At 57.4% G+C, this 119579-nt stretch overlaps 1 protein-coding gene across 16 annotated transcripts; it reads right to left on the bottom strand.

The window, feature by feature from the left end:
* Positions 1–8564: 8564 nt before the first annotated feature.
* On the bottom strand, positions 8565–106218 carry TCF3 (transcription factor 3). 16 transcript variants are annotated; one of them, XM_054174953.1, is made up of 20 exons: positions 106002–106218; positions 102937–103038; positions 93619–93691; positions 48946–49019; positions 47081–47177; positions 36023–36090; positions 31686–31815; positions 30170–30219; positions 23020–23122; positions 22598–22737; positions 22018–22144; positions 21706–21764; positions 20865–20943; positions 19182–19255; positions 18523–18726; positions 16424–16547; positions 15794–15959; positions 14461–14699; positions 10134–10278; positions 8565–8791 (listed from the first exon to the last, which is right to left on the bottom strand). In XM_054174953.1, exons 2-19 carry the CDS (start codon positions 103009–103011, stop codon positions 10136–10138), a joined length of 2025 nt encoding a protein of 674 aa, XP_054030928.1. In that variant the 5' UTR covers positions 103012–103038; positions 106002–106218; the 3' UTR covers positions 8565–8791; positions 10134–10135. The 16 variants fall into 16 exon arrangements, with proteins under 16 accessions (XP_054030928.1, XP_054030931.1, XP_054030933.1 ...); XM_054174956.1 differs by lacking the exon at positions 14461–14699 and adding an exon at positions 10784–11010; XM_054174958.1 differs by lacking the exon at positions 14461–14699 and adding an exon at positions 10784–11007.
* Between the last annotated feature and the right edge of the window lie 13361 nt (positions 106219–119579).

Genomic DNA, 119579 nt, shown 5'->3' with positions numbered 1-119579 from the left:
CCACCCCGGAAAGCAAGGCCAGAGCAGTGCTGTTGTTATAAAAGGTCACATTTATTGCTACATTACTGTTATATACAGGACAGTTCTCAAAATCTACCTTTTGTTTTTGTTTTTTTTTTTGTTTTGTTTAAAAAAGTTAGGATTATTTAAAAATTCCAAATAATCCAGCCAGCTGTTTTTGTCTTTTTTTTTTTTGTTGCTTTTTTTTTCTTGTTTTGTTTTTTTTTTTTGACACTTGTATAAAATTACTTTAAAAAAAGGAAAAAAAAACAAACCAAAAAACCAAAAACCAACCCAAAACCAAAACCACAATAATTCCATTATCTTGAGGCACTCAGAAACACCATTTTTTTGTTGGTTTTTTTTTTTGTTGTTGTTTTGTTTGTTTGTTTTTTCTTTAATATATCCCACAATTGTGATTCAGTTCCAAGGACAACTCAGTTCCCCCTCCCACACTCCCAAATATTTTTCTCTCTTTTTTTTTTTTAACCTTCTTTTTTCTTTATTTTTTCCCTTTTTTTCTTATTTTTTCTTTATTTTTCTTTCTTTTTCTTTATTTTATTTTTTCCTTTTTTTATTTTTTCTGAATTTTTTCTTTTTTTAATCCTTTCCTTTTTCTTTTTTCTTTATTCTTTTTTATTCTTTTTTCTTTTTTCACTTTTTTCTTTATTTTTCTTTTTCTTTATTCTTTTTTATTCTTTTTTCTTTTTTCATTCTCTTTATTCTTTTTCACTTTTTTCTTTATTCTTTTTCACTCTTTTTTCTTTATTCTTTTTCACTTTTGTCTTTATTCTTTTTCACTCTTTATTCTTTTTTCTTCCTTTTTCTTTCTTTTTTCTGTATTCTTTTTTCTGTATTCTTTTTTCTTTATCCTTTTTTCTTTTTCTTTAGTCTTTTTTCTTCCTTTATTCTTTTTTCTTTCTTTTGTCTTTATTTTTTCGTTCTCTTTATCCTTTTTTCTTTATTTATTCTTTATTTTCTTTTTTCTTTCCTTTCTTTTTTCTTTCTTTTGTCCTTATTTTGCCTTTTTTCTTTTTTCTCCCTTCTTTTTTCTCCTTTCTTTTTTTCTTTCTTTTTTAATTTCCTTTCCCTCCCCCCCCCTTTATTTTTTTTTTTTAACTTTATTTTATTAATTTTTTTCTTTTATTTTTTTGTTGTTTGTTTGCTTTTTTTTTGCCTTTTTTTTTTTCTTCTTCTTGCTGGGCTAGGCATATATATATATATATTTACTATATATATAGTTCAAAACTATAATGTGTATCTGATTTAAGAAGAGAAGGATTTCAGCCACTTTTTAAGTACATCTTGGATTTACAGGTAGGCAGCTTAAACATCCCTCCCCCCCCCAAAAAAAAAACACCCCCAAAAAAAGCAAGGATTGGGGGAGGGGGGTTAAAGGCCAAACAAAAATCACCCCCAACCCCTACTCCCACCCCAAAAAATCCCAACAAAACCTTTCTGCGGGATTGAAAAATAAACCAAGGTCTGCAGGCATCTCCCCTCTGCTCTCCCAACCCCCCCAGTCCCACCCCAATCCTATAAAAATAGAGACACCCCACACCCCCAGTAATGCCTTGTTCTCACCCCCCCAGTAATGCTTTGTACCCCCTCCCCCCCCAGCTGGAGCCCTCCCCTGGGAATGAGTTGGTGCTCACAGCCTGGTTGGGGTCACCCCTGCTCTGCTTCTGTGGGTGCCTCTCTTTCCTCTCCCAGGGGATTAACCATGGCTGGCAGAGGGGCAAAGGCTCCCTGCAGCTCCTTCCCCCCCTCCCCAGCAAGGCCTCACGTTGCAGGGTTTGCCCCTAGGGCTGGTGAGTTTCAAGGGGGTTGGGAAGACATCACACAGGGATGGACGTGTCCCCAGCTTGCTGCTGCAGGACCTGCCAGGGGAGCGCCATGGCTGCCCCCAGTACAGCCCAGGCTGGAGCACAAAGCCCTTGGCCCTCCTGCACTGCTGCCCACAAGGTGGAACTGGGCCTTGAGTCTTAGTCCCTCTCCTTTCCACGGGGTGGGGGCTTGGCTGGAGCAGGGTGGGCACTGCAGGACCTGAGGAGCAAGAGGCAGAGAAACACCACTGTGGAGACCCATGGCAGGGCTGCCTCTTGGCCCTGAGGGTGTGATGCAAGATGGAGCCAGGAGGTTGGGCAGCAGCCACCCTCCAAAGCACAGAGCAGTGACCACCCCAGCTCCACAGGGGTCCTGCAGACAAAGGCACTGCAGCTGCTGGCTCTCCAAAGAGGAACTGCCCTCAATATCAAACCAGGGTCCCCCATGCCTTCCCCAGGAGCAGCAGGGCAGGGAGAGAGCTCTGTGCCACAGGACTGAGCTGCAGCTGCCACCTCCCAAACCCTCCCTCCTCTGGGGCATGGGTGGCATGGTTCTGCCCTGGGAGGAAACCCACGATGGCTGGGCATGAAGGAAAGAGCCCAGAGGTGCTGGCTGGAGGCACTGCACCATGCAGGAGGCAGGAAAAGACACTGAAGCTTGAGGAGGTTGAAGGAAGACCAGTCAAGCCAAGTCAAGCCTGAGAGCAGTTCAGAGGCAGGCAGCATGGAGCTGGCACACAGCTTCTCCATTCAGGGGCACTGGGGGAGATGGTGCAAGATGAAGGATGCTGGCAGTGAGCCACCAAGCATCGAGCAGAAGGCACAGGAGGGTTAAGGGTGAATGGAGGAGCCCTAGGACAGGCCTTGCCCTCTCCAGTTCAGTGCTCAGCACCTGCAGCATGAGTTGGAAGGGCTGTTCCAGGGGTCTCAGCCCTTGCCTACCCCCCAGCTCCAGGGCACAGGTCTCGAAATGCTTTTAGAGCTGCTGGAAGTGAAGCTGGACCCTGAGAGCAGCAGGGAGCAGGAACTCAGCAGCCATGAACAAGAGCAGAGGGAATGGGCTGGGCTGGGATCTGGAGAGCCCTGGAGAGAGGGGAGGGGGTTGCATAGGATTCAAGAGGGCAAAGACCTTGTGCAAGCTGTGGTATGGGGAACAGGTCTTGGCTCTTGCTGGTGTCGAGCAGGATCAGGGTAACCCAGTGGCCATGGCTTGCTCCAGCTTAGCCAGCACTGCACCTCAGGGTGAGCACTTGGCCTGGCCCAGCTCCAGAACCACCTTAGCTTCATTCACCTCCTTTCTAAAACCCCAGCCAGGGGCTCACCAAAGCTGGAGCTGGTCCAGAGGCACCAGCACAAACACAGCAGGGAGGGCCACAGGCTCCACCGGCACTGACCTCAGCAGTGTCCCCAGGGCAGCAGAGCTCAGGGTATGAGAGGACTGGGGGTGTCAAAAGCCTCCTGCTTCTCAAGGCATCCCCCAGCTGCTGAGAGGAAGGATGAGCTGCAAGGTCCCAAGGCCCAAAGGCTCTGCTGGCTTCAGTGGGTACAAGGGTGAGACACAAAAGACCTTTGAGAGCAGCTTCTGCAGCCAACCTGAAATTGCAGACTTGTGGGGAAGTCCCAGCCTGGCTCTGTGCCTTTGCTGCTCAACCACAGCTGGGCAGTCAGAGCACCTCTAGGAAACCAGCTCAGCACATGGGCTGGGGGACAAGGCTGCTCACAGGTCACAGCTGGGCAGGCTTCACATCACACTTCTGCAAATCTCTGCTAGAAAGGGCAAAACCCCAACAGCAAAGCAGCCAACTCCCTGCTCCTGGAGTGGTGGTGCATGGAGAAGGGGCAGCAAGGTGACCCCACTGCATGGATTTGCTCCCCACAGCCAGATGTGGGATCCTGGGGTGCCCACCTGACTCCACTGCCCTGATTCCTGCCTCCCCTGGCTCCCAGCCAGAGCTCAGTGCAGACAGGAGAGGCAGAGAGTGGGATGCAGATGTCCCAGGTCCTGTCTCTCCCACCCACACTCCCCCCACAGGGTACCACCAGTGCAAGCTGTGAAAGCAGGGGAGCAGAGGAGCTGCTGGCAAAGAGCTGGAGCTGTACTGGAGCCAGGCAGTTGCTGGGCTGTGAGGTCTGACTGGCAGCTCAGAGGCAGGGGAGCGACTGCCAAGGCAGGGCTGAGCTGGAATTCTGCTGCCCAGGGTTGGGAGCAGGAGCAGGAGCAGGCAGCCAGCACCTCTCCTCCATGCAGCAAGGGAGGCTGCAGCTGGTTTGCTCTGGGGCAGGTGAAGAGGGAGAAAGAACAAAAAAGATGTGGGTTTTCACTCTTAATAAACTGGAGTCCAGACCCCAGCACCTGGAGGCCTGCAGCAGGATATGCAGGGGGCTGCTGAGGGGGAGGAAAGAGGAGAGGGGTCCCAGGGGCTGGGGGGCCTGAGGACTGCACCCCTGCTACATAACAAGTGTCCCATGGCAGCTGTCCCCATGGGACCTCAGCTCTGCTGCTCCACTGTGATGCAGCTCAGCTGGAAGAGAGGGCCCTGAACATGCAGCTAGCAGGAGGCAGCCTCTGCCCTGAGCTGATGAAGGAAGGTTTGTGGGGGCTCTGTGGCCCCCAGCTGTGAGGGACATGTAGCCCAGGAGAACCCACATGTGTCAGGCTGAGAGAGGAAGCAGAGAGCTGAAGGGCAGCCTGCAGCAGGGCACCCATCTGTGACACCTCTCTGCAGGACCACAGGTACCAGGGACAGGCAGAGAAGTCTGGGGACAGAAGTGCTCTGGAAGATCCCAAAGCTGAATGGCAGCAGAGGTGTGGGCTGGGGAGGGTGCAGCCCCAGGACACCTAGAGATGAGAGCTTCACTGCCAGGCTGCTCTTCCAGGGAGCATTTTGGGGCAACCCCTGGCAGTGCTCCATGCTGGGAAAGGCTCTTTCCCTGGCAGGCTGCAGGCACCACACTCACCCCAAGCCCAAGGCAGGGCCAAAGTCATTCTCCCTGCTGCACTCTGCAGTTGCTCTCTCCACAGAGATAGCACCAAGGCTGTGTGGGGCTGGCACACAAAACGCTCTGTGCCATCCAGGCACAGCACTCCCAGCTCCTGACACTGCACCTTCCTTGGCTGGAGGAGCCAAGACTTCCTCCAAACCCTGCCACTGGGAGTTATGTCCCAGGGGCCTCAACCCAAGCCTTGCCAAGGAGGTTTTGCAGTCAAGGCAACAGCACCAAACCCATCGAAATGCAGCTGAAAAGCCTCATCTCTGCTCAGTGCTTGGTGCTTTGGGGGTGATGGGAAAGGCTCTTTCTCACCAGGGGTCCCCCTGGGCTGCAGAACATCAGCCAGGACTTGAGAGGGCATTGAAGGAGTTCAGCAAAATGTTGAGCCAAGGAGAACTCTTCTCCACTTGCCTGTTCTGTTGTCTCTGGGGTTTTCTCCACTGCCATCTCTTTTCCTTTCCATCCAGCTGCCCCTGACTGCCACCTCATATTCTTGTTGCAAAACCAGAGTGCTGGGGAAGCACTTCTTAGTTCATTTGTATGGTTTCAAGCTTGCCAGGGCTGGGACATTGCTCCATCATCCACTCCCACCCCAGGTCCTGGGGTGGTGGCACTGAGCCAGCAGAACACCCTGGGCAGCAAACGCCCAGGCCTGGCACTGACCCGAGGCAGGGCAGAAGGAGCAGCCTCTTCCAGGCTGCAAAAAGCAGCTGATGAGCTCCCAGTTCCTGCCCTGGGGCATGAGCTGGGGTTGTCAGAGCATCCAGCCTCGGCTGCTGGGGGCTCCCTGTGTGTTCTGCCACCCTCACACTGAACTTGCTGCAGCTTCTGCAGAACAATGCAGCCTGGCAGGACTTCAGGAAGACGAAGCTGCTGCTGCTGCAAGGGAGAGCTCCAGAGGTCAGGGCTGTCACACCAGGCAGAGAGGAGCCACATCCATCTCAGGCTGCTCAGTGCTGAAGCAGGCAGAGGAAACCAGGGGAGGGCAGAGTGGGGTACCCTGAGCAGCTCATTAGACTGGAAGGTGGCTCTTGACACAGGCGAGGAGAAGACTTCCTGGGCTGAAGGACCACAGCCACTGCCCTTTCCCAGCCTTCTCTGGGAACGGAGCTGGAAGCTGCTGTGCTCTCAGGTCTCACTCCACAGAAGTGATGGTGGCAGCAGTGGGAATGTGGGCAGGGAAAGGCAGGAGCACCTGAAAGCCTCAGGGCTGTGCAGTGCTGGTGCTAAGGGCAGCAGGGAGAGGTCTCATGCTGCTCCATGGCTCCTCTCTGAGATGCCACAGGGGCTGAGCCCACGGTCCCCAGCTGTAGGGGGGAGACAGGCAACCTCCTGAGCACTTCCAGCTGGTTTTGCTGGAGCACAAAGCACAGCTATGAGAACAGAGGAGCACCAAGAGGTGATGCCAAAACCTGGGGGATGCTAGGAAGTGCCACAGGACCTGATGCTGGTGGCCAGTCCTTCCCTGTCCTGTGCAAAGCAATGCAGCTTCCCCAGGAGCACAGGCCAGAGGAGCAGAGACAGAGCTGGATCTGATGCTGGGGGTCCTACACACTCACTGCTCCCATGGTCCCCCCAAGCCAGCACTTGTGTCCCATTGACTGCTCTTCTGGCTGGGCACTGCCAGGCAGATCTGGGCAGCAGCCAGCCCCAGTCCAAGAGCTTTACAGCCACTGCTGATTTGGGCTTTCACATGTCCCTGGGAGCTGACACCATCTGCCTGCAGAGCTGGGCACAGAATGTTTCAGGAGGGGAAGGAGAGGGAAGAAACAAGAACAAGCTCCTGCTGGACACTCTTCCATTGCCAGCTCCAGAGCAGCTGCCCTGCCACAGCTCAGCGTTGCCCAGCACCTCTTTGCTTGCTTCCACACCTCTGGGGCACCCTGTGACGGGGCTGCTGGGTTCTTCCTCCCGCTGAGCACACTGGAGGGGTCTGGAGTGGCACTGGGAAGCACTCAGAGTGAAAGGATCCTTGGTCCAGCTTGGCTGCCGGAGCCCCTCGTGCAGGACAGGCGCTCGCTGCTCCCCTGCTTGGCAGCACGGAGCCCACGTGCAGGTGACAGGGGCTGCTGTGTGTCCCCAGGGCTTGCCTCCAAGGATGCTCTGGAGAGATGACAGTGGGTGAAGCTGGGGTGTGAAGCCAGCTGCCTGCAGCAGCTTGCCCCTCGGTGGTGGTGGCTCCAGCGTGGGGAGAGTCTGCATGGAGCTGGGATCCTGCCTCTGGTCCTGGCTTGCTGAGGCTGAAACAAGCACACGTTGGGTGGCTGCCCCTCCTGCCACCAGTGTCCATGGGTCCATCTACTGCTGCCTTGGCTCTGTCCACCTCTGCCTCTTCCCAGCCCTCCAGCTTTGTTCAGTTCCAATTTGTTCAGCGCTGCCCTGGAAGCTCCTCCGGCAGCAGGCGCCAGGGTCGGCCGCATGGGCAAGAGGCACTTCCCTGTGCCCTGAGCCTTCCTCTGCCATCCACCTCGCTGCTCTCTCACCACAGGAGCACCACAGTTCTCTTCCACTCCCCAAGGCCTGCTCTCTCCCATCACAGCCGTGGGGCACCTCCTCTCCCAGGCAGGGCTGCAGCCCCTGGGGGTGGTCCGGCAGTAATCTGCAGAGCTCCAGGATGGAGCTTGGGCACCTCCCGGGAGGGAGCAGCTCTGAGGGACGCTGCTGCTGCTGCTGCTGCTGCTGCTGCTGCTGCTGCTGCTGCTGCTGCTGCTGCTGCTGCTGCTGCTGCTGCTGCTGCTGCAACTTGCTTTGCTGTTCCTCTTCCCAAATCAGAAGTGGCCAAAGCAAAGAGCTGGTGAATTCAGCACAGGAGTTGAGTTGGGGCTGGTTTTGTACAACGGAAGGTACAAGCCAGGCAAGGAAGGAGCTCTCCTCCCCGGGGGCTTACATTGGCTTCTGAGTGGCTTTCTGAGCCCAATCTGAGAATTCCTCTCTTTATATCCAGTCTCTCTTAATACAATTTTAATATTCTGGTTGATCATCCTAAAGATGCAACAACTTTTAACTAGAGAAACAGCAGCAGAAAAAAGCATGGGGGGGAATTGGGGAGGAAAGGAGGAGAGAGGGATGGGGGGATGGGGGGGAAGGGGTACAAGACATTTTTTTTTGTGTGGTTTTTTTTCCTTTCTTTTTTTATACAAAAAACAAATCCTTTTTTTTTTGTTTGTTTGTTTTTTTCCCCCTCCCCTCCTTTTTGTGGCTTACAAAACATAGGCAAAAGAAGCTAAAAAAAAAAAACCCCAAAACCCCACGACCCCCAAAAGGCATTTTGCTATTTGTTCTACCTTCAAAACAAAACCCCCCAACCCCCCCCCCCAAAAAAATCATCACTAATGTTCCTCTTCTTTTTTTTTTTTGTTGTTGGTTTTTTTTTGTCTCTGTTTATAAAAAAAAAAAAAAGAAAGCAAAAAAAATAACAAAGAAAAATACCACCCCCCCCCCCCAAAAAAAAAGAAACATCTCAAAGCTTAGGCACAATGTTTTTTTTTGCTGCTGGCTGCTTGTGAAGGAGCCAAGAGAACACCACTCCCACCCCACCCCCCTCCTAGCTGAGTGATATGTGGTCGACTGCTCTGCACTTTAGACTTAAGGCAATTTCTTTGTTGGTTGTTTCATTGTTTTTTTCTTTCTTTCTTTCTTTCTTTTTTTTTTTTTGACCCCCTCCCTCCCTCCCCCCCAAAAAAAAAAAAGAAAAGAAAAGAAAAGAAAAGGTTGTGGTTTTGTTTGTTGGTTTTCCTCTCTGTTTGTTTGTTTTTGACTGCTTTCCACCCCCTTACGTCACGCCAGGATCCGTCCACCTTGCTGTCAAGTGTTTGGCAGGGCTACAGTTTGTGGTTCCCAGAAAGCTTGCAGGTCACACCCAGGGCTTTTGTTTTTCAGTTGGTTTGGTGGTGGTTTCTTCTTCTTCTTCTTCTTCTTCTTGTTCTGCTTCTTCTGCTTCTTCCAGCTCTCTGGGTCCAGAGGAACAAAAAGATCTATTAAAACAAAGACAAAAACGCACCCGCACCCGCCCCCAAAACAAGATGGAAGTGAGAGAATTGAACTGCTCCTTGTGGGGAGCTGCTGGGAGTGCTGCTGGGATGTGAAAAGCTGGAGGTGAGCTGGCACTCAGTGCTGCCAGCCCTGCCCCAGCCCTGTCACAGCATCACTGTTGGGTTGGAAGGGACCTCAAGGATCAGCCAGTTCCAACCCCGCTGCCATGGGCAGGGACACCTCACACCACAGCAGGTTGCTCACAGCCACATCCAGCCTGGCTGCAAACACCTCCAGGGATGAGGCTGCCACCACCTCCCTGGGCAACCTGTGCCAGGCTCTCACCACCCTCATGGGGAAGAACTTCTGTCCTGGGCTGATCCCCAGCAGTGTGGGCAGCAGGGGCAGGGAGGGGATTCTGCCCCTCTGCTGTGCTCTGCTCAGAGCCCCCTGCAGTGCTGGGGCAGCTCTGGAGGCCTCAGCACAGCACAGACAGGGACCTGGTGGAGCAGGGCCAGAGGAGGCCACAGCAATGCTGGCAGGGCTGGAAGCCTTCCGCTGGGAGGCCAGGCTGAGAGAGTTGGGCTTGGGCAGCCTGGAGAGGAGAAGGCTCCAGGGAGACCTTCTGGTGGCCTTGCAGTGCTTCAAGGGCTGAGCAGAAAGCTGGGGACAGACTTTGGAGCAGGGCCTGTTGGGACAGGCCAAGGGGGGATGGTTTGGAACCAAAAGAGGGAGCTTGAGAGTGGAGAGAAAGGAGAAATGTTTGACCCTGAGGGTGGGGAGAGCCTGTCCCAGGCTGTCCAGAGAGCTGGGAGCTGCCCCATGCCTGGCACCATTGCAGGTCAGGTTGTTTGGGGCTGTGAGCAACCTGCTCTGGCTATGGAGGGGCCTGGACTGGGTGAGCTGCTGATGTAGCAGTTGCTGATTTAGTTCCAGTCCTTGAACTGGGACAGGAGAGCATCCCTGCTTGAGTGGCTGGTGTGGAGGAGCTGCTGAGGATTGGTTCAGCCATGGTCTCCCTGGGGGAATTTTATCTTCTGAGTGTTTCTTTGCATTTCTGGCACCTCCCATGAGATCACCAGACACAGGAGCTGCTGGTTTTCAGCAGCCAGCTGGGGCAGGGAGGTGCAGAGCACCCTCCCTCTCGGCCCCAGGGCTGTGGGGCAGAGCTTTGGGTGTCCATGTCTGTGTGGAGATGCAAGTCATTTACTTCAGGTCAATCGAGTTGGTGAAGTAAATGAAGGAGGAGGCTGGCTGGTGCCAAAGGAGTGGGGCTGAGAGCCTGAGCAGCAGTGGGGCCAGACCTGCAGCGGGGTGCTGGGAGAACAGGGCTGGGGATGGTACCTTTACATGTGTCCAACAGGGTTGTGACCATCTCCTAGACCAGGATGTGAAGCTGAAAGTGTCATCTGGGGATCTCCTACCACTCCAGACACTTTCTCCTCTTCCCGGCGCTTCAAGCAGGCTGCTTTAGGGTTCAGGTTGCGCTCTGGGCCAAAAACAGCAAGGGAGGGAGGGGGATGAAGCAACCTCAGTCTGGGCAACAGTGGCAGCATCCCAGAGAGAGAGAGAGAGAGTGAGGACAGAGGCTGAGGACAGACAGACGACAGACCATGCGAGGAGACAACCTGAGCGCAAGCTGCCCTGTGCCTGCTGCTCTGTGCAGTGGCTGCGGGGGGGTGGCCGGAGCCCCGCGCCGAGCCAAGGGAAGCGCAGAGCCCCCCAGCTGAGCACTGACATTTCCAAAGCTGCTCCAATGGGATCCAGCTGCCAAATTCCCATTCGAGCACGAGGGCAGACTCCCAAGAGAGCAGCCTGCAATCCACCCTGGGGGCCAAGGGCTTCGGGAAGCTCGGCTGCACCCAGAAGCCGGCGGCGAAAGCAGGAGACGCAGCGGGGGGCGGGGGGGGGGGACGGTGGAGGATGCACAGAGATGTCAGAGAGGGGTGGGGGAGAGGGAGGCCCCGAAATGCACCTGCCAGCTGGTACCATACCTCGTACTTGCTGCTCCAGGCCCAGAATGACCTGCACTGCTTGCTGCAGGATGATCAGTTTGGTCTGTGCTTTGTCCGTTTTTAAGTGCATCTGGCACATGCGTCCCAGCTCTTTAAAGGCCTCGTTAATGTCCCGCACGCGCACCCTCTCCCTGGCGTTATTGGCCATCCTCCTCTCCCGGTCCCTCAGATCTTTGTCCTCCAGTGACAAGGCCTCGTCTGTACTGCTGGGTTCATAGCACCACAGGGGTTAGTCAGGAGGGGGGGGGTCTGGCACGGAGGTGTGTGTGTGTGGGGGTGGCTATCGGGTTGCCGTGCTGGTAGTGCTGCTGCCGCCGCTGTCCGCTGCCAAGGGCTCCAACGAAACCCAATCGCCTCGGGGTGCTGCCTGCTGAGCAGCCACGGGAAGAGGTGATGCCAGCGTGGGGCTGGGAGGTGCTGCCAGGGATGGGGGTGGGCAGTGGATGCAGGATTAGCTCCCCTCACCCCCCACCCCAGCATGCCGACCCCCTCTCTGCAAAAATTTGCCTTTCTCTTCATTTTTGGATGAAGATGCAAAGTGCAGCCATTGGTTGAGACTGGAGGTGAGGAAGAGATTCTTGAGAGTGAGAAGAGGGTGCCCAGGGAGGCTGTGGATGTCCCCTCCCTGGAGGTGCTCAAGGCCAGGCTGGATGAGGCTGGTGGGAGGTATCTCTGCCCATGGCAGGGGGTTGGAGCTGGATGGGCTTTAAGGTCCCTTCCAACCCAGCCCATTCTGTGAATCTATGAAAACCATCAGGTTCATCCCCCCAGGAAAGACCTCTTGGCAGAGATCAAAATCCTCTTTGTAGGATTTCCTTCCAAAATCCCACCTGCAGCAAACCCATCTCAGTGAGGGCTTTCTGGCAGCCTGGCCCAGCACCCTCTTAGGGGTTGGGGGCAGCACAGGTGGCACGAGCTAAGCACCCTGGCTGCTGCTGAGGATCAGTCTGAGATGCAGACACCAAATCCAGGTCTTTGAACACAGCCAAAACAGCTCTGGAAGTGGGGGGGGGTCTTTTCCAAGCAGAGCTGGGAGCTTTGGGAGAACCTCCATCGCTGGCAGCAACCCAGGGGTGCCCAAAACAGGCAGAGACAGGGGAAAATCAGAGTTGTGCTGGCAGCATCTGAAACCGTGGCCTTGCCTGCAGCCCATCCTCTCCAAACCCAATTTAGGCTCCAGACGACCTTCTCCCCCAGAGCAAAAGTTCTTGCAGGAAAGACACCTATCTGAGGAGGGTCCTCAGGTGAGGCCTGGCACTGAGACAGACTGTGGCCTTCAGCTCCAGGGGAGCCACGTGGGGACAAGCCTTCACCGAAGAGGGGTCGCAGAGTCAGAGCCTTCCTGGGTGTGCTGGGGGGATCTGGAGAGATTCCAGATGGTGCCCAACAGCATGGAAGGGGAGCAAGGGCTCCCCAGGTCTGTGTGGGACAGAAGGCTGCCCACTGTCCCTGCCTACATCCTCTCCTCACTGCCTTGTCCCTGCTCGTGTCTCCTCAGTGCCCCGCCTGGCACTGTTACCTTCCCTCCAGTGTGCCCAGGATGGCCTTGGGGAGTGCAATCACCCCAGCAGGAGCCCAGCTGGCTCCAACGCAGGTCAGCAGCTGTGGCTCCTCGCTGGTGGCTCCCTGCAGCAAGGCCACAGCTCCAGCAGCACCTTGCATGCTGCATCTGGGCAAGAGGGAGACATCTGCCTGCCACCAGCAAGTGCTGCTGGCGGTTTGCACGCCCAGGTGGGGTCCTCCAGGTTCTAAGGACACGCAGTGCCTTGGCTGCCTTGTGCCCTGCTCAGGGCGGGCACTGACCTGCCTGCCTGGCCCCTCACAACCCCTCTCAGACTTCTCCTTTCTCTTTCTGCTCTGTTTGCTGCTGACAGCAGCTGAAGGGCCCTGGCAGCCCCAGCTGGGCACGTGGGCGCCCGATGGCCCCACTCCCACCGCAGCCCCCCAGTAGGGGAAGGTAGGGGTTGGCTTCTCTCCCGCAGAGCAGCCCAAGGGCCAAACCCCTCAGAGAAGGACCCCCTGGCTGCCTGCACTGCTGCCTGCTGCCAGCAGCTCGCTGGGGGCTGCGTTCCAGAAGGCTTTAAAAAGGGACAAGCGTGGGAGACCAAAGTGACCACGGTGCCAACTCTGCCTACAGCCCCTGTGCCCCACCCCAGCCCCTCGGCTCCTGCCTCCAGCCGCAAGCAGCAAGTACAAGGTAGAGAGTGGGACCACCGAGAGGTGACGGCTGGGGACTGTCTGTAAGGAGATTGGAAAGAACAGAACCAAAAACCAAAAAAGAAAAAAACAAAAAACAAAAAACCAAAACCAAAACCTCAAAATAATAATAATAAAAAAGAAATAATTAAAAAATAATTAAAAAAAAATAAAAATCCAAAGGAAGGGGAAATTAAAAAAAGAGACAGGAAAAAATATACAATGTTATGAGAGGCCAAAAAATTACAAACTGAAGAGAGGCACAAAGGACTCCAACATCAATGCAAACAGCAGAGGCCAGCAGAGAGGAGCAGAGCCAGGCACAAACCACCGGTGAGTTACAACAGCCTCTGCAGAGAGAAAGGGGTTAACCCGGCGGGCAGCGGGCAGGGCAGCAGCAGCAGCATGCACCGGGGGATGCAGGAGCAAAGCAGCAAAGCCTCCGGAGCGGGAAGCCAAGCCCTGCGCCTCCCTTCCCTTCCCTTCCCGCCGGGACTCGGCCCCCGGCACCAGCACAGGTGGCTGAGCTGGGCACAGGTGGGTGTGGGAAGGGATTGAGCCTGCCCAGGTGATGGGGAGAGTCTGCATGTGCCCAGCTGCAGCTCCAGGCTCTGCTAGAGGTGCACGGCACCCCCAGCTTGCAGCTGAGAGCAGCTGGCGCCAGCAGCCAGGGCGGCTCAGCTCTCAGTGTCTCCATCCTGCTGCCCCTTGCATGGCTCCAGTAACGCCCAGGGGTTTTCCAGCTGCCTGCAAACCCAGGGGGGCAGCGGTGGGGACAGCACAAAGCCCCGTGCCAGGCGGGCAGGGAGGACAGGGCATCACTTGCTGCTGCAGCCGTGGGCAGAGGCAGGCCCTGTGCTGGGAGCAGCCCTGGTAGAGGTGGCAGAGCTGGGCCTCCTCTGGGAGGCTTGCTGTTTGTCTTGGTTTGTTCATTTTGCTCACAGGATGTCAGGGGTTGGAAGGGACCTCCAGAGATCGTGGAGTCCAACCCCCCCTGCCAGAGCAGGGCCACGGAATCCAGCACAGGCTGCTGAGCAAAGCGGGGACGGCGCAGGTGCCCCCTCGGGGAGCAGCATGCAGCAGACGCAGCGGCAGAGAGGGGGACCAGAGAGAGAACAGCAGGGAGGCAAAAACCAACAACCAGAGAGGGGGTGGGGGAGGGGGAGTGGGGAAAATAAACAAAAAGGAAAATCAAACCAAACCAAAACAAAACAAACAACCAAACCAAACCAAACCAAATCAAAAGCAACCAAACCAAACCAAAAAGAAACCAAACCAAAGTCAAAAACAGGACATCGACAGCCTGGGGAAGCCAAGGCCGGAGGGGAAGGAGAGAGGACAGTGCGAGGCACCAGAGCACACGATGGCACAGGAGACAGACGGACAGACAGACAGACAGACAGACAGCCCCGTGCCGACCAGGTACGTCAGATCATCACCACTCCGGGCCCCTGACTGACCTCGGACTTGTTGCTCCAGGTTCAGTATGACTGATACGGCCTGGTGGAGGATTAGCAGTTTGGTCTGCGGTTTTTCGCTGTTTAGGTGCAGCTGGCACATGCGTCCGAGCTCTTTAAAGGCCTCGTTGATGTCCCGGACCCGCAGGCGCTCGCGGGCATTATTGGCGACCCTCCTCTCTCTCTCTCTCTCGGCTTTTTGCTCTGGGGGAAGAAGATCGTCCTCCTCATCCTCATCTTGACTAATGGTTTAAAATAAGAACGAGACAGGGACATTCCTCGCGTGCACTCTCAGCACTGGGCAACCCCACAGACAAAAGATCAACACAGGTTCGCCACCACCCCCCCCGTTGCCTGTGCCCACCGCTGGGATGATGCCAGCCCGGTGCCAGCCTGGTGCCAGCCTGATGCCAGCAAAGTGCCAGCACGGTGCCAGCACGGTGCCAGCCCAGTGCCAGACTGATGCCAGCAAAGTGCCAGCCCGGTGCCAGCCCAGTGCCCGGCATGCAGATGCAGGGAACACACAGGGACGCTGGAGAGAAGAGGTTAAGGATCTTCTTCTGCCTCGGTTTTGTGTTTGGTTTGGTTGTAAAGAGCAAAGGAAGAAAGCACAACAATGCAACTCAGGCCTGAGCTGGCTGCCCAGGTGTGTGCCAGGGCGGCTTGGAGAAGGTGTGGGGCCAGCTCTGCTGTTCCAGGCTGGTGATTTGGGATGTCACAGCCCTCTGGCTCTGGGGCAGGAGCAGGGCTGGTGCTGCCCCTCTGGGCACCATCACCCTGGCAAGGTCTCCGAGCTGATGGCAAGGCTGCAGACAAGGAGCCTACCTGATCCACTGCCACGGATCTGGGTAGGTAACAGAGGATTCCAGAGCACAGTGGAGATGACCCAAAGCAGGGAGGAGGTCAAAACCTTCCCTGCTCCCACCAAGGGCTGCTGAGATCTTGGTCCTCTCTGTGCACAGCCACAAGCAACACTGCAGGGGTCTGTGCCCTTCTTATGCCACAAACGACCACACAGGAGGGTGCAGCTCAAGCCAGTACGGTGCAAGCCCTCTGCTCTATGGGCATGGGCAAGCCCTGTGGCCATGGGCACAGGAGCCAGCAGGAGGGAGGCAGTGACTGTTCCCCAGCACTGCCAGCCAAGGGGAAGCAGCATGAGGGAGCCCAGACTGTGCCACCTCAGGGTGAGGACACACAGGGGGCAGGGGCTGGGGGTCTGTGATGCAGGATGACCTCCAGGCCTCACGGTGCTGAGCCCAGTGCCTGGTGGATCCCTACAGCTGTGCCCCAGCCCCAGAGGCCCCCAGCTGGTAATGGAGTAAGTGAAGGGAGAGACCTGTTCAAAGAGCACCTTGTTCTGTTCCGGGAGGGCTTCAGCTCCTTCTTCTCCTCCTCTGAGTTATCAGCCACTGATGTGTTCTCCTCATCCTCCTTCTCTTCCCTCTTTATTTCACTGGTGCCCGAGGAGACGCTGCTTCTGCCCAGCCCCCCGGACAAGCCTGCTGAGGAAGCAGAGCCACACGAGGAGGTTGGGGAGGCCTGACCCACGTGGAAGGCTTGGGGATCCCCAGGCCCTGTTCCTGCTGTGCTGCATCACCACCAGTGTGCAGCATCCTGGAATCATCCTGCAGTGCTGGTCTGAAGCAGAAAGAGCTGCAGGGGTGCTGGCTCTGCCCCACCATTGATCCCTGCTCTTCTCTCCTCAACTCCCAGACCCTCCAGAACCAGAGCCAGAAACAGAACCTGAGCCAAACCTCCCTGAGCAGAGCAGGGCCTGGGGGCTCTGTGCACCCACAGCTAGCAGGAGGGGCAGGAACAGGTAGGTCAAGCCTCTGGGAAAGACTGAGGGTATGAAGTGCTCCACAAATGCCCTGCAAGGGCACAACACCTCCCCCTCCTCCCAGCCTACTGCTGCTGCTTGGGGCTGGAGCTAAGGGGTGCCCTGGGTCCCCCCAGGCTGCCTTACCGCTGTATGTGTCCTGCTGCCTGCTGAGGTCAGGGAGTGAGCTGGGCTGGGACGGAAGTGAGACATGGTTGTGGAGCATGCTGGGGTTGCTGGACAGCCCATCTTCAGGGTGACCTCCTCCCACCTACAGCAGAACAAGCAGAGCAAGCCTTGAGGAGGGGAAGTGTCACAGCTGGTGGCATGAGGACAGCACCCTGAGCACAGCCACTTGCCTTTCCTCACATGCTTCCCACCACCCGCAGCGTGGGCATGCAGCAGGGGAGAGCCACCCTGCTCCAGCACCAGCTCTGGGGACCGTGGTGGGGACATGGCTGAAAGCAGCTCTGTGCCATGGACATCAGCTGGACCAAGCAGAAAGCCCCATCAGTGCCCCCTCACCATGGAAAAGCCTCTCCCTGCTGGCAAGGCTGGCACACTGGAGAGGACACCCTGCCTGTCTCCATCAGGCACCAACATTTCTGCCACCTCCCCAATGCCACCAGAGGAAGGCACATCCCAGCTGCGTCAACTTCACTCTGAAGGGCCTGGATGCAAAGGGTGAGGGCCAGGGAGCCCTTCTGAGCCTGCACCCTAAAGACTGGGCAGAAACTTGGCTGCACACAGCCAGCCCTGCAGCTGGCAGCAGCTGGCAGCAGAGGACACACAGGACTCGTGGTGTGGCAGCAGAGTCTGGGGAAGGGAAGCACAGGAGGTTTTCTAAAGACTGGAGATGCAGGCAACCAGCTCTGCCAAGAACATGCTGCTGTGATCAGCCTCTGGATGAGGAGGGACCCTGGTGACCCAGCATGAGACCTCAGCATCCACATGCTGAGGGCACCTGGAGCTTGAGCACCCACCAGCACCCTCTGTGTGCATGGATGTGGAGCCTGCCCAGGGGTTTGGAGCAGAGAAGTCCTGGTGATACCCTGCACCAGATCCCTCTTCTCCTTCTCCCTGCACCCCCTGGGAACAGTTGTGTTGAGGGATTTCCATCCATGTTGCAGGGAAAGAAGAGGAGCTTCCAGCACCTCTGCCAGTCCCAAGAAGGGCAAGGAGTGAGCTGTGCCTGAGAGCCATCACTGAGCTGAGGATTCAACCCCCTGCACCTCACCTGGTCAAAGCTGTTGGCAGCTGACCCAAGCTGGACACTCCAAGCTACCCTCACACAAAAGGTAAAGTCCCTCTGGGTGAAGGACATGGACCTGCTGGAGTGGGTCCAGAGGAGGCCATGAAGATGATCAGAGGGCTGGAGAACCTCTGCTGTGGGGACAGGCTGAGAGACATGGGGCTGTTGAGGCTGGAGAAGAGAAGGCTCCAGGGACACCTCAGAGCAGCCTTCCAGTACCTGAAGGGGCTCCAGGAGAGTTGGGGAGGGACTTTGGACAAGGAGTGCCAGGATTAGGGATAATGGATTTGAGCTGGGAGAGGGGAGCTGCATTTCAATATCTGAGCTGGGGAGAGGCTGTTGGGAAGAGCAGTTCCAACCCCCTGCCATGGGCAGGGACACCTCCCACCAGCACAGCTTGCTCAGGGCCTCATCCAGCCTGGCCTTGAACACCTCCAGGGAGGGGACAGCCACAGCCTCCCTGGGCATCCTGCTCCAGTGTCTCCCCACCCTCACTGCCAACAATTTCTTCCTCATCTCCACTCTCAATCTGCTCTGGAAGAAGATGGATTGAGATTAGACATTAGGAAGAAACTCTTCCCCAGGAGGGCAGTGAGGGGAGACCTCAGAGCTGCCTTTCAGCAAGGCTGTGGAGGGCCTGTTCAGAAGGGCCTGTGGGGATAGGCTGAGGGGCAATGGTTTGAAACTAGAGCAGGGCAAATTTAGGCTGGACACCAGGAGGGAGTTCTGCATGGTGAAGGTGGGGAGACACTGGAACAGGTTGCCCAGGGAGGTGGTGGAGGCTCCATCCCTGGAGACATTCAAGATCAGACTGGATGTGTCCCTGGGCAGCCTGCTCTGGCTGGAGCTGTCCCTGCTGCCTGCATGGGGTTGGAAAAGATGCCCTTGGAGGCTCCCTTCCAGCCTGATGCATTCTGTGATTCTATGGAAGCCAGGAGGAGCACTGGGTCCCCAGCATGTTCCCCACCAGCTGCCAGGGTGCTTCCACACTTACCAGGCTTGGGTGCCTGCTCCCCAGGGACATGACTGAGGCAGGGAAGGCCTGGGCCAGGCTGCCCACAGTGGCACTGTGAGCTGGTGCTGAGCCCAGCAGCCCATGCATGTCCCCGTGGTTGCTGGGCATGGCAGCGGTCTGGCCCACGGCGTGATTCCTCAGCACGTGGATGGCTTCATCCAACCTGTCTTCCATCTTGTTTTGCTTGAAGGACAGGACAGAGAGAGAGGTCTGTGTTAGTGCACTTCAGTGCTAGTGCCTGCAGCCTGCTGCAGCTCTCCTACCTGAGGAATGGCTCGTGGCAATCTTGGATTTGGCTACCAAGGTAGGGATAGGAAGAAATAACCTCCCCCCCAAGTCAGGGCCATCTCTTACAGGCAAAAGGGGTCAGGAAGGGGAAGCAGAAACCAGCCAGGAATCTGCTGAGCTGGGTCAGACCCACAGAGATGTGCAGGGGCTGTAAAGATGGGGAGGGGGCAAGGCTCTGGGCTCTGTCAGCAAAGCTCTGGGGGCCAGGAAGCAGAATCCAGCTGTGCCCAGCTGCTTCCAACCAAAGGTCCATGTGTAACCGAGCATCTTCCTCGAGGGCCCAAATGTCCCGGGGAGAGGGGACGGGAGGGATGGCAGGGGACAGGAGAAGGCAGATCTGCAGCACTTACTAAGGTGTGGAGGCTCCCTTCGTAGCTGGGAGATAAGGCACCTTGTCCGCTCGCCCGCGACCACTGCGCCGTGCCTGCAACCAACGGGGACAGCTTGGCACCGCGCACGGCCGCCGCTAGGGGGCGCCGGAAGCTGCGGCACCGCGCTGGGAACCGGACGCGGCGCTCTGCGTGGCACCGCCGGGGCACCGCCGCACCCTGCGGCACCGCTCGGGCCACCGCGGCACCACATGGCACCGCCGGGGCACCGCCGCACCCTGCGGCACCGCTCGGGCCACCGCGGCACCACATGGCACCGCCGGGGCACTGCCGCACCCTGCAGCACCGCCGGGGCACCGCCGCACCCTGCGGCACCGCTCGGGCCACCGCGGCACCACATGGCACCGCTCGGGCCACCGCGGCGCCACATGGCACCGCTCGGGCCACCGCTGCACCCTGCGGCACCGCTCGGGCCACCGCGGCACCACATGGCACCGCTCGGGCCACCGCAGCGCTCTGTGGCACCTCAGGGGCCACCATGGCACTGTATGGCACTGTATGGGCCGCTGTGGTACCATATGGCACCGTGCGGGCCACCAAGGCACTGTATAGCACCATATGGGGCAGCACAGCACCATGGGGCACCTCATGGGGCGCCACGGCACCGTATGGCACTGCACACGCCACTGTGGTACCACACAGACCTTCACAGCACTGCATGGCACTGCATGGGCACCACAGCATCGCATGGCACAGTGTGGAGCACCACAGCACTGCACGGCCCTTCCTGAGCCACCACAGCATCACACAGCACTGCATGAGCCACCAAAGCACTGCATGGCATCACACAGCACTGCACAGCCCTTCCTGAGCCACCACAGCATCACACAGCACTGCATGAGCCACCAAAGCACTGCAAGGCATCACACAGCACTGCACAGCCCTTCCTGAGCCACCACAGCATCACACAGCACTGCATGAGCCACCAAAGCACTGCATGGCATCACACAGCACTACAGACTCTACCACCAAGGTACCACATGGCACCACACAGGCCTCCACAGCACCACATGGCACTGCATGGGCCACCAAAGCCCTGTGTGGCACCACATGGACCACATGGCACCACAGAGCAGTGCAGGCACTCCTCTGCTCTACCTCAGCAGGAAACTGTGCCCAGGCCTTCAGAGCTGGTGTTTAACCTTGCCCACCCTGGGCTGCCTGGCCCCACTCACACTGTGTTCACCCCAACCCCAGGGGGCTGGTGGGTGGCTGTGGCTCTGCACCCTGGCACCAACCAGCCTTTCACTGGGCACTGGGAATGGTTTTTAACCAGCTGGCTGCTTCCCAGTTCCCACTGTGCTCCTGCCACGGGAGAGAGAGCCAGGGACAAACTCTTTCTGGCCTCTCTCTGGGACAGGAGCAGGTCTGGGGGGGTGGCAGGGACACTTTCACTCAAGCCTGTGGCAGTGCTGCTGAGTGGGCCAGGCTTGGCCTCTGGCAGAACCTCCTCCCAAAAAGCATCTTCACATTTCCTTGTCCTTCCCCTCCACTCTCCTGCTTTTAGAAGCAAAGGGGATTTGGTGAGGTTGCCCAAAGCATCTCCAGTGTGGGCCTGGGGCTGCTCTTGGGGGACACTGCCTTGTCCCTCCTGAACCCAAAGCTGATGTCCCCCTTTACAAGCAGAGGGATGGTGTCACCTACCTGCAAGCCCCTGAGGGGAGCCGACTGGTGTGGAGGGGTTTGAGGAGAAGTTATTGCTAGAGTGATCAGGGGAATAGATCTGCAGGGAGACAAGAGGGGCATGGTCAGCAGTGCCCACCCCTGCCATGGTCTCTCCCTCCCCAGCAGCAGTAAGGACCCTCCAATGGCACCACCCTGTGGCACCTCCCTTCCCACAGCCACACCTGGCATGAGGCCCCAGCCCACCAGTCCCTCTAGAGCTCCCCCATGAGCCCTAGGGGCTCTGTCCCCAGTGCCATCACCTTGCAGCTACAGCCTCTGCTCTTCAGGTCCCACCTCAGAGGAAAGTGAGAGCCCCAAGAAGTTACAGCAGGGTTCAGTGCTGGCACCCCCTGGCCCCCAAGCACAGCTCCCTGCCCTGAGTGGGACAGGGGCAATCCCAAGCTCTGACAGCCCAGTGGGAACAGTGCCCTCTGGTTTGAACCAGCACGTGCAGGGCCACAGCTGGTGGGACCTCCAAGTCCTGCTGCAAGGGCCATGTAGGATCATCTTGCTAGAGCAGTACCAGTGGCAGAACCAGTACCAGTACCAGTGCCAGCCCAAGAGCTGGCTCAGGGCCATGGCTCTGTGGTGCCACCACGATGCCATGCTCCAGTTTCCCCTTTTTGCACAGGGCCAGGATTCAGGATGGTGGCACACAGAGTGTGGCCAACCACTCCCTCAGGGGCTGATGTGACTTTGGGCTGCAATCCCTCAAACCCCTCATTGTGTTCATCTTCCCTGTGGCCCAAAGGGTCCCTGTTACAGCGGGGAGGTCGAGGGAGGAGCTGGGAGAGGATGAGGGGTCTGCAGAAGCTCTTACTGAAGCTAGTGCCTTCCCGAGGGCATCTCCAGAGCTCCCGGCGGTGGTTCCTCTGTTACCTGCCGAGAGAGGACACAAACATCACTGCCAGGGCACCCTGCTGAAGCCTGCCCAGGTGTCCAGCAGCAATGACCTTGCTGTGTCCCTTCCTCAGGTGGTAAGTGCACACAGAATCATGTAATTGTTTGGGTTGGAAAAGGCCTCCAGGATCATCCAGTCCAACACCAACCCAACCCCACCGTGGCCACCAAACCATGGCCCCAAGCTGTGTAGCCTCTGCATGGCCGTGGGGCGAGGGCCATGGGTACCTACCCATGATGGTGTCGGTGGCGCTGATCGGGGGAGTGTGGCTGGAGACGCCGTAGGGTGTGGAGGCCGAGGAGAAGCCAGACACAGAGGGCAGCCCCCCGTTCACCTCCCCTGAATGCAGCTGGTAGTTCTGCAGAGAGGGGACAAGGGTCAGAGGGGCACTGCAAAGGCTGCCAGGCTCAGCAGCTGGGCTGGCACTCAGGTTCTCCTTGTTGGCAGCTGCCCCGAGCTGACAGCTACAGGGCAAGGTGCCAGTGGAGACCCCCACAGCAGCTATGGCATGAGGTGCCAGGGTGCCACTGGTGTCCCCCACAACAGCCACAGGACAGGGTGCCAGGTGCCATTGGAGCCCCCCCCAACAGCTATGGCATGAGGTGCCAGGGTGCCACTAGAGCCCCCCACAGCAGCTATGGCATGAGGTGCCAGGGTGCCACTGGTGTCCCCCACAACAGCCACAGGACAGGGTGCCAGGTGCCATTGGAGCCCCCCCCAACAGCTATGGGATGAGGTGCCAGGGTGCCAGTGGAGCCCCCCCCAGGAGGTAGAGGCCAAGGTGCCAGGGGAGCCCCCAGGCACACCTTACCATGCGTTCGTGCTGATGTAAACTGTTGAAGCCACCAGACTGCGGGAGTGGGGAGGAGGAGCTGCCCAGCATGGCACCGTAACTCGACTGGCTCATGGCACCTGGTGAACTCCACAGGTCTGGCGAGTTATGGAGCCCATCTGGAAGGAAAAGCAGAGCTGAGAGGGGCAGAGATGCCAGGGTGTGTCCTGCAGCTGCAGGGCGAGCTTGCCCGGGCTGGAGGTGCCGCGCCTGTCCCCACCGCGTCCTGCCCACGCTGAGCATCACCTGCTGAGCACATTGGAGCCACTTCAGGGCTGCCTCCTGCCCTGTGCGCTCCTGCCCCCAGCTCCTTCCATCCCGCAGGCTGTGCAGTGCCTCCCATCACCCCCAAGGGCTGGGCAGCCCTGCTCTGGTTGGCTTGAGGGCTGTTTGTCACCCACCTGCCATGTAAAAGGCTCCAGGATACACAGTGCTGGGAGGCTTCGAGGGAGTATATCCAGCTGGATCCCTGCTGTAGTCATCACCTGAGTTGGATGGATACACCTGGGGGGCAGGAAAGGCATTGAACAGCAGAGCTCAGCCACCCCACAGCCCCTCAGCCTGCCCATGGCTCACCCCACCCCACACAGCTTTCCTCTCGTTCATGGCAGCAGACGACAGAGTCGGTCCCACAGCTAAGCTGGGGTGGGGGGAAGCGAAGTGGCTCAGGTGGCAGCGGTGCCCACTGGCACAGCTCTGCTGGACAGCAGGGCAGGGCAGAGGGACGTCACAGAGACACATCCCAGCTGCCTTCCTGTAAGAGAGCAGGATCCCCACAGCCCCCTCCTGCAGAAGCTGCTGGTGCCAGCAGAAGTTTCAGCTCTCTGCTCCAGTTCCTCCTTCTGTGGTTATGACTTTTTCTGGGTAACCACAAAAACCATCACCTCTGCTGCTAACCCCACGGCCCAGGGTGGGCTGGGCACTGCCACAGGGACCTCCACAGGGGCTCTGGGACCAGCTCATCCCCGTGCTGGAACAGCCCCAGTGCAGCACAGCCCCAGCTCCAGCCCTTCACGCACACCCGAGGGGACACTGAGGCACGGTGGGGGCGGGGGGGAAGCTGAGGGCTGAGCCCTCAACAGGGACTGTCACAGAGGAGGGGACAGCCTTTGGCCAGCCCTCTGCAGCACCATTCAGCAATCTTTATTTACCAGCAGAATAAACAAAAGGCTTTTTTTCTTCCCCTCCCTCCCCCTTTTTATATCATCCAAAGGCATCACCCCAGAAAAGCCCTGGCTGAGGATCACCCTGAGCCGGCACAGAAGCATCCTTTGGGGCTTTGGGTTTTTGGGGGTTGGTTTTTTTGGTGGGCTTTTTTTTTTTTTGTTTTGGTGTTGTTTGGGCTTTTTTTATTGCTTAAAGCAGAAATTCACCACGCAGAGAAACTGAAATGCCACCCAGAATGACATGAGAACTTGGGCTGCAGCTTATTTTCAGCCCCATTGATTCATTCTGAAACCACCCATCTCTCGGGTTTTGAAGCACAGAGCAGAGGAGGGGGGGGGCAGGGGTGCTGCCAGCTCTCTTTGGAAATGAAACCTGCCCCCCCAGTTTCTCTTTCCCCCAGTGCCAGCCAGCTCCTCCTGTTGGCCTCCTGTCCCTGAAGGGATGAAATGGTTCTCTCTGTCTTGGAACTGCCCAGGGCACCAAGGATTTCCCCTTCATTTTTTTGGTGGGAGGCAATAGAAAATAGAGGCTGTTCTAGGAATAAAAACCCCAAAACTCTGGAAAGCACTGCTGTCCCCACAGGGGGCTCCAGGAGAGCTGGGGAGGGAATTCTGACAAGGCTTGGGAGTGACAGGATGGGACAATGGCTTTGAGAGTGGAGATGAGGAAGAACTTCTTGAGAGTGAGGGTGGGGAGACACTGGAACAGGTTGCCCAGGGAGGCTGTGGCTGCCCCCTGCCTGGAGGTGTTCAAGGCCAGGTTGGATTAGGCTTTGAGCAACCTGGGCTGGTGGGAGGTGTCCCTGCCCATGGCAAGGGGTGTTGATACTAGATGGTCATTCAGGTCCCTTCCAACCCAAACCAAGCTGCGATGATCTCTGGCAGCCCAGTTACAGAATCCCTGATTCTCAGCATGGGAGGTTGGAAGAGACCTCTGGAGACCATCCAGACCAATGCTCTGCTCCAGCAGGGCCCCCACAGCAGCTTGCTCAGGGTCACAATGGCCAGGGGGGGTTGGAAGCTCTCCACACAAGGAGACTCCACAACCTCTCTGGGCAGCCTGCTCCAGGCCTCCAGCACCCTCACAACAAAGAAATTTCTCCTCCTGCTCAGGTGGAACCTCCTGGGTTCCAGTTTGTGCCCCTTGCCCCTTGTGCTGTCCCTGGGCACCACTGAGCAGAGTCTGACCGCAGTCTCCTGTCCCCCACAGGTCTCTTCTCACAGCAGTGAGAACATTCTGCTATCTGTAAGCATGAGGTTCCTGCCTCCCTTGGAGCTGGAGGGTTCAGAGCCTCAAGGGCAGCCCTTGACCAGCTCTTGAGCAGGATAAGGCAGAGCTGAAAGCAATTCCTGGGCATCGCTGCTAGCGCCCGAGAGTGGGGAAGGTGTGAAACACAGAGGGGGCGAAAAAAAAAGAAGAGATAAGATAAAGAGAGGGAGGGAAGGAGGGGAAAGCCTGCCAGACGCTGGCAGCTGCCCCGGGCGCCTTGCTCAAGAAGAGAAACGTTCCCATCCCCGTCCCCTGGCCCTTCTGCGCGGCACGGCCGGGCGCGGGGAGCCGCGCGTGCGGCCGGGGAGAGCAGGGGAATGGAGGAGGCAGCGGAGAACAAGAATCCTGCAAATTGACTTTTCCTATAATTTGATTAAATAGCGGGAGCTGGGACAGGGAATCGAATGAAGCACGTCTAATAGCCCCGCGCCATCTGCCAGGGGCTGGCACCTGGCCAGCACGCCAGGCAGCTGTGCGGCAGCGAGCGGGCACGGGAGGAGGGGAGCCGGGGGGAGAGTGTGCTGCAGCATCCATTTAATAGAGCCAGAGTGAAAAAGGAGGAGGGAAAAATAGCAGGGATGAGCTAGAGCAGGGCTGCAGAGCAGGGGGGGAGTTCGCTGTGCTGCGTTTCCTATCTTGTTCGAGTGATAGGACAAGAGGAAATGGCCTCGGGTTAGGTTGGATGTGAGCAACAGTTTCTTCCCCCAAAGGGTTGTCAAGGCCTGGTCCAGGCTGCCCAGGGCAGTAGTGGAGGCCCTGTCCCTGGAGGGGTTTCAAAGCTGTGGAGAGACGGTGCTGAGGGCCACGGGCTAGCGGCGCCCGGGCAGTGTTGGGTTAATGGTTGGACTTCACACTCCGCAAGGTCTGTTCCAACCACAAAACTGGGGACAGACTTTGGAGCAGGGCCTGTTGGGACAGCACAAAGGGGGATGATTTGAAACTAAACCAGGGAGATTCAGAGTGGAGAGAAGGGAGAAATGTTTGACCCTGAGGGTGGGGAGAGCCTGTCCCAGGTTGTCCAGAGAGGTAGGAGCTGTCCCATCCCTGGCACCATTCCAGGTCAGGTTGGGGCTCTGAGCAACCTGCTCTGGTTGCAGCTGTCCTTGCTGACTGCAGGGGGCTTGGACTGGATGACCTTTAAAGGTCCCTTCCCACCCAAACCAGAATGCGATTCTACGATCCACCCTGCTCTGCCCCCTCCCAGTCCCCATCTCCTGCTGGACCCGAGGGTGGGGGGAGGGGCGGGTTTCACCCCCGGAGCGGCCCAAACCTTCCCTTTCCCTGCTGAGCACAGGGCAGGCTGTGCACAGCCACCTCTGCTCTTGCTCACATCCTGCGAGCGCGGAGCTCGGGCGCCCAGCCGCGCACCGAGCCGAGGCCAAGCCCGCGGCCGCCGGCCAAGCGCCGCAGGAAGCTGTAAATCAGCGCCAGGTCCCTGCTCCCCAGCCCGGCCCCAACCCCCGCGCCGGCGGCGGCCTCGGGGACCTCCAGGTGAGGTCATTTCCTCCGGTGAAAAGCTGCCAGCGCGGCCAGAGAGCCTGAGCAGCCCCAGCGCTGGGATTCGAGGGGCTGCCTGGGCTTGGTCTGCGTTCTTGGTTGGTTGGTTTTTTCCCTTCCCTTCCCTGTTTTTCGTGCTTCAGGGATGAGCCGGGGTGGGACCCGAGGCAGCCCCAGCAGCAGCGGCCGGGCTGGGAATGCGGCGGCTCCCGGCCCCTGAGCTGCCTGCGCTGCAGCAGCTGCGTCCTGCAAGAGCTAAGAGCTGCCTTTGGAACTGACAGAATCAAAGAATTGTCAGGGTTGGAAGGGGTCATTCAGTTCCAACCCCCCCGGCCACGGGCAGGGAAGCCCTCCACTCGATCAGGTTGCTCAGAGCCACATCCAGCCTGGCCTTCAAAACCTCCACCACCTCCCTGGGCAACCTGTGCCAGTGTCTCACCACCCTCGTGGGGAAGTTCTTCCTGACATGAAATCTAAATCTCCCCTCCTCTAGCTTGGATCCATTCCCCCCCAGCCCTATCACAGAATCACAGAATGGGAGGGGATGGAAGGGACCTCTGGAGATCATCCAGTCCAATCCCCCTGCCAGAGCAGGGTCACCCAGGGCAGCTCACACAGGAACACATCCAGGTGGGGCTTGGAAGCCTCTGGAGATGGAGACTCTGCCACTCTCTGGACAGCCTGCTCCAGGGCTCTGCCAGCCTCACAGCAAATGTTCCTCCTCATGTTTAGGTGGAACTTCCTCTGTTCAACTTTATTCCCATTACCTCTTGTCCTGTTCCTGGGGACCACTGAGAAGAGTCTGGCTCCTTCTTCCTGCCACCCACCCTTAGATATCTGTAAGCACTGATCAGATGCCCCTGAGCCTCCTCCTCTCCAGCTCACCACCCACAGCTCTCAGCCTTTCTCCATGTCAGAGCTGTTCCAGTCCCCTCAGCATCTCAGCAGCCCTCTACTGAACTCTCCCCAGTAGTTCTTTGTCCTTCCTGATCTGGGGTGCCCAGAGCTTGGCATGCTCTGGTAAAGCCACGTGATGTGTGGTGGAGGCCTGGGGGTCTCACCCAGCCCTGGGTCCTTTGCCAGGGCACAGGAGCCCACAGGGAAGCATGACATGAGCACTAACCCTGCTTTCCATGGCATCACAGAATGGTTGGAAGAGCGCTTTAAGAACATTAAGTCCAACCCTGAGCTCAGCACTGCCAGGGCCACAGGGAGCCTCAAAGGGGCTCAGTGCCCCAGGGGCAGCCCCAGCCCACACCACTGCCCAGCACCTTCTCTTCTGCCAGGTGACAGAAGGAGAGGCAATAGCCTGAAATTGTGCCAGAGGAGGTTAGGTTGGAGGTGAGGAAAAATTTCTTTGCTGCCAGGGTGGTCAGGGATTGGCACAGGCCGCCCAGGGAGGTGGAGGAGTCTCCATCCCTGGAGGTGTCCCAGAACCCTGTGGCCATGGCACTTGTGGCCATGGTTTGGTGGCCACGGTGGGGTCGGGTTGGTGCTGGACTGGATGCTCTCAGAGAGCTTTTCCAACCCAAACGTTTCTCTGCTTCTGTGTCACAAGAAATAAGCCCTGAGTAGCTTCCAAACTCAGGCCCCTCCACACTCACCCAGAGCCAGCACTGCTGCGTCCCTGCCCACCCTCACCTGCCGCGTCCACCCTCAGCCCCGCCAGTGCCTCTCGGTGCCTGGGGCAGGATCAGTCCCAAATCAATATTCCAGCTGCTGACCTCTCCGAGTTTTCCGTGCAGCTAGGGAATTACAGAGCAAAGCTCCTGATGTTAATCAGATGCTGATTAACCTATTTATTTTGCACGGGGTCCAGCCAGAAGAGGGGGGCTGCTCCTGCTCCGCCAGGCAGGCAAGAAAGGGCCTTTGATCCGCTGCCTTTGAGGCCCCTGCGCTCCCCGCGCTGATTTCTCTCCCCAGGTGTGGAAGTTCAAAAACAAATCCAAGAAGCCCAGAGGTCACCCAGCAGAGGGAGGGCAGGGAAAGAGGCAGCCCCGGCCCCAACACCCAGCTCTGCGGTGAGGGCTGTGCAGGTGTCGGCTCAGACGGGAGGGAAGGGCTGAGCTCTGGCAAAGCTCAGCAGCTCTTCCTGTGGGAATTGGGGCCCCTCAGGGCACTGCCAGCCCGATGGGCAGGGGGGCCCCAGCACCTTTGAAATCTGAGGCCAATAAAGGGCCATTTGGTGGCAGTGATGTGTTCCCCACATGTCGGCCGGGGTTTAAAGGCTCCACGTTTCCCACAGAAACCTGACACAGAGGCATGGAGCAAGCTCTCCCTGCTCAAACACAGGCCTGGAGCTGCTTTCTGCACCATGTGGGTCTGCATGGACTTGCACTCTGCAAGCCAAATCCAACAAGCCCTCGGTGCTTTCCTCTCCCTCCATCCTCCCACCAGCACCTCGGGGTCCATTTCTGTGGGCAGAGCCCAGGCTGGAGGTTACAGACTGTGCCACAGCTGCTCGCTGGGGAATGGAGCCCACTCCACTAGGCATCAGCAGGGGCAGCCAAAGGCACAACAGGCTTGGGCAAGGGCCCATCTCCAGTGCTGCCCCAGCCCCAGCTCAGCACCTGGCAGGATGGAGCCTGCCCGTCCCCCCACAAGCACGCAATGGCTCTGGCCAGGAATGCAGCCTCGGCCAGACAGCTCCCCCAGTCCTGCAGGAACCCTCCAGCCCACTCCAATTAGCTCTCCTGGAGATCCCATTACCTCTCACCACAAAGACACTGCTGGTTTATTCCCCCCAGCAGCCGCGGGAGCGGCTCACGTACTGCCGCAGCCCAGCCCCGGCAGCGCACACCTGGAGCAGCCCCAGCTGCCTGCCTGCCTCCAACTGCTTTGGTTTCCCTTCTGGAATGAAATCTGATCCCACCCAATGCTGCATTTCACTCGGGACATAACGTCAAACAGAGAGCTGGTGAGGGCAGGAGGTGGTGGGTCTGGGTCTGGGCAGGAGGTGCCACAGCAGCTGCTCCTTGTCTCCATCAGTGCCTCAGCACCACAGCTCCACAGCACTTCTCCTTGTCATAGGATCACAGAGTGGGTTGGGTTGGGAGGCACCTTAAAGATCATCCAGTTCCAACCCCCTGCCATGGGCAGGGACACCTCCCACCAGCACAGCTTGCTCAAGGCCTCATCCAGCCTGGCCTTGAACACCTCCAGGCAGGAGGAAGCCACAGCCTCCCTGGGCAAACTGTTCCAGTCTCTCCCCACCCTCAGTGCCAAGAATTTCTTCCTCATCTCCAGTCTCAATCTCTCCTCTCCCATCTCAAAGCCATTGCCCCTGGTCCTGTCACTCCCAGCTCTTGTCAATACTCCCTCCCCAGCTCTCCTGGAGCCCTTCAGGCACAGGAAGGCTGCTCTGAGGTCTCCCTGGAGCCTTCTCTTCTCCAGGCTGAACAGCCCCAACTCTCCCAGCCTGTCCCCACAGGGGAGGTGCTCCAGCCCTGTGATCATCTTTCCTCCTACTTAGGAAGCTGTGGCTTGGAAAATCCTTCCCTGTCCTCTAAAATCCAAGGCTTCTAGGTTTGGGGTGGCTGGAGCATAGGGTCAGAAGCTCTCACAGCAACAGGAGCAGGGGACACACACATCTGTGGGGAAAACATTCCTGCTACTTACCGAGGAAGGGAGTCCAGGAGGCACCTTCCGAACCTTCTTGGGCTGTCCATCTGGTTTGGAGAGAAGAGAGGAGCTGAGTTTTGAAGGGGTTGGTGTAGGGGGAAGCAACAAGTCACAGGTGAAAGCCTCCAAGGATGGAAGATGCAGGTACAGAGAATGCCCTGTAGCCCACAGGGGACCATCAAAAGAGAAGGGAAGCAGCTAAGGAACCACCAGCAGTGAAAATGTCTGAGGATGAAGCTCTCCTCCTCATCTCATCTGCACCATCTGACCCACAACCAGCTCACCACCGGGCAGCCTCTCCCCACACCCCACAACGTGAGGTGCTCAGCACCCAGGGGAGGGCTCTGCCTGCTCTCTGGAAGAGACCAAGAACCAAAATGGGTAGGGGGGGCAATGGTGGTGGAAACAACTGAACTTGGTTTGCAGAGAGGCTGCAGGAAGAGAACAAGGCCAAGGATGGGGCTGGATTGTCTCTGCTCCTTAAGGCAGCAAAACGCCTGGGCCAGGCTTGGGGCTGCAGGACCAATCCCTCTCCAGCCCATCCCCTCAGGACACAGTGTGCAGGGAGAAGGGAGGACACTGTTCAGGGAAACATCTCAAGGAGAGGCTCAAGGGGAAGCACTGATTTAAAAATGGCTATTTTTTAGCTCCTAACTAAGGCAAGCCCCAGCTGGGGAGCAGGATGCTAGCACAGCAAGTCTGCCACGCCAGGGACTCTGCTGGGGGGCAGCTCTGGAGGAGAAATTCATCACACAGAGTGACCTGATGGCAAAGAATCACTTTGCAGGCTGACACCAGAAGCCAGCAACGGTTTCAAGGGGCAGTACCAAGGTGGATGTCTGTTTCTGGAAAGTGCTGGAGCCACTGGGTGGTTTCTGGTTTCATTTGGTGGGGAAAGCCCAAAATAGCAGCAAGAAAGGGACTCTGGAGAGTGAGGGGGGAACTGTGACAAGAAACAAAAGTTCTGGAGAACTGAGTCTTGGCTTCACTCCACACTTAAGCTCACACATGAGCTCAGCCTTCATTCAGAGCAAAATGGCTAATTCCAAGGTAGATCCAAACATGGGTCTGGATCCAACTCCAGCTCTGGAACACTGAAGCAGGCAGGTGGGCAGGGAGAGGTCCTGGGGCAAACACTACTTGTTTGCAGGGCACAGCCTGGAGCTCACACTGCTTCTGAATGGCAGTCAGGGGCTCCAAGAGGGCCCTCAGCCATACAGGCAGACTCCAAGGCAGCCCAGAGTTTCCCAGGAATGACTACTGGGATGCAGTGTGGCTGGAGCTATCCTTAGGAGACCCTCAAGGCACTTGCTGCCTTCACCTAATCTGACACTTGCCAGACAGAAGGAAGTTTTCCATGACTGAATCCAACCTCTCTTTTCAAACCCCTCTTCCACTCCTGAAGGCCAACCCAACGTGGGCTCCCACCCAGGCAGCAGCCCCTGCAGCTGCTTCACCAAGCTGCAGGACAAGCCAGAGTGATGGCACCCAAGGGTGGCACCAAGGCACTTACCTATGTTGCTCTCAGCACCTCTCCTGCGAGGATTGTTGGGGTAAGAAAAATACTGGGAGCCTCCTTTCACCCCAGTGGGGGACAGGGTGCTCGGGCTGGCGATCCCCATCTCACTGGGCAGGAAACCAGTCTGCAGAGAGGGAGACAGAAAAGCCCTCCCATGTCATCAGGCTGGAAAAGCAGCACACTGCTGGGGCACAGCAGAGCTGCCTTCACTGCCTCACACCAGTTCAGCAGAGGGAAAACGTAAACAGAGAAGGCAAAGGGTGTGGGAACCTAAGTGCAGGTAGGAAAGAGCCTTTCAAGCTGTGTTTTCATGCTGGGCCCCAGTAGGGAGCTTCTCCACAAACCCAGGACATCAGGCAGCAGATGCCATCGTGGGGACCATTGGTGTCCCATCCTCCCCTTGCTGCCCACGAGGGCAGGATCATGGAATTATAGGATGGTAGGGGTTGGAAGAGACCTCTGGAGATCACCCCCTGCCAGAGCAGGATCCCCTAGGGCAGGTCACACAGGAACACATCCAGATTGGTCTTGAGAATCTCCAGAGGAGACTCCACAACTTCCCTGGGCAGCCTGCTCCAGGGCTCTGCCACCCTCATACCAAAGAAGTTTCATCTCATATTGAGGTGGAACTTGCTGTGAGTGAGTTTAGGTCCATTGCCCCTCACCCCCTACCCCTGGGTATCATTGAAAAGAGCCTGGCTGCATCCTCCTGACATCCTCATCCTGACAGGATGAGACCTGACAGCTGCTGAGGGCAAAGAGGAGGTGAGGGTCAGGGGGGGCTCATTCTGCAGTGCTCCTGCACTCAGGACCAAACTCTTCCCTTGCTGCTTCTGAGCTTTGATACCAAGGGATTATGGTCTGTGCTGTGCTCAGTGCTTTGGGGGACACACACCTGATGGGCACAGTGTGTCCACCCCCCCTCAAAGGGCACAGCCACCCTGATGGCCTCCTGCTGCCACCCCTGTGACGCCGCTGGGGACAGGGCAGAGGACAGTGGCAGCACTCACCCAGCAGCAAGCCCAGAAAGCTTCTCTGCCAGGGGTCTGGAAGGTTGTCACCTTTCTGTCCTAGCTGAGAGCTGGGGCTGTTCAGCCTGGCTCAGGGGAGACCTTCTCACCAGGGATCAGGACGTCAAGGGTGGCAGCCAGGAGGGTGGAGACTCCCTGTGTGCAAGGAGTGCCAGGAGCAGAGCAGGGGAGGTGGGGACAAGGTACTGCTGGGGAGATTGCCATGGGACTGCAGAGGAAAATGTTTCCTCATGAGCTCAGCTGGGCACTGGAATCCTCTCCCAGGGGAAGTGGAGGATTCCCTACCCTGGGCAGCTTAAGCCTCAGCTTGGCAGGGTGCAGGGCCAGGACCTTGCAGCTGCACTGACACCTGGAAAGGTTGCACCAGATGAGCCCTGGGGTCCCTTCCAAGATGGCACCCTGGGATTCTGTGATTCTCCATCCTCCCTAAACCCACTGCCAGAGACTGGAGACCCATCTGCCTGTGCCTCTGCCAGTCCCCTCTGGCTGTAAATCCCAGCCCAGGCTCTGGCACTGATGGTTTCCCTCCCAGCCCCAGCATGGATGATGCTGAAATGCCTCTGCTGGAGCTGTTTTCCTCCTGCATTTTACAAGGGGAGAGTCAAATCCCTCTTTCCAAAATGAGGAAACTCCTCCCTTGTGTTTATCCCAGCTGACCTTGGGCACGCTGGGAAGCAGCATGGAAGACAGCAGGAGCTGGAGCCCAGGGTGCTGGCTGACTCCTGGGATGGGCCAGCCCACTGGCATTGCCCCTGGCACCTCAGCAGAGAGGGAAATGCATTTGATGGAATTTCAGAGGGCTGCCAAAGGGCCTTGCAGTCAAAAAAAAGCTGAGTTTTGACCCAGCTCCTGAGGGCAGCAGGTTGAAATAAAGGAGGATTTCAGGCTTTTGAGGAACTGGAAAGAACAACCCAGTGCTTTAAAACTCCATCTCCTCCAGAAAGGGCTCAGGGAGGGAAAGAGGATCTGCTGTGTTCACAGCTGGTGGAATTCCTGCAATCTGTTCCACTGCTCAGGTTACCTCTGCACGGGGAGCGCTCGGCACCGAGAGGCCGGGGCACAGCCCCCTGCTGCTGCCTGCCTCCTCCAGCGGGCACCTCTGCAGGGGCACTGCCATTTCAGAGCCATTTCCCTTCAGAAAGGGATTCTCTGACCCTTCCCTCTCCCTGGGCATGCCTCCAGAGGTGAAAGGAGGAGGAAGCCAAGGGCGTTGCGGTGTTGCCCCATCCCTGGAGACATTCAAGATCAGGCTGGAGGAGGCCCCGGGCAGCCTGCTCTAGCTGGAGGTGTCCCTGCTGCCTGCCCTTTGAGGGTCCCTTCCAAGCCAGTGCAGTCTGTGGATCTGTGGAAGGTGCCAGTGCAGTCTGTGGATCTGTGGAAGGTGCCCTCCCTGTGCCCCCATGCAGGGCAGCTGCCTCCAGACAATTTTCCAGTGCGTTTCAAAAAGAAACAGACCCCACCCCGAGCCCCACCCCTCCCCCCCCAAAAAAACACTGCAGCCAGAAGCAACAACTGCTCTGGGGGCCAGGGCCAGCCCTGCTTGCAGGCCTCCCAGCACCCTGCACAAGAAGGGTTTTGTCTCCCCCTCCACATCAAACGGGCTGGGGGCTCTGCCACCCGACCCGCGCCTGCGCCGGGGCCTCTCCCAGCCCCCTCCCCCAGCGCCATTTGCCCACCCTGTTTCTGTTACCTTATATCTCCCCCCCTCCACTCCCCCCTGCAGCAAACCCCCAGCAAAAGCAGAACATTAAAAAGCAAGGCTTGGCATCTGGCCCATTTTTATTTTAGCAGCTTCAGTGGTAAATTAAATCCACTCTGGCACGGGCAGGCAGCACAGCTGCTCCAGCAAAAGGAAACATCCTCAGTTCAGAGCAGAGGAAATTATGACAAATTTGTGTAAAATTAAAACATGTAATATATGTGTGTGTGTGTGTGTGTGGACAGGGAGAGGAGCAAAAGCTGGCCAGCCCAAAAGAAGCAAGCTGCTCCCTTGGAATAAAATGGTGGCACTGTCTCCCTGGGGCCAGGCCCCGGCACTGCCAGGGCACTCGCAGGACACATCAAAGCTGAAGCGCTTGCTCCTTCCCCAAATGCTATTTCTGGCTGCTGGTGGCAAGAGCAGAGATCATCTCAGGGCTGCTGGATTGGATTCCTGGGCTCTGATTTACCCCTTGTGGTATTCCCCAGAGGAAGCAAGTTGTTGGGTTTGTTTTCCCCCCCATGGCACAGCCCTGGTCATACCAGAGAGGTTCACACAGGGTGAGCCAGGAGAGCTCTTGCTGCCATGTTGTGTCCAGAAGCATGGAATGGGTGGGAAGGGACCTTCAAAGCTCATCCAATCCAACCCCCTGCAGTCAGCAGGGACATCCCCAACCAGAGCAGGTTGCTCACAACCCCAAACAACCTGACCTGCATTGGTGCCAGGGATGGGGCAGCTCCCAGCTCTCTGGGCAGCCTGGGACAGGCTCTCCCCACCCTCAGGGTCAAATATTTCTCCCTTCTCTCCACTCTCAATCTCCCTCTTTCAGTTCCAAGCCATCCCCCCTTGTCCTGTCCAAACAGGCCCTGCTCCAAAGTCTGTCCCCAGCTTTCTGTTCAGCTCTTGAAGCACTGCAAGGCCACCAGAAGGTCTCCCTGGAGCCTTCTCCTCTGCAGGCTGAACAAGGCCAACTCTCTCCACCTTGATTGTGGAGATGAACATCTGCTGCACAACCACTCTAAAACCAAAACACTGCCCAGCATCCACTGAAGTGATGCTGCAACAGCACAGAAACCATCTGCTGGAGTGTTCCTCCCTTTAACTGCAGAGTGGGGGGACACAGGGAGGCAGGTTGGGGTGCAGGGTGAGCATGCAGAACACCAGACACCCTCAGGGCCAGCAGCTGGAGCAGAAGTTGCCTCCCAGTGCATTCCTCTGCCTGTGGCCACCCTGCCACAAGGAAAGATATTGCCTGGATCCCACTCCCTGAGGCTCCCTTCGAGGTCAGATCTGATTAAACACAGATCAGCCAGACACAGGATTAGCAGCAGTAAAAGAGGTGAGTCTGGAGAGGTTGGAGAAGTGAGGAGCTGCTGCAAGCCCATTCCTAAACTCTGCCAACTCCCCTGAGCCGGCACCAAGCGCCTGTACAAACCCCCAGCTCTCCACGGCCATCTCTGCGCAGAGCAGAGGCTTTCCAGGGCCTGCTGTAGAGAGGCTGAGATGCAAACCCCCAGCTCCCTCCCCATTCCCAGGCTCTCACTCCCAGCAGCCTCCAGCCAGCACACAAAGCAGCTGATCCAAGTGGATCTCCCCCTTACCTGGTTGAGTCCTGGGATCCCTGCGTCTCTGCCGAACGTGGAGTACGAGGCTCTGTCACTGCCCTTCCCTGCGGCACACAAAGGCAAACAGAAGGGTTGGGATGAGGGAGAGAAGCTTTGTGTGTCCTCCTGAGGGTCCCACCAAGGTGGGGGCTGCCTCCTGCCCCAGCTGGCTGCTAAAACAGGAGCCTGTGTGCACTGAGGGACGGCAGGGCTGGGCTGGGCCACAAGGAGCAAACACCGCAGCGATGCAGGGAAGTGCCTGTGGCCATGGAAACTGGCAGTGCCAGACCCAAGCCAAAAAATCCCCCCAGACACATTAATAAGAGGCAGCTGAACTTGGCAGAGGCACCAACAGAGCAAACTGAAGGCCAGGCAGGGAGGGACCAGACCTGCTGGGCACTTTCCACACCACAGGAATGACATCACAGCAGCCTGCAGAGCTGGGCTCCTGCTCCCCAGGGCACTGGCACTGAGTGTGGCCAGCAGGGCTAGGGAGGTTCTCTTCCCACTCTGCTCTGCCCTGGTGAGATCACATCTGGAATACTGGGGCCAGTTCTGGGCTCCCCAAGTCAAGAGAGACAGAGACCTGCTGGAGAGAGTCCAGTGGAGGCTATGAGGATGCTGAAGGGACTGGAACAATCTGTGTGGTGAGGAAAGGCTGAGAGCCCTGGGGCTGCTTAGTCTGGAGAGGAGAAGGCTGAGAGGGAATCTGATCAATGTCTATAAATATCTGAGGGGTGGGTGGCAAGAAGAAGGTGCCAGGCTCTTTTGGGTGGTGCCCAAGGAACAAGAGATACAAGCCAGAATCCAGGAGGTTCCATCTCAACAGGAGGAGAAACTTCTTTGGTGTGAGGGTGCTGGAGCAGGCTGCCCAGGGAGGCTGTGGAGTCTCCTTCTCTGGAGACATTCCAAACCCACCTGGATGTGTTCCTGTGTGCCCTGCCCTGGGTGATGCTGCTCTGGCAGGGGGCCTGGACTGGGTGGTCTCTCAGAGGGCCCTTCCAATCCCTACCATTCTATGATTCTATGACTACCTTCTTCCCCTGTCCTGCTGGAGATGCTGCTTCCCCAAGCCCCAGCTCTGAAGGGCAGGCACTCAACAGCAGAGCCTTTCCTTCCTTCCTTTCCAAGCCCCCTCCATCAGGTGCCATGGGGCAGGCTCCTGGAGCTGCTGGCAGCAGCTGTGGGCGAGCTGAGCCCACGTGCCCAGGCACTGCCAAGTGAACTTTAGCACCCAGCAAGGCCTTTATCAAACACCCAACCCCACCCTGCCCACATGCTGCTCAAGAGAGGGGTTTCAGGGGGAACAAAAAGCAGAATCCCAGGGTGCACACTGAACTGGCTCCATCCAAAGGGCCTTGCAGTCAGACTCTGTCCTCTCTGTCACTGCCCAGCAGCACACCATGGCCCTGGGGCAAGCAGCACCCATGGGTGCCAAGGAACATGCCTGGGGAAGGACCCCACTGCCAGGGCAGCAAGGGTGGGGAGAGATTGGAACAGGCTGTGGATGTCTCCTGCCTGGAGGTGTTGAAGGCCAGGCTGGATGAGGCCTTGAGCAACCTGTGCTGGGGGGAGGTGTCCCTGCCCATGGCAGGGGCTTGGAACTGGATGGGCTTTAGGGTCCCTTCCAGCCCAACCCATTCTGTGATTTTAGGAAAGCTTCTAGAAGCTGCAGTGCTTCAGAGCTCTCTCAGTGCTGGCTGTAACTGGATAAGCTTTGAGGTCCCTTGCAGCCCAACCCATTCTATGAACCTTTGAATCCCCAGAGGGGAAGGACCCCAGGCCAGGAGAAAGAGAACAGTTCTGCCCTGTGCAGAAGCACAGCAGCCTGTTGTGCCAAAGCAGAACCAGACTCTGCTCGTGTGGGGGACAGGCACTTCTTAATGAAAAAGTCTGACAAACTGCTCTGAAAATCCAAGAGGGATTTTCCCTTCTGTTCACTGTCACCAGGGAAAAGAGGCAGGGAAGGGAGAAGCTGGGGATGATGATCAAAACTGCTGTGGAAGGCAGGGCTGGGTGGCCCTGCTCCAGCAGCCGCCCCATGCCACCCCAGGGGACTCTGCCCAGGGTAAGGCTGGGAGGTGCTGGGCTCTGCCAGCCCCCACCCTGGCCAAGTCCCTTCCCAAAAAGACCTTGCCTTGGGTCTGGCTGGGAACCACCAGCAAAGCCAGCTGAGGCAGGGGTTAGAGCACTGGAGGGACATCTGGGCTGGCAGCAGCTCTGCACCCTGTTAAGAGGTTGTGGGGAGCAGAACAAAAGTGTGGGGGAAGCAAAGTTCCTCAAACCAGACCCCTGAAGCACAGACAGAGAAATGGGGGAAGGAGGGCATCTGCTGTGTGTCCTTGGCATGGAAACCTTAAACTCAGCCTAAAATTTCATAGAATGGTTTGGCTTGGAAGGGACCTTCAAGACCATCCAGGTCCAAGCCCCTGCCATGGGCAGGGACACCTCCCACCAGCACAGCTTGCTCAGGGCCTCATCCAGCCTGGCCATGAACACCTCCAGGCAGGAGGCAGCCACAGCCTCCCTGGGCAATCTGTTCCAGTCTCTCCCCACCCTCAGTGCCAACAATTTCTTCCTTATCTCCACTCTCACTCTCCCCTCTCCCAGCTCAAAGCCATTGTCCCTCATCCTGGCACTCCCAGCCCTTGTCACAAGTCCCTCCCCAGCTCCTGGAGCCCTTCAGGTACTGGAAGGCTGCTCTGAGGTCTCTCTGGAGCCTTCTCTTCTCCAGGATGAACATCCAGAGATAACCACAACCAGAGTGGGTTCCCCCACCACTACCACCCCCCCCTTCCTGCTGTGCCAGTGGTCAGAGTGCTGCAGGCCAGTCCCTGCCACCCCTCACCCCTGGTGACAGCTGGAGGCTGCTGCTGCTGTTTGGCTTCAGAGGCTTAAGTTAAGTAAACAAAGGTCAGGATGTCAGAGCAGGGATCTCCTAAATGACCTAATTTCTAAAAGAGCTTAGCAGCTCCACTGGCCCCAGCCCTGGCCACACAAAGAACTCAACAGGTTGTGGCACCAGCAGGGTGCAGCAGCTCCTGCAGCAGCAGAGGCCCAGGGTGATGCCACAGCACTTTACCTGGTCACCAACAGCCAGGCTGATACCAGCCTGCTGCTGCCAGCCAAGCCTGAACCAGGAGGGTTCTACAGAAGGCTCTGCATTGATGAGGTTCAACAAGGCCTAGGGCTGGGTCCTGCCCTTGGGTCACAACAACCCCAGGAAGGCTCCAGGCTGGGGGCAGAGTGGCTGCAAACTGCCAAGCAGAAAAGGCCCTGGGGGTGCTGGGTGCCAGCAGCTGAGGATGAGCCAGCAGTGCCCAGGTGGGCAAGAAGGGCAGCAGCAGCCTGGCCTGGGGCAGCAGTGGTGTGGGCAGCAGGAGCAGGGCAGGGATGGTGCCCCTGGATGGGCACTGGGGAGGCCACAGCTTGGATCCTGGGGTCAGTTTTGGGCTCCTCACTCCCAGCACACTGAGAGGCTGCAGCAGGTCCAGAGAAGGGCAACCAAGCTGGGGAAGGGTCTGGAGAACAGGGCTGGGGAGGAGCAGCTGAGGGAGCTGGGGATGGTTAGTGTGGAGAAGAGGAGGCTGAGGGAGACCTCATTGCTCTCTACAGCTCCCTGAGAGGAGGCTGCAGGGCGGTGGGGGTTGGGCTCCTCTCAAGGAACAAGTGACAGGACAAGAGGAAACAGCCTCAGGTTGCCCCAGGGGGGCTTTAGGTTGGACATGAGGAACAATTTCTTCCCCAAAAGGGTTGTCAAGCCCCAGCCCAGGCTGCCCAGGGCAGTGGGGGAGTCCCCATCCCTAGAGGGATTTCCAGGCTGTGGAGATGTGGTGCTGAGGGCCAGGGTTGGTTGGTGCCCTGGCAATTCCAAAGCACTTTTGTGACTCTTCTGCCTTTCATGTGCAGCCCCAGGGATGTGCTGCACACTTGGGTCAGTTGGAGTCTCTGGAATGGGGAAAATTTGGAAGGGAGGGGAGATGCCTGGCCAGCCCCAGCCCCTGCACCCTCCTTCATCACCACTTCAGAAGGGACAAACCCAGCAAAAGCCTCAGCAGGAGAAACTGCATTTAACTGGCTAGGAAAACAAGGCAGGAGGCAGAGCACCAGACCTGCAGACTGCTGGCTCTGATATCTCCAGCCCACTGAGATAAAAGAAGTCCCCAGGCTGGGCAAGAAGCAGCTGAAGTTGCCAGCAGAAGGTGCTGTGCTGTTTCTGCTGCCAGCGAGGTGCCAGCCTCACAAGGAGCTGGGATTTGCCTGAGTCACCTTCTCACAGCCACAGCCCTGGGGCACTGCCCAGCAGGAGCAGTGGGAAAGGCTCAGGGCCATGGCAAGGGCTGGGACAGAGGCAGCTCTCACACACCAGGAATGTCCCCAGATGCCAGCTGGCTGCTGACTGAGCTACTGAAACCCTGCAGCTGGGGGTTAGGGGATGCACCTTAGGGGCTAAAACTATCCCAAACCAGAAGGTACTGGGAACAAATCCCTTGATGGGAAAGGGCTTCCCTTGGAATCCTCCCTGATGGACCCACCTCTGCAATTCCAGCCTGCAAAGGTGCAGCCTGGTGGAGGGCACCTTGAGCCAGGTGCATCCAAAACCCAGCTGGGAGCACTCAGCATTTCCAGCTCTGCCTGGCACTGTGTGTCCTGGCATCCCACTCCTGCCTTTGCCACCCCCTCCACCGCCTCCCCTGCCCCCTGCCTGCCCACGCTGCCTCTCCCTGCTCAGCAAGCCATGTTCCAATCTCTCTGCTCCCCCCAGCACCTTGCCTCTTGCAGGATCTGGCTTTGCTGGGCTCAGACAGGGTCTCCTCCAGGCTTGCCTTCACCTCAGGCTTCTGCACAAAAATCCTCCCCACCCCCCCTCCCACATTTGCTCCTGGAGACAAAGTGGCAGAACCAAAACTCCTCCTTCCCCAGGCTGCCACCAGCTCCAGCAGCAGGGTTTGGGCTCAGCACTCAGGACTCTCTCATCCTAAGTGCTGGAGCAGCTCTGCTGTGAGGACAGGCTGAGGGAGCTGGGGTGTTCAGCCTGGAGAAGACTCCAGGGAGACCTCAGAGCTGCCTTCTAGTACCTGAAGGGATCCTACAGGATGGCTGCAGAGGGACTTCTCCTGAGGGCCAAGGGGGAATAGTTTGAAGCTGAGGCAGAGCAGGGTTAGACTGGACCTGAGGAAGAAGTTCTTCAGTATGAGGGTGGTGAGACTCTGGCACAGGCTGCCCAGGGAGGCTGTGGCTGCCTCCTGCCTGGAGGTGTTCAAGGCCAGGCTGGATGAGGCCTTGAGCAGCTGAGTCTAGCTGAGAGGTGTCCCTGCCTGTGGCAGGGGGTTGGAGGAGATCAGCTCTGGGGTCCCTTCCACCCAAACCACTGAATGATTTGATGATCTTCAGCACAGCAAACCAGCTTTAAGTAAACTTGTGAGCTTGCCACTTCTCTCCCCAAGCCTCACACCTAGACATGTAAAAATGAGTCAGGAGCAAGGGTTCAGCTGCCCATGAGTCCTGTGGGAGGTGCTGGCAGTACCCCACGCTCCTGCCAGCCCACAGGGACTTCACTCCAGGGTCCCTACTTCCTAGAATCACAGAATGTTAAGGCTTGGAGGGGACCTCTGGAGATCATCCAGTCCAACCTCCTGCTAAAGCAGGATCACCTGGGGCAGGTCACAGAGGAACACATCCAGCTGGGTCTTGGAAGTCTCCAGATGAGACTCCACAACCTCTATGGGCAGCCTGCTCCAGGCCTCCAGCACCCTCACACCAAAGAAGTTTCTCCTCATGCTGAGGTGGAGCCTCCTGGGTTCCAGCTCACACCCAGGGCCCCTTGTCTTGTCACTGGGAATCACTGACCAGAGCCTGGCCCTTTCCTGACACCCACCCTGCAGGTGTTTCAGAGCCATCACCCCATCCCCACGCTCCAAAACAGATCCCCCCGGAGCGTCCCACGGCCCCCACCACCCTGACACAGCCACCCACCGTGTGCCAACCCCCAGCCCCACAGCAGTAATTCCATTAGAGTTACAGCCCGGGGAAAAAGGGGGAGGCAAAGCCCAGGCAGGGATTAGAAGGCAGGGAGGAAAAAAGCCACGTCGAAAAAGCAGGAGCAGCACCGAGCCCCATCCGTGGGCAGATTAAAGCCATTGTCCAGGAAGAAGCCAATCCCCAGCAGCTCACAATGCAGACCAGATTAGGAGCAGTCCTCTGAAAGGAGCTAATTACTCCAATAATTACTAGACAGAATCTCTTCTGCCTTATCAGTTTCCTTGCTGGTTAAGCAGCCCCCACCCTGCCCACCCCCCGCTGCCCAGGGATGGTTAAAGAGGGGCAGAACTTGGAGACTGGTGATTTGGAAGGGACAGAAAAGGGCTCCTCACCCTCTGGGATCGGCCCCTTTGTCACCCTGGTGTGTCCTGGCACCACCCTGGGCAGGCAGGGATGGTCCCTGTCACCTCTCCCCAGTCGAGGCTGGGATGCTCAGACCTCATCAGGGCACTCAGACCTCATCTGGATACTCAAAACTCATCTGGATGCTTGGACCTCACCAAGGTATTTGGACCTCACCTGGATGCTTGGAACTTGTCACTCAGACCTCATCTGGGTGCTCAGACCTCATCCAGATGCTTGGACCACAACAGGATACTCAAAACTCATCTGCATGCTCAGACTGACAGAACATCCATCACCCAAGGAGCAGCACCAAGGGCTCCAAGCTTGGCAGCATCTGGATGCTTGGACCTCACCAGGATGTTCAGACCTCATCTGGATGCTTGGACCTGATCAGGGTACTGGGACCTCATCTGGATGCTCAGACCTCACCTGGACACTGAGACCTCATCTGGATGCTTGGACCTGATCAGGATACTGGGACCTCATCTGGATGCTCAGACCTCATCTGGACACTGAGACCTCATCTGGATGCTTGGACCTGATCAGGATACTGGGACCTCATCTGGATGCTCAGACCTCATCTGGACACTGAGACTTTGACAGAACATCCATCACCCAAGGAGCAGCAGCAAGGGCTCCAAGCTTGGGAGCTCCAAGGAGGGAGTGGTGGAGCTTGCAGGCAGTGGCTGCCCCCTGCTCATCATTCACTGACCCCTCCAGCAGCCTGGGGAGGTTTTCACTCCAAGCCCCAAGGGGTTTTCATCCAGGGACTGAAGACTTCAAATTTGAAGCTACCTCTCCAGTGCAACACAGATCCCCCTGCTCCTGCTCCTCCTGCACACCATAGCTCCAAAATGATGTCAGCCTTCAGGAGCAGTTGAAGCCTCCACCCTCAAAAGGCCATGACCACTAACTTGGGTTGGCAGGAGCTCCCCAGCCCACCAAAGGCTGCTGAGAGTGGAGTCTCCCTTCCATCTGCTGGATGCATGTGGAAAACACAGCCCAAACTGTCCTGTTTTAGCAGCATTTCTCCAACCAGTGCCAGACTCCAGTCACCAGTGCCCAGCAACAGGCCAGGGGGCAATGGGCACAAAGTGGAGGCCAGGAGGTTCCACCTGAACAGGAGGAGAAAGTTGTTTGGTGTGAGGGTGCTGGAGGCCTGGAGCAGGCTGCCCAGAGAGGTTGTGGAGTCTCCTGGTGTGGAGAGCTTCCAACCCACCCTGGGCATTGTGCTCCTGGACAGGCTGCTGTGGGTGCTCTGCTGGGGCAGGGGGCTTGGACTGGGTGATCCCCAGAGGTCGTCTCCAAACCCTCTCTGAATGTTTCTTCAGCAGTTTCTGATCCTCCTTGGAGAAAGGGAGGTGGAGTCAGAAATAGATACAGTTCTGATTGTGGAGATGATGGGCTTATGACAGCTTTTGTCTACCCAGCACCATGGGACAAGTCCACCCTAAGCTGCTCCTCACAGTTTAAAACCCACCAGCAGCACTCCACTGCCCCTTGCTCTGCTGACTGTCCCTGGAGAGGACCTTGCTGGAAATCAAGGCCTGGAAGCTGAAGCCACTCATCTCCAGGACTCACTTTTCCCTCCAGCTTTGCCACTGCTCTCTGCCAAAGCTCTGGGATTTGTCCTGCTCTGCTTTCTCTCCCTGGGGTGCATTAGGAACAGTGTGGCCAGAGATTGAGGGAGGTTCTCCTTCCCCTCTACTCTGCCCTGGTGAGACCTCACCTGGAATATTGCATCCAGTTCTGGGCTCTCCAGTTCAGGATGGACAGGGATCTACTGAGCGTCCAACAGAGGCTACAAGGATGAAGGGACTGGAGCACTGCATGGTGAGGGGAGGCTGAGAGCCCTGGGGCTGTTTAGTCTGGAGAGGAGAAGGCTGAGAAGGGATTTAATAAATGTCTATAAATCTCTGAGGGCTGGGGGTCAGGAGGGAGGGGACAGGGACAGGCTCTGCTCAGCTGCACCCTGGGACAGGACAAGGGGCAATGCATATAAACTACAGCACAGGAAGTTCCACCCCAATATGAGGAGGAACTTCTTTACTGTGAGGGTGGCTGGAGGCCTGGAGCAGGCTGCCCAGAGGGGTTGTGGAGCCTCCTTCTCTGGAGACTTTCCAGCCCTGTCTGGATGTGTTCCTGTGTGACCTGTGCTGGATTCTGTGCTCCTGGCTCTGGCAGGGGGGTTGGACTCAATGATGCCCAGAGGTTCCTTCCAATCCCTAACATGCTGTGAGCCTGGGATTCTGGGATTCTGGGATCCTCTTTCTCTCCCCATTTGCCACTTGAAAAGTTTTCAGCAGCAACTTGGCAAAGAGGAAGAGAAAATGCCACCGGTGCCTCCAGAAAATGCCTCCAGTCCATTCTTCTCAGCACAGAGGCAAAACAAAACTTACTGCTGTGCTTTTGGCACCTGCTCCAGGAATTGATGCTTTCTAGTTTAACCACATTCAGTTTTAGGAACAAAAGTTGCCTTTGAAATGTGAGGAGTCCCCACGGCCCTTCCTGGCTGCTCTCTCCCCAACTCCTCTTTTGCTGGCGGAGCTCTGGGTGCTGCACCCAACCACCCAGCTCAGAGGCCGAGATCTGGCAGTCCCAGTGGGTACTGGAGCCTTGGGCACGGTGCATGGCCCCCATCCTGCCTTCACCACTGAGGGAGGTGGTGGAAGGCACCTGCTGGGCCAGGGGAGGCTGCGCTCCACGTGCTGGGGACCGGTTGGGCTCGCAGCGTGCCGGGGAGCGCCGTGGCGCTTGCCAAGGCCTGGGAGCCCTGGCTTTGAGAGAGAGCCAAAGGCATCCTCCCTGCACACATCAAAGAGGAACCCTCCTTCTTCCTCCCCAGGGAGCTCCTTCTCAGATGGAAACTCTGAAGGCTGCCTTGGCCCCAGGTGTGGGATGGGTTGGGATGGGTTGGGATGGGTCCCCCCACGCACACCCCCAAGAAACCCTGGGGAGCTGCAGCGAGGCTCCTGCACCTCTGCTGCTTTGCCTGCATCCTCCTGGGGCAGAAAATGAGAAGGAATAACCACCCCTGCAGAGGGACAGGGGAGAGCTGCTCAGAAACCCTCCTCCACACCTCTGCAGGACCCCGAGGGGCAATTCAACATCGTTGCCCTGGCAGCAAGAGGAGCAAAGGAGGGGAGCAGAGCTGTGAGCGAGCCACTCACCCCAGACCTAAGCCTGGAGCAGCAGATGTGTGGCTGCTGCCTTCCCAGCACCACCCTGCTCCTCTCTTCCCCTTTCCAAGCAGCTCTGCAGGAGGAACCTCTGACCCTGGTGGGGATTTTCTGTTTCAAACACAATCCCCTCTTCTACCCCAGCAGCTGCAGTGCCCTGCCCCAACTCCACTCCCTCCACACTCACCAGAGGGTTTTATCCACCACTGCGTGGGCAAAGGTGAGGAGGACTAACCCCAATTCTTGACCTAATGCCATTAGAGCTCTCTAAGCCCTTCAGGATGGATATTTTCTGCTCTTAATCTCTCCTCCCTCCCTCAAGCAGGCAGAGGTAAGTGGGTGAAGTGCTGCACACATCCGGTCACAGGATCCCCGGTGCTGGCACAGCCCCTGGGGCCAGGGCTGCCTGGCACTCACTGCTCCCTGTCAGCTCCTCAGGTGGCCTGGCTGCAGCTGAGGGTGGTGGAGCCAAATGGGGCTGATGGAGCTCTGCAGGACACAAGCAGAGTCCCCATACCCAACTGGAGCTCTCTGCAAAGCTCACATCACCCTGGAGCTGTGAAAGCACAGCAGCCACAAGCCTGATGCAAGACCTTAACCCTCAGCTGTGTCTGAATCACAGACTCTCAGAGTGGTTGGGTTGGAAGGGACCTATGGAGATCATCCAGTCCAGCCCTCTGCCAAGGCAGTCACCCAGAGAAGGTCACACAGGAACATGTCCAGGTGGGCTTTGAATGTCTTCAGAGATGGAGACTCCACCACCTCTCTGGGCAGCCTGCTCCAGGGCTCCCTTCACTTGTTCCTCCTCATGTTCCAATACAATTTCTGATGGGCAAGTTTGTGCCCACTGCCCCTTGGCCTGGCACTGGGCACCACTGAACAGAGCCTGGTGCCACCTTCCTGACACCCACCCTTGAAGTATTGCTCAGCACTGATCAGATCCCCCTCAGGCTGCTCTTCTCCAGTCTGAACAGCCCAAATTCTCTCAGTCTTGAGGTAATTTCCTCTTGTCCTGTCCCTTGTTCCTAGGGAGCAGATCCCAACCCCCAACTCACTGCAGCCTCTTCTCAGGGAGCTGTAGAGAGCAATGAGGTCTCCCTCAGCCTCCTCTTCTCCACACTACCCTCAGCTGCTCTTCTCCAGACCCTTCCCCAGCCTTGTTGCCCTTCTCTGGACTTGCTCCAGCCTCTCAGTGTCCTTCTTGGAGTGAGTAGCCCAAAACTGAACAAGTATTCATGCTGTGGCCTCCCCAGTGCCCAGTCCAGGGGCACCATCCCTGCCCTGCTCCTGCTGCCCACACCACCGCTGCTCCAGGCCAGGCTGCTGCTGCCCTTCTTGCCCAGCTGGGCACTGCTGGCTCCTCTCCAGCTGGCTGTGGCCACGGGGAACAGCAAGGCCGACCGGCGCCAACGCTCCCACCGCCACGTGCTGCTGTGTCCCAGATGCCCCCTGCCGTGGCCAGGCCCCCAGCAGCAGCTCAAGCACTCACCCACGAGTCCAGCTCCCAGGAATGGTGACGAAGTTAAGGTGTTGTGAGCCGGCAGGTCCCGGTGCTCGCCGTAGTGAGGCCCTTCGCCATAGCTCTGCTGAAGCAACAAGGGAGAGTTACCGCCGGGCGCCAGGGGCTGCCCAGCCCGCAGCCACGCTCAGACCCTCCCACAGCTGGAAGAGTCAAAGGCTCCTGATGAAAAGGGCACAGCAAGGGTCTGCTCTTTGCAGTGAGGGACAGCAGGGCACTGCAGCCATGAGGCTGTGGCACTGGGAAGAGATATCCTAGAATGGGTTGGGCTGGAAGGGACCTTAAAGATCATCCAGTGCCAACTCCGTGCCACGGGCAGGGACACCTCCCACCAGCACAGCTTGCTCAAGGCTTCATCCAGCCTGGCCTTCAACACCTTCAGGGAGGGGACAGCCACAGCCTCCCTGGGCAGCCTGTGCCAGGCTCTCACCACCCTCACTCTCAACAATTTCTTCCTCATCTCCAGTCTCAGTCTCCCCTCTCCCAGCTCAAAGCCATTGTTCCTCATCCTGGCACTCCCAGCCTTTGTCACAAGTCCCTCCCCAGCTCTCCTGGAGCCCTTCAGGTACTGGAAAGCTGCTCTGAGGTCTTCCTGGGACCTCCTCTTCTCCAGGCTCAACAGCCCCAACTCTCCCAACCTGTCCCCCACAGGGGAGGTTCTCCAGCCCTGTGATCCTATGGCACAAAGCAGGGACACACAGGGGTTTGTCCCTTGCTGGCAGCTCTCTGGCAGGTTCTACCTTCACCCATCAGCCCCAGTCTGAGCTGAGAGGCCAAGGGGACAATGTCTATGAAAATGAGAAATGACACCATGGTGCCTGCTCCACCAGTGACCCAAGGAGGGGAAGGTGCAATACTGAATCCCACAATCTCAGGCCAGTTCAGGTCTTCTCTCTCCTCAGGCCCCAGTTCTCACAGCCCTGACTCCTTCCTTACAAGATCTCTCCCCTGCTCTCCTTCCCCACCAAGGGCTCCTCAGTTGGCCAACACCATAGATTCCCCCCAAAGCAAGTCTGAGTTGGTCCCCTGGGCTCCTGAAGCCATACATGGTGGGTGCCCAGCAAGCTTTGCCCAAGGCACAGCCCATCAGGTGAGATCCCTCAAGCCCACTGAGGACCTATTCCAACCCATGGCCAGGAGCTGCCCTCTCTCCATGTCCAAAGGGAGGGGAGAGGCTGTGGGGAGCCCATATGGAGTGAAGGCCTGGGGGAGGGTTTTGGAGGAGAAGCCTTCCCCAGGGGGACCTCAAGGAAGGGAGACAGACTGAGAGAGTTGGGGCTCTTCAGCCTGGAGAAGAGAAGGCTCCAAGGAGACCTCATTGTGGTCTTCCAGGATCTGAAGGGGGCTCCAAGAAAGCTGGGAAGGGACTTTTGAGGGTGTCAGGGAGGGAGTGATAGGACTGGGAGGAATGAAGCAAAACTAGAAGTGGGGAGATTTAGATTAGATGTTAGGAAGAAGTTGTTCCCCATGAGGGTGGTGAGAGCCTGGCACAGGCTGCCCAGGGAGGTGGTGGCAGCCTCAGCCCTGGAGGTTTTTAAGGCCAGGCTGGATGTGGCTGTGAGCAACCTGCTGTGGTGTGAGGTGTCCCTGCCCATGGCAGGGGGGCTGGAACTGGCTGAGCTTTGAGGTCCCTTCCAACCCTGACAGTTCTATGATTCTATGGGATGGGGAAAAGTCCTCTCCCTGCTGGGAGCCCTGTAAGGTTAACAGCACCAACACAGGACCTGAGAAGCTGTTCCAGGGCTGGCCTCAGGCTGGGCATGGCCAGGCTGGAGAGGCCATGGCAGAGCCCTGTTTGTTTGGGTTGCAGCTCCGGGGTTGTGCTTTGTCCTTACCCTGCCTTGGTCAAACGTGGAGCTGTTTTGATCTCCCGTTCCCCAGGAACCTGATCCTGGTCTTTCATCCAAACCTAGGGAAAAACAGGAAGAACAAAGGTTACTTTTGCTTTATCAGCAGAGCCTCAAAGGTGTTCACACAAAATTAACTCTTCCTTCTACAAACAAAGCAATATTTTCATTCAGGAACCGCTTCCACTCGGCCTGACCCAGCCGACCCTCTCCCTCCTCACCTTCCCACTCCAGCTGGGAGTCTATTCCACACACTTCAAAGCAAGTCCCACCACAGCCTGGAAAGGCTTCCAGCCAGGGGACAGTGGGAAGATGAGAAACAAGGGTTTGAACTCCCTTTAGCCCAGAGGGCATTCAGGAACCGAGAGACCAGAGACTGATGGGGAAGAGGACGTTGGATTTAAAGCTTCAGAGCAGGGTGGGGTTGGAAGGGACCTCTGGAGATCATCCAGGCCAAGCCCCTGCCAAAGCAGGGCACCCACAGCAGCTTACCCAGGAGCACAATGGCCGGGGGGGTTGGAAGGTCTCCACAGGAGACTCCACAAGTGCTCTGGACAGCCTGCTCAAGGTCTCTAGCACCCTTACACCAAACAAGTTTCTCCTCATGTTGAGATGGAACCTCCTGGGTTCCAGTTTGTGCCCAGTGCCTCTTGTCCTGGCACTGGGCACCACCACAAAGAGCCTGGCCCCTTCATCTTGTCTTCCACCCCTCAGATATTTACAGACACTGATCAGATCCCCTCTCAGCCTTCTCTCCAGACTAACCAGCCCCAGGGCTCTCAGTCTTTCTTCACAGCAGAGATGTTTCAGTCCCTTCAGCACCCTCACAGCCTCCCCTGGCCTCTCTCCAGCAGGGTTCTGTCCCTCTTGTACTGGGGAGCCCTGAACTGGCCACAGTATGCCAGGTGTGGTCTCACCAGGGCAGAGCAGAGCGGGAAGAGAACCTGCCTAGCCCTGCTGGCCACACTTCTCTTGATGCACCCCAACAGCTCCCAGCAGCATACAGCACCACCCCTGTGCCAGAGTCCCCAGGGGCTCTCTGGGGACTCCTCCACAGCAGCTCCTCCATTGATAGCAAAGTGTCAACAGCCCAGGTGTTGGCAGGGCCTTAGAGGAGATCACAGAATGGCTCAGGTTGGAAGAGACCTCAGAGATCATCTACTCCAACCTCCTACCATGGGCAGAGACACTTCCCACTAGACCACCTTGCCCAAGGCCTCATCCAAGCTGGCCCTGAACACCCCCAGGCAGGAGACAGCCACAGCCTCCCTGGGCAGCCTGTGCCAGAGCCTCACCACCCTCACACTCAAGAACTTCTTCCACAGCTCCACTCTAACCCTGCTCTGCCTCATCTCCAAACCATTCCCCCTTGGCCTGTCTCCAGACACCCTCAGGAGAAGTCCCCCTGCAGCCTTCCTGCAGGATCCCTTCAGCTCCTGGCAGGCAGCTCTGAGGTCCCCCTGGAGCCTTCTCCCCTCCAGGCTGCACAGCCCCAGCTCCCTCAGCCTGTCCTCATGGCAGAGGTTCCTCGAGGAGCAGAGAAGTGCTGACAGCTCTGCTGACAGCTCTGGTGACAGCAGTGGTGACAGCAGAGAGGCAGGCTGGTGGCAGGGCCAGGGGTGTGTGCAGGAGCAGGGGCAGGGCCGGGGGCAGGGGGGCAGCCTGCTGGAGCCCGGCTGATTATCATGGCACACACGCTGCCCGCCGGGCTCCCCCTGCTCCCCTCACTGTGCAGCTACCCAGAAACTTCTTTCAAATTACATCCTTCTATTCCTGTGCCTTTGTGTTAATCATTTCCCCGGAGAATTGGTGTTTAATTGCTGTCTGATTTGCATAATTATGCATATTAATCTCCCCAGCTAATGAATATTCATATTTCCCCCTTCTCATTTAGATTTTGTTTTCTAATCAAAAATTTCCAATGTGATTACTGTGCAGAGCAGGGATAAGCCTCTAATAATACCTTGGATACTGGGGAGAATTGCTGCCAATTCTCCCACCTCCCACTTCCTAGAATAAACTTTTGCTTTGCTGCTGCTTTTCCGAAGCAGTTTTCAGCTGCACAACCCTGCAAAGCCCAGCGCTCAGCACCAGGCACAGCAGCTCCTGCCCTTCACTCTGCTTGCAGGGGACTTTTGCAAGCTCCCCCGTGGTCAAGGAGAAGACAGGAGCAGGAACTGCAGCCTCAGACATCCTTGGCAGTTCTGGGCCCTGCACAGAATCCCTGCGTGGTGGGGGTGGGGAGGGACCTCTGCAGATCAGCTGAGGAAAGGCTGAGTGAGAGCCCCTGGGGCTGTGGAGCCTGGAGAAGAGCAGCCCCAGAGGGGGGCTGAGCAATGCTCAGCAAGTGCTGAGTGTCAGGAGGCTGGGGCCAGACTCTTGACAGTGGTGCCCAGGGACAGGGCAAGGGGCAATGGGCACAAGCTGGAACCCAGAAGGTTCCACCTGAGCAGGAGGAGAAAGTTGTTTGGTGTGAGGCTGCTGGAGGCCTGGAGCAGGCTGCCCAGAGAGGTTGTGGAGTCTCCTGGCGTGGAGAGCTTCCAATCCCCCTGGCCATTGTGCTCCTGGGCAAACTGCTGTGGGTGCCCTGCTTTGGCAGGGGGGCTGACTGGATGATCTCCAGAGGTCCCTTCCAACCCCACCATGCTGGGATTCAGGGATTCTGTGGAACCCCAAAGCCCTCCTTTCCCTTCAGGCACTGGTGTTCATGTGGGCACCAAGTGCTGCGGTGAAGCCAGGCGATAGAGCTCCCAGAGAGCAGCTCCTGGCTCTGGAAGTGTCCCCAGAGGCTCAGCTGCCTGCCAAGGTGCCCATGCCAGCAGACTGCAGTGGGACCTGCCTGCTGGCCAACACCTGCTGGAAAAAAAGGTCTCACACCTTCCTTGAGCTGCAGTCAGCACCATGGAAGGTGCCGGCAAACATCCCCCGGCTTCAGCCCGCAGGTGCTTTAAGAATCCCAGGATTTCTGGGATGAAGCCAGGAAAAAACAGACTGCCTGCTTTCCATTTCTGGCACCTGTCCTGCACTCAATGCCAGCCTGCCCTTCCCTCCCTTCCTATCCAAGTCAAGGATCTAAAATTTGGCAGCAAACATCCCCTGCCAAGCCCCCACCAGCAGGGCTCCGCTCCCCTCACGCCATAGAGGCAAAGATGTTGCCTCCAACAAACCTCCTCACCCCTTCCCCACCCTGTGCCACTTGCTCTTGGTGCCCTTGGAGCCCACTCTTCCCAGTGGGCACCCCCTGGCATCGAGCAGCCAGGCTCAACCCACATGGGGGAAGAGGAAGGAGCAGGAAAGGCAGGAAAGCCTGGGCTGAGGAGGATGCTGCTGAGGCATCTCCATACTTGGGCTCTGTGCTAGTGCTCACCCAAAGGCACCCCAGCACCCCTCCCTTCTGTGCCCAGGGGGTGGTTAGAAGAGCACTGGGACACTTGGTGACATGTTTGCTGCCTACAGGCACTGCAGATGTGCTGCTGGGCTGTCCTTGGTGAGACTGACCCCTGGGTGAGATGGAGATTCCAGGCAGGATGAGATCCTGGGCATGGCTGAAGGAGACCTCATTGCTCTCTACAGCTCCCTGAGAGGAGGCTGTGGGGAGGTGGGGGCTGGGCTCTGCTCCCCAGGATCAGGTGATTGAAGGAGAGCAAATAGCCTGAAATGTGCCAGAGGAGGGTTAGGTTGGAGAGGAGGAAACATTTCTTTGCTGCCAGAGTGGTCAGGGACTGGCAGAGGCTGCCCAGGGAGGTGGTGGAGTCCCCGTCCCTGGAGGTGTTCAAGAAGTGTGTGGCCATGGCCCTTGGGGCCATGGTTTGGGGACCACGGTGGGGCTGGGTTGGTGTTGGACTGGATGCTCTCAGAGGGCTTTTCCAACCCAAACAATTCTCTGATCCTGTGAATTTCCTGTGCTCACATACACAGTCCTGGGCAACAAGACTGCCAAGGCAGCCCCCAGCCAAGCTGTGTCCCAGCTCAGGTGGCAGGGAGCTGAGCTACATTTGCACACAGCAGCTTCATCCTGGCACATCCCAGCTCCTGAGCACTTGGCTGCAGCAATTCCAAGGCTCTTCCAGCACAGGGTGTGTGGAGCTCTGGACAGCCCAGGTGTGCTCACAGCTGCTGGGAGCCAACCTCCCATTAAAACAAACCCATTTGCCAACCACCCAAGCTAAGGCACACTTCCCAATTCAGACAAGCCCAAAAGAGGAGCAACCTCCTCTCTCCCTTAATACAGTTATTAAAAAGCCTACAGATTAATTGTGCATTTTAATAACCCTCAGCATGAATATTCATGGCACATTTCTTGCTCATGTTCTAATTAAAACACACTAATAGAATAAGATGTAGCTGTCAAGACAGGCTGCTGCTGCTGCTTCCCCCCCCCCCCCCCCCCTTACAATTTCTCTGCTGCAGCTCTGAGGAGCTGATAGACAAGAACCATCCTAAGCTCTCAGTGTGGATAAAAATACTTTGGCCACGTTTAGCCTCAGCTCAAAACCTCCAAACCCTTCTCCTGCCGATGAGCTGCAGGCAAAGGCTGCAGGCGACCGACCGGACACAGGGGGCCAGGAGGTTCCTCACCCTCCCAGGTTCCTCAGCCACCTTAAACACACAACTCTTCACCCAGGAAAGGCTTTAAGGAAGGTGTGAGGTTTTCTGCCCCATCCCCACAGCCCAGCAGCCACTTATGGTCTCTGCTGCTCAGTTCCTGGTTCTGTGGCTTCCAGGCCTCGCCCACAGGGTTCCTGGAGCTGCAAATGCCACAGCAAGAGAAGCTGCCCTGGGTTCATGGATCCAGAGATTCACAGCATGGTACAGATTGCAAGGGACCTTCAAGACCATCCAGTTCCAAGTCCCTGCCATGGGCAGGGACACCTCAAACCAGCCCAGGTTGCTCAAGGCCTCATCCAGCCTGGCCTTGAGCACCTCCAGGCAGGAGGCATCCACAGCCTCCCTGGGCAGCCTGTGCCAGGCTCTCCCCACCCTCACCCTCAACAATTTCTTCCTCATCTCCATTCTCAGTCTTCTGTCTCCCAGCTCAAAGCCATTGTCTCTTGTCCTGTTACTCCCAGCTCTTGTCCAAAGTCCCTCCCCAGCTCTCCTGGAGCCCATTCAGGTCCTGGAAGGTTGCCCTGAGGTCTCCCTGGAGCCTTTTCCTCTCCAGGCTGAACAGCCCCAACTCTCCCAGCCTGTCCCCATGGGGGGAGGTTCTGATAAGCTTTGTGGCCTCCCCTGGACTCACTCAGCAGCTCCAGGTCTTTTGTTGGGTGCACTGAGCTGCAAAATCTGCCTGGACCTGAACCAGCTGTGAGCCCCAAGGTGTTTTGTAGCCCTGCACCTCCTGATCCCAGCACAGCACTGGGACATGGCTTGGCAGGGAGCATGGCTTTGGTGCCAGCCCCTGCTCTGCCCATCCAGACATGGCAGGGAAGAACACCCCAATATGTGACCTCTGCATTCAGGCCAAGGTCTTCCAGATCAAGCTCAATCCCTAATGATTGTTTTGTGAGCAAAGCTCACGGGCTGTGCAGCCATGCCCCGGGACCAGGAGGACAGGCACAGATGCAGAGCAGGACCTGAGACCTCTCAGCCACCATTTGTGCTGCAAGATCCAAAGGTTTTGCTCTGAAATCCTGCACCAAGCAATGCCTGGAGGAGAACACTCCCTGCTGCAAGCTGTGCTGGCCCAGCAGCCTCAAATGGCTCAAAGGCTGGGGAGGGACTGTTCAGAAGGAGCTGTAGTGAGGGACAAACACAGAATCATAGAATCAATAAGGTTGGAAAAGACCTCAAAGATCATCAAGTCCAACCTGTCACCCAACACCTCATGACTACTAAACCATGGCACCAAGTGCCACGTCCAGGCCCCTCTCGAGCACCTCCAGGGATGGTGACTCCACCAATGATTTGAAGTTCAAGCAGGGGATATTTGCTTGGACATCAGGAGAATGTTCTGCACAGTGAGGGTGGGGAGATACTGGTACAGGTTGCCCAGGGAGGTGGCTGAGGCCCCATCCCTGAAGACATTCAGGCTCAGCCTGGCTGTGTCCCTGTGCAGCCTGCTCTGGCTGGAGCTGTCCCTGCTGCCTGCAGGGGGTTAGCCAGGATGCCCTTGGAGGTTCCCTTCCAACCCAGTGCAACCTGTGCAGCTGTGAAGGTGTCCAGCTCAGGAGGAGGATGCAGCAAGGGGACCTTCACAGCAGCTCCATGAGTGACAGTGGGGACAGTGCTGGGGGTGCTGCCTGCTTGAGCTGGGGCTGAGCTGGGCTGAGCGCTTCCCTCCCCCAGGCCGCCCCTGCCTCTGCAATCTGCCAGCATCCAAGTGCCCTCCCTAATCTGATCCCCAGCACCAAGGCTGGGCCAGGCTTTGTTTTATTTAAAGTCTATTAAAAATATTTAGGCCAAGCCCTTCATGTGGCTGGACAAGGTTTGGGAGCAGCTGCAGCTGCCATGGAGAACTCCTGAGGAACGAGCGACAGGACAAGGGGAAATGGCCTCAAGTGGCACCAGGGGAGGTTCAGGGTGGACATGAGGAGCAATTTCTTCTCCTAAAGAGGGAAGCTCTGGACTTGGCTTGCCCAGGGTGGTGGAGGGGTCTCCATTCCTACAACATCTGTGGAGGTGTGCTGCTGAGGGATGAGATTTAGGAGTTGTCTTGGAAGTGCTGGGTTAAGGGTTGGACTTGATGGTCTGAAAGGTCTCTTCCAACCAGAACCATTCTGTGATTCAGCACAGCTTTGAAAGCTGGGTGGCAAATCCAGCTGGGCAGGGCTGGAGCAGGACGAGGACGTGGTGGCAGTAGGGAACAAAAACCCTGCAGCCAGCAACCCCCCACACTTGTGGTATGGAATCATGGAATGGTTTGGGTGGGAAGGAACCTTCAAAGCTCACCCAAGTCCAACCCCCTGCAGCCAGCAGGGACATCCCCACCCAGAGCAGGCTGCTCAGAGCCCCAAACAACCTGACCTGCCCTGGTGCCAGGGCCGGGGCAGCTCCCAGCTCTCTGGGCAGCCTGGGTGAGCATCTCATGGATCCACTTAACCCCTGCCAGCCACCAGCCTGCCCTGGGAGAAGCAGCACAGCCCCTGCTGGAGGTGGGATGGCAGAGCCACCAGTGCCACCATAATTTGATTTCAAACAGAGGTGACAGAAGGCTGCTTGATAAACACTTCCAAATTAAGCAGCTTTGTCTCCTAATCGCTCTGGCGATCAGCCCCACAGCAAAATCTCTGCTAAAAGGGATTTGAAATCAATAAAATTAGTCGACTAGTAATTAGCTTTAGTCCCAGGCAAAGCAGCAGAGTTGTTTTTCCTGGCAGGAGGCAGCTCCCCAGACCCTCACACCGGGGCTGGGTGAAGGAAAAGGGAAAAAAAACCCAAACCCCAAGACAAAAGCTCCCCCAGCACCCCGCAGGAAAGGGCCCTGGGTGCAGCAGAGCTCCTGCCAGGCTGCAGGGAGGGGCTGCAAGCAGCTCCTGTTTATTTACCAGCCCCATCCACCCCCGGTAGGAAAAAACAGCTGTGGATGGAAGGCAGCCGGGAGCTGTTTACAGGACGTGGATTGCGGAGGGGACGACACAATGTGAGCAACTTCCCCTTCCCGGAGCTCCACCAAACAATTCGACAACAACAACAACAACAAGAGGGGGGGAGGGGGGAAACCAAAACCAAACAAAGAGCCCCCAGACCTGCCAGTGCCCAGCACCTGGGGAGCAGCACAGGAGTCCCCCCTGCGCTGCCAGCCTGGAGGAGCTGGCTGGTGGGGCAGACCAGGAGCCCCTGTCCCAGGCTGGGGAGCTCTGCCTCATCCCGGTGTGGGCAGCAGGAGCAGGGCAGGGAGCCGCCCTCTGAGCTGGGCACTGCTGAGGCTGCACCTCCAGCATGGGGGTGAGTTTTAGGACCTTCACTCCAAGAAGGACATTGAGGGGCTGGAGCAGGTCCAGAGAAGGGCAACCAAGCTGGGGAAGGGGCTGGAGAAGAGGGCTGGGGAGGAGCAGCTGAGGGAGCTGGGGCATGGTTAATGTGGAGCAGAGGAGGCTGAGGGAGACCTCCTTGCTCTCTGCAGCTCCCTGAGAGACTGCAGGGAGGTTGGGGTTGGGCTCTGCTCCCTAGGAACAAATGATAGGACAAGAGGAAACAGCCTCAGGTTACCCCAGGGGGGCTTTATCTTGGACATGAGGAACAATTTCTTCCCCAAAAGGGTTGTCAAGCCCCAGCCCAGGCTGCCCAGGGCAGTGGGGGAGTCCCCATCCCTAGAGGGATTTCCAGGCTGTGGAGATGTGGTGCTGAGGGCCAGGGTTGGTTGGTGCCCTGGCAGTGCTGGGGTAAGGGTTGGATGTGATGACTTTAAGGGTGTTTCTAACCTAAATGATTCTGTGATCCCCTCACTGCCTTGATGTGTGAGGCTGGAGCAGGGCTGGCTGGCCAAGACAGCAAGGCTCAGCTGCTCTGCTGCCTGCAGAGACAGAATTTTGGTGGCTCTGACTTGAGCACCGCTGGCTTCATGCCCTGACCACCCTGCTGCTCTGCTGGTGGGGTTGGGTTGGAAGGCACCCTAAAGACCATCCAGTTCCAACCCCCTGCCATGGGCAGGGACACCTCCAACCAGCACAGCTTGCTCAAGGCTTCATCCAGCCTGGCCTTCAACACCTCCAGGCAGGAGGCAGCCACAGCCTCCCTGGGCAGCCTGTGCCAGGCTCTCCCCACCCTCACTCTCAACAATTTCTTCCTCATCTCCACTCTCAATCTCTCCTCTCCCAGCTCAAAGCCATTGTCCCTCAGCCTGGCACTCCCAGCCCTTGTCACAAGTCCCTTCCCAGCTCTCCTGGAGCCCCTTCAGGTCCTGGAAGGCTGCTCTGAGGTCTCCCTGGAGCCTTCTCTTCTCCAGGCTGAACAGCCCCAACTCTCCCAACCTGTCCCCATGGGGGAGGTCCTCCAGCCCTCTGATCATCTTTGTGGCCTCCACTGGACTCACTCCAGCAGCTCCAGGTCCTGTTTTTGTTGGGAGAACAGAGCCCCAAAATCTGCCTGGCTCCTGAGCCAGCCTTGAGCCCCAAGGTGTTTTGTAGCCCTGCACCTCCTGATCCCAGCACAGCACTGGGACATGGCTTGGCAGGGAGCATGGCTTTGGTGCCAGCCCCTGCTCTGCCCACACAGAGCACTGGGTCCTGGCACTCCCAGCCCTTGTCAAAACTCCTTCCCCAGCGCCGCTGAAGCCCCTGCAGGTACTGCAAGGCTGCTCCAAGCTCTCTCAGCTCAGGCAGCTGAAGCAGGGACACACACAACTGCACAACCAGGTCACCTCAGAGCCTGCTAACACAGATCCCTAAGGATTTCTGGGGCAGACTCTGCCTCTTTCTCTCTCTGCTGATGAATGCACCTAGAATTCTGAGGCAAGACACAGAGCACCCCACACCCCCACCCCAGGGAAGCTCTGCCTGCTGCCTCCCCCCTCCCCAAACGCCCACTCAGGGATAATTTTTCACATAAAAAAAGCTGATGCCACCACTTTGGTGATCATTAATTCCCCTGCTCAGCATCTGCTCTGGCATCTCCTGCACCATGTTCTGGTTCAGCAGTTTCTGCACAATCCACACTCAGAGCTGGGCTTTGGGAAAGGTTTGGGGCTGGGGGGGGGGAGGAAAAATGGGAGCAGGGGAAAAATGATCCATTGCCTGCTGGCTTTGGATGAGGAATGAGTAAGGAGAGAAATTAGATCCACAGCCAACACACTAAATAAAAACCAAAACAGAAAGAGGGGGGAAAAGGGCCCAAGGGGTACTTTAGTCCCTGCTGCTCTCTTGGAAGAGGGTCTGGGAGATGATGCAGGTGGAGTTCCCAACTGAAGCTGCTGTCCCAGCTCCTGCTGTGGGTCAGGACACTGCTTCCCTCCAAGGTCACAGCCCATGGGGGTCTGCAACTGCTCCCAAAGGATGGGGCTGGCTCCAAGGTAGGTTTATGGGGGGTGTGCTGGAGTGAGATCCCAGAAATGCAGCAGAAGAGACAACTAAGTGCTCAAAACAGCATCCAGCAGAGGGGTGAGGAGGGGTTGGGAAAGAAAACCCAACAGGAATTCCAGGACACAATCAGGGAGGCATTGAGGTTGGAGCTAGAAGACCATGGAGTCCCAGGGTTCACTCAGCATTGCCAGGTCACCACTAAACCCTGCCCCTCAGTGCCACATCTCCAAGGATTTTGAACACTTCTAGGGACAGGGACACCCCAACTGCCTTGGGTTGGAAGGGACCTTAAGGGTCACCCAGCTCCAACCCCCTGCCATGGGCAGGGACACCTCCCACCAGCACAGCTTGCTCAAGGCCTCATCCAGCCTGGCCTTGAACGCCTCCAGGCAGGAGGCAGCCACAGCCTCCCTGGGCAACCTGTGCCAGGCTCTCCCCACCCTCACTGTCAAGATTTTTCTCCCTAATCTCCAGTCTCAATCTGCTCTGGAAGAAGATAGATTGATATGAGACAGGAAGAAATTCTTCCCCAGGAGGGCAGTGAGGGGAGACCTCAGAGCTGCATTTTAGTATCTGCAGGGGAGCTGCAGGCAGGCTGGGGAGGGACTGCTCAGAAGGGGCTGTGGGGATAGGCTGAGGGGCAATGGTTTGAAAGTGGAGCAGGGCAGAGATAGGTTGGACATCAGGAGGAAGTTCTGCACTGTGAGGCTGGGGAGACACTGGAACAGGCTGCCCAGGGAGGTGGTTAAGGTCCCATCCCTGGAGACCTTCAGGCTCAGCCTGGCTGTGTCTCTGGCTGGAGCTGTCCCTGCTGCCTGCAGGGGGTTGGCCAAGATGCCCTTGGAGGCTCCCTTCCCACCCAGTGCAATCTGTGGAGCTGTGAGGCACTGGACCAGGTTGTCCAAAGAGGTCCTCTCCTGGAGGCCCAACTGGGCAGGATTTATTAAGCTAACAAAAAGTTGGAGAGGCCAAGAGAAGGTCTGGAGGCCATGGGGCCTCCCAAGCACAGGCAGGGAACCTGCTCCCTCTGGTGAAAGGCATGGAGGGCAGGGATGGTTCCTACCTCCCAGCCCGTGGAAAGCCAGCAAGATGCCACAGGGAGAAAGAAAACAAACCTGTGACGACAACCAGAGGGAAGAAAATAAACTTGAAAGCTCAAAACACTTCCCCCAGCTGTAAAAACAAAGGCTGAGCGATGACCAAACACCAGCACAAAGCAGCAGCACGAAAGGGGACGGAGGAGAGCACAGGGCCCGAGCAGGCTGCGCCTCCCAAAGGTCACCAGCCTGAGGGACAGCCCCACCATGCCCTCAGCCTCTCCAGGATGAGCCAAGTCCCTTGTCCCCAGCCTCCAGCCAAGGCCAGCAGCCCTGCCAGGCTCTGCCAAAAGCAGGAAGCCAAGGAAGGTCTAAGGGATGAAAGTGCAGGGGACTGGACCAAGACAAACACTGCTCTGAGTCAGAGCCATGGCAGGTGCCACAGAGGTCCCTCCTCTGCCACCCCCTCGCATCCGGGTGGTGCTGTGCCCTCCCTGCAGATGGCAATGGACACACCATGGGGCAGCCCTGTGCCCCACTGCACCATGGCACAACACAGGGCTGCAGGGACCAGGGAGGGTGGAAGGAGCACAAGAGGTTGCCCCAAGCTCTGGGGATGAGCCCACAATGGAGATGAGAAGAGGCTGCAGGGAGGTGGGGCTTGGGCTCTGCTCCCCAGGATCAGGTGACAGAAGGAGAGCAAATGGCCTCAAATTGTGCCAGGGGAGGGTTAGGTTGGAGAGAAGGAAACATTTCTTTGCTGCCAGAGTGGTCAGGGACTGGCAGAGGCTGCCCAGGGAGGTGGTGGAGTCCCCAGCCCTGGAGGTGTTCAAGAGATGTGTGGCCATGGCACTTGGGGCCATGGTGGGGTTGGGCTGGTGTTGGACTGGATGATCTCAGAAGGCTTTTCCTGCCCAAACCATTCTGTGCTTCCATGAGCCACTTACAGCTGCTGGTGCAGCTCATGTCAACCTTACTCCTGCAGAAGAACAAGGAGGTGCCTCAGATCTGACCACTGTGGGACCTCTCTTTCATGGAGGATAAGCCCTCCCTGAAGTGCTTTGTGCCAGCAGACTGAGGAACAGCCCCAGGCTGCACCTGAGGGCTGCCAAATCTCCCTGCAGAGAAACACAGCACTGGACACCAGCCACGTCCCACTGTCACCTCTCCAGCAATCCTTCAGCCCAGCCCTCCCTTGGAGGCTGCCAGCATGCTGCTGTTTCCAGGAGAGCAATGTCAATGTTTAATTCTCTTAACTACATGTTAAATACAGGGAGCTATGAGGAGCTGCATCACTGACCTGACGAGCAGCCTCCTGCCACTCAGGAGCATCCAGCTTGAAGCCCACAAGGAACTTGCAACCTCAGCAAGTCTGAGAAGACACCAAGCTGTGTGGTGCTGTTGACACACTGGAGGGAAGGGATCCAGCCAGAGGGACTTGGACAGGCTGCAGAGGTGGGACCACAAGGAGTTCAACAAGGCCAAGGGCAAGGTTCCTGCAGCTGGCTCAGGGCAATCTCCAGCACAGATCCAGGCTGGGCAAGGAGTGGCTGAGAACAGCCCTGAGGAGAAGGCCTTGGGGGTGTCAGTTGGTGACAAAGTCCCCAGGAGCCAGCACTGGTCCCTGGCAGCCCAGAGCCAGCTGAGTGCTGAGCTGCAGCCAGAGCAGGGAGAGTAGCAGCACAGGGAGGGGATTCTGCCCCTCTGCTCTGCTCTGCTCAGACCCCACCTGCAGCACTGCCTCCAGCTCTGGGGCCCCCAGCACAGGAAGGACCTGGAGCTGCTGGAGAGGCTCCAGAGGAGGCCACAGAGAGGATCAGAGGGCTGCAGAACCTCTCCTGTGGGGACAGGCTGGGAGAGTTGGGGCTGTTCAGCCTGGGGAAGAGAAGGCTCCAGGGAGACCTCAGAGCAGCCTTCCAGTACCTGAAGGGGCTCCAGGAGAGCTGGGGAGGGACTCTGGACAAGGGCTGAGAGTGCCAGGAGGAGGAACAATGGCTTTGAGCTGGGAGAGGGGAGAGTGAGACTGGAGATGAGGAGGGAATTCTTGAGAGTGAGGGTGGGGAGAGCCTGGCACAGGTTGCCCAGGGAGGCTGTGGATGTCCTCTGCCTGGAGGTGTTCAAGGCCAGGCTGGATGAGGCCCTGAGCAAGCTGTGCTGGTGGGAGGTTTCCCTGCCCATGGCAGGGGCTTGGAGCTGGATGGTCTTTAAGGTCCCTTCCAACCCAACCCATTCTGTGATTCTGTGAGTGCCTACAGGGTTTCTGAGTGCTTCTAGGATCAGCAACCTTGCAAGTCAGATGCCAGCCAGGGATGAAACCCAACAGGTCAGCTCCTGAAGGGACCCCTGAGACACCAGGAACTGCCCTTTTGGGTTTCACAGCACTTGTGTGATTTGCATGGAATAGGCACACACACACCCCCCACACACTTCCCTCACCACCACCACCCTCCATTTCCTCCCTGATTTGCATCTTTCCAACTCCTCTTTCATTTGCAATGTAAAATCAAATTCCAGGCTGCCTGTCCTTGTGCTAGGCAGCAAAAATCTTCCCCTCCTTGTGTTCCAAGCAAGAAACCAGAGGGGAAAAACCCCCAACCCCAAACCAAATCAACCAACCAACCCCCCCCCCCCAAAAAGGCAGTTTGATGATAACCTGCCCCCCAAAAAACCATCCCAAGGTTTGCAAGGGAGAGAGATCTCAGGGCAAACACAGCTTGGCCAGGCTTCCAGCCAGGCAGATGTGAGCCCTGCCTGCCCTCCAGCCCTGTGTCATGCTGATAGCCAAAGGCAGGGAGGCCAAAGGTGGTTAAAAATTAGACAAATGAAAGACTGCATCCAAAAGAGTGGGGAGATGAGGTGGGGCCAGGCACACACACAGGAGCACAGGGCTGAGTTCATCTCTAAGTCTTCTCTTCACAGAGATTCCACAATCCCAGCATGGTGGAGGCTTGAAAGGGACCTCTGGAGATCATCCACTCCAAGGCCCCTGCTCCAGCAGGGCACCCACAGCAGCTTGCCCAGGAGCACAATGCCCAGGGGGAGATGGAAATTCTGCAGGCAAGGAGACTCCACAACCTCTCTGGGCAGCCTGCTCCAGGCCTCCAGCACCCTCACACCAAACAACTTTCTCCTCCTGTTCAAATTAAACTTCCTGAGTTCCAGTTTGTGCCCACTGCCCCTTGTCCTGTCCCTGGGCACCACTAACAGGGGCTGCACTCCATCCTCTTGCCCCCCACAGCTCCTTTGGCTCTTGCTGAGCATTGCTCAGCTCCCCTCTGGGGCTGCTCTTCTCCAGGCTCTCAGCCCCAGGGCTCTCAGCCTTTGCTCCTCACAGAGCTGCTCCAGGCCCCTCAGCAGCTCTGTAGCCTTCCCTGGACTCTCTCCAGCAGTTCCCTGGCTCTGTGGAACTGGGGAGCTCAGAACTGGACCCAGGACTCCAGAGGTGGCCTCACCAGTAAGGAAAGAGAACCTCCCTCGACCTGCTGACCCACCCTGGCTAATGACTGCTGCGCTCCACCGCTAATGAGCAGCACTCACCCTGCAAACCTCCTCGGGGCGAGGGGAAAAAACAGACCCCGAAGGGCAGAGGAAAGCTGAGTCAACCCCACGGCCAGGAGTGTTCTGTGCGACCCAGAACGCCTCAGTCCTGCAGGGTGCTGAGCTGCCAAGAGGCAGCAGCACAGGATGCCCCAGCCCGCACAGGATGGGGCCGTGGGGCTGGCTGGGGGAGCCAAGACGTTCTCCAGACGATGATTCAGCCCACAGGAAGGATCATCTCAGAAGAATTGTTCGACACAATGAGAAAAACTTTCCCAAACAAAGTGTTCCCAGCAGCACCTGCCTGCTGCCTCCCTCCCTCCCTGCCTGCTGCCTCCCTGCCTGCTGCAGCCCTCCCTCCCTGCCTACCTCCCTCCCTGCCTGCCTGCTGCCTCCCTGCCTGCTGCAGCCCTCCCTGCCTGCTGCAGCCCTCCCTCCCTGCCTGCCTCCCTCCCTCCCTGCCTGCTGCCTCCCTCCCTCCCTGCCTGCTGCCTGCCTCCCTCCCTGCCTGCTGCCTCCCTCCCTCCCTGCCTGCTGCTTGCCTCCCTCCCTGCCTGCTGCCTCCCTGCCTCCCTCCCTCTGCCGGGGCAAGCCCTCGGCTCCAGCTTTTGTTTGCAAATGACCTGGAGGCGGTGGTGGCTGCGGCAAAGGTTCCTCTTTGTGCCTTCTCCTTTCCCCAGCAGTGCAGCAGGCTCACGGCTGCCATGCTGAGCCTGGCAGCCAGCTGGTGGCAAGAGAGAGGCCACCCAAAGCAGCCAGATGCCAAACTCAGCACCCCTGCAGGGGCAGTCCCAGCGCTGACACTGCAGGACTGCAGACTTCAGTAGGTATCAGAAAGTAATCAGAGAATAGGCTGGATGGGAAGAGACCTTCAAGATCATCCAGCTCCAACCCCCTGCCATGGGCAGGGACACCTCCCACCAGCACAGGTTGCTCAAGGCCTCATCCAGCCTGGCCTTGAACACTTCCAGCCTTGGAACCATCACAGCCTCCCTGGACAACCTGTTCCAGTGTCTCACCACCCTCAGGGGGAAGAATTTCTCCCTAATGTCTCAGCTGAACCCAGCTTCTTCCAGCTGGAAGCCATCACCCTTTGTCCTGTCCCTCCAGGCTTTTGTTCAAAGTCCCTCCCCAGCTCTCCTGGAGCCCCTTCAGGTACTGGAAGGCTGCTCTGAGGTCTCCCTGGAGCCTTCTCCCCTCCAGGCTGAACATCCACCCAAGCCAAGCTTCCCGAGGCACCCCTAAAGCACACCCAGGCCCCAGCAGGACACAAGGTGCAGAGTTTTGGGGTAACTGCCTGTCCCTGCCAGGCACCCAACTCTTCCAGAATGTGGCCAGCACAAGCCAGCATGGAGAGAGATTTACCTGAAGAACATTTGAAGGACAGATGTGACCTACTTAGAGCTCTGCCAAATATTTCTCTGATTGACTGTGCCATCGATTATTCCACCAGCACTCACCTGGCCTCTAGTCCATCTACTTGCTCCTAGGAAGCACCACTTCCAGGACCCAAACCTCCACCCTTCTGCAGCCCCAGCTCTCTGCTCAGCCCTTCAAGCACTGCAAGGCCACCAGAAGGTCTCCCTGGAGCCTTCTCTCCAGGCTGCCCAAGCCCAGCTCTCTCAGCCTGGCCTCCCAGCAGAGGCCTTCCAGCCCTGCCAGCACTGCTGTGGCCTCCTCTGGCCCTGCTCCACCAGGTCCCTGTCTGTACTGTGGATTCCAGAGCTGCCCCAGCACTGCAGGGGGGGCTCTGAGCAGAGCACAGCAGAGGGGCAGAGTCCCCTCCCTGCCCCTGCTGCCCACACTGCTGGGGATCAGCCCAGGAGAGGGCTGGGGCTGGGCTGGCATAGCTTGGTGCTGGACCAGCTCCAGCTCTGCACCCCCAGCACTACCAAGTCCTTCTCCTCAGACCTGCTCTCCAGCCCTTCATCCCCAGCCAGGACTGATATCAAAGGTTGCCCCAACCTGGTTGCAGGACCTTGCACTTGGCCTTGTTAAACTTCATGAGGCTCCCCCAGGCCCATTTCTCAAGCTTGTATCATCAGCTTTGTTTTAAGGTCTGCAAGGTGTATGGGGCAGATGGTGCAGAGCCCATCAGGCAAGGTCTCACCAGCCTCTTGACCTCAGTAGAAGTCAGGGATGGTTATACTGTGGTTTCAGACTGTCAGCTAGGCTCCTAGGCCATGCTTCTCATCACACCTTGGCCAGAGGACACCAAGAAACTTCTGCCCCTTGCACCTGGGTTCCCTCTGTCCATAAAAGCAGATCCCAGCAGCCATTTCCCAGCAGGACATCAGCCCAAAGGCTGGCACAGGGACCCAGGGGTGGCCAGGGTTTTTAAACTTCTCCCCCTGGTTCAGGGTGTGGGGCAGCTCATGGGAGAAGAAGAGAGGGGACAGGAACAGGGAGCGGCACAGCTCCTGCCAACGGCAGCAGGGAGTCATCCCACATTCACCAGTCCTGGAGGTGCCATGTGAAGCATCCAGCTCCAGCCTGGCTGTGCCAGCCTCAGCAGATACCTACTTCTGGGCTCCTCCTGTACTGCAACTTGCTTGGACAATGAGGACACTGCTGAGCAAGTGGAGAAGAAGCTCATCCTTACCATCCCTTCACAGCAGGATGGGCACATGGAGCCGTCCCTCCATAAGCCCCACAGGGGTCCAGTGCTGCTGACCTTCACCTCAGCTCTCCCTGGGCAAACCTCCCAATGCCAGGGCAGAGGTGCCAGCAGATGGCACTCACCATGCCACACAGCTCCTCTCTTTTCTGGGACCAACCAACCCTTCTTTCCTGCCTGCACATTGCCAACCATTTCCTGGGTGCAGCTTCAGCATCGCTCGGTGCCAGCCGGCAGGAGCTGGTCCTGCTGGCTCTGATCCCTCCTGCTGAGCAACAGAACAGGCCCTGGGAAGAACTCACTGCACACTTCCAAGGCAGCCTCACAAAGGTCTCCTGTAGGCAGCTTTGATTCTTCTGCCTGTTACAGCATTAAGGAGCAAGACCTCACTCACTGACATCCTTCACCCTTCCCTGGGCATGCACAGAGCCATCCCCGGGCTCGTGGTGCTGCTGGGAAGGGTTGGGGCCAGGATGGCCAAACCCACACAAGTGTCCAGCCTGGCTCCACACAACACACCTGAGCCCTCTGAGTGCTCCTCACATCAGCACAGTGTGCAGGTCAGAGGGACAAGCTGGGGACAAGAGACCTCTGGGATCCTTTCCCCTGAGGGTGCTGAGGCACCGGAGCAGCTTGCCCGGAAAGGTTGTGAAGGTCCCAAGCCTGGCAGTGCTCAAGGCCAGGTTGGATGGGGCCTGGAGCAACCTGGTGTAGTGGGAGGTGTCCCTGCCCACGGCAAGAGAGTTGGAACTGGATGATCTTCAAGGTCCCTTCCGACCCAAACCATTCTGTGATCTTTTCTGCGTCTCCTCCACAGGATGTTCTGCTTTCTGGGGCTGCTGTCTGGACAAGCAGCAACACTTCTCCTCCCCAGGACCAACAGTTCCTCTGATAATTTGCTTAAGCTTTGCTTTCTCTTAACTGCAGGCAGCTCAGAGGGCTTCTTTCCTCCCTAAACAAAGAGCTGCTCAGTGCCCAACTCCTAAAGGCAGAAGCTTTGGTTGTCTGACAGGGCTTAAAACCTGGAGCTCCCCAGTTGGCTGGGATGCTGAGAGCTGAGCCACACAGGGTGAGAAGCTGCTGCTCTGCAGCTGCATTTGCCAGCAACACTCTGGAAGAAAACCACATCTGTCGAAAAATGGAGGGGAGAAGCCACCTCTAGGCTCAGTGCTACAAGGAGAAGGTGAAGGACCAAAGCCATCACTGCCTTCAGCACACAAAGCTCTGCCAGCAGCTCAAGTCTCTGCTCCTGGGAGGACCCTGGGCCACACCAGCCACAGAGCAAGCTCCCACCAGCTCCTCGCTGCACAGGGCTCCTGAGGGGGCTCAAGGCACTGCAGCACTCCCTGCTCTGAGGGGAAGGGCTCTTCTCAACCTGCACTCATCACGAGTAAGGGCTGGGGCTCCCTGGACTTTCCAGAGGCTGCTGAACATGTAAGAGAGCAGGAAACCCAACCAAAATCGGTTCCCCATTTGGAGCACAATGTGCCCCAGAAGCCCCCAAGATGGGGCAGGCCAGCATGGACAGGAAGAGGAAGATCTCAGGCTCAGCTGTTTGCAAAACCACAGCTCCACACCTCTGCCTTCCAGGGGATGTGAGCCCTGCTTGCTTCTGACACTGCAGCAGAGGTCCTGACATGGCTGGAAGGGACAACCACCTGGGGACAGCTGCTCCACTGGAGCCCCTCAACCCCACACAGAACCAAAGGGACAACAAACCAGCTGTAAACCACCCAGGTGCCCAGGATCCATCACACTCCAGAGTCTGGCTGCCCAGCTCCTCCCCACAGTGCTCTGAGCAGCACAAGGAGCTCACATCTACCTCTGATGACCTCTGGCACGGAGGTTTAGCTCTCTCATGGGAAGCTAATTCTGAGCTTGCAGAGTTTTGCCCATCCTGCCCCATTCCCCCCTTATCTCAGCAGCATTCCAAAGCCTCAGCTGCTCCCTGGCATCCCAAGGGGAACCCTGTCCACGATGAAGCGCACAGCTACTGCCTCACTTCAGCAAGTCCATGTTGATTTAAAACTAGGAGGAGTGTGGTGCTGCCAGCAGAGCAGGGGTCCCTGCCCCCCCTCATTTCAAAGCAGGCACTCTTTGCAGTGCTTCAGCTCAGCTGGCTCCCCTCAAGTTAAACCCAGACACGCAGCAGCCACTCCAATTAAAGCAAGAGAGAGCTGGGCAAGCCTTCAGCTCCTTTCTGAACCTGCTGGAAATGCAAACCACCTCACAAACCCCTTGCAGGGCAAGCAAGCCCTGCACCCAGGTCACATCACCCACCCAGCTACAGCAGTTAACCACCTCAGCTACTGCTTACAGCACAGGGACCACAGGTCACCACGGGTCACCATGGGTCACCACCTCCCTCAGGAACCTCTCACTGTGATCTGGAGCTGGCCTGCAGCTACATACCCAGCTCCCCTCCCTGTGCCCAGCTCCACTCCTGGTACTCAACTCCCCCCCTCATACCCAGTTTCTCTCACCCACCTCCTCTCCTGGTGCCCAGCTCCTCTCCCTGTGCCCAGCTCCACTCCTGGTACCCAACTCCTCTCTTCATATGCAGCTCCTCTCGTGGTGCCCAGCTCCTCTCCTTGTGCCCAGCTCCTCTCCTTGTGCCCAGCTCCCCTCCTGGTGCCCAGCTCCTCTCCTTGTGCCCAGCTCCACTCCTGGTACCCAACTCCTCTCTTCATGTGCAGCTCCTCTCCTGGTGCCCAGCTCCTCTCCTGGTGCCCAGCTCCCCTCCTGGTGCCCAGCTCCTCCGCCGGCCGTGGCTGCCTCTCCCAGCCTGTGCTCCAGGGGCCGGCAGGAAGCAGCAGCAGCAGCGGAGCTCCCTCGCACATCTCGCTCCTCAGACAGGCTCCTGTGTCCCGGGGCAGGACTCGGCAGCCTCTGCTCCTGCCCAGCAGCACCCCGCAGGCACTGGGGAGCGTGGGGGAGGAGGGCTCCCGAAGCCATCCCGCCCGGCACTGCAGCCCTCCTGCCTCCCAGCGCCTCGGGAGCACAACTCCCAACTCCTCTGCTACCAACTCCTGGCTCACGCCCCAGGCTCCTGCCCTCTGCCACGCCGTCCCAGCCTCACCGGGCGCCTGGCAGCGAGACCTACCCCAAAGCAGCTTGTTCTGGGATGCCATGACCGCCGAGGAGCCCCCGCCGCCCCGTGCCGAGCGGTCCGAGCCCGCCGCGCTCCTCCCACGCCGCCCGGAGCTCCGGGGAGGAGCACAGCTCCCGGTTCCTCCGTCCCTGCCCACCCCTGCCTGCCTTTGTCTGGGGGACTCGAAAGGAGGTCACTCTGAGGACAGGGGAAGGCAGTTCCGAGGAAGCTAAAGAGGTTTCTGGAGTGCACTGAGCTTACCGGGCGGGTGGATGAGGAGAGCAAAGAGCAGCTCGGCAGCATCTCCTCCGGAGCAGGCTGGCTCCCAGGGCTACAAAGATGCTGTGAGGGGACTGGAACATCTCTGGTGGAGACAGGCTGGGAGAACTGGGGCTTTGGGCTGGAGAAGAGCAGCCTGAGGGTCATCTCATCAATGCTGAGCAATACTTCAAGGGTGGCTGTCAGCAGGGTGGCACCAGGCTCTGTTCAGTGGTGCCCAGTGCCAGGCCAAGGGGCAGTGGGCACAAACTTGCCCATCAGAAGCTGCATCTGAACATGAAGAGGAACTTCTGTGGCTGAAGGGTGGTGGAGCCCTGGAGCAGGCTGCCCAGAGAGGTGCTGGAGTCTCCATCTCTGGAGACATTCAAAGCCCACCTGGACATGTTCCTGTGTGAGCTGCTCCAGGTGCCCCTGCTTTGACAGAAGGGTTGGACTGGATGCACTCCAGAGGTCCCTTCCAACCCTGCCATGCTGTGATTCTGTGAGCCCTGGGCCATGGAAGCATGGGCAAAACCTCCCCAGTGTGACTTGGTGGTGCCCTGACCCCTGATGCTCTCTCAACACAAACCCTTCTGAAGGGCAGGGTGAGGGCTGAGCTGCAGCCCTGCTGCTCCCAGGGCTCCCAGGTCTGCAGCAGTGGCTCTGGAGCAGCCCTGACAAAAGCCATCTCCACCCAGTCCTGCCATGGGACACAGGGCATTTCCCTGGCACAGCCTGGGCACTGCTCATTGTCTCACTCTGCTTTATCTGCAGATCTCAAAGCACTTCATACAAGTGAAACCTCCGAGCTTCTCTAGGGAACACAACTGCTCCTTGCCATTGTCCGAGGAGGAGACGTGCCCGAAAGCAGGGCAGAGCTGGAGATGCAGCGGCAGAGCCCACAGCTGAGGCAGCTTCTCGTGGCACAGAGTGGCACAGATCATAGCAGTGATGGTGACAGGACAGGAGGGGATGGATTGAGGCTTAAGGAGGGCAGATCAGAACTGGAGATGAGGAAGAAATTCATAGAATCACCAAGGTTGGAAAAGACCTCAAAGATCACCAAGTCCAACCTGTCTCCACAGACCTCATGGCTAGACCATGGCACCAAGTGCCACATCCAATCCCCTCTTGAACACCTCCAGGGATGGGGACTCCACCACCTCCCTGGGCAGCACATTCCTATGGCTGACAACTCTCTCTGGGAAGAACTTTCTCCTGCCTCTTAGCAGTAAGGGTGGGGAGACACTGGAAGAGGTTGCCCAGGGAGGCTGTGGCTGCCCCAGAGGTGTTCAAGGCCAGGCTGGATGAGGTCTTGAGCAGCCTGGGCTGGTGGGAGGTGTCCCTGCCCATGGCAGGGGGTTGGGACTGGTGGATCTTGAAGATCCCTTCCAACTCAACCCACTCTATGAATCTATGAATCCCATCCCCAGCTACCACCCCAGCCAGCTCCTGCAACAAGCACTTGTGCTCCCCAGCTCCTTGCACACTGGAGCTCAAAGAAGTCTTTACAACTGTTGATCCAAACCACAACCTCCCTCTTATCTTTCAGTTTTCTACTTTGGGGAAAAGCTTTTAAGAGAATTATTTAAAGAAAACAGAACCAAAACCCCACCCTGCTTTCAAAAAGCCAAAGTGAGCTGGGGGAGAAGTGATGTCCTCTGCTTCTCAGCTGAACCAGGAGGGCTGCAAGAGGCAGGGGGCTCTAGGACTTGCTCAAGCCTGGATCTCCTTGCCAGTGGCAATCCCTGCTAGCAATCCAGACTGGGGTTGAAGGGCTGGAGAGCAGTCCTGAGGAGAAAGACAGAGGGAACCCAGGTGCAAGAGGCTGGGAGGCCAGGCTGAGAGAGTTGGGCTTGGGCAGCCTGGAGAGGAGAAGGCTCCAGGGAGACCTTCTGGTGGCCTTGCAGTGCTTCAAGGGCTGAGCAGAAAGCTGGGGACAGACTTTGGAGCAGGGCCTGTTGGGACAGGCCAAGAGGGGATGGTCTGGAACCAAAAGAGGGAGCTTGAGAGTGGAGACAAGGGAGAAATGTTTGACCCTGAGGCTGGGGAGAGCCTGGCCCAGGCTGCCCAGAGAGGTTGGAGCTGCCCCATGCCTGGCACCATTGCAGGTCAGGTTGTTTGGGGCTGTGAGCAACCTGCTCTGGTTGGGGATGTCCCTGCTGAGTGCATGGGGTTGGACTGGAGCTTTGAAGGTCCCTTCCCACCTAAATCAGTCTGTGACTCTGTGCCCCTGTGTCCTGCTCTCAGAGGCCCCAAGCTGCAGTGCTTTCACAGTGGGTGGCACAAGGTGGAATTCTTCACTGCCATCCAGGCTCAGCTTTTGCCACTGCTCCCAGCAATCACACCACAGCTTTACTGGGAAGATCACAGCCTGTAGATTCCAGCTAGGGGAGGAAAGAACCAAGTGTCTGGGATGGGAAGCAGCCAGCAGAAGGGTGCCCCAGCCAGAGAAACAGCAGCTTGAAAACCTCAGAGGAGCAAGAACAAGCAGGAGGCAGCCCAGCAGCTGGCACAGGAATCCTCTTGGATGGAGGAGCTCCTGAAATCACCCTGCTGAGAAGGCTTTGGGACCAGCTCTTACATGAACCAAGCTAAGTGCCTGCTCCAAAGCATCTCCAGTTCTAACAAGCATTCTAGAGAGGTCCCCAGAAGCTTGCTGTGAGCTCATGGCTCTGGGCATCAGTGCCCTGAGCTGCCTCATTCCCAGGCCCTTCCCACAGCATCAGCTCTCCCCAAAGCCTGGGACCTCATCAACACTCCTCCACTTCCTGCCCCACACCTAGTGCTCTGCACCACAAGAAACCTGGAAAGCAGAACCAGCTCTGAAGAGCATGGAGAAACCCCAGAGGCCACAATTCAGCACTCGTTTTCCACTCCAAACTGTTCCCCTCCGAGCGGCACTCCCAGGCCGGCGGTGCTCCACTTGGATCAGCTTCATGCTGCCCCGTGGAGCTTTCCTGGAAAGCCAGCACAGGGAGAGCAACACCTCCCTGCTGCCAGCCCTGAGAAGGGAGAGGACAGGAGACAGCCCAGGCCATCACCAGCCCCTTCCACTGCTTCCCTGCAGCCCTGCTCAGGAAGCATCCAGAGCTGGAGGGGCTCCGAGGCAGCTTTTCCCCCCAGGGAGAGGAGAAGGAAGGCTCTGGAAGGCATCTGGGCTGGAAACAGCAACTTCAAAATAAATGAGCACTAAGTTTTGAGCTCTGAGCTAAAAGAAACTGAGAGGATCGCTGCTGACCACAAGGCATCACAGGCTCCTTCCTCCTCAGCTGCTCTGAGCCCAGGCCCTGGCTGCAGCCACACTCTCCGCAGGGGCTCCTCACTACATCGCTGCCCACAAGCAGCTACAGAAGGAAATGGGCACCAGCAAGGCTCCAACCCAGAGCATCTCACTCAGCCTGATGAAGAACTTGTCTAAATCAAACCCACAGTGAGAGTCTGATGCCCCAAATTCAAGCAAGAAGACCCCAAGAGGACCTGGGCTGCTTGGGTAAGGAGCAGCTGGGGATGGCTGCCACTGGGGTGCTGCTCTCTGGGTGCTGCTCCCCAAGGAAGCTCAACCTGGAGGCCCCTCCTAAAGGTTTGGATCAGCTGAGCTGACCAAAGCATCCCCTGCCCCTTCTCTGCATTTTGCACCCTTTGGCAACCCACTGGAAGGGGAAGAGCTTACTGAGAACAGTGATGGCTGCTGGGCCTTGCAGCATCAAGAGCAATTTAACTGCAGCCAGGAGGATAAAGAGGAGGAGGACAGGAACCAGGAGAGCTCCAGGATGCAGGGTGAACACTGTCCAAACAGGATGATAAGTGGCTGCTTGTGCCAGGACAGGAGCTCAAGTCCTGCTTCTTCTATGCCCACCAATGCCACCTCCCCAGGGCTGGATGTGCCCTTCCCAGCAGCATGGAAATGGCTTTTGTGTACGAGCAGCCCAAAGCAGCCCAAGATGCAGCCCCAGGCTCAGCTGAGACCTTTGGATTGGGCCCAGCCAGCAGCTTCAGTGACAAAAAGGCTGAACTGGAGCACAAAGGTGCAGCCCTCTGCCCTGGTCCCCAGCACCCCTGAAGCTGGCTCCAGGTGGTGAGAGCTGCTCATGCCAGGTGAAGTGCCCCAGCCCTCCCAGGGCACTGTTGGAGCAGGTCCAGAGGGCACCAGAAGAATCATTCAAGGGCTGAAGCAGCTCTGCTGTGAGCACAGGCTGAGGGAGCTGGGGCTGTGCAGCCTGGAGGGGAGAAGGCTCCAGGGGGACCTCAGAGCTGCCTGCCAGGAGCTGAAGGGATCCTGCAGGAAGGCTGCAGGGGGACTTCTCCTGAGGGTGTCTGGAGACAGGGCAAGGGGGAATGGTTTGGAGCTGAGGCAGAGCAGGGTTATGCTGGAGCTGAGGGAGAAGCTCTTGAGTGTGAGGGTGGTGAGGCTCTGGCACAGGCTGCCCAGGGAGGCTGTGTTGAAGGCCAGGCTGGATGAGGCCTGGAGCAACCTGGGCTGGTGGAAGATGTCTCTGCCCATGGCAGGGGGGATGAAGGGGATGATCCCTGAGGTCCCCTCCAGGCTGGGCCATTCTGTGCCTCTTCCTGGGAGGGCTTTCAGAGCCGAAGCAGCACCGGCAGTGGGATTGTCAGCAGCACAAATGCACAATCAGGAGGGGGAAGATGTGGGGGGAAAGCATCCAACTGGTGAATATAATACTTGGAAGGAAAAACAGATTTGACAAAAAAAAAAAAAAACACCAAAAAAAAAGAGTAAAAAAATAATAATATAAAAAAAAAATCCTGAGGGGGTGGTAAAAAAAAACCAAAACCCCAAAGCCCTCCAATCTCAGGAAGTCATCTAAGTCATTCCTGCTCTTTGCTGAAACAATGGCCTGAGTTATAAATAATCCTGCTGGCTACACAACACAAACAGCAGGCAGGAGCAGGGTAACTGTGGGGCCGAGGGGCAGTGACTCACTGCCTGCCCACAGCATGGCCAAAGAAGGGCAAATGCTGCTGCTGCAGGGGCTCTGCCAGGGCACAATGGCTCTGCCAGGGCACAATGGCTCTGCCAGGGCACAGGGGCTCTGCTGGCCAGGGCCTCCCTGCTGGCTGCTGGGTGGGGAGAAGCAGCCTGGGGCTTGGGGACACCAAAACCTGCAGAGCCCCCAGTCCTGGGATGCTTGGGGACACCAAACCTACAGACTCCTCAGTCCTGGGGTGATTGGGGACACCAAACATACAGACTCCCCAGTCCTGGGGTGATTGGGGACACCAAACATACAGACTCCCCAGCCCTGGGGTGCTTAGGGACACCAAACATACAGACTCCCCAGTCCTGGGGTGACTGGGGACATCAAACCCACAGAGCCCCCAGCCCTGGGGTGCTTTTGGCTGTCTGCAAACAAAGCAAAGCCCCAGCCTGAGGCTGTGGGAGCTATGGTGAGAATATGCTGCGATTGGGGAGGAGAATGAGAAGCCACTGAGTGCACCACATCCTCCTCTGGGCAGAGGGAAGTGGCCATTTTGAGGCAATTGGGCTGAGCTCTTCTCCAGATTGCTCCTCTGGAGCTTGACAGGGAGCACAGGGGAGGGACTTGGGACAAGGGCTGGGAGTGCCAGGATGAGGAACAATGGCTTTGAGCTGGGAGAGGGGAGATTGAGAGTGGAGATGAGGAAGAAATTGTTGAGAGTGAGGCTGGGGAGAGACTGGCACAGGTTGCCCAGGGAGGCTGTGGCTGCCTCCTGCCTGGGGGTGCTCAGGGCCAGGCTGGATGAGGCCTCGAGCAAGCTGGGCTGGTGGGAGGTGTCCCTGCCCAAGGCAGGGGCTTGGAACTGGATGAGTTTTGAGGTCCCTTCCAACCCAACCCTTTCTATGACTCTGTGTGTGTGAGGGTCTCTGCCCCAGAGGTAATGCTGGGGGATGGGCATGGCCCCTTTGGCCTGGCAGCTCTCATGAAGAAGGCATCATCCATCTCTTTTGGGCACCCAGGACAACTTCATGCTTGCTGCAGGTCCAGGCTGACCACAGCAGGGAGCACAAAGTGCAGCAGCCCTTAGAGTAGGAGCAGGGTGCTGCACATGGTAGCCAAGAAGCCCTCATGACAACAGGAACCGAGAAAGGGAAAGATCTTCCCAACTGGAGCCTTGGATAACTTGGAAGTGACTTAAATTCTCCTGTTTCTGAAAAAAACAACCCCAAACCACCAGAGTTTCCTGCCTTGTTGTTCTATTCCCCAGGTCTGGAAATGCAATCAGATTGGTTCAGCTGCATCAAGACAACAAAAGCCCCAAGACAAAACTCTCCTCACGACTGAAGCTGATCTCCGAGGGGCCAAGAGAAAGGAGAACAAAAGTCAGGAACCTGTGGCAACCTCCTGCGTGCACTGTGGCCAACCCAGCACCCAAGTGATCCTCCAAAGAGGGAGGCCCAGAGGCAGAGGATGTGAAATAATCAGGATGTGAAGTGATTCTTCAGGGCTTTTTTTGCCAGGTAGGTGAGGCAAGAGGTCACCGAGAGCCACGTGAGCAGGCTCAGCTCAGCAGCCCAGCGCTGAGCTTGTTACAGAGCTTAACCCTGGTTAAACCTCCCTCAGACCAGGAGAAAAATCCAGCCCCCAGCCACGGGGAAAGGGCCAAGCAGCTCTGAGACAGTGAGGGGATGGCCCCAGCCCCAGCTCCTAACCTGCTCTTCTCCCAGCAGCACTGAGACCACAGAATGGTTTTGGTGGGAGAAGCCCTTTCAGCTCCTCCAGTCCAACCATCCTCTACCTCTGCCAAGGCTGGGGCTAAGCCATGGCCCTCAGCACCACAGCTCTGCCTCTCTGAAATCCCTCCAGGAATGGGGATTCCACCACCTCCCTGAGCAGCCTGGGCCAGGCCTTGAGAACCCTTTCAGTCAAGAAGTTTCTTCTAATGTCCAACCTCACCCTCCCCTGGTGAGCCTTGAGGCTGTTGCCTCTCATCCTATCACTCATTCCTTGGGAGAAGAGACCAACTCCCACCTGGCTCCAACCTCCTTTAGGAAGGAGAGAGCCAGGAGGTCTCCCCTGAGCCTCCTTTTCTCCAGGCTGAACAACCCCAGGTCCCTCAGGTGCCTGGCACCCAGACAAAGTCGACTTCAGGTAGAAGGAACAGGTTGTCCAGGGAGGCTGTGGCTGCCTCCTCCCTGGAGGTGTTGAAGGCCAGGCTGAATGAGGTCTTGAGCAAGCTGTGCTGGTGGGAGGTGTCCCTGCCCATGGCAGGGGCTTAGAACTGGATGAGCTTCCAGGTCCCTTCCAACCCAACCCATTCTGTGACTCTATGACTTGTTCCAAACTCTGAAGCTCTGAACCTTTGTGGCCCAGATGTTGATGCAGCTCCAAAGGGAGAACTGCTCCAGCCAAGGAGTAACCAAGGCTGATGTTTTCCTTCCTCCTCTTCTCTCCTTGTGGGGCTTGGAGCTGGATGATCTTAGAATCATAGAATCACAGAACCAATTAAGTAGGAAAAGACCTCAAGGATCATCAAGTCCAACCTGTCACCCAACACCTCATGACTACTAAACCATGGCACCAAGTGCCACATCCAATCCCCTCTTAAACACCTCCAGGGATAGGGACTCCACCACCTCCCTGGGCAGCACATCCCAATGGCCAACAACTCTCTCTGGGAAGAACTTTCTCCTCACCTCCAGCCTAAACCTCCCCTGGCACAGCTTGAGACTGTGCCCTCTTGTTCTGGTGCCGATGGCCTGGGAGAAGAGACCAACCTCCCCCTGGCTACAGGTCCCTTCCAACCCAACCCATTCTGTGAGTCTATAAATTAAGGAACCTTGCTTCAGCTTTTTATTTTTGAAAGGGAAAAACCAAAAGGACAGAAAGCCAAGCAGAGGCTTTGGGAGGCATCTCCACCTCCCCAGGCCTCTGGGGCCATTCATGGCTGGGATCAAATCCAGCTTCCCATTGAAATGCAGCTGGACTTTCAAATGCAAATCCGAGGAGAGCAGCAGCATATGGTGGAGGTCAGGAGGAATTTTTCCTAATTAAATGGCTGCTGCTTTGTGTGCCAATGGAACCAGGGCACTGCCCAGCCTCTGGGAGGGGACCACCTCCCTGGCAAAGCACAGGGGGCACAGCACAGAGCGGTCACACGCTCACCAACACAAGGGCCAGGAGGATGAGCAGAGGCCTGGAGCACCTCTGCTACAGGGACAGGCTGAGGGAGCTGGGGCTGTTCAGCCTGGAGAAGGCTCCAGGGAGACCTCAGAGCAGCCTTCCAGTACCTGAAGGGGAGAGCTGGGGAGGGCCTTGTGATAAGAGCTGGGAGTGCAAGATGAGGGACAATGGTTTGAAGTTAGAGCAGATTTAGATTGGATGTTAGGAACAAGCTCTGCACCATGAGGGTGCTGGCACACTGCAACAGGTTGCCCAGGGAGGTGTCTGAGTCCCTATCCCTGGAGATCACAGCTCACAGGGTGTTAGGGGTTGGAAGGGACCCAAAGAGATTATGGAGTCCAACCCCTGGCTAGAGCAGGGCCATGGAACCAAGCACAGGTCACAAAGGAGTGCATCCAAATGGGTCTTGAAAGTCCCCAGAGGAGACTCCACAACCTTTCTGGGGAGCCTGTTCCAGTGCTCTGTGACCCCCACAGTAAAGAAGTTCCTCCTCATGCTGAGATGGAACCTCCTGTCCTATAGTTTCCATCCACTGCCCTTTGCCCTATCACAGGGTGCTGCTGAGCAGAGCCTGTATTCAAGGTGATGCTCAACAGGGCTCTGAGCAACCTGATCTAGTTGAGGATGTCCCTGCTGACTGCAGGGAGGTTGGACTGGGTGGCCCTGGGACATCCCTTCCAACACAAACCATTGTGTGATTCATAAAGGAGCTTTGCCATTGCCACAACCAAGGCACCAGACCACCCCTCTAGGTGTGCAGGATGAGGCAACAGGTTAGGAGACCAGCAACAGCAGTGTCCTCTAAGGCTTGTCCTGCAGGAGTTTGGCTGGGTCTTCTTCCAGGGCAGGGCCACAAGGGCTTGTCCCCTGGGGAGCACACCTGGATGCCACCACATCTGTCACCAGAGAGCACTGTGATGGAGACTCAGGGTGGGAAGACATTAAGGAATGCTGACCAGTGTTTGAAGGGTGGGGGGCAAGAGGCTGAGGCCAGGCTCTTCTCAGTGGTGCCCAGTAACAGGACAAGGGGTAAGGGGCACAAACTGGAACCCAAGACGTTTCACCTGAGCAGGAGGAGAAACTTGTTTGGTGTGAGGGTGCTGGAGGGCTGGAGCAGGCTGCCCAGGGAGGTTGTGGAGTCTCCTTCTGTGGAGAGCTTCCAAAGCCACCTGCCAGAGCAGGATCACTTCAGGAAGGTCACAGAGGAGTACATCCAGATGGGCGTTGAATGTCTCCAGAGGAGACTCTACAACCTCTCTGGGCAGCCTGCTCCATGTCTCTGCCACCCTCACAGCAGAGAAGTTCCTCCTCATGTTTAGACAGAACCTCCTATGTTCAGCTTCCTGCCCATTGCCTCTTGTCCTGTCACTGGGGACCACTGAGAAGAGTCTGGTCCCATCCTCCTGCCACCCACCCCTGAGATATTTGTCAGCTTTGATGAGATGCCTCCCTCAGCCTCCTCCTCTCCAGCCCCAGCTCTCTCAACCTGTCCCCATATCAGAGCTGTTCCAGTCAACTGTCCTTTGCCCCACTGGGTATGAAGGACCCCACCTCCATGCACACCCTGGGGTGCTGGAGGCTGCCCTTGCTCACCCCCAGCCAGTCCAAGACAAAGCCTGGGCAGTTATTTTGGGTCTCTGTCTAACCACAGAGCCTCCCCTGCTAGAAAAAGCTTCTGCCACACTGCCTTCACCTCCCTCCTGCTGGTGACGCAATCTCCAGCTAAATTTAGAGGGAGCTGCTGCCTGAGGTTCCTCTGGAGGTGGGGATGAGCTCCTCAGGGTCAGCAGGCAGATGGACAGAAGGCTTTTAGGGTTTCCTCCCTGTTGGCTGTGGAGCTGGGCTACCTGCAAAGGGAAAATTCATGAGGGAGGCTGATGTCCTGGAGGCCTCTTTCCCTCCTTCAGCAGGGGAGGGAGGTCCTGTGGAGACATCCTCCCTCCAGAGACATCAATCACAGCAGCAAGAAGAGCACCCAAAGAGCCACCACAAACATGCTCAGGAGCTGAGTCAAGAAATCTTCACTCCCAGGTTTCTTTTCTCTTCTGGTGTTTCCTCATAGGTGTTTCCACCCAGGACAGACAAAGCCAGAGTCTCTAGAACTAGATGGCAAAATTGCCACCCTGTGTCCTACCCCAAGCCAAGGCTGAAGTGGCTTTAAGACAGCAAAGACCACAGCAGCTGCTCCTGCTGCTGAAGAGGACTGACCCTGGGGAGCCAGAGGCACAGAATCCTGGAATGCACTGGGTTGGAAGGGACCCTCAAAGGTGATGCTGTCCAACCCCCCTGCAGTCAGCAAGGACATCCCCAACAGGACCAAGCTGCTCAGAGCTCCATCAAGCCTGACCTAGCATGTCTCCAGGGATGAGGCCTCCACCACCTCCCTTGGCAACCTGTTCCAGTGTCTCACCACCCTTGCACAAACCTTGTCAATGAGTCCCAGCATGGAAGGGGCTGGAAGGGATCTCTGGACATCATCCACTCCAACCCTCTGCTAAAGCAGGGCACCCTCAGCAGCCTGCCCAGGAGCACAATGGCCAGGGGGGGTTGAAAGCTCTCCAGAGAAGGACACTCCACAACCTCTCTGGGCAGCCTGCTCCAGGCCTCCAGCACCCTCACACCAAAGAATTTTCTCCTCCTGTGCAGATGGAACCTCCTGGGTTCCAGCTCCTACCCACTGAGGATGGGGAGAGCCTGGCACAGGTTGCCCAGGGAGGCTGTGGCTGCCTCCTGCCTGGAGGTGTTGAAGGCCAGGCTGGATGAGGTCTTGAGCAACCTGGGCTGGTGGGAGGTGTCTCTGCCCATGGCAGGGGGTTGGAACTGGATGGTCTTGAAGGTCCCTTCCAACCCAACCCATTCTGTGGATCTCTGTGGGCAACCTTCTTGGCCCAGCTGAGACAGATGCCTTGGCCCCACGCTGGGCAGCCCTGTGCCATGGGGAGATCTCTGGGCAGCTGCCAGCAGGTGGGAGGGTGGAGCCTGCACTCCTGCACCTGGAGCAGGTAGAACAGGCTGAGCAGAAGTGGGGAGAGCCTCAGAGGGGAGCAAGCAGCAAGACAAAAGAGAAAGCAGAGGCAGAGTCGTGTGGCTGAGCTTTACCTGCACCAAGAGCCCTGCTCCACCTGGGACAGGCACCCAGCTGCCAGCACTGCCTCCTGGCTTTTGGGGCTCTTCAGTCTGGAGAAGAGCAGCCTGAGGGGCATCTGATCAGTGTTGAGCAATACTTCAAGGGTGGCTGTCAGCAGGGTGGCACCAGGCTCTGTTCAGTGGTGCCCAGTGCCAGGCCAAGGGGCAGTGGGCACAAACTTGCCCACCAGAAGCTGCATCTGAACATGAGGAGGAACTTTTGTAAGTGAAGGGAGCCCTGGAGCAGGCTGCCCAGAGAGGTGGTGGAGTCTCCATCTCTGAAGACATTCAAAACCCAGCTGGACATGTTCCTGTGTGACCTTCTCTAGGTGACCCTGTTCAGGCAGCAGTTGGATGCCCTCCAGAGGTGCCTCCCAGCCCTGCCACGCTGGGATTCTGCCCCCAGGGCAGGTTTTCAGCTGATGCAGGCAGAGCATCCCCACTCCTGCCCTTAAGCAAGTCCTGCCAGGCTGCTGCCAACAGGCAGACCAGCCCAGGTTAGACAATCAGCTCCATCAGCACTGTCTGGGAGGGGATATGGTGTTGGCCCAGTGGGCTTCACCTGCCTGCCACGTTCAGTTGATGGACTCTTCCCATGCTCTTGGCTCTGCATCTCAAAGTGCTCAGAGGTGCTCACAACTTCACTCTGATGGCTACAGGGTACCAACATTTCATAGAATCAGAATGGGTTGGGCTGGAAGGGGCCTTCAAGAGCATCCAGTTCCAACCCCCTGCCACAGGCCTCAGGGACACCTCCCTCCAGCTCAGCTTGCTCAAGGCCTCAGCCTCGCCTTGAACACCTCCAGGAGCCACAGCCTCCCTGGGCAGCCTGTGCCAGGCTCTCCCCACCCTCACTGGCAAGAATTTCTTCCTCATCTCCAGTCTCAGTCTCCCCTCTCCCAGCTCAAAGCCATTGTCCCTTGTCCTGGCACTCCCAGCCCTTGTCACCAGTCCCTCCCCAGCTCTCCTGGAGCCCTTCAGGTACTGGAAGGCTGCTCTGAGGTCTCCCTGGAGCTTTCTCTTCTCCAGGCTGAACAGCCCCAACACTCCCAGCCTGTCCCCATGGGGGAGGTTCTGCAGCCCTCTGATCATCTTTGTGGCTTCCTCTGGACCCTCTCCAACAGTTCCAGGTCCTCTTTGTGCTGGTTGCTCCTTCTTCTAGCTGAAGTCATGGATCACCATCATCATCCTACTCAATAACACCATTACCCTGCTGGGTTCAAAGCCTGCTCTTGGGTTAGAGGAGCACACAGAATGTCAGCTTTAGCAGTGATTTTGGGTGCTGGCCAGCAGAGAAGATGCCTTTATAGCATCCTTCAGCTGATTTAAGGATGGAGAGCACAGGGTCAGGCTAGAGGTGAGGCCCTGCAAAGCAAGAGAACAGCCACAGGCATTAAATGCAGCCCTTCAGGACCCCCATTTCTTGCTCAGACCACAAATCATCACCATTCTAATCTGAGCTTCACTGCTCAGGGCCATCAACAGTGGGGGTGGACTGGGCAGTGAGCGGTGCCACGAGGGACACATGCTGGAGCAGGGCACCCCACAGAGCATGCAGAATGTGAAATGAGCAGCAGCCAGGGCCAGCAGCAATGCCTGCCAGAGCTGCTGGGCCCCTTCCAAAGCCATCTCTGCCCTTTGGAAAGGGCACAACAAGGCCTCAAGCCGGGATGCTGAGCCAAGGGCTCACCAACACGTGCCACTGGTGTAGTCCTGTGTGAGCAGCAGCTGAGGGGGGCTGAGGCAGAGCCAAACCCTGAGCATGCTGACCTCCAGAAACCCATCTGTGATGAGAGCCTGGCCCTTGGGATTGAGGAAACAGCAGCAGGACAAAGTAACAAGATCAGATGTGCTCAATATGCAACTACTCCTCTTACTAAAGGAAAAGCAGGTGCCTGAGCTTGCACACAGTCACTCTGCAGATGACACCAAACTGGGTGGCAGTGTTGATCTGCTGGGTCCTGCACTTGGGTCACAACAACCCCAGGAAGGCTCCAGGCTTGGGGCAGAGTGGCTGGAAACAACCCTGCAGAAAAGGACCTGGGGGTGCTGAGTGTCAGCAGTTGAATGTGAGCCAGAAATGTGCCCAGGTGGGCAGGAAGGCCACCAGCAGCCTGGCCTGGACCAGCAATGGTGTGGCCAGAAGGAGCAGGGCAGGGATTGTGCCCCTGGACTGGGCACTGGTGAGGCTTCACCTCAAATCCCCCATGAGGTCTGTGCCACATCTGCAGTTTCCAAGCAGAAGCTCTCAATGCACCTCCAGCTCCCTGCCACTCCCTGTGCTCTTTCCTCTCAAGTCCAGCCTGGAGGACTGATTGCTCCCTGGGGTGGAGGGGATGAAACCAAACCCCACCAAAACCACACAAACACCCCCCAAAAGCCCCTTCCTGTGAAATGTGCACCCTTTCAGCCCCTGAACCTAAGCACATCCCAAGCCAGAGCCTGGGGCACATTTCATGGAATCACAGATTCAGCTTGGTTGGAAGAGACCTTTAAGATCTTAGAGTCCAACTCTTACCCCAGCACTGCCAGGGCACCAACAAACCCTGACCCTCAGTGCCACACCTCAGCTTGGAAACCCCTCCAGGGATGGGGACTCCGTCACTGCCCTGGGCAGGCTGGGCCAGGGCTTGACAACCCTTTTGGGGAAGAAATCATCCCTCATGTCCAACCTAACTCTCTCCTAGTACAACTTCAGGCTGTTTCATCTCATCCTGTCACTTGTATGTGACAACCTCACTGCAACCTCCTCTCAGGCAGCTGCAGAGAGAAATGAGGTCTCCCTCAGCCTCCTCTTCTCCACACTGCCCACCCCCAGCTCCCTCAGCTGCTCCTCCCCAGCCCTGTTCTCCAGGCCCTTCTCCAGCTTCGCTGCCCCTCTCTGGGCCTGCTCCATCCCCTCAGTATCCTTCTTGGAGTAAGGGACCCATATTTGCCTCTCCCCAGCTGCTGGAGAAGCACTGAGCTGCTTGTCAGAGGATTCCCACTGCCCCAACAGCTCAGCTGCTCTTTTCCTGCCTTTCCCAGGCTCACTCCTTGCATGTCCCCCAGACTCCAGCCCTGGCCCTGCTGGGACACCCTCACTCTCAGCCTCACTCTCAGCCTCATCCAAGAATTCAGGGTTAGTAAAGAACAAATTTGAAGAGAGACAACAGAGAAAGAGAGAGAGGGGAAGGGCTTCATGATCCATCCTCACTGCCAAGGGGCAGGAGAAGCAGCTGCCCAGGTGGGGAAGCTCTGGCAGCAGGAATATGCTCCCCAGGACATGAGGATCAGAGCTGGAACCAGGGTGTGACACTGGAATAGGGACAGAGGTGTGAAGATCTCTCCCTGCCATTTGTTCCCCCACCCCTGCCACTTCCTGCCACTCCCTGCCCCCAGCTCTCAGCCCCTCCAAGCCCTTTTCTTCCCAGCCCTGCTCTCTGTATCCTGGTTAACGGGAAAAACAGGGGGCAGAAAGGGGAGAGGGAGAGCAGGAGCTGCCCCAAGGCAGAGCCACAGACAGAGCAGGGAGCTGTGGAGCGCACCTGACCAGCACGGGGGAGCCCAGCGCCACTGAAAGGCCTCCAGGCTCTGCTGCTGGGAAGCTGGGGGTTGCCCTGCAGCACCCTCCCACACCCCAGGAGCAGGAATGGAAATGCTCCTGGGGTGCAAGGAGCAGCAGGGAGCTGCAGGGATTGTCTGCTTCCAAGGCTACCAAGCACTCATGGGTTTGCAAGCCTGACTTGGCCAAGCTAAAGCTGATTCTTGAACTTTGATGATGGCCCAAAAGCCATTTTTACATGGAAAGAATCACAGAATGGCTCAGGCTGGAAGGGACCTCAGAGACCATCTCCTCCAACCCCCCTGCAATGAGCAGGGACACCTCCCAACTAGACTTGGTTCCTCAGGGCCTCATCCAACCTGGCCCTGAACATCTCCAGGCAGGAGGCAGCCACAGCCTCCCTGGGCAGCCTGTGCCAGAGTCTCACCACCCTCACACTGAAGAACTTCTTCCTCAGCTCCAGTCTAACCCTGCTCTGCCTCAGCTTCAAACCATTCCCCCTTGGCCTGGCTCCAGACACCCTCAGGAAAAGTTCCTCTGCAGCCTTCCTGGAGGATCCTTTCAGGTATTGGAAGGCAGCTCTGAGGTCCCCCTGCAGTCTTCTCCAGGCTGCACACCCCCAGCTCCCTCAGCCTGTCCTCACAGCAGAGCTGCTCCAACCCTTGGATCATGGAATGGTTTAGGCTGAAAGAGACCTCCAAAGGTCACCTAGTCCACCCCCCCTGCAGTGAGCAGGGACATCCTCCACTAGATCATCCTTGTGGCCTGCTCTGGACTCACTCCACCAGCTCTGTGTCCTTCTGCTGGGGACACCAGAACTGGGGGGCAGCATTGCAGGTGGGGGGGCTGACAAGTACCTTGCTCAGCTTTGGCTTTGTGGCTCGGTGTGCAGCGCCAGCTCCGCAAGCCCCAGGCCCTGGGCACTCACGGAGCCCTGGCACGAGCAGGGGGCAGGCAGCCTGAGGGCCCTTCCCCGGCGCAGGGAGCAGCTCCTCAAGATCAAGTCCCATATTGTGCACCTCATGTCTGCCTTTCAGCATCTATCAAAATAGCAAGCCAAGCCCATCACTCCCACTTCAGCAGGAGCAGAACATGTGGGAAGGAGAGGAAAACGTGAGACATCCTTGCTAATAAAAGCTCCTCCTTGCCTCGGTGCCATGCGGCGGAGCAGCCGGAGCTCCCCCGCTGACAGCGCCGCAAGGCTGCGCCGAGCCCTGCGCGGCCCTGGGCTCCCCCGGCAGCTGAAAGGCTCTTTTCCAACCCGAACCAGTCCACAACCCTACATTAGATGGGCTTGCTGCAAACTGGAGAAGACAAGGCTACAGGGAGACCTCAGAGCAGCCTTCCAGCACCTGAAGGGGGCTCCAGGAATGCTGGGGAGGGACTGGTGACAAAGGTTTGGGGTGACCAGGCAAAGGGTGATGGCTTCAAACTGGAAGAAGCTGGATTAGATGAGACATTGGGAAGAAGCTCTTCCCCATGAGGGTGGTAAGGCACTGGCACAGGTTGCCTAGGGAGGCTGTGGCTGCCTCCTCCCTGGAGGTGTTGAAGGCCAGGCTGGATGAGGCTTTGAGCAGCCTGGGCTGGTGGGAGGTGTCCCTGCCCATGGCTGGGGGGGTCGGAACTGGATGCCTTTAAGGCTGCTTCCAACCCAACCCATTCTGTGATTCCATGCATTAAGGAACCTTGCTTTAAGTTTTTCATTATAAAAATAAGTAACACACACCCCCCACCCCACCCCCCCCAAACAACCAAAAGCCATCAGAAAGCCAAACTCATGCTGGGGAGGCAAAGGGGAGCCCAGAGCAGAGCTGGGGAGCAGACACCACACTCCTGCCCGGGGCTCCAGAGCCTCCCCTCACCCAACCTTGGGAGCTTCTTCGTGCACACACAAAAGAATTAAATCTTCAAACAGCTCACCCATAGCACCAATTAAAGAGACAACCTCATCTCTCAGAGAATTTATTACTCTCAGTGCTGTTGCCACAGGTATCCAAGTTTGAAGGCTGTTTAAAGCAGCTTTCAAAGGGGGTTTGGACTCACCTCCCTCCAGGGAGAATGCTCTGGCTTTGTTCAGGCGACTGGAACTCAACATTTGCTACATGCACCAGCTTGTACCTCTTTGAAAGCCTCCCTGCTCAGCCAGCTTCAGATGTCTTTTATGAACTAGCCCTGATCAAAGCAATTCCCTCAACAATGAGGCTCATCTCATCACCTCGCCAGCAAAAAAAGCGCTGAGCAGATTTTGGGGGTGGAAATCACAGCACGGACCTGGCAGGGACTCTCCCCTCTAAACATACCTGAGAGATCATCACTGAATGGGATGGGTTGGAAGAGACCTTCCAGATCATCCAGCTCCAACCCCCTGCCATGGGCAAGGACACCTCCCACCAGCACAGGTTGCTCAAGGCCTCACCCAGCCTGGCCTTGAACACTTCCAGCCTTGGAACCATCACAGCCTCCCTGGACAACCTGTTCCAGAGTCTCACCACCCTCAGGGGGAAGAATTTCTTCCTAATATCTAAATCCAGCTTCTTCCAGTTTGAAGCCATCACCTCTCATCCTGTCACTCCATGCTTTTCCAAAAGGTCCCTCCCCAGCTCTCCTGAAGCCCCTTCTGATACTGCAAGGCCACCAGAAGGTCTCCCTGGAGCCTTCTCCTCTCCAGGCTGCCCAGGCTCAGCTCTCTCAGCCTGGCCTCCCAGCAGAGGCCTTCCAGCCCTGCCAGCATTGCTGTGGCCTCCTCTGGCCCTGCTCCAACAGGCCCCTGCCTGTGCTGAGGCCTCCAAAGCTGCCCCAGCACTGCAGGGGGGTCTCAGCAGAGCACAGCAGAGGAGCAGAATCCCCTCCCTGCCCCTGCTGCCCACACTGCTGGGGATTAGCCCAGGACAGGGCCAGGACAGGGCTGTAGATCCCAAGCAAGGGAGCTCCCCCCAGCACAAAGCAAAAGACATTCATGGTGACATCACTCAAAAAGGGAGGGAAAAGACTGAGTGATTCTTTTCTAGCAGAGCTTTTCTTTGTCACAAGCAGAATCATCTGTCCGGGGGACACTGCCTGGGCTCCTGTTTCAGCAGGACACAGAGCTGGCATTGCAGAGCAGTTCTGATGCAATGGGGAGGTGCTTCCACACTCTCCTTATTAACCATGGATGCAAAGCACTGCTCGTGAGCTACTCCAGCAGATAGACTCACAGGTTATCAGAGAGTCCAACTTCTAGCACTGCCAGGGCACCACTAAACCCCGGCCCTCAGCACCACATCTCCATGGCTTTGAAACCCCTCCCAGGATGGGGAGTCCTGGGCAGCCTGGGCCAGACCCTGACAACCCTTTTGGGGAAGAAATTGTTCCTCATGTCCAACCTAAACCTCCCCTGGGGCAGCCCAAGGCTCTTTCATCTTGTTGCTTGTTACCTGAGAGAAGAGACCACCCCCGACCTGGCTCCAACCTCCCCTCAGGGAGCTGTAGAGAGCAATGAGGTCTCCCTTCAGCCTCCTCTTCTCCACACTATACAACCCCAGGTCCCTCAGCTGCTCCTCACAAGACCTGTGCTCTAGAACCTCAATGTCCTTATTGGAGTGGAAGGTCCAAAACCGACACAACCCTTTGCCTTGGGTTCAGTTCCCTGCTCTGCGGAAGGGCACAGCCAGCACACGCTGACCCAGCCAACAACTCAAGGTGAGACTTCATGGTCTCCAGGGAGACCTAACAGCAGTCTGCCAGAACCTGAAGGGGGCTACAAGAGGGCTGCAGGGGGACTGTTCCCAAAGGCCTGCAGGGACAGGACCAGGGGCAATGGTTTGAAATGAGAGCAGAGCAGATTGAGATTGGATGTGAGGAACAAGTTCTGCACCAGGAGGCTGCTGGAACACTGCAACAGGTTGCCCAGGAGGTGGTTGAGGCCTCATTCCTGGAGGTATTCAAGATCAGGATCAACAAGGCTCTGAGCAACCTGCTCCAGTTGCAGAGATCCCTGCTGACTGCAGGGGGTTGGACTGGATGAGCTTTGGAGATCCCTTCCAACCCAAACCATTCTTCGATTCTACGACAGCCCTGGCACTACCCCATGCCATGGTGCCAGCACCACAGCCTAGGCTACAAGGGAGACAATGAAACTTGTCAGCCTCCTGCCACCCCTCCTGCCTCCATGTCAATTACCAACGGCCCTCTCCATCTGAAATTTCACAGGAGCCCTTCCCTGCTAGAGGCAGAGTTTAATGACGCTCGCTGGGAGGCAGCTCCTTGCTGATCAGATTAGTCATTTATGAGCTATGACATGGAGGTGGGGAGAGGCGGGGTGGGGGGGATGGAGGACAGGGCTTGAAATGTTTTTTGCCTCTGCAAAGAATAAACAAAAGAGTTTGGGGAGGGGATGACAAAGGCAGAGCCTGGCAAGGACAATGAGCAGAGCCTGAGAGTCAGCCCCCCCCCAGCCCCAGCAGCAAGCGGCACGGCTGGCGCTGGCAAACACCAGTTGCAGCACAAAGCCCCAGGAAGCCAAACTTCCCCGTGGTGACCTATATGTGCTATAAATGCTGCAGCCACGGGCTGCCTGACGTCAGCTCCAGCCTAGTGGCAATTGTTGGCTCGCTCCTTGCCAAGAAAAGGCAAAGCGGAGGTGCTGAATTGTCCATGCGGCAAGGGAGCTAAACCAGTTCCTCCCCCCCGGTGCATTTAAGGACAGAAAAGGAGGGAAACGGTGGCAGAGCTTAAAATAAAAGCAGGAGACAAATATATAAAGGCAACAAGGCTCTCAGAGCTGGAGGGCTGGCTTTAACACTTGGGATTCTGCTGGCCTCGGGAGAGGGAACTGTGTTCCTCTTCAGGAAGAGGCCACGGCGGGAGGCAGCAGCTTGGCCAGGGCAGATATCAGCTGGGATTCACAGCAGGCATCAGGTTGGAGGGGACCCTCCAAGGGCATCCTGCAGGCAGCAGGGACACCTCCAACTAGAGCAGGCTGCCACAGCAAATCTGATCTTGAATGTCTCCAGGTATGGGGCTTCAACCCCCTCCCTGGGCAGCCTGCTCCAGTGTCTCCCCACCCGCATGGTGCAGAGCTTCCTCCTCATGTCCAGCCTAAATCTGCCCTGCTCCAGTTTCAAGCCACTGCCCCTCATAATTTTCTCAGTGTGATTTTTCCAGCAGCACTGGTTCAAAGGCCTCTGCTACCTCAGTGACCAGCTGGACATCAATAGCTGCTGCACTTCTGTGTCTGAAGAGGACCCACAGGAAGGCTGGGCAGAGAGTGCTGCCAGTGCCAGGACGAGGGGCAAGGGTTTGAAATGGGAGGTTAGGGTTGGACCTGATGAGATCATCCAACTAAAATAATTCTATGAGGCTATGAATTCATGTGGCCAAGGGTGGGCAGAAGCATAAAATCATAGAACCACAGAACTGTTGAAAACCTTTGATATCAAAGTGGCCTTCCAGTATCTGGAGGCAGCTACAGGAGAGCTGGGGAGGGTCCATCGACAAGGGCTGGGAGTGCCAGGACTAGGGGCAATGGCTTTGAGCTGGGAGAGGGGAGATTGAGACTGGAGATGAGGAAGAAATTCTTGGCACTGAGGGTGGGGAGACACTGGAACCAGTTGCCCAGGGAGGCTGTAGATGTCCCCTCCCTGGAGGTATTCAAGGCCAGGCTGGATGAGGCTTTGAGCAAGCTGGGCTGGTGGCAGGTGTCCCTGCCCATGGCAGGGCGTTGGGACTGGTGGATCTTGAAGGTCCCTTCCAACCCAACCCACTCTATGAATCCCATCCCCAGCTACCACCCCAGCCAGCTCCTGCAACAAGCACTTGTGCTCCCCAGCTCCTTGCACACTGGAGTCTTTACAACTCTTGTTCCAAACCCAAACCATTCTGTGACTCTATGATCACCAAGTCCAACCATTCACCTAGAGCTCAGTGTCACCTCTGCTGCTAAGCCACTGCCACTGCACCACATCCCTCAGCACCACATCCCCACCAATTTTTCTGGCACATGAGAGCATCAGTTTATTACCTTGGGGTGGCCACAACAACCCTCACTGATGAGATCCTGCAACTGTGGTGCACATCACCCAGCCAAGACTCAAGTGCACTGGAGCCTGATTCTGCTTTCCAGGCTGAGGGATGAATGCCAGTGGCAGGGAAGTGCTGCACCACCTTTACCAGAGGTGTGGGCCATCAATTGAACAAGAGTCTGACACACATGAGGCACACTAAGGATGCAGCCCAGTTCTTCCTGCAAGGCAAGAAGATTTAGGGAGCTAATCTCCAGGTCCAGATTACAGCATGGCTCCACAGCCCTCAGCAAGTCAGGCTCCCCAAATCCAAGGACCACACTGGGGCTGGTGAGGATTCAACTTCAAATCAAAGTGTGCTGGCAGGCTGGGGATGCTTTTGAGGGTAGATGAGTGACTGATCACACTTAATGAGTGAATTAAGCTCAACCAGTGTCAACAAACTACGAAACTAACCACTAAGCATTGTCTAGGACTTAGCTTAAGACACTTTGGATCCTTCAGGGACAGACTTTTGAGCAGGGCCTGTTGGGACAGGACAAGGGGGGATGGTTTGAAACCAAAAGAGGAAGATCCAGACTGGAAAGAGAGACAAGGGTGATACTTGGCATCTTGGGTCCAGAGGAGGCCACAGCAATGCTGGCAGGGCTGGAAGCCCTCTGCTGGGAGGCCAGGCTGAGAGAGCTGGGCTTGGGCAGCCTGGAGAAGAGAAGGCTCCAGGGAGACCTTCTGGTGGCCTTGCAGTGCTTCAAGGGCCTTGCAGAAAGCTGGGAACAGACTTTGGAGCAGGGCCTGTTGGGACAGGACAAGGGGGGATGGTTTGGAACCAAAAGAGGGAGTTTGAGAGAAGGGAGAAATGTTTGACCCTGAGGGTGAGGAGAGCCTGTCCCAGGCTACCCAGAGAGCTGGGAGCTACCCCATCCCTGGCACCAGTGCAGGTCAGGTTGTTCGGGGCTGTGAGCAACCTGCTCTGGTTGGGGATGTCCCTGCTGACTGCAGGGGGTTGCACTGGGTGAGCCTGAAAGGTCCCTTCCCACTCAAACCACTCCATGAGCCTGTGGCTCTATGGTTTAGCTCCAGTCTGTGGACTGGGACAGGAGAGCATCGCTGCTCAGCTGCCCTGCAGGTGTGGAGGAGCTGCTCAAGGCTGGTCCAGCTTGGCTGCCACACAATGGTTGCAGCTCTGGGAGCAGAGAGGACTCATTCTGCCTGATAGGACCTAGCACCTTCCAAGGTCTCTTCCCACCCAAACCAGTCTGTGATTCCCTGATCTCAGCCTCCCTTTCCCAGGATGCTGGAGGTTGGAGGAGGGCTGTGGGCTGGAGCTGGATGAGCTTTAAAGGTCCTTTCCCACTCATCCCAGCCTGTGACTTTCTAACACACCTCATCCATCCCTCTGCACAGCACAGCAGCCAGCACCTCACTGCAGTCATTCACCGGCACAAAACCATCACCAAACATTTAGGGGCAGAGTAAGTCCCAAAGCCAACACACAAACAAAACTTGCTCCCAGCTCTCCGAAGGTGAGGCCAAGGACGACTGCCCAAGGGATAACTTTGTTGCAAGAGCAGAAACACTTGGCCCAAACCAAGCCCCAAAGCTGCATTTCAAAGCCAGGATGCCCATGGCAGGACAAAAGAGCCACCAGGGAGACCTGGAGAGCAGCAGTTGTGCAACTGCCTTCAGTTGTATAACATCAGCCCTCTGTTTTCATCAACTGCTCAGAGCCAGAGTCAGAAAGCAGCAGCCCAGAGGAAGGGTGGTGTCAACATTACCTTTCACTCACCCGAGAGAAAAGGAGGAGGAGAAGGGGGGGGGGGGGGAGGCAGAAGTCCTCTGTCGTTAGTGCTGCTGCAGAGCCAAGCGGAGGGGGTCCGGCCGAGCATCGCACAGCCCTGCTCCCATCCCAGCCTCTCCTGGCTGGCCAGCACCACAGACCCTGCAGCCAAGCAGCCTCTGGGAGGAAACTGGGAGCTGCTCCACTACTCTCCTCTGGCCAGCGTGGCCTTTGTGGATGACTTTAACAGCAGGAGTCACACAGGGGAATGCTCACTGCAGAGATCAGCTTCCAGCTGGCTCAACCCGAGAGCTGTCTCCCCCTCGAATTTCCTCCAGCACCCACTCACCAGCTTCCCTCCCTGCAAAAATGTCTGCTCAAAACCATCTTGACACGCAGCTAAGCAGCCCCATCTGAAGCAGCACAACTTCCCTGCCTCAAAATGGCAGGAGCAGGGCAGAGCACACCGCTCCCATCCCACCGCAGCAGGTCTCACCCCCACCGGGGCTGCCCCCCAGCACTGTGGCAGCAATACTGCTATCCACAAACCCTGGCTGCTTCCCAGCGCCAGGGCACAGCCACTCCACACGGCCAGGAGCTTCCCTGGACAGCTCAGGGCAGGGAAGGTCAAGTTTTAACCATTCACAAGGCATCAGCATGTTCCAGCAAGAAGGGCAAATGAACTTAACCTCCTGCGTGCCAGGGGCTGCGGCCAGCCGGGCACGGAGCAGCTTCCCCGGGCATCAAGAGCCTGGCAGGGCACCACGCTGTGCCCAGCTGGGGAATTCTCCACTCCAGCCTCAAATGACCCAGCACCACAGCTCCCAGCCAGACACCCAGCACCAGGTGCCCTCCAGCCAGGCTCCTATCACTGCCAATCGCCAGCCTGCTCCTTCCACAGGTACCCTCGGCCCTTTGATGTCAGATGGGCAGAGATGTGGCCACGCAGCATGTCTGGGGAGTGGGAGCAGCTGCTGGCTTTGAGGGCAAGGTGGGACATGCAACAGCACCCCAAAACCACAGCCAGGTTCAGCTCTGAGTCTGCTGAAAGAGCTCCAGCCAAGCTTGCTGCCTGCCTGCCTGGAGACATCTGGCCAGGAGGGCTTTGCAAAGGTCCTGTTGGGAACACAAAGATCCCAGCCAGGGAGCTGCTGGAGGAGCTGAGTGGAGCAAACTGCACCAGAGCCTCCATTTGGGACAGCTGAGCTTCAGGAACTAACCACCACCACCACCAGGACTTCTCAGTGCCCTACAGCAGAAGTCTCCCAGTGCCTGCAGACAAGCATCCACCTAAGCAGCTTAGGAGAGAGCATTGCCTTGAGCTCTCAGACTGCTGCAGACAGACGACAGACAACCTGCAGCTTCTTCGCTGGATGCTGGTCAGCAAGAGCAGCTTTGCCCACCCAGAGCCACATGGAGCAATGAGAAAATCATCCAGAGCAATCCCAGCAGGCCAGCACCAAACAGGTAGAGAACACCCAAATGCAGAACCCCCCACCCTGGGCCTCTGGGGAGCAAACACAAATTTATTGCGAGCAACACTGACGGTGCTAAGAGTGAAACACAAAGCAAAAGAACAAATGAAGATGACAGTACCTGATCCTCCAAACTGAGTGCTTGCTAGGGTCGTGGGTCTGTTTTTTCCATTAGCCACTGGCAGGGGAAACATCTAGAAAAACAAGAAGATGAGAGAGAAAGGGAAGGAGAAGAGATTTGAGTGCGTTGGTTTTACTGGGCTGCTGCTGAAGGGGGCAGAGGGGGCAGGCGTGGGGGGAGGAAACAGGGAAGAGCAGCACTTGATTGATGCAAAAACCTTTCCTCCCCCTTCTGTCCCTGCTCCTCACATCAGCTGCAGGAGGGGCAGGAGCAGTGCAGCTGGGATGCAGGCACATTCCTACGTGCAAAGGCTTCTCCTGTGTACACAGCCTGGCTGCTTCCCTAGGTGCAGCTGAAATCCAGCCAGGAAGCAGCATTGCTGTGGTCAAGCCCAAGAGTTTCTGCCCTCAGTTATTCACTGAGGATCAGACTGGAGAGTGCCCATGGAGAAAGGCTGACTCCATTCATAAAAAGCTATCTTATTAATGCTTGCAAATATCTAAGGGGGTAGGGAGGGAAGGAGGATGAGGCCAGGCACTTCTCAGTGGTCCCCAGTGACAGGACAAGGGGCAATGGGCACAAAATTGACCACAAGAAGTCTCATCTAAAGATGAGAAGGAACTTCTGTACTGTGAGGGTGGCAGAGGCCTGGAGCAGGCTATCCAGAGAGGTTGTGTGTCTTCTTCTCTGGAGCTTTTCAAGGCCTGCCTGGATGTGTTCCTGTGTCACCTGCCCCAGGTGACCCTGCCCTGGGGCAAGGGTGTTGGACTGGATGATCTCCAGAGGTCCCTTTCAGCCCCCACCATGCTGGGATTCTGTGAAAATGACAGCACCCCACAGAGCTCCTTGTACCCCACAACACCCACAGCAAGCCAGGCCTCATCCTGTGTCTCCCAGCACCCTGCAGTGCCTGGGAAGGACAAGGGCTGCCTGTGGACTCTGGCAGGCACAGGCAGAGGTAGTTCAGACATGCATTTGAGTGATGCCCGACCTCAGTGCAGGGAGCCTCACACCAGCTATGGGAGGGAAGAAGCCTCCATAGAATCAGAGAGCTGTTTGGGCTGCAAAAGGTCTCCCAAGACCATCCAGTCAAACCACCATGGCCACCAAACCATGGCCCCAGGTGCCATGGCCACACACTTCTTGACCACCTCCAGGGATGGGGAGACTCCACCACCTCCCTGGGCAGCCTGTGCCAATCCCTGACCACTCTGACAGCAAAAAACCTTTTCCTCATCTCCAACCTAACCCTCCCCTGGCACAATTTCAGGCCATTTCCTCTTGTCCTATCACCTGATCCTAGGCAGCAGAGCCCAACCTGGCTCCAGCCTCCTCTCAGGGAGCTGCAGAGAGCAACGACGTCTCCCCTCAGCCTCCTGTCCTCCAGCCTCACCCAACCCTCAGCTCTGGCAGTGCCATCACCTAACACAGCCCTGGGGGTGCCGTGGGAGAAGCAGCAGCAAAGGCACTGAGCCCCCTGCTTAGAAAGCTTCCAGCAGGTCTCTGCTTGGCTCAGCCTGGCTGCTTGTTTGCCGCGCTGCCGCAGCTTTGCTATCCCAACTAATCTTCGGCTGGCGGAAAGCTGCCTCCCAAACACTGCAAACCTCCTCAGCTCCCTTGTATAAATATTGTTAATCTAAGCTGGGAGGCTTTCAGGAGCTGCTGTTTAAAATTTTATATGCACCTGCATGCAGCAGGCACCCAAAAAAACCCCAAACACCCAAAAAACCCACCCCCCCCCCACCCCTCCCCAGCCTTAATTCCTCTCCACACAAACGAAGCTGCAGCCAATAAACCAACTGGTGGGAAAAGGCTGAGTGAATTAACATTTTAATATCCCTTTCTGGTTTGGGTTTTTTTTTACTGCTCAGATACTTTCACCACCAAGTTATTTGAATTTTTATTATTTTTAGCTTTGCAACGTCTGAGCAACTCCCTCCCCCCTCCCCTCCCCCCCTCCCCTCCCTCCCACCCCCCCCACAAAAACAACACCAACAAAACAACAAGTTCAGTGCTTTGAAGCTTTAAACAATGTGATGGTGGCAGCAGAGCCTGGAGAAAGGCAGCAGCTTCATGCCCTGACAGAGCTGATGTCTGGCTGTGGTCAGAAGCATTCCTCTGTACAAAAGCCTCTGCCCAGCTTTGTTTGCACAAAGGCTGGGGAGGAAAAGAAGGGGGGGGGGGGGGAGGGGGAAGAAAGGAAAAGAAAACAACAACAACAACTCAACAGTTAAACGTGGTAGAGATGCAAAGGGAGCAGTAAAGGAACCCAAAGTGCCACTCAAACAAAGCACACAGGCTTGGGATGAATGCCCAGCCTGCCTTCAGTCAAGGTGTGGAGAGCATCTGGGTGTACAGCAGCTGGCCTGCAGCCACCTGGCCTCAGCCATCCTGAAAGGAGGCTGCAGGCAGGTGGGGCTTGGTCTCTTCTCCCCAGGATCAGGTGATAGAAGGAAACACTGGCACAGGTTGCCCAGGGAGGTGGTGGAAGCCTCAGCCCTGGAGGTTTTGAAGGCCAGGCTGCATGTGGTTCTGAGCAACCTGATCTAGTGTGAGGTGTCCCTGCTCATGGCAGGGGGGTGGGAACTGGATGATCCTTCTTGAGATCCCTTCCAGCTCTGACAATCCTGAAATGGGCTCAGGTTGGAGATGAGGAAAAATTTCTTTGCTGCCAGAGTGCTCAGGGCTTGGCACAGGCTGCCCAGGGAGGTGGTGGAGTCCCCATCCCTGGAGGTGTTCCAGAACCCTGTGACCATGGCACTTGGGGCCATGGTGGGGTTGGGTTGCTGATTGGATCTGATGATCTTAGGAGGCTTTTCCAACCCAAACAATTCTCTGATCCTGATCAGTTTAATGGTTTCTGGAACAGGCTGCCCAGGGAGGCTGTGGGTGCCTCTGCCCTGGGGGTGTTCAAGGTCAGTTTGAATGAGCTCTTGAGCAGCCTGGGCTCGCTGAATTGAGAGATGTCCCTGCCCCTGGCAAGGAGGTTGGAGTAGATGAGCTCTGAGATCTCTTCCAACCAACTTCTACAACCCTATGACCATCCCTCACTCCCTACACCCTGGCACTGCTGGAGTGCTCCTGCTGCAACCCTCCATGAGGCTGCTCCCAGAGCATCTTTGGTTGGAAGAGACCTTCCAGATCATCCAGTCCCACTTTCAACCCAGCACTGCAAGGTCACCACTAAACCATGGTCCTAAGCACCAGGTCTACACACTGCTTAAACACCTCCAGGGATGGTGACTCCACCACAGCCCTGGCCAGACCATTCCAATGTTTGAGACCCCTTCCATTGAAGAAATGTTTCCTGATATCCAGCCTGAACCTTCCCTGGTGTGGGCTCCAGAGTCACTTGAGGTGGCCCAGAAGACCCACCCCCCATCAAATGGGCCTTGTTTCTTCAGGCAGTGGGGCTCAGAAACACCACCAGCAAACTCACAAAACCAAAGCCTTGCAGCCTACCTTTCTCTGTGCAGCTACAGGTTTTTCCTGCCCCTTCTCTTGCTGTGCTCTGCAAAGATCTCTAAAATCACTAAAAATGGACTTGACCTGGTGGATGCCACCTGGCCTGTGCCCACTCCCTCCCCTCTTAGGTAAGGAAGAGGATTAAGTGGCTACAAACCCCCTTTCCAAGGTAGGGAAGAGAATTAAGTGGTGCCAAAACCCCTTTTCCAAGGTAGGGAAGAGAATTCAGTGGTGCCAAAACCCCTTTCCAAGGTAGGGAAGAGGATTAAGTGATGCCAACCCCCCTTACCAAGCAGGCAAGAGTTCTGCCTGTGTGAGCAGGGAGGGCTGGGATGTGCTCATGGTATTGAGCAGCAAAAACAACAAAAAAAGGGCAACAAACACGCCCAAAAAAGCCCTGCTGGCTCTTTTTCAGGAGCATTTCTGCTTCATACTTTGCTGATGCTGAAACCCCCCTCCAAGGTCTGAGTGGCAAATGCAGGTGGAGAAAATGAGCAGCTTTCTTCCATTGTGCAAGCAGAGCTTTCAAGTTCTGCAGAAGAGCTGCTGTGGTGTTCCCCCCCGAGCGGCAATCCCCAGCACACCCCCGCGCCTGGGGGATGCCCTCTTGCCCTCCTCACCTCCCTGCCTGCTGTCAGAGAGGTTTCAAGACTGATGCAACACCTTCCTACACTCCCTCCCCAAGGGCCTGAGGAGTCACTGACCCCTCTTCCATCCCAAGGCAGGTGGGGATGTCAAAGCAGGGGGATGCCAGAGGTGGGGGGGAGGGATCCCCGGGTCACCCCTGGCCTCAACACCAGGCTTTGTCTCCTCTCACTTCTCAACCCCAGGAAGTGTTTTGGGGCTTTTGTGTCTTCTGCCAGTTTGTTTTTCCACCCTGGTGTGGGCTGAGGCTGGCTGGGTGCTGCCTGCAGGAGCCCAGCACCAGTCATAGGTGAAGTGCTGGCTGCCTTTGCTGGGCTGTGCTGCTCACAGGCAAAGTTCAGCCACCCACTGCCAATTTCCTTTCTGCTTTTAAATGCTGCTTTCAAAATAAATGGGCAGGGAGGCAGGAGACAACCAGAGCTGGCACATACCCTGGGGAGGGACCCAGGCACAGAGCAAGGACCCAAGCATGAGCATCTGAGGAACTGCCACTGGGTCATTCCCTGGCCTCTCTTGGATTTGTCAAGGGTTATGTAAAACCCTCTCCCCTGTCCCTTGCCTTAAGCTGCTGTATTTGGTTTCTCAAGCCCTACCTCCAGCCTCCCCAGCAGCTGACCACAACTTCTGCATACCCTCCTATCTCCACTTCCACCCCTCCCAAAGAATTTCTTCTCCCAGGTTAAAAGATGCAAAGCCAAGGCATGGGAAGATCCAAACACCCTCAGCCACCTCGGTGGAGGTTCCTGATAAGAGACCTCAGGCCGCCACCAGCCAGCTCGTAAGCAAGAAAGGGAATCTGCCAGACACAAGGAACAACAATCAAGCAGCATTTCATTTCTTGTGGACCTCTAGCAGTGCATCAGTGTTTTCAAATTAAATAGCTGTTTTCACTTCCTCCACTCTCCCACCTCATGAACTCCAGGCTGAACTCAAACCCTGAAATCTGTTTTGCAGCGTGGAAAGTATCCAGCTGCTAATTCAGGGAGAAGAGGGAATTCAGCTCAATATCCACTGCCAGCAGGATATTTCATACGTGTTCATTTAAGACCAAACCTTCCTGACTCCAGCCCCAAACGTCCACCGTGGCCTGGAGTCAAACTTTACAACTGCTTCGCTCTGAACAAAAGCTCAAGTTTTATCAGGAGAAACCAGGAGCTGAGCCTCGGCTGGAGCAGGGCACAGGGTACAGCTTCAGCAGCCCCCAGCGCCTCAGAAGCGGCAGCAGTGAGGACAGGAGGAGCTTGCTCCAGCCCTGCTTGCTGGAAACCCTTTGGTTTTCAGCCCCTGCTCGCTAGGAGCAGTTTGGTTTCCACCCCCTGCTCGCTGGCTGCAGCCACCAGGGCTGGCGTGCAAGGAGAGCAGCCGCTCACCGAGGCAGATCCTATCTGACTGCTCAAGCCTCTGCCCACTCTGCAATGTCTCATGCAGCTAGAAACCCACCCTGACAAGCAGCAGCCCCGCAGCATATGGTTAATACTCTGCTAATAATCATGGCTGTTAACAGCATTTCACTTCTGCCAGAGCCCTAGGCTGGCACGCAGCCGCCTGCCTCTATCTCGCTTGGCAGGCGTGCTCTGCGGCACGGACAGGTCCCCAGCCCCGATGGCTGCTCCAGCCCAGCTCTCTCAGCGCTCTCCAAGCATCCCAGACTGATTAGGACACCCTCCCAGTACCTTCCTACCACACACCAGCACCACAGCAGGGCTGGGACACCACCCAGGGCACCCACGGCAGTTCTGGGCATCCCTGGATAGCACAGACCGAGGGCAGCTCCACAGACTGACAGAAAGGGTTGGGTTGGAAGGGACCTTAAAGGTCATCCAGTTCCAGCCCCCTGCCATGGACAGGGACACCTCCCACTAGCCCAGGTTGCCCAAGGCCTTGAACACCTCCAGGGAGAGAGCATCCACAACCTCCCTGGGCAAGCTGTGCCAGTCTCTCCCCAGCCTCACTCTCAACAATTTCTCCTTCATCTCCAGTCTCAATCTCCCCTCCTCAAGCTTCAATCCATTCCCTCTCATCCTATCACAACAAGCCTCAGCTACCAGGCCAGGGGATAACACACAAAACCCAAGCCTAAGAAAGAGGCTAAGCCAGCAACTGGGTTCTACAGGCAGGATGCATTCTCCAAAGCTCTCCTCTGGATCTGCAAGCCCTGGAGTCCTGCCAGGAAGCAGTGGTGAGAGCAGCTTACAAATTACCTACATTTTGGGGCAATTATTAAAGACAATTTGTTCCAAGGTGGAGGGAAGCAAGCCTGCTGCCATGCACAGCCCAAAGCAGCCCTCAGACAGCGGAGCTGGGGTGGGCTCTGCTCCTCACCTGCACCTTGCACACCCCGCTGATTTCTAACCCTTTCATTCCACACTGGCACAAAGCTTTGGGCAAGCACCTGGCAGCTCAGGAACTACCCAATGTCTGTATTTATTAAAGGGCTGGAAGGCCAATTAAGATCATCTCAAACCACCCTGCCTTCTACTGACCCCACAAGCACCCCTCTGACCATGCAACTCCACTCAGTGCCCAGCAAGACACAGCACTGAGCTGGACCCCACAGACTGTGGGGGTTGATATGTCCCTAGGGAAAAAGGAATCAAAATCCTGAAGGAAATGCTTCCAGAATCTCTCCCTCTAACCTTCCCTCCCAGCTCCTCTCTTGCACTGTTACTGGACCAGAGCTCCACTCACAGATTGCATTGGGTTGGAAGGGACCCTCAAAGGGCATCTTGTCCAACCCCCTACAGGTATCAGGGACACTTCCAGCTAGAGCAGGCTGCCTGGGGCCAGCAGGAGTCTGCTCTTGAATGTCTCCAGGGATGGGACCTCCACCACTTCCCTGGGCAACCTGTTCCAGTCCCTCCCCACCCTCCCTGTGCAGAACTTCCTCCTGATGTCCAACCTAACTCTGCCCTGCTCCACTTTCAAACTGTTGCCCCTCAGCCTGTCCCCACAGGCCCTTCTGAACAGCCCCTCCCCAGCCTTCCTGTAGGCCCCCTGCAGATACTGAAATGCAGCTCTGCATATTCAAAGAAAATCAGAAATACTCTTGGAAGAGGCAGGCTTTGTGGTCAAACTGTCTGCAGGGGAGAGCAAGGCAAGAGCAACCCATGGAGCAGCCTCTTCAACAGCCCCACACTGGGCACCACAAGCTTGCCATGCCAGGGTGAAGCCCAGCTACTAGCTAGGAAGGGTAGCTTCCCATGGTAGCTACTCATCCTTCAGAAGAGATGTGAATATTCCCTTTATGCAAACCCAGAGCAGGGGGGGTGTGTGCAGAGAGGAGGGTTTGTGAAACAGCTCTGGCTCGAATCCAGGCTGCGTCGGAGCCCAACTCATCCTGGAGGGAGCATCTTCCAGTCCCTGGCAAATGACATCTGCAGGCCCTGACCCTGCTGCTGCTGCTCACAGAGCCTTACCCAAACCAGAGAACCAGTCCTGGTCGTTCCCAGGGTTACACCAGGGTAAAAGTGTTGGAACTGAACCCAAACTCAACCATTTGGGTGCAGGCTAATCTCCATGGACAGAGACAGTGGTGTACAGAGGAACAGGTCAGGACCCCTCCAGGGAACACAGCTCTGAGCATGCAAATGAGGATGGTTTGTTACAGCAGAAACGAAGGGCTGAGGTTTTTAAAGCTCTAAGCAGGGAGTGGGAGTTGATTTTTATCTAAAGGGGGCAAAAAAAACCAAAGCAGGAGCCCTGCAGCTCCAGCCAGGGAGCAGACTTTGGGTGCAGCTCCAAACCAGGCACTCTGGGCTGCAGGAGATGGAAATCTCCAGGACTGCTGCCCACCCACAGGACCTCTTGAGATGACAGAAGGACAAACAGCTACAGCACCACTCCCCAGCAAGCCCTGAACATAGCCCTGGGTTTCAACCTTCAGTTCCTCTACCAAGCAGGCTGCTGTGGAAACACATCACTGGCAGAATTACTCTGTCAGTAACAGAACCAGCTGGCCAGGAACTGGGCCAGTCCTGGTGCAGGATTGCTCTTGGGGGGACTGAGAGACCCTACCACCAACTGCCCCACAGCACAGAGCCCTGCAGAGGCCTGGTTTTATCCCCAGCAGCATAAAAATGTTTCTGTCCCATCACTAAACCTCAGCACTCAGGTACAGAAAGGCAGCTGAGCCTCGGCACTTCCCACAGGCCTACAGGCACCAGTGGGTGCCCCCAGTTCTGCCACCACTTTCCCCACTTCACTCCTTTCTTCCCCAAGGGGCAAGAAAATCAACCCAGTGAGGCCATGGGCTGGGTGACCTGGGACAACCCAGAGGCACAGCAGTGCCACTCATGGTTATTCCTCCTCACAGAGATGTTTGGAGTTTGGGGTTTTTTTTTCCTATCTTCACAGCAGTTTGCTTATCTAGAAAGCAAGACACAGGCCCTGAGGGCCGTGAGGGTGCAGCACACAACAGAGGAACCCAACAGCAAGTCACTTTCTTCTGAACACAAACTCCCCTCCACGAGTCACCTGCCCAGGACAGCCAAGCACCGGTGCAGCAACCTGCTGGGGGCTAAACTTCACTCTGCCACAACCAGAAGGGACCTCTCCTGCCACCCCCGAGCTGTGCACACCCTCCAGGAGGAAATCTTAGGTCCTGGTTCTCTGAAAATAAACAGCTCCTAAAGGCAGCTGAAGGTTTCCAGGATACAAAAGAGCGGAGTGTGTGGAATACAAGTGTCCAACTGCTGCAAAAATAATGTGCTGGAGAGCTTGGACACGTTTCAAACTGTGACAAAATAACCTGTGGGAGCAAAAGTTTAATGGTCTGGAGCTGGGGAAGAGGAGGGGAAAGAAAAAAAGCCTGGTTAATCGGCTACTGAAGTTACAGCTTTCAGACACTCACCCAGCCCGTCGCACAGTGAGCGCTTCAACAGAGGACACTCAGACTCCCCTTCCCCTCGGAAAAGCAGCCCCCACCCCACCTCTCTGTGCTCCCGAGGCACACTGCTTTTTTTCCTGGGGGGGGGAGGGGTGGGGGGCAGGAAGGGATGAGGAGGGAAGGGAGAGAAGAGGCTGAGGCACGGCTTTAACTTGAAAATAAACAAGTTGCAGCACATGTGCACAGGCACACACAAACAGGGCACATCTGAAACCCATCACGGCCAATTTACAGGCTCCCATTTCCTCCCTTCTGCAGCTCCAAAACACCGCACACAGGCAAAGCCCCGCGGCCTTTAAAGCCCCCCGGCAGCGCTCTCTTACCATACTGAAGTCCAGCAGGTCACTGAGCTCTTTGTCTGTCCCAACTGCAGCCATTCTCTGCTGCTGCTGATTCATACTCCCACAGACTCAACAGTGGCAGCCCTAGAGAAAGCGAGGGGGAGGGGAGGGAGGGAGGGAGAGAGAGCGAGAGAGAGAGATTTTAATGACTAGAGCAAACTACCCACCCCATTGATGAATATTTTAAAAAGCCAGAGCCAGGGAGAAAAGGGGCAAGGGAAAGGGGGGGGGAACCCACAACCAACAAAACATCCCCAGCACGTCTCCAGCAGCCAAATCCTGGGCTCAGAGAGCACACTCAGAGTCCTCACATAGCACCCAGAGGCAGGAACAAGCGCTCTATTGACCAGACACACACTTGTATGTTAGTTTTTTGCTGCCAATTCCACTAGTTGAGGCCAATTCTGTTCCTGGCGTGTGGCAAACCAAGAGGGGGGGAAACAAAAATAGGGGAGAGGAGGGGGGGAGGAAAAAAAACCCTCAAGTTATTTATCAAAGGGTTCAGGCAAGTTATCACTCAGGCGCTTGTCTGGCTTGGCTCGCCCCCTTCTCCTTCCCCCACACTCCTCCCTGCAGGAGCCTCTCTTGTCCTTGCCTAGTTTTGTTTAAAAGGGGAGAAAAAAAAGCGGGGGGGGGGAGAAAGAAAGAAAGAAAGAAAGAAGTCTGATCTCAGGCCTCTTTCCTTCGGCTTGCCGAGCACCTGCAGCTGCGTTCGCAGGGGGCGAGCCTGGGCTATGCCCGAAGCCAGGCTGCAGTTCGGCGAGGAGCTGAACTTCTCGCCGAGAGAAGAAAAAAAAAACCACAACCCCAAAAAGGATTGGGAAACAAACCCCAAAAAAACACACCGAAGCAAAACAACAACAAAAAACACCAACCCCCAACTTCGAAACCGTTTGGCAAAAATAAAGCCCTCCGGGGGCAACTTTGCAAGCCAGGTAAATATTATCCTTCCTCAATTTTTTTTTTTTGTGTTTCTTTCTTTCATTTTAAAGAGAGATTGATCTTTTTTTTTTTTTTGGTTCTTTTTTGATCTCCTCCTCCTTTTTTTTTTTTTCCCTCTGGCCAGCTCGCTAGGATAGAAAAATATTTCTTTGGGAGGGAGGAAGAGAGGTCTGGGAGGAGATAAAAAGAGTCCTCCTTTTTTTTTTTTTTCTTCCCCCCCACCCCCCCCTTCATTTGGCTTTTTTTTTTTTTCCAGGCACTCATTCATGGTTACAAAGGGCAGCTGGCCAATAAATTTAACTCATTAATCATAAGGCTTTAAGGAGGAAAGAAAAAAAAAAAAGAAAGAGAAAACTCCACACCATCCACACAGAGTTAGGAGGAGGAGGAGGCTGGAGGCAGGGCCCCGGCTTCAGCCACCACATTTCAATGAAGTTTTACACGCACACACACACACAAAAAAAAGGGGCTGAAATCAGCCCAGCGTGGGTAAAAACCCTTCAGCACAAGAAAAATCCAGCCAGGGGAGAGTTTGTTGTTGTTTGGGGGGAGGGAGGGAGGGGGGTATTTTGGGTTGGTTTTTTTTTTAAGCCTTTTCTGGGTCTTTAAAAAGCTTTTTCTTTAAGTGCCACCCATGCATCCGTGCAGGATTTTTAAAAGCAACTTTACCAAGCTCCTGCTTTGGCCGCGCCGCTGGGGTCGCGGGGCGGGGGGAGGAGATGAGATCGTCCCTGTTCGAGCCCTGAACCCCCGAGGAAGACTGGGGGGGAGGGGGGTCTTAAGCATCACTCCAGCAGCCTCTATCTCCCGTCCCCCCCCCCCCCCCCCCAAACCCCAGCAGTTCCCCCAGACCCTGGCAGCCCTGACAAGCTCTCGGACAACTTCAACAATACACATTCCCCACCCCAAATTCGCTCCAGCCTTTTATTTTTATCCCTCTCTCTCCCCTATTTTTAACTCCAACCCAGGGAAGCAGCGCCCGGACCCGGACCGGGAAGCGCTTTACTCCCCCCGGGCAGCACAAAGGCCGGGCAGAACTTGACCCGGCAGGCACAGGGGGCGGCCGGGGCGGGGGGGCGGCGGCGGCCCCGGGCTAACGCGCAGCAGATGTCCGTTCTCCCCCCCGTCCCGCTCGGGTTTCCTCAGCGGGGCCCGGCGGCGGCACCTTCTCGCCTCGGACAAAGGCTCGGCCGCCCCGAGCTGCTCCCGCTCCCGGATCCCTCAACTCCAGGCGCGGCCTGAGCAGCCCGGGACACGCCGCGGGCCCAGCCGGGCCGGGCCGGTTCCAAGGGGGCCCCCGCTCGGGTCGGACCGGACCGCAGCGGGCCCGGCCGAGCCGCACCAGGCCCAAGTGGTCCCAGCCGGGCCGGGCCTCGCTCGCCCGCCCCTTGCCAGGCCGGGGGTCCCAAGGGGAGGGGGAAGGTGCTAAGCGGGCAGCACCACTGCGCTGCGGGAAGTGGACGAAGTGGGTCAGTGCCCCCCGAGCCGCTCCCCCGTGCCGTGGGGAAGGGATCCCAGCCCCCCCCCGCCCCGCGCCGAGAGGAGGAGGTCGAAAGGAGCCCCCGCGGGCCTCCTCCCTGCCGTGGGTGGAAGCGGGCAGCCCCCAGGCCGCGGGGGAGGCCGCGGCAGCCTCCCCCGCCCCGCCAAGTCCCCCAACTTTTGCAGAGCGGTGCCGCGACCCAGGAGCAGGGACGAGGGAGCCCCGGGGGCGGATGCGTCCCGGGCCAGGGGCGGCAGAGAGGGGTTGTGTGGGGAGGGGGTGCCCGGCTGAAGTTCGCAGCAGGACGGGGAACCGGCTCCCCCCTCCCGGAGATGGGGGGGAAGCGCAAACCGCCCGCGAGCGTGGGGACCCCCGCCGGCTGCCCGCCCGCCCACTCCCCACCTCCCCCCGGCCCAGACAAACTTTGCCGAGAGCCGACGGCGCGGGGGGACAATGGAACCGAGCCCCGTCCCGGGGCAGCGCCGGTGTAGGGGTGGGGGGGGGCGGGCGGGCAGCCGATGCCCTACAGCGGGAGCACTGGGGAGGGGAGGGGGAACGCGTCCGTATTTTTCATTATTTTATTTGGGCTTTTTATTATAATTATGATGATTTATTTGTTTTTTACCTGTTCCGGGGCAGGCGCGCACCCCAGGCGGGGGGAGGGGAAGCGCATGAAGGTCCCGCGAATACCGGGGCGGGCAGCGAGTACCGGGCACCGGGCGGCGGCCGCGGCGCCCAGGGCCGGCGGGCGGCGGCGGCGCCTATTGTTCTCGCGCCGCCGGCGGATACAATGTAACGAAGCGGCGCGATCGCCCCGCACCGGGCGGCGCGTGCGCCTCGGCCCGCCCCCGCCTCCGCCTCCCGCCGCCGCCTCCTCCTCCTCCTCCGCCCGCCCTGCTGCTTAACGCTGCTGCTGCTGCCGCGCCCGCTCCGCCTCCTCTTCCTGCCGGCCCTGCTGCTGCTGCTGCGCCCACCGGCCCCGCTGCCTCCGCATGGTCTCCCCGCGGCGGCTGAGACGCGGCGCCCCCCGCACTCCCCCCGCTCACCCCGCTCACGCCTCCCGGCCTCCCGCCCCCTGCGTGCTGCAGCGCCTCGCCGCTCCACACACAGTCCCGGTTGTATCCATCCGCCGACCGCACAAGCAGCAGGTGGTGGGGAGAGTGCTGCGCCCCATGCACGCCGTACTGCTGTGAGAAGAAGTGCGGCGGCTGCTGAGTGACTGGGACTGGCCGACGTGGCGGAACGGGAAAGGGGCTGCGGGAGGGCACCACTGGAAAAGGGGCACTATCTTTTCTAGCGGAGGGGGATGACAACAGGCTTCTGAAGCCAGCCGTGACGACACGGGAGCTCCGCGCGATGGACTGATAAAGCCACAGGGCGCCATCCAACAGCAAGGCCCCGCGACTCTGAGTGGCAAGCGGTACCGCTAATCAGAGCGCGCCTTGTCCTGGTTCCCGCCCACCGAGCGCGGGGGGGCGTGGCGTGGCGGAGGCCACTGGTTCACGTCGCCTTCCGCAGCTCTCCCCCGCGCCTGGCTGACAGGGCCCCCGCCGGGGCCGGGCGGGCCGCGGAGCTATCCCGGTGTGGGGATTTTGCCGGGGGCCCGGCGGTGCTCCGGGAGGGAGCTCCCCCATCCCGGTAGATTCCTCCTCCCCTCTTCCGTCTCTCGCTGTGGGGTTGCTTTACCCGGTGCTAGAGGAGCCCCGGCGGGACTCGCCCTAGCTCTGCATGGGAGCCGTGGCCTGGCCTTGTCGCCCCCTCGGGATGTGCCAGCCTTCCCTGGCCGTGCTGGGGTAATCGGTCAGGGCAGCCCAACCACCCCCGGAGCGGAGCCAGCAGTGCGGAGCTGTGCGAGGCCTGCAGGCCGTGGTGCCTGGCTGCCCACACGGGACCCTGCCAGCCCCAGCTGGGTTTGTGCTGCAAAGTCCTTCACATCTTCCCGCCCGTCCCTCCCCAGCTTCAACCCCGCGCCTGGGTGCGGGCACTTAGAAGCCGGGCGGCAGGAGCTTTGTATCAAAGGTGCCGGCTGGGCAGCCCTGGAACCCTGTGTAACAGTGCCCTGTGCCTGCCCAGTTCACCGGGGTGAGGGAGCCTGCTGCTGGGAGGAGTATTCCACAGAGTCCCAGCAGGGTGGGGTTGGAAGGGACCTCTGGAGCTCACCCAGTCCAACCCCACTGCCAAAGCAGGGCACCCACAGCAGCTTGCCCAGGAGCACAATGGCCAGGGGGGGTTGGAAGCTCTCCCCACAAGGAAACTCCACAACCTCTCTGGGCAGCCTGCTCCAGGCCTCCAGCACCCTCACACAATGCAACCTTCTCCTCCTGTTCAGGTGAAATCTCCTGGCTTCCAGTTTGTGCCCACTGCCCCTTGCCCTGTCCCTGGGCACCACTGAGCAGAACCTGGCCCCAGCCCCTCTTGCCCCTGACACATCCTTTAGCTCTTGCTGAGCATTGCTCAGATCCCCTCTGGGGCTGCTCTTCTCCAGCCTCTCAGCCCCAGGGCTCTCAGCCTTTGCTCCTCACAGAGATGCTCCAGGCCCCTCAACAGCCTTGTAGCCTCTGTTTCTGTGGTGCCCAGGCAGCTACTTCCTCATGGGGTACACTTGCTTAGTGCCTCTTTAAAATGCCACCCAGGGAGGAGGGAGTCAGATCCGGGGGATCCCTGATCTCTCCTCACCCCAGCACTACTGCCTGCTCAGGCTCCCACCACTACGGAGAGCTGATGCTTTGTGCCCAGCTCAGTCGATCCAGGCAGGTGCAAAGGCAGATACAGAAGCCTGTTGGTGCTGAGGGCTCAGCTCAGCTCAGCAAGTCCACACCAGTGCCTGTCAGGGGGATCTGTTTGGATCTGGGCTCTCATCCAGGCGCTTTCCCTGGCGAAGGCCTGCGGCTCCTGCCCTGCCAGGTCATCCCCAGAGCCCTCGGTCAGCCAGGCTGCTTTCATTTTCACTTTGCCTGACCGCTGCTGCAGCAGGGTCCTGGTCCAGCTGTCACTGGGACCTCAGGGCCATTTGGCTTCCTTTCTTAAAGTGGAAAGAATTGCCTGCATTTAATCGGGGTCGGTGACCAAAGTCATCTCCTGTCACCTGGGATGGATCTTCCCAGTGCCGAGATGGCCTCCAGCCCCCTTGGGCAAGGCTGGGGGTGTGTGGGCTGGCAGCGAGCTGCTGGTTGGGATCCAAGGAGTGGGAAGGGTGCACCACCAGCCACCACTGACAGCAGCCATCTGTGCCCCTCCCACAGCAGCAGCCTCCCCCAGAGATGGCATTCAGCTGCCCCAGGCACACCCAGCTCTGGTCCTGGCTGCGGTGCCCTCAGCCCTAGGCAAGGAGTCTGGCTGGGGAGCTTGGGCTGGGAGTGGGAAGCTGGGCAAAGCACAGATGGAGCTGGCCACTGCCTGGGAATCAGGGCAGGGCTGAGACCTGGGCTGATGGGGTGCCAGGGATGCAGCCCCCTGCCTGTGCTCCTGCTCCCAAAGGGAGGGGAGCGCGGCCTCGTGAGCTGCCACTCTGTACAAAGAGGTCACCCACCTTCTGCTCCTGCATTTCCTTCATGCCTGATCATTCCTCAGGCTGCTGTCACCCTGCAGCACCCCAAACCCAGCTGGTGCTCCCCACAATGGGTTGGAAAAGACCTCTGAGATGATCCAGTCCAGCCAGCAACCCAACCCCACCATGGCCACCAAAACATGGCCACAAGTGCTATGGCCACACAGTTCTTGAACACCTCCAGGCATGAGGACTCCACCACCTCCCTGGGCAGCCTGTGCCAATCCCTGACCACTTCTCCAGCAAAGAAATTGTTCCTCCTCTCCAACCTAACCCTCCCCTGGCACAAATTCAGACCATTTCCTCTCCTATCACATGATCCTAGGGAGCAGAGCCCAGCCCCCACCTGGCTCCATCTTCCTTTTGGGGAGCTGTAGAGAACAATGAGGTCTCCCTCAGCCTCCTCTTCTCCACACTAACCACCCCCAGCTCCCTCAGCTGCTCCTCCCCATCCCTGTTTTCCAGACCCTTCCCCAGCTTTGTTGCCCATAAAGCACAGAGCCACCACCATCACCCCTCTTCCTCCACTCCCCTGCTGCCTTCTGCTCTTGGGGATGACAAGGAGAAGATGAAACAGTTCCCTAACACAATTATATTCTAATTTTGCCTGGGTGGCTATAATTTCCCTGTCAAAAAATGGTGATTACAGCCTAGAGCTGAACTGTCCTGCTGCTGGTGGAGAGCCTTGGTGGGCAGGAGTTGGTGTGAGCCTCGACAGCTCTCCCTGGCTGCATCTGAAAGCCAGGACAGTGCAGGGTGAAAGTGGTGAGGAGATTGCCCTGCTTTGAGCTGTTTCAGTCACTGTCCATCTTTGTGTGTGTTGGAAATAGAGTGTGAAGGCTTCTCCTTCCTGGTGGCAGCACCGTGGCAAGAAGCACGTTCCCAGGGCTGCCTGTGGGGAACTTGGGGGGCTGAAAACTCCTCCAGCATCATCTCTGTTTCTTGAAGCTCTGAAGTTCCCCCTTCCAGTTCACAGCAGGGCACCCCCAGTTTCCTATTTCAGGCTAGTTCAGTGTAGGGCAGGAGGAAGCAGAAGGGATGTGTGTGGTGGGGATCCACAGAGGGATCCCCACTGGGATGCTGTGCAGACTTCTCCACCCAGAACACTGGAGAGGCTCAAATGAGTCCACCCTGAGATGTGCTGGAGCCTGCAGGCTCCACAGCAACCTTGCTGACCCCTGAGCACCTCGTGGTGGGAGATGCAGGCCAGCCCCAGCCTCTTGCCCCTGTGTCACAGCATAAAAACACAGCAGTGCTGCATGGACTGCATCTTGAGGTCTCCTTTATTCCATCCCCTGAACCTCTGGGATGGAGACAGCAACTTTCATCATTGTCACAAATGGTGGTGCTAATTAGTGGAGCTGAGGCTCTATCAGTCCCACAACACCAAGAGCTGTGGCTGAAATAAAACAGTTTCACAATGGCCCCTGCAAGCCTCAGAGCTGGTGATGCTCGATGTCCAGAGCAGGCACCAGCTGAAGGAGGGCATGGAGTCCTTCCCCACAGGCAGGTGTACTCCCTAGGGCTCAGCTCCTGGCCAAGCCTTGCTAGAAAGAGCAGCAGCCACCATGCAATGCTTCCTCCATGGAGAAAGTGACCCTGTTGCAAAAGCATTTGCTGTCTTTGAAAAGGGCTTTGTGGCCCTGGAAGCTGGTGGTGAACCTGTCCATGGTGGCAGGTCCAGAGTAGCCAATCTGTGCTCCAGGCTTCCAGCAAAGAGCCTCCGGCTCTACCTGTGCCGGGTTTGCCACTGCCCCACCAACTCTGGGTTCAGTTTTGGGCCTCCACTCCAGAAAGGAGCAGGTCCTGAGAAGGGCAACAAAGGGTCTGAAAAACAGGGCTGGGGAGGAGCAGCTGAGGGAGCTGGGGGTGGTTTAGTGTGGAGAAGAGGAGGCTGAGGGAGACCTCATTGCTCTCTACAGCCCCCTGAGAGGAGGCTGCAGGGAGGTGGGGGTTGGACTCTGCTGCCTAGGATCAGGTGATAGGACAAGAGGAAATGGCCTGAAATTGTGCCAGGGGAGGGTTAGGTTGGAGATGAGGAAAAGGTTTTTTGCTGGAGGAGTGGTCAGGGCTTGGCAGAGGCTGCCCAGGGTGGTGGTGGAGTCCCCATGCCTGGAGGTGTTCAAGAACTGTGTGGCCATGGCTCTTGGGGCCATGTTTTGGTGGCCATGGTGGGGTTGGGTTGCTGGTTGGGCTGGATGCTCTGGGAAGGCTTTTCCAACCCAAACAATCCTCTGATTCTATGACATGAGTCCCTTGGTTGCTTCATGTAACACAGCCAGCACCCCCCAACTTTGCTTCCAGGGCTGCTCACTGTTCCCTTCCCCGGGTCTTATCCCTGGTCCCTGAGCCTCAGCAGCTCCAGCTCTGGGTCCATGCAGTGTGGTGCCTGATGGCTGTTACATGGACAGCCCTGGAAAGTGCAGGGCAGTGAATGGTTGTCCAAACAAATCCCACTGGAGCCAAACCTGCTTCATCAACTCATCTTCTGGGGTGCGTTCAGAATTGTGTGGCCAGCAGGGCAAGGGAGGTTCTCCTGCTCTTCTACACTGCCCTACTGAGGCCACCTCTGGAGTACTGGGTCTAGTTGTGGACTCCCCAGTTCAAGGGGACAGGGAACCACTGGAGACAGTCCAGGGGAGGCTGCAAAGCTGCTGAGGGGCCTGGAGCATCTCTGTGAGGAGCAAAGGCTGAGAGCCCTGGGGCTGAGAGGCTGGAGAAGAGCAGCCCCAGAGGGGAGCTGAGCAATGCTCAGCAAGAGCTAAAGGAGCTGTGGGGGGCAAGAGGCTGGGGCCAGATTCTGCTCAGTGGTGCCCAGGGACAGGAGAAGGGGCAAGGGGCACAAACTGGAAACCAGCAGGTTCCACCTGAACAGGAGGAGAAATCTCTTTGGTCTGGAGGCCTGGAGCAGGCTGCCCAGAGAGGTTGTGGAGTCTCCTTGTGGGGAGAGCTTCCAACCCCCCCTGGCCATTGTGCTCCTGGGAAGCTGCTGTGGGTGCCCTGCTTTGGCAGTGGGGTTGGACTGGATGATCTCCAGAGGTCCCTTCCCACCTTCCACCATGCTGGGGCTGGGGCATATGGCAGTGGTGTGTCAGCCCCCTGCCAGCATTCCCAGGCAGGGGAGCCCTGAACAAGTTTGAAACTTCGCAGCAGAAGCCTGCCAGAGCTGGTGGAGGGGAGCTGCTTTATGTCCCAGCCTCCTTCCCAGAGCCAAAAACCAGCCAGGCCATTTCATTTCTCCCCCAGGAGGTGCAGTGTCCATCACTGTCTGCAGGGAAAGTGCTGCTGGTACAGAGGAAAAGTCTGGGACCTGGATCAGGATGGATGAGACTTGCTCAAAAGCAGCTTCAGGGCAGGTGGTTCCGTTTCTGAGCCCCAGCCCTGGCCTGCTCCTGTCCTAATGTCATCTCCCAGCAGTTGTGGAGGGTGTGGGAAAGGCTCACTGCAGTTCTTGGCCAGGAGAAGCTGGAAGTGCTGGGCTGGTCCAGCCCAAGTATTGCAGCAATGCCTGGGGGAGGCTCTGGCCACAGTGGGGGCTGTGGGACAGCAGCCACTGCCCAGGGAGCTTCCCACCCCCTCCTACAACACTGAAAATGAATGAAAGTTCAGTTCAGGGCTGGGCAACCAAACAGGCTTCAAAACAAAGATACTGGAGCAAAATCCCCATTTCCCTGGAATTTCCTTCGAGCTTTCCAGGGCATGATGTGGTTCCCTGGGTATGCTGCTGGGACCTGTCCTCCTCTGGGACCCAGACTCCTGCCCTCTGGTAATGACTGAAGACACCATGTGACAGCCACCAGGGCCATGAGGGACCTGACACCTGGTGCAGAGGAGGTGGATGGGCTGAAGCCACCCAGCAAGGCTGGTGGCTGCCCAAAGACCCTTCCCCATCCCCTAATCACAGCAGCCTGAGGAGGTCCCCTCGGCGTGGGGGACAGCAAAGGACAGGGCCAGTGAGCATCTCCCCCCCAGAGCCGAGGTCTGGGGGTGCTGTCCTGACCCTGGGCTCTCCCTCAGTTCCAGTTTCAGGGGGCAGCCCAGGAGGTGCAGAGTGCTGCCCATCACCATGGAGGAATCTCCTGCAGGTGTCTGTCCCCGGAGCCACCAGGAGAGTGTGTGGGCAGGCTCAGGCCACCTCACCTGGGCGCTGGGGGGGAGGGGGCTGGGTGGGAGCTGGAGGCTTGGTGCTGGATCCCGGCGACTTTAAGGAGCGAGCTGGAGCTCGGATTTGCATTTAGTCACAGTGTGAGTCAGACATTCCAGCCCCGGCTGCCCAAATGCCTCAGCTCTGACTTCTGATTTCCCACTGCAGCCTCCGAGGGTTTTTTGGTTGTTGTTGTTGTTTGTTTTGGGGTTTGGTTTGGTTTTTTTTGGTGGTTTTGTTGTGGTGGTTTGTTTGGTGTTTGTTTTGGTTTGTTGCTTCCCCCCCTCCCCTTTCTCTTTCTCCTCTTTTCCTTCCCTTTCTTACCTTTCCACTCTGGCAGCCCCGTTTCAAAGGCAGGTCAGGGATCGGGCTTAGCCCCGGGCATGGGGCGGCCGCGGTGCTGCGGGAGGGACGGAGCAGAGGGGTGGCTGTGGATGGACATCCTGGAGAGTAGCAGTGGGGAGCTGCTGGGGGGGCAGGGGGGGTTAACCCCTGCCAGACAGCACAGTTGTGGGTGGGGTTAAGCCAGGGAGCCCCCAACACCCCTCCAGCAATGTGGGGGAGGGAGGAGCTGGGGGTGGCAGGAGCCCTGCTGAAGGCACTGAGAGATTTTGGCTACCCTAGGCGCGGCAGCAAGGCTCCAGGGCAGGGCCAAACTTGGAGCGGGGGTGGGGGGAAAGATGGGGAGGAAACAGGGGGGGAGCCTTCCAGGAAAAGCCCAGCAGACCCATCTGCTCCACTGCAGGGGCTGTGCCAGCCTTGGGCAGGTTTATTTGTCCTCAGCCAAACACCAGGTCCTGATTTGCAACGGACTGAATCCACACAGACCTGGAGCTCAACCGGCGCAGAGCAGGGAGCTGCCTCCTGCCCTGTCCCCACCTCAGCACCCAGAGCTGGGTCCAGCTCAGACGTCTGGGGCTGCTGGACCCCCAAGCTGGGGCTGGGAGCAGGAGAAATGCTGCAGATTTGTAGAGGCAGGGGGGTTGTGTTTGGTTTCCTGCATGATGCGTTCCACATGGTGTTGCATCACACACAGCTGGTGCCTGGCTTCAGCCAGGACCCTTCCAACAAGTGGCCTGGGCTGGAAATGGGCCTTTAATTATTATTTATGGGCAACAACAGCACTGGGGAGAGCAAAAAGGCCTCCAAAGCCTTTTTTTACATTTATTTCTGGGTTTTAAAACCAGCCCAAAGCTCACAGTGCAGCCACTTTGTTCCCAGCTCCCTCCCACTGCTCTCCCAGCTCTTAGATCTCTCCCAGCTCACTCTCAGTGCTCTTCCAGCTCTCAGGTTTCTCCCAGCTCTCTCCCAGCGCTCTCCCAGTTCTCTCAGCTCTGTTCCAGCTCTCTCCTATCTCTCTTCCAACTGTTTCCCACTTATCTCCCAGTTCTCTCCCAGCTCTCTTCCAGATCTCTCTCATTTCCCTTCCAGTTATCTCCCAGTTCTCTCCCAGTTATCTCCCAGTTCTCTCCCAGTTCTCTCCCAGCTCTCTTCCAACTCTTTCCCAGTTATCTCCCAGCTATCTCCCAGTTCTCTCCCAGATCTCTCTCATTTCCTTTCCAGTTGTCTCCCATCTCTCTTCTAGCTCTCTCCCATCTCCCCAACTCTCTCTAGCTCTCTCCCAGTCTGAGCAATGCTGCACCAGCCTAGCTGCCATGGGGGTGAGCTCTCAGTGGGGGCAAGCATTGATCTTGCCTTGGGCTCTTCAAGCAGCTCAGCCAGTGGTGACCCTTTGGCCACACTGTCCCCCTGTCCTCTGAGAGTGTCTCCTCCTTCCTGGCCACCCCCTGCAGCACCCACAGCGGAGCTGGGCTCCCTCTGGCTCCAGCCACCCCACAGAAGGTGCTGCTAGTCCCTGATGTTTCCTCCACCAAAGGATGAGTGCATGGCACCAGCAGCTCCTTGAAAGCTTTGTGATCTTCATTCATTGTTAGAATTCTTCGCTGGTTATGAGCTTCAGCATCTCCCATGGCACAATCTGGAGCTGCATGATGGATCCAAGTTCAGCCCTGCCTGCTGGGGCAGCCCCATGGGGACTGACACCCAGCACAGCAGTGGGGGACACTGGTGGCAGTGAGGAGTCCCCTTCCCTAACCTGTTTTGCTCTTCCAGCTGTGGGGATAGAACTGATGCCAAGAGTATGATTTCCCTCCCTACCTTCACAGAATCCCTGGTGGGGGTGGGAGCTCATCCAGCCCAACCCCACTGCAGGGGCACCCACAGCATCTTGCCTGGGATCAGAGGTGACAGCCCCAGGTGACAAACGCTCTGGCCACCTCCTGCCACTGCCATGCTGCTTCCCTCCCTCTTGTCACACTTCCCACCCCATCATCTGCAACCTCCTGGGTGCTGCTGGGACCCCTGTGAAGCAGGAGGTTGTGCAGCCCACTCCAAGCCTGTGGCACCTCCCAGGAGTCAGGGAAAGTTGTCCCCAGATCATTCTGTTTTGATGACTTGGTTGGAAAGAAATCCCAGCCTGGGCACTCCAGGTGGAGAGTGCTCTTCACACCCCCCCCCCCCCCCCCCCCCCCCCCGGGTATGGTCCCCATGGCACAGCAGAGCCTGGGAATGCTTTTGGGGAGTGCAATCCTGCCTGGGGGGCTTGGAAAAGCTGTCTTAAAATCAACCAAAAAAAAAAGGCACGGGCTCATGAGAGAGCCCTCAACGGCTGGGGGAGGCTGGGGGAGGCAAGGCGGTGTCCCCAGCCCCAGGGGGGTGTCCCCACCGCTGGAGCCCCAGCCCAGGATAGCATCCGCCCACGAACAGGAAACCCTCTGAAGGTGTTCCGCGGGGCGGGGGGAGGGGGCCGGGGAATCTCCTCTGAATGGAACGAAAAACCACCCCCGCACCCAGAGAGCGGCTCAGCACCTCCTCCAAGGGGGACCTCTCGGGGTGCCCTGGCTGGGGTGCCCCAGGGGTGAAGGTTGCTGCCGGCCGAGACGGCTCATGGATGGCAGAAGGTTAAAAGGGGCTGGGGTGGGAGATCCTGGTGAGTAAAGGCTGAAGGGAGCCTGCTCCCCGGCTGGGCAGGCAGCTCCAGCACAGGCAGGAGGCTGTGGGGAAGGGGGATGGGGACAGGGGGAGGGAGAAGAGAGAAGGAGCAGAAAGGAAGAGAGAGGAGGAAAGGAAATAGCTGTCACTGGAGCTGGGTGTGGGGCAGGGGACAAGGACAGGAGCCTTGCCCATAGGTGCTGGCCAGGATGACAAACAGGGGTGCCCAGCAGCTGAAACCAGCAGGGTATGAGGGCAGCTGTCAAACCTGAGGGGAAATGTTCCCATGGACAAGGAGCACCCATCTGAGGAACTGCCAGTGTCCCCACCAGCACGGGAAAAGTCTCCCCCACCCACTCCAAAGGTCCCAGGGAGGAAGGGAGAGGAGATGGCAGGGATTTGCCTGGCTGAGCTGGAGGCTTGAAGGCTGCTGGGATGTGAGGGTGCTGTTAACAGGGCACTTTTCCAGCTTCTCCAGGCTGAACAGCTAAATAAATACATCCTGATGGTGGTGAGGCTCAGAAAGCTGCCATCTGCAAACATGCCCTGAAGTGGAGCATCAGGATGTGAGCATCAGGACCCTGGGAAGCGCAGCAGCCTCTCTGCCTTTGCTGTGGGCGAAGGAGAGGCCATGGGCAGAGCCTTTATGGGAGCAGCCAGGGGATTCCCCTTCCCTGCCCAGGACTCCTCACTTGGCAGGTTTCGTGACACAATGTCAAGTTTCAGCAGCATCTGAGGAGTAGCAGAAACCACCTGGGTGAGCTGAGTCCCTGCTCCAGTCTCCTTCCCCCACCGTGGGGCAGGGTTGTGGGAGAGGATGGCCAGATCCTGGTGACAAGGTGGGCTCAAGCCTCCTTTCCACCCCAGAGGGGGTTTGCAGTGGGTTTCTCCCCACCTCTGTTTGCCATCCTCCCTCCTCATGCCGCAGACCAGGGGGTGATTTGTGCACCACCTCCCTGCTGCCCAGTCCAGCCCCACCAGCATGGGGAAGATGCACTTTGCCTCCATTCTCTTCTCTGCTGCCCCAGTCCTTGATGAGATCTGTGCCATCCCCTCATCCTGCTGCCTGGGGCTCTGGCATGGATGGAAGGTGCTGAAAGCTCCCCCAAAGCTTGGGCTCAGGCACAGGAGCAACCTGAGTGTGAGCAGGTACCTAAACTCCAACCCTGCCCTCGGGAGGCTGCTGCTGAGGGGCCTAAACTCACAGATTAGCTCCCAGCAAGAGGCTGAGATCTGGAGGTGGTTCCCCTGGAAGGACATACAAGGCCTGATAGCCTTGTCCCAGAGGATGGGGACAAGGGGAGGGACTGCTCAGAAGGGCTTCTGGGGATAGGCCAAGGGGCAATGGTTTGAAAGTGGAGCAGGGCAGGGTTAGGTTGGACATCAGGAGGAAGTTCTGCACAGTGAGGCTGGGGAGACACTGGCACAGGCTGCCCAGGGAGGTGGTGGATGCTCCATCCCTGGAGACCTTCAGGACCAGAACCGATGTGGCCCTGGGCAGCCTTACCTAGTTGAAGGTGTCCCTGCTGCCTGCAGGGAGGTTGATGTGGCCCTGGGCAGCCTTACCTAGTTGAAGGTGTCCCTGCTGCCTGCAGGGAGGTTGACCTCTGAGGGTCCCCTCCACCCTGATGCATTCCACGATTCTGGTGCTGAAGCCAAAAATTCTCTCCCCACCTCCACCCCTATCTCCTGGGGAGTGCCAGGCAGAGGGGTGCTGTAGCTCTGCCAGCTCTTGCCCGTGCTTTGCCACGGCTGCAGGAGCCTCTCCATTGTGTCCTCCTACCCAGCCGGGCCGTGGCTCTGCTTCTCTTTCTCCTCCCCGGCTGCTGCTGCGCTGCGTGGGTGGCGACCCAGCCGCACCGGCACCGCCATGGAATCAGACACCGGCACCCGCGGAGCTCCGGCGCTGCTGAGAGCAAGGAGCAGCAGAAGCTGCTGGGAGGCCTGAGATGCCAGTGGAGGGTCCGGGTGGGGTCTGGGGATCTGTGCTTTGCTGGCCTAAGGGCAGGCAGAGGGGAGCAGATCATCCTTCCCTGGACTGTGCCCTGTCTCCACCGGCATGACAGAGGCTGCTGCTGGGGGGTGTCACTGGGGGTTGACCCCACGTGGGGAGCAGCAAAAGCTCCCCCAGCCCAGCCATGGGTGCCTGTTCTGCAGCTGAAGCTGTTGAGTCCCTCCCAGGTGTTTTGCAGGGTGCTCCCCCTCCCCAGATCCGCAGCTTTGAGGGGTCTTTGGAGAAGGGGGGCTGGGATGGGACCCACCCAAGAGTGGCTTGAGGGATGCAGATGGAGGAGGCTGAAGAGATGCTCAGCCCTGGGTATGTGCAAGGACACAGCAGCAAAAGCCACGTCCCCTGTGCCCTGCCCGTGGCCAGCAGGCTGTAGGGGGATTTGCCAGCATGGGGGATGAGAGGGGCTGTGGGCACCCCCGGGCTGGCTTCTGGGCCATGCCCGAGGGCTGTGGGACAGTCAGGGGGGAGCAGGCTGCTGCGACCAGCCTCGGAGCGGTGAGTGCCCGGCAGCCCTGCCGAAGGGACGCCTGATGCCCCCTGTTGGGCTGTGTCCCCCCCCCCGCCGTGTCCCCGCAGGGCCCTGCCACCCCCCAGCCCCGCAGCGGGGAGCCCTGGTGGGAGGTGGGCAGGGGGGGAGGGCGCAGGAAGCCAGATTAACGGCAGCCAGTCGTGAAATCTAGGGCAGCCCCATCTGTCAGGCGTCTCCCAGCCCAATCCGCCTGCGAAGCCTCCCCCAGCATCGCCCCCACCGCCTGCAGCCCCTCCCCACCGCGCTCCCAGCAAACCCGCATCCGGGGGGGCTGTGGGGAGCGTCCTCGGGGGGAGGCTGGGGGTGAGAGAGGAGGCCTTGGGGTGGCAAAGCAGCTTTTCACCCCTGTTAACCCCTGGCTGTGCCTTTTGTTCCCACAGGAAGCCCCCAGCCTGGGCTCCTGACTCCCTTCCAACCCAATTTTTGGCTTTCCCTCCTTCTGAGGTCTCCAGAAAGCTCCAGGTCAGGGAGTCAGGAGGGTTTGTGGCAGTTGTGTTTAAAATCAGGAGCTTAAGGGAGGGGAAAAAAGGACATTTGGAGAGAAGAAAGGACAGGAAGGTGAGTCTGGAGTGAAGAAGGGCAGGAAGGTGAATCTGGAGAGAAGAAGGGCAGGAAGGTGACTCTGGCTGCACAGCAGCAGGCTCTGAGCCACCCACACCCCAGAACTGACCCTGCTGAGAGCAGCAGGTTGGCCTAGAGACCTCCTGAGGTCCCTCCCAGCAGGGATGATTCTGTGCTTCCATCCACCATGGACCTTGCCTAGGGTGTGAGAGAAACCATGCAGGTTCCTGGTGACCATGGAAGTCAACCAGAAAGTGTGGTCAGGGTCTTGCTTGTCCCACTCTAGGCATGGGATCAGGTGCAGGGCTGCTGTGTGGCCAAGCCCCAGCTCCGTGGTGCCAGCTCAGCCCAGGTTTGGAAGCTGCTCTCAGAGCTTTCAGTGACTGTTGGCATTGGAGCAGCGTGCCAGCTCTGCCAGCC

The sequence above is a fragment of the Dryobates pubescens genome, chromosome 31 (assembly GCF_014839835.1).
Source record: "Dryobates pubescens isolate bDryPub1 chromosome 31, bDryPub1.pri, whole genome shotgun sequence".
NCBI classification, from domain to species: domain Eukaryota; kingdom Metazoa; phylum Chordata; class Aves; order Piciformes; family Picidae; genus Dryobates; species Dryobates pubescens.
The sequence above is the reverse complement of the archived record's forward strand: the minus strand, read 5'-3'. Positions and strand labels throughout refer to the sequence as shown.

Coding starts and splice junctions, on each gene's coding strand:
- TCF3 (XM_054174953.1), bottom strand. CDS start 103,011: ATGAATCAGCAGCAGCAGAGAATGGCTGCAGTTGGGACAGACAAAGAG. Junction 93,692..102,936: donor ACCTGCTGGACTTCAGTATG/GTAAGAGAGCGC, acceptor TTGTTTTTCTAG/ATGTTTCCCCTGCCAGTGGC. Junction 31,816..36,022: donor GGATCCCAGGACTCAACCAG/GTAAGGGGGAGA, acceptor CCCTCTCTGCAG/ACTGGTTTCCTGCCCAGTGA.